The 139,018-nt window shown below is 38.4% G+C and overlaps 2 protein-coding genes and 4 pseudogenes across 2 annotated transcripts; 1 reads left to right on the forward strand and 5 right to left on the reverse strand.

Moving 5' to 3' along the window:
* Positions 1 to 319: 319 nt before the first annotated feature.
* LOC122119853 lies at positions 320 to 28,329 on the reverse strand (annotated as a pseudogene).
* Positions 28,330 to 32,662: 4,333 nt separating this feature from the next.
* Positions 32,663 to 60,107, reverse strand: LOC122119854 (annotated as a pseudogene).
* A 12,807-nt stretch (positions 60,108 to 72,914) lies between these two features.
* LOC122119855 (vomeronasal type-2 receptor 116-like) lies at positions 72,915 to 93,618 on the reverse strand. The gene is made up of 6 exons (XM_042693925.1): positions 93,521 to 93,618; positions 84,741 to 85,029; positions 82,380 to 83,183; positions 80,584 to 80,811; positions 74,704 to 74,827; positions 72,915 to 73,837 (listed from the first exon to the last, which is right to left on the reverse strand). Exons 1-6 carry the CDS (start codon positions 93,616 to 93,618, stop codon positions 72,915 to 72,917), a joined length of 2,466 nt encoding a protein of 821 aa, XP_042549859.1.
* Positions 78,464 to 79,492, reverse strand: LOC122119699 (annotated as a pseudogene).
* LOC122119723 lies at positions 91,454 to 91,943 on the forward strand (annotated as a pseudogene).
* Positions 93,619 to 111,146: 17,528 nt separating the features above from the next.
* On the reverse strand, positions 111,147 to 121,035 carry LOC122119856 (vomeronasal type-2 receptor 116-like). Its single transcript, XM_042693927.1, has 6 exons — positions 120,826 to 121,035; positions 118,651 to 118,926; positions 116,775 to 117,578; positions 114,036 to 114,263; positions 112,969 to 113,092; positions 111,147 to 112,057 (listed from the first exon to the last, which is right to left on the reverse strand). The coding sequence occupies exons 1-6, from the start codon at positions 121,033 to 121,035 to the stop codon at positions 111,147 to 111,149; spliced, it is 2,553 nt and encodes an 850-aa protein (XP_042549861.1).
* Between the last annotated feature and the right edge of the window lie 17,983 nt (positions 121,036 to 139,018).

A 139,018-nucleotide genomic window follows, 5' to 3' on the forward strand; every position in this document is an offset into this window, starting at 1 on the left:
TTAGATGACTCTGCAACATGGTGGTATGCACACAGGAAGTTAATATAATAAAAATTTAGAAAAGTGAATTAGAGAGACAACATTGAATAGACATGAAGAGTGTGTGATAGAATCAAATGTAGATTAAATAGGAGGAACCCAAATATAGAAAAAAATTCCAGTTTAAATGATGATCACCATCACTTGTGACTATCACTACTAGAAAAATGCAAAATAGATCCTTACTAATTGACGTAAAAATTTCATAATAGTATTACAAGAGAAAATTACTGTAGATTTAGTACAGAAATTGTTACTAATTAAACATATAAGTATAATCTTAATGCTTATTTCTCCTGTTATGTCTTTTATACCTGAATACATGCAGAGAATTTTTATTTGGCATTAACAAGATGTTGTAACATTTTGGGACAAAAATGCAGCCTAGGAGCCCTGCACTGGAAGCCAAGATAGAGAAGACCTCCACAGCCACCATGATCTTCCCCTTGGCACTGTGGTAGACAGGCAGGAAGTTGAGCCACACACTGCAGAACACCAACATGCTGAAGGTCAGGAACTTGGCTTCATTGAAGGTGTCAGGCAGGTTCCTGGCCAGAAAAGCCACAGTGAAGCTGGCTATGGCCAGGGAGCCCAGGTATCCCAGGACACAGAAGAAGGCGGTGAGGGAGTCCTTGTTGCACAGGATGATGATGTGGCCATGTTCAGAGTGTGCATCTGTGTCCACAAAGGGAGGAGAGGTTCCCAGCCAGAATCCACAGAAAGTCATCTGGATGAGGGTGCATAAGGGGATGATAAGTTTAGGAGCTCCTGATACCAGCAGCCACCTTATCCTTCTCCCTGGAGAAATAACCTTGAAGGCCAGGATCACAGTTACTGTTTTAGCCAACACTGTGGAAACAGCCACAGTGAAGACAACCCCAAATGTGATCTGCTGCAGGACGCAGGTGACTGTGTTGGGACGGCCAATGAAGAGCAAGGAACAGAGGAAACAAAAGATGAGAGAGATGAGCAAGATGTAGCTGAGAGTCCGGTTATTAGCTTTGACAATGGCAGTGTCTTGGTGTTTGAGAAACATTCCAAGAATAGCAGCAGGTAGCAAAGAGAAACAAATACCCATGCAGGCCAGAGCCATGCCCAAGGGATCTCCAAAAGCCAGGAAAGTTTCATCTCTCCGGAGGCACTTGTTTCTCTGTGTGTTGGCATACTGATGATCTGTACACTTCACACACTGCTCCATATCTGGTGGGAAGTGTAAACTACCATTAATTTCTTTTGTGAACTTCTTTTACTTCAAAGATTTTAGGAAATTGTTCACTTAGATGTTATCCTAACATGTCAGCAGTTACAATAAATGTATTTTCTGTTTCTTTTCTAAATAATAACCTATTCCCATTATCATCTACTTCTTTATTCAGGCTTTTATATTCAACTTTTTTCACTCAGTGATGGTTACAAATATTAATAATTTGAAATTTGGGGTACTGGAATTTCCTATCAACAATTTCTTATACTTTTCCTCACTCTTATTAAGAGAAATGTGCCCTATTCTGCAATCCTATTGAAAATTGTAATTGTACATGTTACAGTCTTGTTCATGTCTCTGTAAAACCATTTTATTGCTGTGGCCCATCCTTGAATTCACCTAATTATGTTTTTCTTGCTTACTTATCTGTGAAAGAGTAGAAACAGAGAGAACACTCTTGGACACTCTATAGTCATGCTCACTTCTTCTACTGAATCCACCTTTCTGAACACTTGTTCTGTGCCAAGAACAGTTGTGGGTACTGAAAAATAATAAAATTCAAGATTCATCTTTTCTGTGTGGACAAAAATGCAACTTTTAAGATGATCACTGTCCTTAATAAGACATGTTCAATTTCATTTCAGAGTTTACCCTTGTGCTAATGATTCTTGTTAAGAGGCATTTCTGGAGATAACTTTGCCTGCAATATACCAGAAAATATTACTAAATATGTAATTCAAAATCATGATCTATCATATTTCATTAGCAATAACACTATAACAGAGAGAGGAGAAATGGGCTCTGTCATCCTAATCCACAATTTTTGCATTGACATGGTTCGATTGAGGAAAACTAAAGTGAATTGAAGAATTCCTTCCTAAGACATGGACTTACCTGTCCCATTAGCAATCTCATTCTGTTGGCAAGGGTTACAATCAAAGCAACAGGCAGGCTATCCCTCCTGAGGAGATTTCCTGAATCCAGAACCACAACTCTCACTGCAGACAGAGTGAGGAGTCTGACGAAAGTCAGAGGTGTGTCAGTAATTGTTTAGACTCATGCCAAGTCTCCCAATAGTCCATTGTTAAAAAAATCAGATTATTAAGGATAATGTTTCTATGTGGGTAAATGTAGTCTCTTAACTGAATCCTGTTATGGATTCTATATGCCATTATTCTTAATATTCTTAATAAACTTGATATTTAGCCAGTTGAACTCGTGAAAAGTATGGAAAATTAATGGTGAGAAAGTAAGTCCAGTGCAGAGACCTAATGAACTGGCTTGAGTTCACATCATTATGGAGAAGAACCTGGAGGAAAACCTCCTTTTTATAGGATTTTGTGAACCCCAGACCCATCATATCTTTCTCTTTGTTTTCCAACAACCATGAGGTGAGACTTTTCTCACAGGTGCCTTCAATGATTCCTCTTACTGAAGATGCCTAAGTAGCGGGCCAACCAATCATTGAATGAAAAAACTCCACAGAATGGAGCAAAATAAACCTTTCAAATAAATGCAGTGATTCATCAGGTAATTTATCATAGTGTTAGAAACTTACTGAGAGATATTACTTATTTTTATGACTATATTCAAAATCAACATTTAGGAACACATTTAATTTTTTTTTTGATGGTAGTCAGACCTGGGGCTTGAACTCAAGGTCTAAGTGGTGGATTTGAGCATTTTTTGCTCAAGTTTACCATGCCACTACTTGAGTCACAGCTCCACTTCCAGATTTTTGGTGGTTGATTGGTGATAAGTGTCTCAAAGACCTTCATGTTTGGATTAATTTTAAACGGTGATTATTCAGATCTTAGCTATCTAAGGTTACAGGTGAAGGTTTCTGGCAGGCAGGCAAGTATAAATTTAAATGATGACTTTTACATACATATATATATGCTTAAAATTATGATTTGAAGGATGTGGGAGAGAGCAGGGAGAGTGGGAGAACAACAAGGGAAGGGGTAACAATGCTCGATAAGAAATGTACTCATTGCCTTCTTCATGTAACTGTAATACCTCTATTTAGCATCTTTGCAATAAAGTAACATTTAAAAAATCAGTATTAGATGCAACCCACCTCTGCAGTTCCTATGGCCCATTCTATCATATCTTCAGATAAAGACAGTTGATTACCATGGAGAGCATATGGAGAAAACTTTCCTACTTTCACATCAAATTGAAGACCTTCTGGAGAATCCCAAATGTTCAGAATGTCATACTCTGGCTCCAATTTCCTTTTCTCACCCAAAATTACTTGGTCTCCAGCAGGATTGTAAAATTGGATGTTTTTCAGAAAAGGGTGCAGCTAAAAGAGATACATCATCTTATGGTGAAGTACATCCCATAGTTAACAACTGGAAGTAAGAAAAGCTCCTGATTGCCTTCAGACCCTGTTTCTGAATCCAAGAGTAGCACAGCCACCTAATGAAGTATTGGAGGAGAAATTCCATGTAGGAATGAAAATAATCTTTCTAAATCCTAATCTGCCAGAAAAGGATCAGAAGGCCTTTTTAAAAATAATTAGAGAAACCAATACCATGCAAACAGGCAGAAGTGAGACAATACTAAGTTGTTTAGCTACAGGTGACAAAACAGTTGATGAATAATCCAGAGGAGAGTTCCCAATAAGCTCTACAAACACTACTGGTAAAAATGGTAAATGAAAAGATTGAAAACCAGCAAAGGATTCAGTGTGAGACTGATAGGGAACAAGATGAGATGAGGCTAACCAAAGATTAATACAGGAACTTTGCAAGCATGATGAGACTAACCTAAAATTAATACAGGAATGTCACAAGCATGAGGAGACTACTCAAAGATTAATACACGAACTGCTGAGAATAGTTATAGAGTATTACAGGTATTGCATTAGCATGGTGAGAATAGACACAGATCAATGGAGGCATTCATGGAATCCATAGAGAGCTGAAGGAATCCAGGGAAGCCCCAAAGGGAATGCACAAAGGGAATAATGAGACATCTGTAGTTCATTGAAAAAGAGCAGCAAGCTAAAACCTCAATCCAGTAGATGGAAACAAATAATTAAAATTAAATCAGAATTAAACGAATTAGAATCTAAAATAACCATAGATAGAATCAATAAAACAAAGAGTTGGTTCTTTGAAAAAATTAACAAAATTGACATACCCTTAGCAAATCTTATCAGGAAAAGAAGAGAACACACCCAACTAAACAAGCTCAGAGATGAGAATGGAAATATCACCACAGAAACAACCAGGATTCAGAACATTATAAGGGAATACTTTTCCAATCTTTATGCCAATAATTTTGAGAATGTGGAAGAAACGGTCGAGTTCCCAGCAAATATCCATATGCCAAAACTAAACCAAGATGAGTTAAACCATCTTAACAGGCCCATATCAAGCACTGAAATAGAAACATCAATAAGAGACTGCCCATCTAAGAAAAGTACAAGACTGGATAGATTTACAGCAGCATTCTACAAGGCCTTCAAAGCAGAGCTCACACCAATACTCTTCCATCTCTTCAATGAAATTCAAATAAAAAATTCACTACCACACTCTTTATGAAGCCATCATAACTCTCATCCCAAAACCAGGCAGGGACTCGTCAAAGAAAGAGAACTATAGACCCATTTCTTTGATGAACATTGATGCAAAACTTCTCAACAAAATTTTGGCCAATCCACTTCAACAACTCATCAAAAAAATCATACACCACGATCAAACAGGATTCATTTCAGGGATGCAAAGCTGGTTCAATATATGCAAATCAATTAATATAATTCATCACATGAACAAGAGCAAGGATAAGAACCAAATGATTATCTCAGTAGATGCAGATAAGGCATTTGACAATTTTCAACACCCCTTTAAGATGAAGGCTGTGGAAAACCTAGGAATCCAGGAAACATTCCTTAATACAATAAAGGCTGTATATGACAAACCTACAGACAGTATTATACAAACACAATGGTGAAAAACGAAAGCCATTTCCCCTAAACTCAGGAACAAGACAAGGATGTCCACTCTCTCCACTTCTCCTCAATTTCATAGTAGAATGCCTAGCTACAGCAATAAGACAAGAAGCAAACATAAAAGGGATCCAAATAAGGAAAGATGAAGTAAAACTCTCTCTCTTTGCAGATGACATGATCTTGTATTTGAAGAATCCAACAAACTCCACCCCCAAATTACTCAAGCTGACTCAAAACTTTAGCAAAGTAGCAGGATATAAAATTAGCCCTAAAATCAATAGCTTTTCTGTATGCCAATAATGAGAAGAGTGCGGCTGAAATCAGGAAAGCAACTCCTTTTGTAATAGCCCCCCAAAAATAAAATATCTATGAGTTAAGTAGAGAAGTGAAGGACCTCTATGATGAAAACTTTAAAAACCTGAAAAAGGAAATCAAAGCAGAACTTAGGAAGTGGAAAAACTTCCCATGCTCCTGGATTAGAAGCATCAACATCATGAAAATGGCAATACATCCCAAGGCTATCTTCAAATTCAATGCGAAACCTATCAATATGCCAACCTCATTCTTCAAGGAAATAGAAGAGGCAATTCAAAAATTCATACGGAACAAGAAAAGACCCCAAATAGAAAACAATCCTTAACAGAAAGTACAGTGATAGAGGAATATCAATACGAAATTTCAAACTCGTCTACAAAGCCATAGTAATCAAAACAGCTTACTACTGGCTCAAGAACAGACCTCAGGACCAATGGAACAGAATTGAAAACCCAGAAATGAACCCACAGACCTATAACCACATAATCTTCAATAAAGAAGCTAAAAAATAGAACGTAAGAAAGACAGCCTCTTCAATAAATGTTGCTGGAAAAATTGGTTAATCACCTGTAGAAGACTAAAGCTAGATCCTTCTATATCACTCTGCACCAGAATCAACTCCAAATGGATCACAGGCCTCGGAGTCAAAGCAGACCCTCTGAAAACATTACAGGAAGGAATCGGAGAAACTCTAGGGCTCCTTGGCACTGGCCCTAATTTTCTTAATAGAGACCCAGAAACACAACAAATCGAAGAATGGTTGGACAAATGGGATTACATAATACTGCATAGCTTTTGCCAGGCAAAGGAAATAGCTAACTAGATGGAATAGAAAGCCCACTGATTGGGATAAGATCTTCACTAGCCATACAATGGACAAGGGTCTCATATCTAAAATATACCTGGAAACAAAACATTAAATCCCCGAACAACAAATCCTCAAAAAACAACTGCCTAATAAAAAAGTGGGCTTAAGACTTACAGAGAAACTTCTCTAAAGAGGAAATAAGAATGGCCAATAGACACATGAAGAAATGCTCAACCTCTCTAGCCATGAAAGAAATGCAAATCAAGACAACATTTAGATACCACCTCACCCCAGTTAGAATGGCTATAGTCAACAGATGCAGGAGAGGCTCTGCCCAAAAGGAAACCCTACTACCTTGTTGGTGGGAGTGTAAACTTGTTCAACCACTTTGGAAAGCAATATGGAGGTTCCTCAGAGGGATCGACATAGAGCTGCCCTATGACCCAGCAATCCCACTTTTGGACATTTACCCAAATGATTACAAAGGCTACCAGCACAACTATGTTTATTGCTGCATTATTTACCATAGCTAAGATATGGAACCAACCCAGATGTTCCTCAGTAGATGAATGGATCAAGAAAATGTGTAGTCTACAGTGGAATCTACACCTCCGTCAGAGAGAATAACGTAACATCAGCCCATTTGTTAGGAGATGGAAAGACTTGTAAAAAATATATTAAGTGAAGTAAGTCAGGCCCAAAGAAACATAGGTCCCATGGTTTCCCTTATTTTCAATAACTAGTATATGTCTAGGACAAGCAGAAAAGATGAAAAACTATGTTCATATGGTCATATATGATGATGTAAACGAAATGAACCCCAAGATAGGGACACAATCTTTTTTTCTTTCTTGCTTTTGTTTCTAATGTATTTATGATGTTCCATTTGGTTTTTATTTTTGTTTCTTTGTATGTTTCTCCCCCACGGTATTACCCCTGTTTTCACTGTATTTGATGTCATTGTGCTGCAGCTTGTATATACACTTCTCTAATTTGAGGAGGGAAAGAAAAAACCATATGCTTAAATAGGGAAACAGGTTGGAACATTGTAACAATATGATGTACAAGACACTATGTTGAAAACGAATTTTACAATGGGGGAGTATTGTTGTCCAGTTTGGAGGGATGGGATGGTAGGGGAAAAACCAGGTGGAGGCAACGATGCTTGATAGTTAATGCATTCATTACCTTGCTCATGTAACTATAACCCTCCGTAAGGTATTTTTAGAATAAAAACAGTACCAAAAAAACAAAAGGAAAAAATTTTCTTGGCCTGGTGCTGGTTGCTCGCGCCTGTATTCCTAGCTACTCAGGAGGCTGAGATCTGAGGATTGCAGTTTAAAGCCAGCCCAGGTGGGAAAGTCTGTGTGACTCTTATTTCCAATAAACCACCAGAAATCTGGAAGTGGTGCTTTAGCTCTAGTGGTAGAGTGCTAGCCTTGAGCTGAAGAGCTGACAGACAGGGCTCAGGCCCAGAGGTCAAGCCTCATGACAGATTAAAAAAAAACAAAAAAGTAATTTCCTGGGATTTGGCCAAACAACCCAATATTTAATTTCATACAGTATATTCTCCAGGAAGTGCCTTTGCTCATGATGTGTGCCATCCAATATACAAGAAATTACCTGTGCAGGGGAAGGTGCTGTCCATTTTCTATTTCCCATTGTTTGAACTTCTGTTTGATGAAGAAACATCTCATGGAGAGCCTGGGCCACAGTATACACAGTATTGTATATATTGTAACTGTCCCCAGACATGGAAATGTCAAAAATATGCCTAGGCAAACAATCCAAGGAGGCGTCATGAGGACATTCGTCCCATGCTATACAATCAGACTCAATGTCTGAGCAATTAAAAGAGAGAAACCATAGCTTTGCAAGAAAAAAGTCTTCTGGGTATTTGGAAGGATTAACTGCCTTGACAAAATCTGTGAATCCAGAAACATCTGCATGATGGTGTGTAAAAATAAGAGGTACATGCAATGAGCCTAGCATGAAATATCTCCTTGTTTTTAAATTCCATTGTGAGTTCATGATACAAACTTTGCCTTTCATTAAAATGTGCTCAATAAATAGTATTAAATCTAGTAGTGATTCATTGTCACCATATATGATGAGGACATTTGCTGAAGATTTATTTATCTCATTATAAACTGCCATGATTCTGATTATATGTGCAATGCCTTTGCTTGATATCAGTAGCTCATAGGCTACACAAACGCTGTTCTTGGCCATTTCTTCTTTCAATTCAGGAAGAATCCACAAGCCATTCTCATCTTGTGAGGTGAACAGTCCCATCCAGTTCCAGCTGAAGTGAAGCAGTAAGGAGACCATTGCAGTGGCTATCGATGTGTCCTTTGGGGCCATCTGACAGAGAGCAGGAAACTTGTGATGGTCACTCAGGGCATGATCAAAAGGCCCAAAAGTAAACTAAAGGGAAAAAAATTTGGATGCTCCATGAGTGAGGAAATTGCCATCCATCATAATCTTAGTCTTGAAGTCTGTTAAGAAGCAGTTGATGTAGGTGAAAGCTAGGGTTTTGGTTTAATATTTGAAAGAAATATTTGAATTTTTATTTATTTATATATTTTTGTCAGTTGTGTGGCTGAACTCTGGGCCTGGGCACTGTCCCTCTGCTATTCTGGGCAAGCTCGCACTCTACCACTAGAGCCAAGCACCACTTCCAGCTTTGTTTTGTTATGTGGTGCTGAGGAATCTAATCCAGGGCCTCATGCATGCCAGGAAAGCACACTATCACTGAGCCACCTTCCCCAGCCCCTGAATTTTTATTTAATAGTTGTGCAACCTATCTGATTACTTATAAGATGCCTCTTAATCTTTGTCACCATTTTTTTTGGTCAGTCATGGGGCCCAAACTCTGGCCCTGGGCTCTGTCCCTCAGCTCTTCAGCTGAAGGCCAGCACTCTACCACTTGAGTGTCAACCCCACTTCGGGCCTTTTCTGCTTATGTGGTGCTGAGCAATTGAACCCTGGGCCTCATGCATGCAAGGCAAGCACTGCACTACTGAGCCACCTTCCCATTTCTATCAACTCATTTGTCCTCATTCCATTTTCAGATATGTACATTGAATATTGTGCTATTTTTCCCTCCCATCCATTTCCTATTCCCTACCTTTCCCCCTTAACATTTACCCTCCTCACATGATATGCTTCATCTTTTTGGATTCCACCATGGTGTTTTACCCCTATGTATATCATACTTTAGTCAGTTTGATCATGTATGCATGCAAATGGCTTTGTATGTGTCCCATTTTGGTTCATACTACATGCTAACATTGTAGATCTGACTTTCACATGTGAGAGAAAACATTTCTACTTCTGGTCCCAAGCCAGACCTGTTATACTCAACATAATATCTTGTGTGTGTGTGTGTGTGTGTGTGTGTGTGTGTGCTTGTGTTTGTGTGCATGTGAATGCTAGGACATGGGTACAAACTCAAGGTGTCAGACACTTGCTTGACTTTTTTTACCTCAAGGCTTGTACTCTTCCATTGAGCCACACATTTACTTCCTATTTTCTTGCTGGTTAATTGGAGGTAAGTTTCCTGAGTGGGTAGGTTTTCAGGTGTGAACCATCAGTACTCTGCTCATCATATCTTCACACCACAAGGAAATTATTGGTAAGACTTGAAATAATAAGTAATACATTTGTTTGTCTAATTTGTGTATCTCTTCCCCCAAACAATAGGAATATACATATCCCACTGTCTTTGAGTTCTTATTTTTTGGTATCATAAAATTGGATAGGCTCATAAATCAAGGCTCTTCCTATTATTCTCTTCTAACACCTAAAATGGCACCCATTAGACATTTTTGTATCCCTCCCACCCTCACCTGTGGAAATCTGTAGAGTTGCAGCAATGTCCCAATGCGGGCAGATGTTATTCCTAATGGTCCTGTTAGTATTGCTATAGACTTGCTGTCTCTCATACAAGAGTAGTTTGGAATCTTGTACTTCCCAAAGAGCCAAATGAAGGGAGTCTTAAATACCCTCCAAGCTCCAATTGAACATCATAGACATCAAATCCCAGAGTCAAGTTATGCAAAAGATCAGGGTTTTTGTTGATTTCCTCAATAGCAAAAGCCAAGGCCAAAAGAAACTGATAGTTCTTGAAGATAAATCTGCATAATGAGGATAGAAATTGAGGAGTATTTCAAAACTTATGACTTTGCTGGATTGAATGCTTGCTTCTTTGCTGATGAACATGTTAAAATATTATCATCAATTGGGATGGAATGTGAATGTAGTGTCTTATGGTTGTATATAGAATAAGATAAGGACACGAAGGGAATATGCCTAAATGAGATTTATGGCTTAAATACCAAAAAAGAGCATGCTTTTCCCTCACTACCACATGCACCACAACAAAAAACTGTTGTCTGTTAAACGTGGATTAGGCTTTCATAAAACATCAAATATTCTGTTTCCTGTATCAAAACATAGCTAGTTCCACCTGTGTGAAAAATAAATCTTGTGGTTTAATCACCCAATTTATGTTATGTGGCAGGCTAGGCTAACTAATGAATGTTCACTTTAAGAGCAACTTTCAGAAGCGAAGTGTTATTTGTGAAAAATTCTATATTTTTCTATATTATAGAAAAATTCTGTTCACAGACCCAAATCACTGAATAGCTCTTCTTCTGGATGATATTGAATATCAGGTAAGGGAATTTTATTCTTCTTTATGAAACTTTAAAAAATGGATGCATCCAACTTCAATGAACTCATGGAGAGAGGAATCTCAATCACAGTGGATGAGGAAAGAACTGTAAGCAAGCTTTACATTGAACTCCCAGTTCCAAGACCACTATGGTAAAATACAATGATCACAACCCTCTTCCCAATATATTTAGGTTGAAATCCCAAAAAGAAAGAATAAAGAGGAGTAAAGAGGATCAAAGTACTTTTCTTTCTCTCTGTCCTGTCTGTATGTGTTCGTGTGTGTGTGAATGTGCATTATAAAGAAATTAATATCATGAAATCTACACACATTTTTAAAAAGGAACAATGAAGGCAAGATTGAAATACAAAGGAAAGAATAGACTTGTTTGACTTATACAGTCATATAAGAAATTATCCCCATGGAAGCCTATCATGTGAGTGCTATCTTCTAAAAAGAAGAAAATAGCTTTAAGGAAAGCTGATTGATCATACACATCAGGAGGAGGAAACTGGAAGCATGAGTGAAGAGTGTGAATAAAAATTTTGTTAAATGCTGACAACAGTGTTTCAGAAAAGCAAAATTAGTGTTTTGGGGATTCAGTAATTGTATGACAATGGAAGTAAGAACCCAAGCAGTTATAAATGAATTTATTGAGGTATAAGAGACTATATGAAGGCCACAATTAGTATAATTCTTTAGAAATATAATGTCAAAGCACAAAAAATGAGTACTAGGAATACCTGTGTGTGTTGTGGAGGGTAGGAAACAGAAGAGAGATAGAAGTATGAATAGGGGAAATGAGTAGAATGTAGGCAAGAATGCATTGTATAGGCCACAGAACTGAGAAAATACTGATGGGTATAGGGGGGCATATTAAAGGGATTACAATGATCAAGCTATTATATACAGAAATTGCTTTGTTAAATGACAAAATTCAACACATAATCAAAAATTAAGAAAGTGAAAGAAGAAGTCGTGTGAGAGGAGTGGGTAAGAAAGTTAAAAGGGGTGACATTGAGCAAGAGGCAGTGTGTTCATAAACTCTCACATTGAATATCAATTCCTTTATACTAGTACCTAAAGAAAATAAGATTTAAAATATGTATAAAACTTATTGGTAAGAGTGACTATACAACAGATCTGAGAATGTTCAAACGTAGTAAATGTGGTAGACAAAATGAAAGGCTAGTTCTTATAAAGAGGGGAAAAATCAAATACATGTAGTAATTACTTCATTTACAGAAATAGAAAAGGGAAGACTAAATTTTATGAAAAAGTAAATCCTCTATTACCCAGCACTGTCTTAAGGCAGAAGAACAATAATGAAGTATCCTTATATCTGTTTTTCTATACTGTGGTGCCATAATAACAGAAAAATTTGATCAAACAGACACATGGATCAAAGAAATGTAAGACCAAGAAGTAATTGCAAACAACTACAGATATCTGATTTTTAGAGAAGTTGCCAAATAATATATGGCCTAAAGATGGCACTATTAGTATGGAGTGGAACTGTGAAACTGGGTTTCCATATGTACACTAAAACTAATCTCTACCCTTCCACCAGTATTTTTTTAAACTCAAAATCAGTCAGTTCTTAATAGAGCCTGGAACTTTGCAAGTAATAGACAAAATGAAAGGAAACGTACATACACAGGTAACTTAAATACAACTCAAATAGTTCATAAAATGAAATCAAGAATTAGGCTCTGGATTTGACTAAGGGGTTGGTAGAATATTTTGTCTCACCCACAAGGTCCTGAATTGTACTCCCAGCACTGGAAATGTAAAGCAGCTGTTGTTGTATCCAATGGAAAAGCTTCAGCACAATGAGAGAAATGGTGAATTAGCCAAATGCATTGTTAAATATCTTGGTTGCTATGCATCTCACAGAGGAATAATAGCATAGTGGAAAACAGTATGGATAATCCAATCAAGGAACAGATAATTTAAAAATGAAAAAATACTAATGGAAAATCAATTAAGAGAAAAAGATTCAATTATTTCAGCAATCAGGAAAATACAAATCAAAGTTATAATGGGTTGGCTACCAACTCAGACACAGATTGCAGTTTTGGTGATGGTATATAAAACTTAAAGATTGGAGATTCCTCAAGAAATTAAAACTACCTCCACTGGTGGTTCATGCCTGCAATCCTAGCTGAACAGGAGGCTGAGAGGCAAGAGTCTTGAGTCAAGGCCTGCTGGGCAGAACAGTCCATGACATTCTTTATCTCCAGTTAACCAACAAGAAGCTAGAAGTGGAGGTATAGCTCAAATGATAGAACATCAGCCTTGAGAGAAAAAGCCAATCAGGAGTGTAAAGCAAGCCAGTCACTATGGCTCCTGCCTCTAATCCTAGCTATTTCAAGACTCTGAAAGTGAGCAGAAGAAATGACAGATGTGGCAGAGTGAACAAAGACATAGGACAAGATATTTGAAATGGTCATAAATATAGTGAGTGACTCTACTGAAAGTATGAGACATGAATGGTGGAACTACAATATGAACCAGATAATTAGCATAAGCAGCATATTGTGTAAAAATTGAGGAACATTGCTGTAACATCAGTGGGTGCAGAGGTGAGTCAAATCTCTCACCCACTGATGTCTAATCACAGTGCTCCATGTAGCTATAAGAAAGTCTTCATGGATAAATACTGCTGTCCATAGGCAATACCATGCATAAAATTTTACTAGCCCAGACCATACTTCATTTCATATTTGTGGGCAGATAAGAAACCTCCATTGGCTGAAATCATAATACACACTAACAAAAGTCCTCAAACATTTTGAAAAATTAAGAGAATGAAAATCAGCTAAATATGGTTAAACAGTGGGGAATAAAAGAATAAGCCAGGCGCTAGTGATTCACACCTGTATTCTTAGATACTTAGAAGGTTGAGATCTGAGGACAGTGTTTTGAGGCCAGCTTTGGCAGGGATGTCTGTAAGACTTTAATCTCCATTAAACCACCAGAAATTGCCAGAAGTGGAGACGAGCCTCAAATGCTAGAGCACTAGCCTTCAGCAAAACAGTTGAGGGACAGTTCCCAGGACCACCACAAAAGAAAGAAAGATAAGCACACCAGTGACATGTAAGACAAGGATACATATCTTTGATAGCAGGAGAGTAATTCCTGTCCAGTGATTACACTCTCATGCTTGGGCAGCTACCTTAGGCTATCATTGTCATAGTGGTCCTTGGAAAGAAGTGAAAATGATTAAAAAAAAACAAACAATGACAGGTTCCCTTGCACTAGGAATCATATAGTTTGCTAACATTTCCTGAAGTTCTTTACACTCATTTTTCTTTTTTCTTTATTTGCTATTGAGACTCTCTGGTAACGACTAAACGCCAAGAATATGCATGTGCACAAGTAAGGCAGAACTCTTCAGGGCTGATAAAATTCTCCAATAAGGGATCTTTGATAATGCTGAGCTGCCTGGTGAAGTGTTGGATTGTGGAGCACTTCTGACATGAAATAATGACACAATGCTTAGTTTGGAACATTATCTACCTGACTATAGTAATAATGTGTGTGTGTGTGTGTGTGTGTGTGTGTGTGTGTGTGTGTGTGTGTGCGTGTGTTTGTGTGTGTGTTTGTGGCAATATTAGAGCTTGAAATCAGCATCAGACACTGTCCTTGAGGTTTTTTTTTTACTCACAATCATCACTCTGTAAGTTGAGAAATATCTCCACTGACAGGTTTTGGCTTGTTAATTGGAGATAAAAGTCTCACAGATTTTTTTTGTGCTTGGGCTGGCTTCAAATCTCCATCCACAGATATCAGTCCTATGAGTAGTTAGGATTACAGGCATGAGCCACCAGCCTCCAATAAGAATTTTTATCAATGTCTTCAAAATATAGGTGTTAAAAAGGAAAAGTTCTCAGATTATTGGCCCAGGGGGACAGAAAATGTAGCTTCAGCCTTTTAGTCCCAAACTCATTCCAGGGACTCAGCTTGATTGTAATAACATTCCTTCATTTTCTGTGATGGCAGCTGGGATGGAGAAGATGCAGAGATTCTGGACTAAAGTGAAGACCTTACTGGCCTGGAAAGTAGAAGATACATGGAACAAGATAGAGTCCTCTCATACTAGCAGTAGAAATAAAGCTAAATCATGAAATTGAGCTGTTCTTGGTGCAATAAGGACAGGAGGTCACTGGAGAGGAGACAGAACATTGATGTGTGTACCCAGAGCTCCCTCAGCCACTGCCCATCCTCAGAACAAAACAGTAAATGGGAATAAAAGGAAGAGTTACTTACAGTGTGTGGTCTTGTCTGGTGGAATCGCTTTTACTATGATCGATTCCCAAAGTTTAGAGAGGGAAAAACCCAGTGATCATCACATCTCCATCCATATGTGCTCGGTGCTTCATAGTAGAGAAGCAGCTAGTGCCAGCCAAGGACCTGACAGGGAGGGGAAGCTGGAGAAGGAGTGTGAAAGACACAAGATACATCCCTGAAGCCTCTGCCTCACTGAAATTCTGTCTAGAAGTGAGGACCTCATATCAGGTATGTATATTCATATACATTTTTATGTGTGCATATGTGTCTTTTTATTGATAGAGATCTGCACCACAGCTCTCCTTTCATCAAAGACTCTTGTGAATACACCGAAGTCATGTGTAAAAGTATTTCCTGGGGCTCTACATCTGTAACTTTCATTCAAGAGAAAAACATGAGTTGGAAAACATGTTTGTATATTTGCCTCGCAGAGAGTGAGGCTCCAGAGATGGAGTTATCTTGAATGTTTTTTTTGTCAACATCTGTGCCAAGAAACTATGCTCACGAAAGCCAGTTGTGATGATGCAACTGGATTGCCTCAGAACATGCCATGCCCAGTACATGGTTAAATGTTCACACAAAGTCTATGCTTGTGAGATATCAACTGAAGTTATGAAGGCATCATAGCCAGAGGGTGTGTTCACACACACAATATCTATAATAGCCACAGAACATGGTGGTTGGTACAGGGAGGTTTCAAGATGAATTCCATATACAGAGGAATCCAGAAATGTGCCCATATATTCTTGCCTGAGAAAGCAATGATGCTACTGAAACTAGCAATTATATGTGAATAACTCAAAGTCAGTGCTGAGATTGAGTTCCATTTTGCATTCAACAGATAATTATTACTAAATATGCTAACATACATCAAGACTTTTCCATGATGGAATGGTCAGAGAACCTGTCATAATAGAGGAAAGTCTTCTCTATCACAAACAGACCAATATCAAAAGCAACTCTATGTTTTCAAGTTGCCAACATATGTTAGATCCAAATTCCATTTGGAGATTTCAGAACAGTGGACAGTCTGTACAAAGCTGTAGTGTTGGGTGCACATTGGGTACACTTATCCATCATCATGCACTGGGTCTCAGAGAATATACAACACATACTTTAGAAGTTCAGGAGAAATAAAAACCTTTCCTAATGATATTTCCAAGGGGCTTTCACACTTGTCTATTTATTACATTATATAGGATTTCATCACTTACCTTTCAATTCTTAGTAGCCTATGTTATCTGGACAGATGGTTTATTTACCCATGTATATGTACGCTTTAGTCTCATAAGGTGGTGGCACTAGTTCATATCATACATCTATAGTTTCTTGAGGAACCTATATACTGATTTTCACAGTGGTTGAATGAAATTACATTCCTATGAATAGTGTGTAAGTGTGCCCTTTCCCTCCATTCTTACGAAAATCCTTAGCAGCATTGTCAGTGGAATGAGACATAATTAACTATTGCTTGGCTTTGAATTTCCTTTACTAGCCATGTATACTTCTGGTTTTGAGAACTGTATTGACGTTGTCTCCCAGTTTGTTCATTGGCTTGTTGATACTTTATGAGTTTAGTTTTCCGAGCTTCTTGTCTATTCTGGTTATGAATCATTTGCTGGATATTTAATTGGCAAATTATGTAAGTCATCTGTTCAGTCCAGTGACTGCTTGGTTTTGCCAAAGGCTTTTGGTTTGATGTAATCCCATCTGTAAATTCTTGTTCTTATTTACTGAGCTATTTAAAGTTTTAATTAGGAAGTGACAGCTTATACAAAACATTTCATAGTTTTTGTGATGTGTACAGTAGAGCTTTATCTTAAATTTTAGCTTCTGAATTTCCAAGGACTAAGAAAACAAGGATCAATCACAAATTAGGGGATCATGAGACACCTGGCCACAGCATTTAGAAGATGGCTCCAATGTGTCATAGAAATAGAAGCTCTGTTAGTGGACATCTTTAATCAGCCCATGTACTGTGCTTGTGTGTACACACGTGAGACAACCATAGGTAACCTTCCTGGATCATAGACTACAAGTCTCCTTGCAGCCAGAAGTTGCTTTGAAGATGTGGAGAAAGGAATCTTCTACAGTGAATCATTTTTCCACTTAGTATTTTTAAGAATTAAACTGTGTCAGATAGAGCTAATGTTTCCGAATTTTGCAGGTACTCTATGAGGAAACCTAGCAGATTTTTTTCTCATAATCATATGCACAGATAACATGAAAGAATTTATCCTTTACTTACATAAGTAAAAAGTGCAGGTTCTCCATATCCTTAGAATCATTGTGTGTTGAATATTTCATTCCCGATGCCATTTGTGTGCAAAACAGTGGCAATGTGACCTGAGTACAGGTGAGCCTTTTACAAGGTGTTTTAAAAATGGACTTGCCAGAGTTTCTGAATTGTTGAAAAGGTTCCACCCACCATTTTTTAAGTGTTCCACAGAATTCAGGTGGAAAATTGCCATATACAGAAGCAGGGGAGTGGTCATTTTCCCAGTGAGAAGTGAGGAACCACCATGTGTGACTGCGGCCCAAAGGAACCACAAAAATGTGTGTGGTCAATTTCCTCTGAGGGAATCAGAAAAGGGCGGAGGAGTCTGCAAATCTAGAAATTTCTAGGATGAGTTAAGAAGAAATAATGCCTTATCAAAAAAAAAAAAAAAGCAATAAACACCTGGGGTGCTGGTGGCTCACGCTGGTAATCCTAGCTACTCAGAAGGCTGAGATTTGAGGATCACAGTTCAAAGCCAGCCTTGGCAGGAAAGTCTGTGAGACTCTTATCTCCAGTTAACCACCAGCAAACCGGAATTGACACTGTGGCTCAAGTGGTAGAGAGCTCACCTTGAGCTGAAGAGCACAGGGACAGCATCCAGGCCCAAAGTTCAAGTTCATGACTGACAAAGAAAGTGCTCCAGAAACATTCAGGTATTGTACATTTATGCCAATTATTCCAAACTCTGTTGAATAATGTGTAAGGATGGAAATTATTTACCTTTCCTTCCTTAGAGCAAGTTTGGTAAAAGAAAGTTAATTAAATATTCAATGTAGTGACTAAGGTAGAAAAAAGGCCATGACAAATGGGGAAAATGGAGACGATTGAGAAAGTTCAAGTTCTGAATAAGGAAGAATGTATTTCAGTCATTGGGTTCTGGTGCTAGATTCAGGGGAGGCATAAGGAGAGATCTTGGTCCTCTAGTAGGTTTAGGCCAGAGCAAAGAAAAGAGAAATTAATTTTTTTACAACTATAAATTAACTGCTGTTGTTTTCCTTTTTATATTTTCTTTTTTGTTTTAATATATTATTTTTTTGTAAAAATATTGTACAGAGGGGTTATAGTTACATGAGTACGGTAATGAGTACATTTCAAAGAGAGCATTGTTATCTCCTCCTTTATTTTTCCCCTACTGTCACTTCCCTCCCCACCTTCCCAACTCCTCCTGCCACCCCCCACCTGGACATTGTAAAGTTCGTTTTCAATATAGTGTCCTGTACATCTCGTGGTCACGATGGTCAACCTGCATCTGCATTTAAGCATCCTGCCATATTCCTTCCCCTCCCCAAATTACAAAAATATATATACAAGGTGCAGAGCACTGGCATCAAATCGAGTGAAAACAGGGCTTATGCCATGGGGGAAGAACATAAAATAGAAGCAAAAGAATCAATTAGTGTATTGTAAGTACATTAAAAACACTAGCAAGAAAGAAAAAAAGCTGTTGTGTCCCTGTCTTGGAGTATATTTTGGTTAACTTCTCATGTGGTCCTATGTACATAGTCTTTGACCTTCTTGGCTTGTTCTAGACATGCACTAGTCACTGCAAACAAAGGAAACCGTGGGACCTATGTTTCTTTGGGCTTGGCTTACTTCACTTAATATGATTTTTTCCAAGTCTTTCCATTTCATAACAAAAGAGGCAATGTCATTTTTTCTGAAGGAGGCATAGAATTCAAAGATATATATATATATATATATATATATATATGTGTATATGTGTGTGTGTATGTATACCATATTTTCTTGATCCATTCATTTACTGAGGGGCATCTACGTTGGTTCCATATCTTAGCTATGATAAATAATGCCACGATAAACATGGTTATGCTGGTACTTTGGTATGAATTTGTTTGTGAGTTTTTGGGTAAATGCCCCAAAATGGGATTGCTGGGTCTGTGGAGTGTTTTGAGGAACCTTCATACTGCTTCCCAGAGTGGTTGAACAAGTTTACACTCCCACCGGCAATGCAGTAGGATTCCCTTGTGACCAAATCCCCTCCAGCATCTCTTGTTACTAGATTTCTTTCTTTTTTTTTTTTTTTTCTGTTGTGAGAATACCATAGAGAGGAGTTACAATTACATGGGCAAGATAAGGAGCACATTTCTTATCAAGCATGGTTGCCTCCTCTTTGTTTCCCCTTCCCGCCCTTCCCATACTTCCCCCACCTCCCCACCATCCTCCCTCACCCACCAAAATTGTAAAGTTAATTTTTTGACATAACGACTTGTACATCTCATTGTTGCAATGGGTCCACCTGTATCCCTAGTTAAACGATTAGTTTTTGCCCTGTCCCTCCACAAATTATACCAACATCAAATACAGTGAAAGCAGGGTTATACCATGGGGGAGGGACATAAAAAGAAACATAGAAATCCATAAATATGTTAGAAACAATTGCATGAAAGAGAAAAAAAACATTTGAATACTTATCTTGGGGTTCATTCCCCTAACATCAATTTATCTGACCTTTTCTGCTTGACTTAGACATATACTAGTTATTGCAAATAAGGGAAACCATGGGACCTATGTTTCTTTGGGCCTGGCTTACTTCACTTAATATAATTTTTTCCAAGTCTTTCCGTTTCCTAACAAATGGGGCAATGTCATTCTTTCTGATGGAGACATAGCATTCCATTGTGAATATATACCACATTTTTTTGATCCATTCATCTACTGAGGGGCATCTGGGTTGGTTCCATATCTTAGCTATGGTAGATAATGCTGTGATAAACATAGTTGTTATTAGATTTCTTGATTGTAGCCATTCTACCTGGATGAGGTGGAATCTCAGTGTTGTCTTGATTTGCATCTTTTATGGCTAGAGAGGTTGAGCATTTCTTCATGTGTCTATTGGCCATTCTTATTTCCTCTTCAGAGAAGTCTCTCTTTAAGTCTTTAGCCCATTTTTTAATCAGGCAGTTGTTTCCTTGAGGATTTGTTGTTGGGAGATTTTATTTTTTGAGTTTCAGCTATATTTTAGAGAAGAGACCGTTGTCTGTTGTATGGCTAGTGAAGATCTTCTCCAAATCCGTGGTTTCTGTTGATCTTGCTAGCTATGTCCTTTGTTTTGAAGAAGCTTTACAGTTTCATGCAATACCAACGTTTCTTTGATTTGTTGTGCTTCTGTGTCTCTATTAAGAAAAATTTTACCTGTGCCAAGGAGCCCTAGAGTTTCTCCTATTCTTTCTTGTAATGTTTTCATGGAGCCTTCTTTTATTTTGAGGTCTTTGATCCATTTGGAGTTGATTCTGGGTGCAGGGTGATATACACGGACCTAGTTTTAGTTTTCTACAAGTGACTAACCAATTTTGCCAGCACCATTTACTGAAAAGACTGTCTTTTCTTCCATTCTATTTCTTTATCTCCCTTGTCAAAGATTAGGTAGCTATAGGTCTGTGGGTTCATTTCTGGGTCTTCAGTCTTATGCCATTGGTCCTCAGGTCTATTCTTGTGCCAGTAGCACGCTGTTTTGATTACTAGGGCTTTGTAGTAGCGTTTGAAATTTGGTATTGATATTTCTCCAGTGCTGTTCGTTCTACTAAGGATTGTTTATACAATTCGGAATCTTTTATTATTCCATATGAATTTTTGGGTTGTTTCTTCTATTTGATTGAAGAATGAAGTTGGAATGTTGATAGGTATCCCATTGAATTTTTAGATAGTTTTTTGTATATTGTCATTTTCACAATGTTAATCCTCCCAATCCAGGAGCATGGGAGGTTATTCCACTTACGTAGTTCTCTTTAATTCCCTTTTTCAGTTTTAAAAATTTTCGTCATACAGGTCCTTCACCTCTTTTGTTAAGTTAACTCCTAGATATTTTATTTTTTGTGTGGCTACTACAAAAGGGATTGCTTTCCTAATTTCAGCTGTGCTCTTCTCATTATTGTCATACAGGAAAGCCATTGATTTCTGAGGGTTAATTTTGTACCCTACTACTTTGCTAAAGGTTCGAATCAGCTCAAGTAACTTGGGAGTGGAGTCCATGGGGTTCTTTAAATACGAGATCATGTCATCTTCAAAGAGGGAAAGTTTTACTTCATCCTTCCCTATTTGGATCCCCTTTATGTCTGCATCTTATCTTATTGCTGTAGCTAGGCATTCTAATACTAGTTTGAAGAGTAGTGGGGAGAGCTGACACCCTTGTCTTGTTCCTGAATTTACAGGAAATGGCTTTAACTTTCACCATTATGTATAATGCTGGCTGTACATTTGTCATATATAGCCTTTATTGTATTGAGGAATGTTCCATGGATTCCTAGGTTTTCTAGAGCCTTCATCTTAAAGGGGTGTTGGATCATGTGAAATGCTTTTTCTGCGTCTATTGAGATAACCACGTGGTTCTTATCCTTGCTCCTGTTGATGTGATGAATTATATTAATAGATTTGCATATATTGAACCAGGTTTGCATCCCTGAAATGAATCCTGTTTGATCGTGGTGTTTGACTTTTTGGATGGATTGTTGAAGTTGATTGGCCAAAATTTTGTTGAGAAGTTTTACATCAATGTTCATCAAAGAAATGGGTCTATAGTTCTCTTTCTTGGATGAGTCCCTGCCTGGTTTTGGGATGAGAGTTATGATGACTTCATAGAATGTGTTTGGTAGTGAACTTTCTCTTTCAATTTCATTGAAGAGTTGGAGAAGTACTGGTGTCAGCTCTGCTTTGAAGGCCTTGTAGAATTCTGCTGTAAAACCATCTGGTCCTGGACTTTTCTTAGATGAGGTCTCTTATTGCTGTTTCTATTTCAATGCTTGATATGGGGCTGTTAAGACAGTTTAACTCATCTTGGTTTAGTTTTGGCATGTCAATATTTGCTACAAATTTGTCCATATCTTTCAGATTCTCAAACTTAATAGCATAAATTTTGTGAAGTACCCCCTTTTTCTATTCTGAATCTTGGCTGTTTCTGTAGTGATGTTTCCATTCTCATCTCTGAGTTTGTTTATTTGGGTGTGTTCTCTTTTTTCTCATAAGGTTTGCTTAGGGTCTGTCAATTTTATTAATTTTTTGAAGAACAAACTCTTCATTTTGTTAATTCTTTCTATGCTTTTTTGGACTCTAATTCATTTAATTCAGATTTAATTTTAATTATTTGTTAGAAACAAATGCATGAAAGAAAAAAAAAACATTAGAATACATATCCTAGGGTTCATTTTCCTAACATCACCTTATCTGACCTTTTCTGCTTTACTCATACATATACTAGATATTGCAAATAAGGGAAATCATGAGACCTATGCTTCTTTGGACTTGGCTTACTTTACTTAATATAATTTTTTTCAAGTCTTTCCATTTCCTAACAAAGGGGGCAGTGTCATTCTTTCTTATGGAGGCATAGAATTCCATTTTGTATATATACCACATTTTCTTGATCCATTAATCTATTGAGGGTCATCTGGGTTGTTTCCAGATCTTAGCTATAGTAAATAATGCTGCAATAAATGTACTTGTGCTGGTAGCTTTAGTGTGGTCTTGTTTGTAAACATTTGGGTAAATGCCCAAAAGTGGGATTGCTGGGTCATAGGGGAGCTCTATGTGGAGTCTTTTGAAGAACCTCCATACTACTTTTCAAAGTGGTTGAACACGTTTACACTCCCACCAACAATGAAGTAAGGTTCCATTCTATCATCCCCTCCAGCATCTGTTGTTATTAGAGTTCTTGATTTTTGCCATTCTAACTGGGGTGAGGTGGTATCACAATGTTGTTGTGATTTGCATTTCTTTTATGGCTAGGGAGGTTGAGCATTTCTTCATGTGTCTATTGGCCATCTTTCTTTCCACTTCAGAGAAGTTTCTCTTTAAGTCTTTAGTCCACTTATTTATTGAGCAGTTGTTTCTTGGAGGTGTTGTTGTTGCTGGATTTAATTTTTTGAGTTCCAAGTATATTTTAGATATGAGACCCTTGTCCGTTGTATGACTAGTGAAGATCTTCTCCCAATCCATGGGTTTTCTATTGATCTTGCTAACTATATCCTTTGCCATGCAGAAGCTCTGCAATTTCATGGAATCCCATTTGTCCAACCTTTCTTTGATTTGTTGTGCTTCTGGTTCTCTTTTAAGAAAATTTTGGCCTGTGCCTAAGGTTTCTCCTATTCTATCCTGTAATGTTTTCAGAGTGTCTGCTTTGACTCCGAGGTCTTTGATCCATTTGGAATTGATTCTGGTGCAGGATGATATATAAGGATCTAGATTTAGTTATCTACAAGTGATTAACCAATTTTATCAATACCATTTACTGAAGAGGCTGTCTTTTTTCTGTTCTTTTTTTTAGTTCCCTTCTGGAAGAATAGATGACTGTAGGTTTGTGGGTTCATTTCTGGGTTTTCAATTCTATTCCATTGTTCCTGATGTCTCTTCTTGTGGCAGTACCAAGCTGTTTTGATTACTATGGCTTTGTAGTAGAGTTTGAAATTTGGTATTGATATTCCTCCAGAACTGTGCTTTCTGTTAAGGTTTTTTTTTTTTTTTTCCTATTTGGGGTCTTTTATTGTGCAGTATGAATTTTTGGATTGCCTCTTCTATTTCCTTGAAGAATGAGGTTGGACTATTGGTATGTTTCACATTGAATTTGTAGATAGCCTGGAGATTTTCTTACATTTTTATTTGTAAAAATGGGATTCATTATGACATACGTTTGTGAATTTTTAAAAAAATAAATTTCCCCTCATCCCTCTTTCTTGTTCCACCCACAACTTTACAAAACAATTTTAATGTGCTCAATTAATGGTTTTCTTCATACATGAGTAGTTCTTAGTATTTTGTTAGAATTCACAGGAATCTTTTTGAAAAAAGCAGTAAAATGTTAATATCTTGCTATGTTTTAGTTTTAGTTTTCTTTGCCTTTCCTATGTCCACCCATTTACCCATGAACTTCTCTCACTGCCATTAACCTATTGCCTGTCTCCCATCCAACCATTTTGCAATACATCTATTCCTCCATGCCTACCTTTTCTTCTTTCCTACATTTCAGAATGTAACTATTGTGTAAGTTCTCTTAAAACTGCAAAGAAAAATGTAGGAAGGGATACTATTGAGTGTGTCATTAGAATATTAGACAAGAGCTTGGGTTCCGTGATTCATGTCTAATTATAGCTACTTAGGTGGCTGGATCTGAGGTCCATGGTTCAAAGTAAAGTTGAGCAGGAAAGTCCATGACACTCTCATCTGCAATTAAAATTTTGGAAGTGGAGCTGTGGCTGAAATCATAGAACACTAGCCTTGAACACAAAAGATCAGCGACAGTGCCCAGGCCCAGTGTTGAAGCCACTAGACTAACAAAAATTATACAAAAGGCTTAAAATATTCTGCCAGTAGCCTCATAAAGCACATCACAAAAATCTAGATTTAGTGTTTTACACAGTAGTAAGTGTTCAATTCCATTCATAAAATTTCTTACATCAGAAGGAAAAAATAAGTCAATTAGAAACAAATATCTTAAACATTATTTGATAAATATATTGAGGATGTTACAAATACAAGAATACACTTTGATGTCCTAAATAATACCACCTCAAAAGGCAACATTGACACTTTTTTTGCTAAAACATTGTTATATTGCAACAGCAGTAAAAATAATAGAGTTCCACAATTGGATATGTAATCAATCATAGTAGTAGCGATATGAAAGATAAGTAAGAGGAAGTGATGAATAGAAGAGAAAGCCACCTGTACTTCACCTTTACAACAATTTAAAAAATAAGATAAGAGAATAGCATGGGGGAGGTAGGAGAGGGGGATAGTGAGAGAAAAACAAAGGAGGGGTAATAATGCCTGACAAGAAATGTAACTACCTTACTGATGTAACAGTAACCTCTCTGTACAGCATCTTTACCAGAAAATTTAAAAAGAGAATAGAAAGAATTGCCATTATGTGACCATGTGTGATAGTCATATGATTATATAAAGCAGAATTCAATAAATTTGTATGAAATAATATTTTCCATAATGAGTTATTTGAATTGTTTGAGATAAAGGTTTTCAAGCTATAAGCCTATCCTAAAAACATTAATTGATGATATAACAAGGAATTGCTACATACATCTATTTCATAAAAGTAATATTTATAATGTAGTAAAGAGTAACTATGGAAGTACTTTCAATCATGTTGAGCAAAGTAGCACTATTTTGCCTCTATACCTTTCATCAAATATTAGTACATACATTGAATTCATTGTAAGACTAAATTTAGGAGAAGTTATGTAGACTATAACCATCCATCTTTGGAATTCTATTTTTTAAAGTTTTATTGTAAAGATGGCATACAAGGGATACAGTTGCATAAGTAAGATAATGAGTACATTTCTTTTTGAACAGTGTTAGCCACTCCATTTTCTCCCACTGTGCCTCTGACTCCATTTCCTCATTTTCAGAAGTGTGTGTTGAGTACCACTGTCGAATTGTTTCATTTTTTGTCCTACTGTCTCTGTGATTCCTTTTCCATTTTCCAAATTGGATGAATTTATATGCAAGAGAAAAGGTACAGAAAAAAGTGACAACAGGAAATAAAAAAGGAAGAAAAAGAAAGAAAAAAGAAGTGTCTACAAATCATACAAGAAAAAACCTTCTTTTGATTTGATTTCAATAAGTATTTTGTTATATAGTCATATAGACACAACTATTGAGCCATTGTGATCCTCTGCTAAGAATATCCTAGACATATTTTAATTATTACAAGTGAGGGAAACCATGCAGAGCCTGTTTCTTTGGATCTGGCTTATTTAGCTTAATATACTTTTCCCAGGCCTTTCCATTTCCTTACAAATGGGACAATGTCATTCTTTCTGGTGGAAGCATAGAATTCTATAGTGGGTATATACCATATTTTCTTGATTGATCCATTCATCTACTGAGGGCCATCTGGGTTGATTCCAAATTTTACTTATGGTAAGCAGTGCTGCAGTGAACATGGTTGTGCTGGTAGCTTTAGTGTGGACCAATTTATGTTCATTTGGATAAATGCCCAGGAGTGGGATTGCTAGGTCCTAGGGAAGTTCTATGTTTACTCTTTTGAGGAACTTCCGTAGTGCTTTCCCGAGTGGTTGAACAAGCTTACACTCCCACTAACAATTTAATTCCCCTTTGGCCACATCTCTGCCAGCATCTGTTATTATTTGTTTTCTTGATAATGGCCATTCTAACTGGGATGAAGTAGACTCCCAAGGTGATTAAATTACCATTTCTTTTATGGGCAAAAGAAGTTGAACATTTCTTCCTGTATCTAATGGCCGTTCTTATTTCTTCTTCAAAGAAGTTTCATATTTTAGATATGAAGCCCTTCTCTGTTGTGTAGCTAATAAAAATCTTCTCCCATTCTTTCTATTTATTCTGCTAGGTATGTCCTTTGCTAGGCAGTAACTCATCAGTTTAAAGTAATCCCATTTATTTGGCCTTTCTTTGATTTGTCATGTTTCTGGATCTTTACTTAAGTTTTGACCTGTGCCAAGGAGCCCTAGTATTTCCCCTAACACTTCTGGTAATATTACAAGTATCTGGTCTGACACTGAGGTCTTTGATCCATTTGAAATTGATTCTAGTGCAAGGTGTTATATAAGGATCTAACTTCAGTTTTCTGCATGTGTATGGCCAATTCTTCTAGCACCATGTGTCAAGGAGGCTGTCCTTCCATCCTGGGTTTTTGCTCTCTTATCAGAGTTTAGGTGGCCATAGTTCTTTTTGATTGAGCTAGTTAATGTATGTTGCTTAATAGGAGATTTAAGTCCATTAATATTGAGAGTTAGGACTGAGAAGTCTCTGGAAGTTCCTGGCTTGTTATCCACTTTTTTAGGTGCTGTGCCTTCTCCTTTCTTACTATATTTATCTGATTCTTTGATATGGTTTTCTCTGTCAATATTGTGTTCTTGTTGGGGTTCTATATGCAGAATGTCTGAGTATTTTTTTTTAATTCTGGTTTGGTGGAGATCAATTGTTTCCATATTTCTTGTTGTGAAAGGTTTCTATTTGTCTCTTGGTTAAGAAGGAGAGCTTATCTGTATATACTATTTTTGGTTGGTAGTTATTTGCCATTAAGGCATAGCATACCTCATTCCAGGCTCTCCTTGCTTTCATGGTCTTGGCTGAGAAATCTGTATTTATTGGGATTGGTTTTGCTTTATAGGCAGGTCATTGATCTTTTGTCCCTTACAGTTTATGGATCCTTTCCTTGGTATCTATTGATTCTGTTCAGATAGCAATGTGGGAGTGAAACGTTCTGTTCTGGTCTGGTCTGTTTGGGGTTCTAAAGGCTTCTTGTATCTGAATGGTTCTATCATTTTGGATGTTCAGGAAGGTGTCTGAAGAATTTTGTTAAATATATTTCCTATTCCTTTCGCTTAATCTTTTGTCTTTCTTCAATACCTATTACTTCTGTTGCAAGCACCATTGTTGTTATTAAATGCAGACTAACGGTAAAATTGCAATATAGATAATGATGACAAGTTCACAAATAGTGACCCCAAGGCTGCCCAGGACCCTGACCAGAGCACACAGTGGCACAGATCAGCAATGTGAGATCACAGTATCAACATGCAGAAAATTTTCCCAATGCCAGGACCCTAATCAACACATACATTGATCCAGATCAACGTGAGTCCACAGCATCCAGATGCAGAAAATGTTCACAATACTCGGATCCTGACTCGTGCACCCTGGGACACAGATCAACAACATGAGACTGCAGCATCATGAGGCAGAAAACCTTCACAGTGCTGTCTGTCAGCCCAGAATGAGCACCAGGAACTGTGAGTACCATGCTAGGGACCAATCTCCTGGGACTGCCAGCATTGCTGGTGACCCAGAGTGCTAGGCCCAACCCCTACCTCTATGGACACCATACTTGAAGAAGACAAAGAGGCCAGAAGACTTCCTCAAACCCTTCACTTGTCTGTTTCCAACGAGAGACCCCTGGTACTAAAACTGATTCAGCAATAGGACCAAGCATTCTACCCAGTCCTCACTGCCTGTAGAAAACTCTGATCTGCTAAAAGACTCTCTGGATAATCTCACTCTCACCTGATGGGAGCAGGTCCTTTCTATATCTCACGCCCACCCCTGACACCTGAACTTAGTCCCCACAGCCCCAACCTCATGCCATACAAAGTACCCACCCATCAGAGAAGAGCTTGCCAGCCTTGGTGCTGAGCCAGACTAGTTCACCCAGTGTGAGTTAGCCTAGGGCCAAGCACAAGCCACTTGTCATTCATGAGCCAGACTGGGGCCAATCATTTGCCACCAACTAGGTGCAAGCAAGTCAGGTCTGGACCAAGAGCCTGCCAGTGCAGGGCCACACTCCGTACGTCCATGTGAAGTAGAAACCAGCTGGGGACAAGTCAGATGCCACTCTAGGATACAAGTGAAGACACTCCCTCTGAGGCCTGCATCTGCCAACCCAGCACTTGTCCAGAGACAACCTCCCATTAAAGCATAATTGAGACCAGTGCTTTCCTTCCCAGATATCATATCTGGATGCTGGAAGACTGCTCCCGGTCCCTCAAAAAATAGATGTAAATTCATGACCAGGGGCATACTGAGCACCCCTCACTAGGCATCAGTCTATCCTAGACACATATCAGACCAAATCACTAGTCTACTGTGCCCCTCATATTGCAAACTCGCCAGCAGATCTGAACAAAGCCCAGAATTTCAATCCTTTTGTCCATTCCCATCATAGCTGTGATTACAGGCATGCACTACTGTGGACACTAACATCTGTATAGGCCTGAGTGGTACTCTGATGCCTTCCATCTCTACTTTTTACAGAGGTGGGATGACAGGTATCTGCCATCCCACTCATATACTCTTTGCCCCTCCTGGGTTCAGACAAGGCTCTTCACATTCTCAACTGTGATTGAAGACGTTCTTGATTGCTTTTGGTTTGGGATTTTTGTTTTTCTGTTCCGCAAAACAATGCCCAACAATTTTCAAGGAAATAGCATTAAATCTATAGGGTACTACTGGGAATATAGACACATTCACAGTTTTAATCCTGCCATTCTGTGCACATAAGAATTCTTTCTATTTCCTGGTTTCCCAATTTCTTACTTTAAAGCTTTGACTTTCCGTGTATAGGTCTTAAACAGATCCTCCATTAGGTTTTAAATCCTAGAATTTTTTTGTAAAGCTGACATTTCAAGGTACATATAAAATCAAGTATGAGGTTCCGTTTAGTTTACCTTAATGGATTAAAAATTAAGTTTATCTCTGCATGGGGGCTCATGCCTGTAATCCTATCTACTCAGGAAGCTGAGATATGAGGATCAGGGTTCAAAGCCAGCCCAGAAAGAAAGTGCATGACACTCTTATCTCCAATAAACCACCAGAAAACCACATGTGGCACTGTGGTTCAAGTGGTAGAGTGCTCGCCTTGAGCTGAAGAGCTGAGCTACAGCACCCAGGTCCACAGTTCAAACCCCATCACCGACAACAAAAAAATTAAGTTTAGGCAAACAGACCAAAGAGAAGTTATTTTTCCAACTGTAAGTGGACTGTCTTTTAAATTTAATTTTTGTATTACTTTAAATTTTCTAGTGTATATGTTACAAATGGATTTCATTGTGATAGTTTTATAGGGCACATGAAGTCTTTTTATCTGATGCATCTTTATCCATTACTTTTTATTTTCTCTAAAACATTAAATTATCTTGATGACCTACAGTTTTTTATTTTCATTCATGCATAGAAAATCCCTAATGTTTTCACAGTATATGTCTAAACCTTTGAAAACAACAACAAATCAGATAAAATTTTCATTTGGCATTGCATTCCTAATACCACTTGACACAGACACAGACACAGACAGAATGGCATACAGACAGAAGCACGCACACACGTGCATGTACACACACACACACACACACACACATACACACACTCACTCACAAACAAAAATGGGGAAACTTTGACTCAGGGGCCAAATCCAGCCTTCCTTTTATGAATAAAGTTTTCTTATAACACAAAAGAAAAATAATTTTATATGGCTACATTTAACTGGTTCCATTTTTTATATTTCTGTACTTCTATTTATCTGTCAGATTCCCTATTATGTGCCATTACTCTCTCCCTGCCTGCCACCCATACATACTTGCTTCAACTCTTCAACCCAACCGGGTATACATTCTTTTCATTCCCTCATTTAAGAGAAAAGATTGTTGGGAAACTTTGCTGAAATCTCAACTAAGAAAAATTAACAAGGAATATATACAATATATAAAAGCCCCCAAACAAAATATTTTCACATTTTCACACTACACAATGAGGACTGATTTTTACACAATAATATAAACACAACTGTAGCAGTGGAAGTGTGAAACAAATAAGAAAGAGAAAAATTCAATAGAAACTGATGAGTATTTTAATTATATCTTGATTACCATACTGATGAAGTTGTGAATATGGTATATTTACATTTACATTGGTTAAACAGCACACACTCAAAAAATAGATCATGCACACAATATTTATTGTCAATACATTGTTTACTTGTCAACTAAAATTTAATTAGTACAAATTAATAGTCAGTTTCATAGTCTTTTTTATTTGAAATGAAAATATCAGACGAGATTCAAAGTCATCTTGAGCAGGAAAATCCATGAGACTCTTCTTTCCAATTAAAGATGAAAAAGCTAGAAATGAAGCTGTGGTTCAAGTGGTAAAGCAGACTTGAGTGAAAAAGGTTAGGGACAGTCTATGCCCTGAGATCAAGAATACATTTAATTAATTTCAGAAGAATCATGTAATGACCACTGGAACAGACAAGAAATGAGTGCTATTGTCTATATGTCTTAAACATGTGATTCTGTAGAAATAGTATAGAGGCCACCAAGTCAACCTATTTACCATTAAAAAACTTTCTTATGTTTATTTAATGCAGAAATTTCCTTGTACTAAATTAATAAGGAGTGATTAAACAAGAATAAATTGAAAGTTATGTGAAGACACGGTAGATGAAACTATGATGCAATACTTTAATCATAAGAGAAATGCCAAAAATATACATTGTAATCTTAAATTGAAGACTATTTTTACATAGCTTAGTTATTACTAACACCATATGAGGAAAAAGTGAGAGGAAGGAGGCAGAGAGAAAAGGAGATGGAGAATGAGAGAGACAGAGACAGAGACAGACACATACAGAAAAGTCACACAAAAGAAACTCAGGATCATTGCAAAAGATGAATGTTTGCATAGACATATGCAAGTATTGAACAAAACAGACTCTAAGGATGATATTAAAAGCTGAGACTCTGTGAAGAGGAAAATACTAATGAAATGAATTAGAGGACTATGCAACATGGGAGTAGACACACAGGAAATTCTTATACTTGACAATTGAGAAAAATGATTGAGAAAGGCAACAGTGAAAAGAACTGGAGAAGAGGAATAATAAGACTAAGTTCAAAATAAATAGGAGGAACAAAAACTATGCAAGAAAATTCAAATTTAAATGGCTATCATAACCACTTGTGACCATTATTCTTAGAAAAATGAGCAATAGACTCTTATTCATTAAAGTAAAAATTCTACAACATTAACTAATATAACAATGAAAAATTCATGTAGATTTGATCAGAACTTTTGTATGCTAATCAAATATATGAGTTTAATCATAAGAAAGCTAATTTCTCCTACTATGACTTTAATCCCTGAAACATGCAGAGTATGTCTATTTGGCATAAACAAGATATTGTAACACTTTGGGGGAATAGATGCAGCTCAGGAGGCCTCCACTGGAGGCCAAGATGGAAAAGAACTCCACGGTAACCAGGACCTTCCCCTTGGCACTGTGGTAGACAGGCAGGAAGGTGAACACACACTGCAGAACACCAGCATGCTGAAGGTCAGGAACTTGGCTTCATTGAAGGTGTCAGGCAGGTTCCTGGCCAGAAAAGCCAGGGTGAAGCTGGCCAGGACCAGGGAGCTCAGGTATCCCAGGACACAGTAGAAAGCAGTGAGGGAGCCCTTGTTGCACAGGATGATGATGTGGCCATGTTCAGAGTGGGCATTTGTGTCCAAGAAGGGAGGAGAGGTTCCCAGCCAGAGTCCACAAAGGGTCACCTAGATGAGGGTGCAGAGGGAGATGGATGAAGTTAGGAGCCCCTGATACCAGCGGCCACCTCATCCTTCTCCCTCGAGAAATGGACTTGAAGGCCAGGACCACAATCAATCACTGTTTTGGCCAACACTGTGGAAACAGCCACAGTGAAGACAAGTCCAAATATGATCTGCTCCAGGGTGCAGGTGACTGTGTTGGGACGGCCAATGAAGAGCAAGGTACAGAGGAAACAGAAGATGAGAGAGATCCGCAAGGTGTAGCTGAGAGTCCGGTTATTGGTCTTGACAGTGGCGGTGTCTTGGTGTTTGACAAATATCCCAAGAACAGCAGCAGTTAGCATAGAGAAGCAGAGAGCCATGCAGGCCAGATCCATGCCTAAGGGATCTCCAAAAGCCAAGAAACTTGCATCGTCTCAGGAGGCACTGGTTTCTCTGTGTGTTGGCATGCTGATGTTCTGCACACTTCACACAGTGCTCCATATCTGGTGGAAGGTGTAAATTCATTAGTTTTTGTTGTGAACTTCTTTTACTTCAAGAAATTAGGAAATTGATAATATTACATGTAATCCTACCATGTCATTATTAAATATCATAAATACACTTTTATTTCTTTTCTAAACCATAACCTCCTTCCATTTCTGTCTTCTTTTTTATTCTGGCTTTTTTCTTCAACTCTTTATTTCCTTCAATGATTATCACATGTTTTGGTAATGTGCCACTTGGGGCATTCTTATCTCCTAACAACAACTTCCTACACTTTGTGGTAACTCTTATTAACAGTTAAAACTGTGCCCAGTGTTCCAATCCAATTCAAAATTGTAAATAATACAGCTTACCTTTTTGACATGTGTTTGTAAAACATTAATTTTATTCCTGTTCCATTTCCTTGAATTTATGTCATTCAATTTTTCTCTCCACCTCATTTGTGTAGCAGAGAAACCACTCTTGGACAGGTTAAAGTCACATGTGCTTCTTAAGGGGAATCCACCTTTCTGAATACTTATTCTGTACAACAAGCAGTTCTTTTTTCGTTTTAACTTTTCTGTCAGTTGTGGGGCTTGAACTGTGGGCTTGGTCACTGTCCCTGCACACTTCATCTCAAGGCAAGCACTCTACCGCTTGAGCCACAGCACCCCTTCCAGTTTTCTAGTGGAAACTTCCTTGCCAAGGCTGGCTTTGAACCATGATCCTCAGATCTCAGCCTCCTGAGTAGTTAGGATTATAGGCATGAGCCACTGGAGCCCAGCTCCCTTGTTGTTTTTTTGGTAATACATTTTTTTAATTGTAAAGATACTGTACAGAGAAGTCACAGTTACATGAGTAAGGTAATGAATATGTTCCTATCTAGCATTGTTTTTCCCCTATCATCCCTTCCCACCCCCCAGTCACAGTCCGAAGCAGAGAGAAATAAAGATGTGGAAGATATATGTTTCCTGTGTGAAAAATTGCAAATTTTAATGTAAGCACGGTCATAATACGAGTTGTGTTTGCTTTCATGTTTGGGTTTCCACTTAACTATTCATGATAAGAGGAATTTCTGGAACTAAGTTAGCCTGTAATAGAGTAGAAAATATTACTAAAATATGTAATTCAAGGCCATGATCTATTACATTTCAACAAGCAATACTATCACTTGTCAAAATTAAGTTACTAACAGAGCAAAGGAAAAACTGCTGTGAAATCATAATGTCCAAGTTTTTCATTGACTTGGTTGGTTGAAGAAAACTGAGGAGAGACGACAAATTTCTTTGTAAGTCACAGACTTACATGTGTCATTAGCAATCTCATTCTCTGGGCAAGGGGTACAATCAAAGCAATAGGCAGCCTGTCCATCATGAGGAGACTTCCTGAATCCAGGCCCACAACTCTCACTGCAGACAGAGCGAGGAGTCTGAGGAAAATCAAGTATGCCAGTAGCTCTTCAAACATACATAGCTAGTGCTCCAAAAAATCCATTGTTTTAAAGAATCAAATTATTATGCACAGTGCTTCTATGTAACTAAGTGCAGTCAAATAATTGAATTGTGTTATCAATTCCCATCATTCCTAAGGAATTATGTGCTACAACCTTGATTTCTAGCCTGTTGAAATATACAACCATGTGGGATCTTTGAAAGGGTGAAACCTATGACGAGGAAGTAAGTCCCAGTTTACAACCCTACAGAACTTTCTTAAATTCATGTCATTCTATGTTGTCTCCAACTCATCTGTGACATGGGCAAAAGCCAGGATGATCACTTCCATTTTATAGGCCCAACATATTTTCCTCTTAGGTTTCCAGTGGCCATGAAGAATGAATCTTGATACAGGTGCCTTCAATGATTCTTTTCAGCAAAGATGCCTAAATAGCAGGTTAACTAACCATTGAATGAAACCTCTACACTTGGAAACACAACAAAGTTTTGCATCACATAAAGTGATACTTCGGGTACTTTACAACAATGTAGGAAAACTTGTAGAAAAATACTGTCTATAATTTATGACAATATTCTGAATCAAGAAATAGTATTCAATTTTTCAAAATTTTAATCCTGGGGCTTGAACTGAAGATTTATTTTGAGCATTCTTTGCCTAAGGTTATCATTCCACTAGTCGAGTCACAGCTCCACTTCCAGATTTTTGGTGGTTAATTGGATATAAGAGTCTTACAGGCTTATCTGCTTGTCCAGATGTAAACTATGATACCTTTATCTCAGCTCTCTGAGTAGCTTGGATTTTAGGAGAAAGTTGTTGGCATTCAGCCAGGCATGAATTCAAAAGTCAACTTTTTCTTCAATATATGTTCTTAAAATCATTATGATTACAGCCAACGCACCTCTGTAGATCCTATGGCCCACTCTAACGTATCTTCAGATAAAGACAGTTGATTACCATGGAGAACATATGGAGAAAACTTTCCTATTTTCACCTCCAGTTGAAGACCTTCTGGAAAATTCCAAATGTTCAGAATGTCATACTCTGGCTCCAATTTCCTTTTCTCATCTAAAATCACTTGCTCTCCAACAGGATTGGAAAAAATGTGTGTTCCTCAGAACATGGAGCAGCTGAAGAGATACATTAGGTTATGAGGAAGTACATCCCAGACATAGGCAGAAAATTTGAATGCAGAAAAGCTCCAAAGCAACAAAGAAATAATCTTATAAATGTGTTAGAAACAATCGCATGAAAGAAAATACAACATTTGAATAATTTATGGAGGGGAAGGGGAAAAACAAATCGTTTAAATAGGGATTCAGTTGGACCCATTGCAACAATGAGAAGTACAAGTCGTTATGTTGAAAACGAACTTTACAACTTTGGTGCGGGGGGGGGGGGGGGTGGGGGGGGGGTGGGCAGAGGGGCGGGTAGGATTGGGTGGGGGGGTGGGAGGAGGATGGGAAGGTGGGAAGGGATGGGAAGAGGAAACAAAGGAGGAGGCTACAATGCTTGATAAGAAATGTACTCATTATCTTACCCATGTAATTGTAACCTCTCTGTTCAGTATTTTCACAATAAAAAAGAAAAGAAAAGCTCCAGGGGAGGGAGGGAAGGGATAGTAGGAGAAAAACAAAAGACAGGATAATAATGCTGGACAAGAAATGTACTAATTAGCTTTTTGAAGTAACTGTAACCTCTCTCTACATCGTGTTTACAAGTAAAGAATTCTTTAAAAAGAAAAGCTCCTTATCGCCATTAATATCTCATTATGAATTCAAGAATAGCCCCAAAAACTACTGCCGGACTCCCCCTCCTCCAAATCTATGGAGGAATAAAAGTAATCTTTCTGATTCTTTGTCACTCCTAAAAGGAGTACAAGCCTTTTTTCAAAAGAAACCAATATGACATAGTCATGAATGTGACAATTTTTCCTAGCTACAGTTTAACACAAGCACATTTTTTATGAATGTGTATAGTTTGAACGTGCCAAAAATTTCAATTAAATTTTTATTTTAAAAATACCGTACAGAGGGGTTACAATTACATAAGCAAAATAATGAGTACATTTCTTATCAAGCATTGTTGCCTCCTCCTTTGTTTCCCCTTAGCATCCCTGCCCTCCCATCTCACCCCAAAAAATCATACACCAAGATGAAACAAGATTCATTTCAGGGATGCAAAGCTGGTTCAACACAAGCAAATCAATTAATATAATTCATCACATCAACAAGAGCAAGAATGAGAACCACGTGGTTATCACAATAGATGCAGAAAAAGCATTTGACAAGATCCATCACCTCTTTATGATGAAGGTTCTGGAAAAACTAGGAATCCAGGGAACATTCCTCAACACAATAAAGTCTGTATATGACAAACTAATAGCCAGCATTATACTTAATGGTGAAAAACTAAAGCCATTTTCTCTTTACTCAGGAATGAGACAAGGATATCCACTCTCTCCACTTCTCTTCAATTTAGTATTAAAATGCCTAGCTACAGCAATAAGACAAGAAACAAACATAAAAGGGATACAAATAGGTAAAGATGAAGTAAAACTCTCCCTCTTTGCAGATGACATGACCTTGTATTTAAAGAATCCCACAGACTCCATATCCAACCTACTCAAGCTGATTCAAAATTTTGGCAAAGTAGCAGGGTATAAAATTAACCCTCAAAAATTAGTGGATTTTCTGTATGCCAACAACGAGAAAAGCGTGGCTGAAATCAGGAAAGTCACTTCATTCGTAACAATCCCACAAAAAATAAAATATCTAGGAATTAAGTAACCAAAGAAGTGAAGGACCTCTATGATGAAAACTTTAAAAACCTGAAAAAGGAAATCAAAACAGGACATAGAAAGTGGCAAAAACTCCCTTGATCCTGGATTGGAAAGATCAACATCGTGAAAATAGCAATATTTCTCAAGGCTATCTACAAAGTCAATGTGATATCTACTAATATTCCAACTTCATTCTTCAAGGAAATAGAAGAGGCAATCCAAAAATTCATATGGAATAATAAAGACCCTGAATACAATAATGATCCTTAACAGAAAGAACAGTGCTGGAGGGATATTAATACCAAATTTTAATATCCAGTACAAAGCCACAGGACCAATGGATTAGAATTGAAAACCCAGAAATGAACCTACAGACCTATATCCATATAATCTTCGATAAGGGAGCTAAAAAAATAAAATGGAAGAAAGATAGTTTCTTCAGTAAATGGTGCTGGCAAAATTGGTTAATCACTTGTAGAAAAGTAAAGCTAGATCCTTATATATCACCCTGCACCAGAATCAACTCCAAATGGATCAAAGACCTCAGAGTCAAAGCTGACACTCTGAAAACATTACAGGATGCAATAGAAGAAACCCTAGGTCTCCTTGGCACAGGCTAAAATTTTTTTCATAGAGACCCAGAAACACAACAAATCAAAGAAAGGTTGGACAAATGGGATTGCATGAAATTGCAAAGCTTATGCATGGCAAAGGATATAGCTAGCAAGATCAATAGAAAGCCCACAGATTGGGAGAAGATCTTCACTAGCCATAAAACAGACAAGGGTCTCGTATCTAAAATATACATAGAACTCAAAAAATTAAATCACCCAACAACAATTCCTCAAAGAAACAACTGCCCAATAAATAAGTGGGTTAAAGACTTAAAGAGAAACTTCTCTGAAGAAGAAAGAAGGATGGCTAATAGACACATGAAGAAATGCTCAAGCTCCCTAGCTATAAAAGAAATGCAAATCAAAACAACTCTGAAATACCACCTCATCCCAGTTAGAATGGCTATAATCAAGAACTCTAATAACAACAGATGCTGGAGGGGATGTGGACAGAAGGGAACCTCACTGCATTGTTGGTGGGAGTGTAAACTTGTTCAACCACTTTGGAAAGCAGTATGGAGGTTCCCTAAAAGACTCCACATAGAGCTCCACTACAACCTAGCAATCCCAGTTTTGGGCATTTACCCAAATGCTCAGAAACAAGACCACACTAAAGCTACCAGCACGACTATGTTTATTGCAGCATTATTTACTATAGCTAAGATATGGAACCAACCGAGATGCCCCTCAGTAGATGAATGGATCAAGAAAATGTGGTATATATACACAATGGAATTCTATGCCTCCATCAGAATGAATGACATTGCCCCATTTGTTAGGAAATGGAAAGGCTTGGAAAAAATTATATTAAGGGAAGTAAGCCAGGCCCAAAGAAACATAGGTCCCATGGTTTCCCTTATTTGCAATAACTAGTATATCTGAGGATGAGCAGAACAGCAATGAAGTCATGCAACAAAAAAAAAAGAGAGAGAAAAAAGTGAAAAGAATAATAAAAAAAGACCAAAAGTTCTAAAGAGATTTAAAAACACACACACACACACACACACACACACCTACATCTAAAATAAAAATTATGAAAGAAAAAAAGATTAATAGAAAACAATTTAAAAAAACCAAAAATTCAAAATTAAAACATTTATAAGATTATTTCTTTGTTGCTTTGTATGTCCCTCCTCCACAGTATAACCCCTGCTTTCGCTGTATTTGATGTCTGTATAATTTGTGTAGGGAAAGGGGAAAAAAACAAAATGTTTAAATAGGGATACAGGTAGACCCATTTCAACAATGAAATGTAGAAGTCGTTATGTTGAAAACGAACTTTACCACTTTGGTGGGGAGGGGAAGCAGGGAGGATTGGGCGGGGGGTGGGGGGGAGGGAAGATGGGAAGGGATGGGAAGGGGAAACAAAGGAGGAGGCTAAATTCTTGATAAGAAATGTACTCATTATCTTGCCCATGTAATTGTAACCGCTCTGTACAGTATTTTCATAAAAAATAAAAAATAAAAAAAAATTTAAGAATGGTTCAAAAAAGGAGTTCTTTAATTTTTTTTGGTGGAGGGTGCGGGGAATTGGAAGATCCTGTATCTCCACTGTGTCTCTAACCAGTCTCTTGATGAAGTCTGTGGTTTTTCTTTTGGTGTTTTGTTTTCCTGTGGCTTGATTCGTTTCTTAAGTCAGTTTGTGTGAGTAGGCCGAAAAATGCTCTGTGTTACCAAGGATTTTGTGATCCTCCTTCCAGGCTAGTTCAGTGGGAGTGAGATCTGCTTTGAGTATCACAAAAGAGGGAGATGGCTCTTTCCTCTAATTTGGAGATGCTGTGACGTAGTTAGGTTCTGGGTAGGATTAGGGCGTTTCAGCAAACAGTAGCTTTTTCTTGAGGGGCTAGCTCCTGAGACACTCACAGAGCCCAGCCTGGAGCCATTCTCAGGGTTTATGTTTATTGAATTTCAATTGATTGTCTAGGCTGGTGTAGGGAGGGATAGCCTCTGGCTCTGTTTACCCAGTGAAGAAAGTCACTCCTCTGGGGTGGAGTGTCCTTTGCCTGGGCTGGGTGACTTTCCCCTGAGTGAGCTGAGCCTGGCAGGTCAGGTCAGGTTCCTGTGATCTGCTAAATGACTCTTGTTTTCTTCCAAGGCCTAAGTTGGACCTAGCTGCTCAGCTGGGCCTTTGTCAGTATCAAAGGTGGAGATCTCTGGTGGTGGGAGAGGGGCAGCCTTCCCTCCTCTGGTCTCTGAGAAGGAGTGAGGATATCAGGGTTCTACTCACAGCGCCTTGGTTCCTGGGCTGTCTCTGGTGTGCGATCTGCAGGAGGAAGATACCTGCTCCTTGTCATTTCTTGCTGGTGTTGAGTAGAATCCTCTTCCCTGCTGATCTGGTGCCTTTGTCCTGGACTCTCTCTGTTGTAGGTATGGTGGCTACAGCTGCCATTGCCCCCACAGCTGCTGCACCCGAGGCTACCAGCAAGTGCTCAGACCTGTCTCCTCCTGGGTTTTCCCTCTCTGTCCAAACTCTCTGTATTGTGATCAAACTTGGTGTGATTCTCTAGGCTAGGACTGCTCACTGGAACCCTCAAACTTCTCCTAGACATATACTCGTTATTGCACATAAGGGAAACCTTAGGACGTATGTTGCTTTGGTTCTGGGTTACTTCACTTAATGTAATTCTTTCCAAGTCTATCCATTTCCTAACAAATGTGGCAATGTCATTCTTTCTGATGGAGGCATAGAATTCCATGTATTTATATACCACATATTTTTTTATCCATTCATCTACTGAGGGGCATCTGGGTTGGTTCCATATCTTAGCTATGGTAAATAATGCTGCAATAAACATAGTTGTGCTGGTAGCTTTAGAGTGGTCTTGTTTGTGATCATTTGGGTAAATGCCCAAAAGTGGGATTTCTGGGTCATAGGGAAGCTCTATGTGGAGTCTTTTGAGGAACTTCCATACTGCTTTCCAGAGTGGTTGAACAAGTTTACACTCCCAGCAACAGTGCAGTAGTGTTACCTTTTGACCATATCCCCTCCTGAGTATGTTATTAGATTTCTTTTTTGAAAATGTATTTTATTGTAAATATGCTGTAAGAGTGCTTACAGTTAACTACATGAGCAAGACAATGAGTACATTTCTTGTCGAGCATTATTATCACTTCCCTGATTATAGCCATTCTAAGTGGGGTGTGATGGAATTTCAATATTGTTGTTGTTTAAATATTTTTATTGTAAAGATACTGTACAGAGGGGTTACACTTATATGAGTAAGGTAATGAGTATATTTCCTATCTAGCATTGTTATTCCCTCCTTTGTTTGTTCCCTACCATCCATTCCTATGCCACTGCCCCACCTCCTCCCTACCTACCCGAAATTGTAAAGTTCTTTTTCAACACAGTGTCTTTGTCCATCTCATTGCTACAAAAGGTCAACCTGTATCCTCATTTCAGCATTTTGTTATTTCCCTTCCCCTCCCCAAATTAGAAAAATGTATATACAAGATGCAGGTCACCAGAATCAAATACAATGGAAACAGGGGTTTTACCATGAGGGAAGAATATACAAAAGAAATAAAAAAAAAATCACATAATACATTTTAAACAACAGTGACAAGGAAAAAGCCTCGTGTCGCTATCTTGAGGTTAATTTTGCTAAGCATCATCTTATATGGCCATATTTACATAGCTTTTCAACTTTTCTGCTTGTCTTGTAAGATTATCCTAGATGTATACTAGTTACTACAAATAAATGAAACCATGGGACCTATGTTTTGTTGGGTCTGGCTTGCTTCACTTAATATAATTTTTCCCGTCTTTCCATTTCTTAACAAATGGGGCAGTGTCATTCATTCCAGTGGAGGCACAGAATTCCATTATATATATACACACACATATATGTACATATTATACATATGTATATGTATAATGTATACTACATTATACATGTATATAATATGTACATATTATACATATGTATGTGTATTATACATTATACATTATATGTATAATATATTATACATATACATATGTACAATATGTACATATATGTGTGTATACATATACCACATTTTCTTGATCCATTCATCTACTGAGTGGCATCTGGGTAGCTCCATATCTTAGCTATGGTGAACAATTCTGCAATAATCATATTTGTGCTTGTAGTTTTAGTTTGGGCCTTGTTTGTGATCATTTGGGTAAATGCCCAGAAGTGGGATTGCTGGGTAATAGAAGTCTAGGTGTAGTCTTTTGAAGAATCTACATACTGCTTTCCATAGTGGTTGAAGAAGTTTACACTCCCACCAACAGTGCAGTAAGGTTCCCTTTTGGAAACATCCCCTCGAGCATCTGTTTTTACTAGATTTCTTGATTATAACCATTCTAACTAGTGTGAGGTGGAATCTTGATGTTTTGATTTTGATATTTTATGGTCAGAGAGGTTGTGCATTTCTTTGTGTGTCTATTGGATATTATTATTTCTTCTTTAGAGAAGTCTCTCTTTAAATGTTTAGCCCACTTATTAATGGGGTGCTTGTCTCTTTGAAGATTTTGGGGTATTTTTGGATTTAATTTTTTGAGTTCCAAATATATTTTAGTTATGAATCCCGGGTCTGTTGTCTGCCTAGTGAAGATCTTCTCCCAGTCTGTGCACTTTCTGTTGATCTTGCTAACTATATCCTTTGCCATGCAGAAGCTCTGTAGTTTCATACAATCCCATTTGTCCAACAGTTCTTTGATGTGTGTGTTTCTCTAAAGTCTGTTCTTGTGCCAGTACCAAGCCATTTCAATTACTATGGCTTTGTAGTAGAGTTTGAAGTTTGGTATTGATATTTCTCCAGCACTCTTCTTTCTGCTAAGCATTAGTTTGACTATTTGGGATCTTTCATTGTTACATATGAATTTTTGGTTTGCTTCTTCTATTTCATTGAAGAATGAGTTTGGGATATTGATGGGTATTGCATTGAAGTTGTAGACAGCCTTTGGCAGTATTGCCATTTTCATGATGTAGATCCTCCCAATCCAGAGCATGGGAAGTTTTTCTACTTCCTGAGTTCTGCTTTACAGTTTTCTGACTTTTATCCAGTTTTATCACCCTTGAGTGTGCATATTTATGAGTGGGCATGGGGGACTCCTTTGTCAAACTGATTTTGAGGTCATCTGATCTGTGTTGTTGGCTTTAATTGTTTTAGTTTGGGCAAGTACAACGCTGAGTATGTGAGTAGGTCTCTCTATTAATTTGTGTTGTAATCACTCCTGCATTACTCTTTTTGCTTCAGATCGCTTTGGTTTTGGTTTTTTTTTTAATGCTTTTGTATGATTTTTTGGACTGAATTTTCAGTTTTATGAAGAGTGACTTTGTGATTTCTTATAAGGATTGCTTTAAATCTATATATCCTTTTGGGTGATACAGATGTTTTCACAATATTCCTTTTCCCAAACCATGACCAATGGAGATAATTTATTTCTTTGTATGTGTTGCTTTCTTGGATTTCTTGGCAGATGTCTTTCAATTCCTTGGTTAGTTTATTCCTAGGTATTTCAGATACTTTGTGTTGGGAAGTGGAAGTTGATGATTTTCCTGACTTCTTCCTCAGTCTGGTGCTTGCTATTTTGTAGACTTGGCTGAATGTGTTTAACTTGATTTTGTGATTATTTTTTAAAATAGCACAATTTTCAGTCCATTTCTTGAAAGTGACAGTTTTACGGCATTGGATGACATTTGATAGATTTTACTGCCAAATTGAATCTATTAGCACCCATTTTCCAGCATAGAAGCTCAATGTGATCTTCAATGAAGGTTTTAGAGGTCTGAGCCCTTAGCCCCCCAGACTCACACAGCTTTTGCCAGGCAGAAATTCATTAGTTTAAGGCAATCACATTTATCTGGCCTTTCTTTGATTTGTTGTGTTTCTGGACCTTTACTTAAATTTTGACCTGTGCCAAAAAAACCTATTGTTTCCCTTAGCACTTCTGGTAATATTGTACAAAAATCTGGTTTGACATTGAGGTCTTTGATCCATTTGGAATTGGCTCTAGTACAAGGTGATACATAAGGATCCAACTTCAGATTTCTGCATGTGTATAGTCAATTCTTCTAGCATCATGTGTTGAAGAGGCTGTCTTATTGTTTACTCTCTTATCAGAGTTTAGGTGGCCATAGGTCTTTTTGATTGAGCTAGTCAATATATGTTGTTTAATTGGAGATTTAAGTTCATTAATATTGATAGTTAGGACTGAGTAGTTCCTGCCATGTTATCCATTTTCTTAAGTGCTATGCCCTCTCCTTTCTTACTATATTTATCGGGTTCTCTGATATGGTTTTCTCTGTCAATATTGTGTTCTTGTTGGTTTTCTATATGCAGAATGTCTGAGTATTTTTTTGTAATTCTGGTTTGGTGGAGATCAATTGTTTCCATTTTTCTTGTTGTGGATGGTTTTTATTTGTCACCAACCAGATGCAAGCACGCTAGGTCTGGACCAAGAGTCTGCCAGTCCAGGGCCACACCCCTACCTCTATGGGAAGTAGAAACTAGCTGGGGACAAGTAAGATGCCAGCCTAGGATACAAGTGAAGACAATCTCCTGCAGCAGCCCGTGGGAGCCCGTCCCTTCTGAGGCCAACATCTGCCAACCAAGGACTGGTGCAGAGACAATCTCCCATTAAAGCATAGTGGGGACCAGTGCCTTCCTTCCCAGATATCAAGTGATATCTGGGTGCTGGAAGGCTGCTCCCGGTCCCTCAAGAAATAGATGCCAATTCATGACCAGGGGCATACTGAGTAACCCCCAGTAGGCATCAGCCTACCCCAGACACATACCAGACCAAACACTAGTCGGCTATGCCCCACATACTGCAAACATAGTCCAGAATTCCAATCCATTTTTACATTCCTATCATAGCTGTTATTTCATGCATGCACCACTGTGGACACTAACACTAAGATGTTAGTGCCTGATTGGAACTCGGATTCCTTCCATCTCTACTTCTTACAGAGCTGAGATGACAGATTTCTGCCATCCTACCTAAAAAATTTTTGCCTCTCCTGGGTTCAGACAAGGCTCTTCACATTCTTACTATGATTATAGATGTTCTTGATTGCTTTTGGATTAGGATTGTTTTTCTGTTCCTGCAAAAAATATGCCCAGCAATTTTCAGGGAAATAGCATTAAATCTGTAGGCACTTCTGGGAACATATCCACATTCATAGTTTTAATCCTGCCAGTTTGTGCACATAAGAATTCTTTCTGTTTTCTGTTTTTCCAATTTCTAACTTCAAAGCTTTAACATTCAGTGTAGAGGTCTTTTACAGAACCTCCATTAGGCTTTGAATCCTATATTCATTTTGTAAATCTGACAGTTCAATTATGAGTTTGTGTTTACTTTACTTAATGGATTAAAAATTAACTTTAGTCTGGCGTGGGGGCTTAGGCTTGTAATCCTAAATACTCAGGAGGCTGAGATATGAGGATCACGTTTCAAAGCCAGCCAGGGCAAGAAAGTCCGTGAGACTCTTTTTTTTTTTTTTGGCTGGTCCTGGGGCTTGAACTCTGGGCTTGGGTGCTATCCCTCAGTTCTTCAGCTCAAGGCGAGTGCTTTACTGCTTGACCCACAGGACCACTTCTGGTTTTCTAGTGATTTATTGGATATAAAAGTCTAACAGACTTTCCTTGCCCAGGCTGGCTTTGAACCATGATCCTCAGATCTCAGCCTCCTGAGTAGTAGGATTACAGACGTGAGCCACCAGGGCCTGGCTTTCCATGAGACTCTTATCTCTAATAAAACACCAGAAAACCACATGTGGCACTGTGGCTCAAATGGTAGAGTGCTCCTCTTGAGCTGAAGAGCTGAGCAACAATGCCCAGGCCCATAGTTCAAGCCCCACAAACAAAAACAAAAAAATTAAATTTAGGTCAAACAGACCAAAGAGAAGTTATTTTTTCCAACTGTAAGGAGACTAACTTTTAAATTTAACTTTTGTATTACTTTAAATTTTCAAGTGTATATGGTAAATATGGATTTCATTATGATAGTTTTATAGGGCATATGAAGTCTAATGCATCTTTATCCATTACTTTTATTTCCTCTAAAACATAAAATTATCCTAATGACCTGCAGTATTTTATTTTCATACATGCATACAAAATCTCTAATATTCCCTGTTTAAATGATTTGTTTTTACCCTTCCCCTCCACAAATTATACCAACATCAAATACAGTGAAAGCAGGGGTTATACCGTGGGGAAGGGACCTACAAAGCAATAAAGAAATCATCTTATAAATATGTTAGAAACAATCCTATGAAAGAAAAAAATTTGAATACTTAACTTGGGGTTCATTTCCCTATTATCAACTTATCTGACCTTTTCTGCTTGACTCAATCATATACTAGTTATTGCAAATAAGGGAAACGATGGGACCTATGTTTCTTTGGACCAGGCTTACTTCACTTAATATAATTTTTTAGACAGGAAATTCTTATACTTGATAATTGAGAAAAATGATTGAGAAAGACAACAGTGACAATAAATGGAGAAGAGGAATAATAAGGTTTATGTCTAAATAAATAGAAAGAACCAAAACTATTCAAGAAAATTTACCACCACTTGTGACTACTACTATTAGGAAAATGAACAATAGATTCTTATTTATTGAAGTAAAAATTTCACAAACTAACATTGCAAAATTATTGTAGATTTGATCAGGCAAATTGTATGCTCATCAAATATATGAGTTTAAGAAAGTTATTTTCTCCTACTACGACTTTTATCCCTGAAACCATGCAGAGTATTTCTATTTGACATTAACATGATGTTGTAACACTTTGGGGCAAAAATGCAGCCTAGGAGCCCTGCCCCAGAGGCCAAGATCGAGAAGACCTCCACAGCCACAATGACCTTCCCTTTGGCACTGTGGTAGACAGGCAGGAAGGTGAGCCACACACTGCAGAACACCAGCATGCTGAAGGTCAGGAACTTGGCTTCATTGAAGGTGTCAGGCAGGTTCCTGGCCAGAAAAGCCAGGGTGAAGCTGGCCAGGGCCAGGGTGCCCAGGTATCCCAGGACACAGTAGAAGGCAGTGAGGGAGCCCTTGTTGCACAGGATGATGATGTGGCCATGTTCAGAGTGTGCATCTGTGTCCACAAAGGGAGGAGAGGTTCCCAGCCAGAGTCCACAGAGGGTCACCTGGATGAGGGTGCAGATGGGGATGATGAAGTTAGGAGCCCGTGAAACCAGCAACAACCTCATCCTTCTCCCTGGGGAAGTGGCCTTGAAGGCCAGGACAACAGTCACCGTTTTGGCCAGCACTGTGGAAACAGCCACAGTGAAGACAACCCCAAATGTGATCTGCTGCAGGATGCAAGTGACGGTGTTGGGATGACCAAGAAAGAGCAAGGAACAGAGGAAACAGAAGATGAGGTTGATGAGCAAGATGTAGCTGAGTGTCCGGTTATTGGCTTTAACAATGGCAGTGTCTTGGTGTTTGACAAACATGCCAAGAACAGCAGCAGTTTGCATAGAGAAGCAGAGAGCCATGCAGGCCAGAGCCATGCCCAAGGGATCTCCAAAACCCAGGAAACTTGCCTCTCTCAGGAGGCACTGACTTCTCTGTGTGTTGGCATACTGATGATCTGCACATTTCACACACTGGCCCATATCTGGTGGGAAGTGTAAACTACCATTAGTTTTTGTTGTGAACTTCTTTTACTTCAGAAAATTAGGAAATTGATGCCTTAGATACAATCCTAGCATGTCATTATCAAGTATCATAAACATATTTTATTTTTTTCTAAACTGTAACCTCCTGCCATTTCCACATTCTTCTTTATTTGGAATTTTTCTTCAACGTTTTATTTCCTTCAGTGATCAAATGTGTTTGTAATGTGCCATTTGGGGCATTCTTATCTCTTAATGATTTTCTACATTTTGTGCTATCACCTACTAATAGTTAGAACTGCCTTGTTTTGAAATCCAGTTGAAAATCATAAATAATACACTTACAATTTTCAACATATCTTTCTAAAACATTAATTTTCTCCCTGTGGCATATCCTTGAATTCATGGCATTCTATTTTTCTTGCCACATCATCTGTGGAGTAGAGAAACCACTCTTGGATGGCTTATAGTCATGCTCACTTCTTAAAGTGAATCCACCTTTCTGAATACTTATTCTGTGTCACAAACTGTTCTAGGGAGAGAAATATAGATGTGAAAGATATATGTTTCCTGTGTGAAAAATTGTAATGTTTTAAATGTAAGCACTGTCTTAACAAAAGTTGTGTTTCCTTTCATGTTAGGGTTTACACTTGTCTTAACCCTTAGTGATACAAGGAATATCTGTAGCTAAGTTTGCCTACAATAGAGTAGAAAATATCACTAAAATATGTAATTCAATGCCATGATCTATCACATTTCAAGTAGCAATACTACCACGTATCAAAATTAAGTTATTAACAGAGAGAAGAAAAAAGGGCTCTGTAATCATAATGCACAAGTTTTGCATTGACTTGGTTGATTGAGGAAAACTGAGGAGAGATGAAAAATGTATTTGTAAGTCATGGACTTACCGGTGTCATTAGCAATCTCATTCTTTGGGCAAGGGGTACAATCAAAGCAACAGGCAGCCTGTCCATCCTGAGGAGACTTCCTGAATCCAGGCCCACAATTCTCACTGCAGACAGAGCGAGGAGTCTGAGGAAAATCAAGTATGCCAGTAACTCTTCAAACTTACATAGCTAACACTCCAAAAATTCCATTGTTTTAAAGAATCAAATTATTACACATAATGTTTTTATGTAACTAAGTGCAGGCAATTAATTGAATTGTGTTATGGATTCCATATCCCATATTTCCTAAGGAATTATGTGCTACAACCATGATTTCTAGCCTGTCGAACTATAGAACCATATGGTATCTTGAAAAGCACGAAACTGATGGTGAGGAAGTAAGTCCTAGTTTACAACTCTACAGAACTTTCTTAAATTCATGTCATTATATATTGTCTTCTACTCATCTGTGATATGAGGGAAAGCCAGGATGATCACTTCCATTTTATAGGCCCAACATATTTTCCTTTTATTTTTCTAGAGGCCATGAAGAATGAATCTTGATACAGGCGCCTTCAATGATTCTTTTCAGCAAAGATTCCTCAATAGCAGGTCAACTAACCATTGAATGAAACCTCTACATATGGAAACACAACAAAGCTATCCACCACATAAAGTGATTCCTCAGGTACTTTACAACAATATAAGAAACCTCGTAGAAAACTCCTGTCTATAACTTATGACAATAACTGAACCAAGAAGTTAGAAGATATTTATTTTTTTTCTTAGTTTTGATCCTGGGGCTTGAGCTCAAGATCTAGGCACTGGCCTTGAACATGTTTTGCTCAAAGTTATCATTCCATTACTTGAGCTACAGCTCCACTTTCAGATTTTTGGTGGTAAATTGGAGATGAGTCTTACAGACTTTCTGGCTTGTCCAGATGTAAACTGTGATACACAGCTCTCTGTGTAGCTAGGATTGTAGGAGAAAGTTGTTGACACTCAGCCAGGTATAAATTGAAAGAATGACTTTTCTTCCATATATGTTCTCAAAAATCATTATGATTAGAGCCAACCTACCTCTGTAGTTCCTATGGCCCACTGTAACATATCTTCAGATAAAGACAGTTGTTTACCATGGAGAGCATATGGAGAAAACTTTCCTATTTTCACCTCCAGTTGAAGACCTTCTGGAAAATTCCAAATGTTCAGAATGTCATACTCTGGCTCCAATTTACTTTTCTGATCTAAAATCACTTGCTCTCCAACAGGATTGGAAAACTGGATGTTCCTCAGAACACGGAGTAGCTGAAGAGATAAATCATGTTATGATGAAGTATATCCCAGAAATAAGGCAGAAAATTTGAATTAAGAAAAGCTCCAGGCGAGGTGGGAGAGGGAAGGGATAGTAGGAGCAAAAAAGGAGAAAGTAAAAATGTTCACAAGAAATGTACTAATTACTTTACTGATGAAAGTATAACCTCTCTGCACAAGAAAAGAATTTTTTAAAAAAGAAAAGTTCCTGTTCTCCTTTAATCTTTTATTCTGAATTTAAGAACAGCACTAACAATTACTGCAGGAACTACAAAAAAACCTATGGATGAATAGAAATAATCTTTCTGAACTCACGTCACTCCAAAAAAAAGTACAATCTTTTTTTTCAAGAGAAACCAATATGACATGGTCATGAATGAGAACATTCTCAGTTGTCTAGTTACAGTTTAACACAAGCACTTTTTTTAATAAATGTGTGTAGTTTGAGCTTGCTAAATTATTTCTAAAATTGAATGAAACTAGATGAAAAAAATATGGAAAATTCCGTTCAGCAGGTCATTCTTTGCTATTTCTAAGGAAATGTATAGGGGAAAACTGAATTTACAATTTTCTAAACATTAGCTATGGAATGTTGAGGATATTTGTACTAATCAAACTCATAAGCTGGCTGCCAGAGGCTCATGGATTTAATTCAAGCTACTCAGGAGACAGATTTGAGCTTCAAATCCAGACTGGGCTTAAAAGTCCATGAAAGTTGTTGCCAATAAACTCTGAAAAAGATAGAAGTATTGGTGTGCCTCAAGTGGTAGAACACTATCCTTGAGCACAAAGAGACCCAGAGACAGCACTCAACCCTAAACTCAAGTCCAGAGGCAGCAATAAAAAAATCAATTTACAAAATCATAGAATACACTTTATTCTTTATACAGTGTTATCTTATCAGCATATGATCCCAGGTTTAGAGTACCTCATAGACATTTAAATGTAAACAAATTCCTGGGTTTGTCAAAAGCATCTGAAATATTTAATTTCATAGAATAAGACATATTTCAGGAAGTGCCTTTGCTAATGGTACATGCCATCCAATATAGATGAAATTACCTGTGCATGGAAAGGCACTATCCCTTTTCTAATTCCCATTGTTTGAACTTCTATATGATGAAGAAGCATTTCATGGAGAGCATGGGCCACAGCATATGCAGAGTTGTATATATTGTAACTGTGTCCAGACATAGTCATGTCAAAAATATGCCCAGGCAACCAATCCAAAGAGGCGTTATGAAGACAATTGTCTCATGCTACACAGTCAGACACAGCAGCTGAGCAATTAAAAGAGAGAAACCACATCCTAGCAAGAAAAATATCTTCTGGGTATTTGGAAGGGTTAACTGCCTTGACAAAATCTGTGAATCCAGAAACATCTGTATGATGGTGTGAAAAAATAAGAGGAACATGCGGTGAACCTAACAAGAAATATCTTCTTTTCCCACTGTGAGTTCATGATACAAACTTTGCCATTTGTTAAAAGTTGCTCAATACCTATTATTAAAATTATTAGTGAATCATTATCACCAAGTATGATGAGGACATTTGCTGATTTATTTATCTCATTATAACCTGCCATGGCTTTGAATATATGTGATATTAATTGGCTTGAGATCACTAGCTCATAGGCTACACAAACTCTGTTCTTGGTCATCTCTTCTTTCAATTCAGCAAGAACCCACAAATCATTCTCATTTTGTAAATTCAACAGTCCCACCCAGTTCCAGCCGAAGTGAAGCAGTAAGGAGACGATGGCTGTGGCTACTGATGTGTCCTTTGGGGCCATCTGATACAGATCTGGAAACTTGTGATGGTCACTCAGGACATGAACAAATGACCCAAAGGTAAGCTGAAGGGAAACAAAATTGGATGCTTTATGTATTAGAGGCTTGCCATTCATCAAAATTTGAGTCTTGATATATGTGAGAAGACAGTTAAAGCATGTAGAATATAGGTTTAATTTTCCTTTAGAAAAATAATTTTCCCTAGATGAGTTGTACAGCATATAAATTTATAAAATGTCTCTTTATCAACTCTTCCCATCTATATCAACCCCACCCACTTCCTGATTTTTCTAATTCCATATATGTACATTGAATATTAAGTTGTTTTCCACACTCATCCATTCCTTATTCCTCTCATGTTTTTCCTCATCCTCATCCACCCATCTCAGAAAAGATATGCTTCAGCTTTCTTGTGTTTCTTTTTTCTACTGTAAGTAGATAGAACACAGGCTGGAGTTCCACCATCATATGTATACTATGCTTTAGTCAGATTGATCAGGTATACATATAAGAGGCTATGTGTGTGTTTCATATTTATTTCATTTTACGTGTTCATATTTTAGCTTTAGCTCTCACATACATGAGAACACATTTCCAATTTCCCAATCTGACCCTGACTTATTTCATTTAATATAATATCTTGTGTGTATGTGTGTGTGTGTGTGTGTGTGTGTGAAAGAGAAAGAGAGAGAGAGAGAGCAACTGCACATACATGCAAGTAGAGGGATACAAACTCATGGCCTCATGCACTTTGGTGGATTTTTCTCTCATGATGAGTCTACCACTTTGAGCCATTAATTCACTTTCTGCTAGTTGCTGGTTAATTGCAGATACAAGTTTCCTGAATAGTCTAAATTACAGGAGTAGCCCATCAGTACCCTGCTCAACATATCTTCACACTGCAAAGTCATTTTCCGTTTCCTAATTCTTTTAAAGAATATTGTTGGTCAGGCTTGCAACAGTAAATCATCTACTTGTCTGCTCTAACTCTTCCGTATCCTTTTTGAAACAATGAAAATATCTATATCTATATATTTATATCTATATCTAAAGATCCTACCATTATTGAGTACTTATTCTTTGATACCACAAAAATTTGATAGGTTCGTAAATCTAGTCTCTTCCTATCATTCTTTTCTAACACATGAAATATTAGACATTTTTATATCCTTTTACCCTCTATTTTCACCTGTGGAAATCTGTAGAGTCCCAGCAATGTTCCAATCTGGTCAGATGTTATTCCTAATGGTCCTGTAAGTACTGCTATAGACCTGCTGTCTCTCATACAGGAGTAGTTTGGAATGTTGTACTTCCCAAAGAGCCAAATGAAGGGATTCTTAAACATAGTCCAAGCTCTAATTTGAACATCATAGACTTCAAATCCCAGAGTCAAGTTAATTAAAAGATGAGGGTTTTTGTTGATCTCCTCAATAGCAAAAGCCAAGGCCAACACAAACTGATAGTTCTTGAAGATAAACCTGCATAATGAGCATAGAAATTGAGGAGTATTTAAAAACTTATGACTTGGGTGCAGTAAATCCTTGTTTCTTTACCAATCAATATGTTAAAACATTACTCTCAGTTAGGTTGTATTTTCTTGTGCTTGTATATATGATTAGGTAATGATATGAAGAGAATATGTCATGAATGAGATTCAGATACTTATTTAATCCAAGAGAGAGTTTGCTTTTTCCCTACTTCTACATGCACCAGAACGGAGAGCTGTTGGCTATTGGATTAGGTTTTAATGAGACAGGAAATATTCTGTTGCCACTGTCTTAGGGCAACTTGCTACACCTGTGCTAAAAATAAATCTTGTGTTTTGAATCATCCAGTTTTTGTTATGTGTTTAGATGGAAGGTCAACCTAACTAATGAATGTTCAATTTAAGAGCAACTTTCAGAAGTAAAATCTTATTTATGGAAGATTCTATTGTAAGCTGTGCTCACAGATCCAGGATATTGAAAAGCTCTTACTGGTATAACAACCAGAACAAGAGCTCAAATGCTAGGTGGGGGAATTGTATTTTTTATGCACCAAAGTAAAAGGGATGCATCCAATTCCAAGGAATTCATTATGGAGAGAGGAACCCATGACATGAGGGTTGAGGAGAGAATTGTAAGCAAGTTTTACATTCAAATCCAGCTCTAGCAACTCCACCTCTATTCCCATTATATTTAGGTTGAGAAACTAAAAAGGATCCAGTAGAGCAAAATAAAGAGGATCAAAGTACTGTTCTTTCTTTCTCTGTGTCCTTTCTGTGAATACCAGGGTGTGTGTGTGTGTGTGTGTGTGTGTGTGTGTGTGTGTGTGTGTAGCACTCGTGCATGTGGGCATATTCTAAAGAAATTAATGTAATGAAATCAACTGGGATTGTTTAAACACAAACAATGAAGTCACATTGGAAATACTAATGAAAGGATTAACCTGCTCAATATATACTGTTGATATATGTGAAATGATCAGAATGAAAACCTATCATGTTTGTGAAGTCTTCTAAATGAAGAAAATAGTGAGCTTGAAGAAAATATAACTGAACAAGTACATTTGGAGGAATACGCATAAGTAAGAATGAAGAAGAATGAAGTTTTGTGAAAAAGGATTTGTTAAAAGTTGACGACAGTAATTTTAAAAAAGCAAAAGTAGATAAAAGTACAAAGCAACAGGCCTAAAGATGAAAGATAATCAAATTTTTGACTATGACATCTACACCAATCTGTCTTATGATCAAGCTCTCACAAGTGAAATACATATAAAGATTCTTTAGACTAGACTAGAAATTGGACCAACACATAGCTGTACCTCTGTTTCCCTAACTGCTACCATCTAATATTTGATAACGTGCCAAAAACAGAGCTTGGAAGATAGATAACCTTTACCCAAATAGTGGTGGCAAAATTGGGTATTTACATGCAGAAATCTGAAGCTAGACACCCATAGAACACCTTGCACCGGACTCATCTCTAAGATCAAAGACCTCAATGTAAGGTAAGATACTGTGCAAATATTACAGGTAGGGGTAAGGGAAATGCTAAGCTATCTATGAATGGGGCTAATCTTTGTATACAATGATCCAGAATGACAACAAATCAAAGAAATCCTGTATAAATGGGATTGTATCAAAGTGAACAGTTTTTGCATAGCAAGGGACATGGCTAACAAGATAAAGAGCCCACAAAATGGGAAAAAATTTCATTCATATTAAAAAAGGCCTCATACTTGAATTATATAGAGAGCTTAAAAAATTACCCCACTCCAAAGAAATGAACTTCAAGTAAAGGAAATAGAAGGCATTTTTATTTGACATGGTTTCTGTCTCTTGTTCGCTTTACCTTTTCTCTTGTTTGATTTTGGGAAAGTATGGGAGGGCTCATAAAGATGGAACAAAGATGAACAAGTACAACAGTGATACTCACTAGACACTATGTGGAAAATGAACTGGCCATTTGTGAGTGAGCACAGGATGGAAAACCTGGGAGAGAGGGATGGAAAGAGAGAAATACCTCAAAAAGAATCATCCTCATTACCCATCACAAACTCATGTAACCATAACCTTCTTGTATATCAAAATTACCTTGCTCATATAACTGTAATGCCTCTGTACAGTATATCTACAATAAAAATATATATTAAAAATAAAAAATAAAACCAGTGTATATAATAAAATAAATGAACAGACCAATCACAAACAATGAGATTGAATTGTTATTAAAAACCCTCCCTTGCTAGGCGCTGGTGGCTCATGCCTGGAATCCTAGCTACACAGGAGGCTGAGATCTGAGAATCATGGTTCAAAGCCAGCCCAGGCAGAAAAGCCCGTGAAACTCTTCTCTCCAATAAATTGCCAGAAAAACAGAAGTGGTGCTGTAGCTCAAGTGCTAGAGCACTATCCTTGAGCTGAATAGCTGAAGGACAGCAATGAGTCCCAAAGTAGACTCATGACTGACAAAAACAAAAAACAAAAACCTCCCTTCCTGAAAAAGCCCAGGAGTTGATGTCTTACAGCCTAATTCCGTAAGCAGAATTATTAATTATTCTCAAACTCTTCAATGAAATAGAAAGTGAGAGAACATTATTCATTCTACAAAGCAAGCACTCTACTTATCCTGAAACCAGATAAGGACACAATGAGAAAAGGGAACTTCAGATCTATCTCCTTGATGAACATTGATGCACAGTTCTCAACAAAATATTTGTAAGTAGAATCCAAACACTAATGAGAAAATTCATATGTTATGAACAAACTGGATTTTTTTTGCAAGGATGCAAATCTGGTTTAACATTTGTAAGTCAGTTAACATATTACAACACATCAACAGAAGCGAGTGCAAGAACCACATGATCATCTTGATCAATGCATTAAAAAGCCTTTGGTAAGATCCAACATTTCTTTGTGATAAAAACTCTGGAGAAGCTAGGAATACTTGGAACATTCCTCAATATAATAAAGGCTCTATATGATAAATCTACACCCAGTATTATGGTCATTGGTGAACAAGTAAAGCAATTTTCCCTAAAAATAGGAACAAGACAAGGAATTTCATTCTCTCCATTCCTCTTCAACATAGTATTGGATTTCCCAGCAATAGCAGTAAGCAAGAGAAAAACATTTAGAGGAACCAAATAGGGAAGCAAGAAGTAAAACCATCCCTTTTTGAAGATGACATTATACTTATAGCCAGGTGTCACTGGCTCATGCCTGTAAGCCTAGCTACTCGGGAGGCTGAGATCTGAGGATAACAGTTCAAACCCAGCCCAGGCCAGAAAGTCTGTGAGACTCTTTTTTTTTCAGGATTGCAAATTAGTTTATTTTATTTTTTATTGTGAAAATACTATGCAGAGAGATTACAATTACATGGGCAAGATAATGAGTGCATTTCTTATCAAGCATTTTAGCCTCCTCCTTTGTTTCCCCTTCCCATCCCTTCTCATCCTCCCCCCGCCCCTCCACCCAATCCTCCCCGCTCCCCCCCCCCACCAAAGTTGTAAAGTTCGTTTTCGACATAACGATTTGTACATTTCATTGTTGCAATGGGTCCACCTGTATCTCTATTTAGACGATTTGTTTTTCTCCTTCCCCTCCACAAATTATACCGACATCAAATACAGTGAAAAGAGGGGTTATCTCCAATAAACCACCAGAAAACTGGAAGTGGTGCTGTGGCTCAAGAGGGCTGAAGGACAGCATCCAGGCCTAGAGTTCAAACCGGTGACAGACCACATAAATAAATAAATAAATAAAAGGTACAGATGCAAATCAGTACCCAAAAAATGTTAAACGATTTTTGCAATCAGGTCACCCATCAACCCAGATAGAAATTGTAGTTTTGGTGATGGTATATAAAAATGAAAGATTGGAGATTCCTCAAGAAATTAAAATGACCTCTACTGGTAGCTTGTGCCTGTAATGCTAACTTAACAGGAGATGAGAGCTAAGGATCCTGAGGCAAAGCCTTCTAGCCAAAAAACTAGAAATGGATATGAAGCTCAAGTGGTAGACTGTCATCTTTCAGAGAAAAAGCCAACCAAGAATGCAAAGCAAGCCAATCACCAGTGGCTCAATTGTAGCTACCTCAGAAAGGTGAAAATGACATAAGAAATGAGAGATATTGGAGAGAAAAAAAGATGTGTGACAAGATATAAAATGTGTTCATAAAAGGGTGTTTGAATATAATCAAAGTATACAACCTGCTGTATGGAACTATAATATGAACCAGGAACTTGGCACAAGATTTTGGGCATTTACCCGAATGATCACAAACAAGACCATACTAAAGCTACCAGCACAAGTATTTTTATTGCAGCATTATTTACCATAGCTAAGATATGGAACCAACCCAGATGTCCCTCAGTAGATGAATGGATCAAGAAAATGTGGTATAATACACAATGGAATTCTATGCCTCCATCAGAAAGAATGACAATGCCCCATTTGTTAGGAAATGGAAAGACTTGGAAAAAATATATTAAGTGAAGTAAGCCAGGCCCAAAGAAACATAGGTCCCATGGTTTCCTTTATTTGCCATAACTAGTATATGTCTGAGAAAGCAGAAATGGTCAGATAAGTTGATGTTAGGTGAAATGAACTCCAAGATAAGAACTCAAATTGTTTTTCTTTCTTGCTATTGTTTCTAACATATTTATAAGATGATTTATAAGATGATTTTTTTGTTGCTTTGTATGTTCCTCCCCCACGGTATAACTCTGTTTTCACTGTATTTGATGTTGCCATAATGTGTGGAGGGGAAGGGAAAAAACAAATTTTAAATAGCGATATAGGCTGACGCAGTGTAAAATGAGATATACAAGATGTTATGTCGAAAAACGAACTTTACGACTTTGGTACTGGGAGTTGCAGGAGGTGGGGATGGGGAGGGGAGATGGGAAGGGATGGGAAGGGGAAACAAAGGAGGAGGCAACAATGCTTGATAAGAAATGTACTCATTACCTTGCTCATGTAATTGTAACCCCTCTGTACAGTATTTTCACCATAAAAAATAAAAAAATAAAAAAGAATATAGTGTATAAAAATTGGTAAACATCACCATTACATCAGTGAGAGTAACTTGAGTCAAATCTCTCCGTTACTCATGTGGAATTGCGGTGCTCTATTTATCTGCAAGAAAAGCTTGGTGGATAAATATTGCTATATGTAGTCAATAGCATACATAAAATGTTACTAACCCAGACCAGACTTTACATCTGTTGATAGTAAAGAAACATTGATTAGCTGAAACATAAGTACTCAATATGCCTATATTAGCACAGTATCTAAATACTCAAATATATTTAGGGAAATTAAGGGAATGAAAATCAGCTGAACTTGGGTAAATAGTGGGGAATACTAATAATAAGATAAAGCAGGCTGTAGTCTCATTGTTTTGTTTTGTTTCGTTTTTTCGATCATGGGACTTAAACTATGGTCCTGGGAGCTGTCCCTGAGCTCTTTAGTTCAAGGCTAGTGCTCTACCACTTGAGCCCCAGAGCCACTTCCGGTTTTCTGGTGGTCATTGTAGATGAAAGTCTTACAGACTTTCCTGCCCAGGCTGGCTTGGAACTGTGATCCTCAGGCCTCAAAGAGCAGCTAGGATTACAGGCATTAGCCACTAGGCCAGCTGCCTGTAGTCTGAAGTACTCAGGAGGCTGAGATCTGAGGATCGTGTTTTGAAGCCAGTTGGGCAGGGATGTCTGTGAGACCCTTATCTCCATTCAACCTTCCAAAAATGCCAGAAGTGGAGCTGTGGCTCAAGTGCTACAGCACTTGCTTTATGCAAAATTGTTCAGGGATAATGCTCAGGCCCTGAGTTCCCAGGGCCAGCACAAAACTAAGAAAGATAAACACACCAGAGACATATAAGATAAGGCCATATATCTTGTAGAGAACAGAAGAGAGTAACTGCTATTCTGGGATCACTGCTCTCAATTGTGGGTAGCTATCTCAGGGTCTTCTTATCACACCAGTCCTTATAAACAAGTGCAAATGATAGACACAATGACATTTTCTCTTGCAATAGGAATTGACAGTTTGCTAGAATTTCTTGAAGTTCTGTAAGTCATTTTCCTTTTCTTTACTTTTTTCCCATACCACCTTTTATTAGTGAGGCTCATTGTGTCAAGAACATGCATGAACACAAGTAAAATAGAACTCACCTTGGGTACACAAAAGTGTGGACACTTAGGCACACTAAGTGATCTTACAATGCTAACCTGCCTGGTAAGTCATAGGTGGTGCAGCATAACTGACATAAAATAATGACACAAGGCTTAGTTTGAAACAGTAACTACTTCTCTACAGTAAAAATGTGTGTGTATGTGTGTGTGACAGTCCATGGGCATAAAATCAGTTCCTGGACAGTGTCCTTAAGCTTTTTTGCTCCAGGCTAACATTCTGTCACTTGAGCCACAGATTCACTTCTGGCTTTTGGCTGGTTAATTGGTGATAAAAGTCTCACAGATGTTCCTGCCTGGCCTGGCTTCAAATACTGATCCTCAGATATCAGCAGCTTGAGTAGTTAACAAGCATGAGCCACCAGGCTACAATAAATTTTATCCATGTTCTCAAAATACAGGTGTTACAAAAGAAAATTTCTCACCCTACTGACGTAGGCAGGAAGAAAATGTGGTTGCAGACTTTTAGGACAGATCTCATACCAGTGATTCTGGGTGATATCACTTCATTTTCTTAAATGACATCTGAAATGGAGCAGATACAGCATGGTGGTGTAAAATGAAGAATTTACTAATATGTAAGGGAGAAGCTACATGGAAGGAAATAGAGTCCTCTCCTACTTGCAGGCATAAAATCACTCAGCAGAAGATGTAAGTCAAAATAATGAAACTGCAGTGCTCCTGGTACAATAGGGTTGGAGGTCAGTGTAGAGGGACAGAGAACATTGATGTGTGCACCCAGAGTTTCCTTAGCCTTTGCCCATCCTCAGAATAAGACAGTAATTGGGAATAAAATGGTAAGTTACCTACCGTGTGTTCTCTTCTGGTCTGGAAGCATAGTTATTGTGATCTATTCCCAAACTGTTCAGAGGGAAAAAACCAGCAATCATCACATCTCCATCCATGTGTGCTTGGTGTTTCATAGTAGAGAAGCAGCTAGTGCCAGCCAAGGACCTGACCAGGAGGGGAAACTGGAGAAGAAGGAATGTGAAAGTCAAAAGATACATCCCTGAAGCATCTCCCAACTACAATTCTGGCAGGAAGTGAAGCCCACATATTACGCTTGTAAATTCATGTATCTTTTTATATATGCATGTGTGCCTTTTATATTGACAGAGATTTACCATATAGCTCACCTTTCATCAAATCCTCTTGTGAGTCTCCAGAAGTAATGTGTATAAGTATTCCCTGGGGTCTACATCTGTGGCCTTCATTCAGAAGAAAAACATGAGCTGGAAAACATGTTTGTCCATTTGCATTCTTCACCCCAGGAGGTATGATTTCATCCAAGACCACAGATACTGAGGCCCCAGAGATGGAGTTAAATAGGATGTATTTTATACATCATCTGTGTCAAGAAACTGTATGAAAGCCATTTGGGATGATGCAACTGGATTGTCTCAGAAGACACCAGGTCCTATGTATGGTGAAATGTCCACAAAGAGTCTATGCCTGTGAGATGTCAACTAAAGTTTTGAGAGCATCACACCCAAAGGGTCGATTCCCACACACAATGTAAACACCAACCATAGAATCTTAGTGCTTGATAACAGCAGCTTTCAACATGAATTCCATGCGAAGAGGCCTCCAGAATTTCAGCTGTTTTCTATTTCCTGAGGAAGCAGTATTTTGGATGAACCTACCAATTACATGTGAATAACTCAGAGTCAATATGCTGAAATTGAGTTCTACTTTTACATTCTCAAATTTTACTTTCAAATAGGTAATTATTTTAATCCATGCAAGAATAGATAAAGACATTTTCATGCTACACTGGGTTGAGAACATGGTGTAGTAGAGGAAATTCTTCTATATCACAAACCTAAATCACTATCAAAAGCAATTCTATGTTTTCAAGTTGTTAACATATGTTAGACTCAAATTTCCATGCAGAGGCTTCAGCAGCCTGGAGAACAGAGCTACTTCAGGGCAGTGGACATACTCTACACAAGGCTGTAGTGCTGGATGTGTATTATGTTACACTTGTTCACAATCATGCACTAGGTATCAGAAAATATACATCACATATGTATTTTAAAAATGCAGGTAGATGGAAGCATAGAATTCTGCTCTCTCTCTCTCTCTCTCTCTCTCTCTATATATATATATATACACACACGTATACGTACACTTTTTCTTGATCCATTCATGTACTGAGGGGGCTTCTGGGTTGGTTCCATATTTTAGCTATGGTAAATAATGCGCAATAAACATAGCGTGCTGGTAGATTTAGTATGGTCTTGTTTGTGATCATTCGGGTAAATGCCCAAAAGTGGGATTGCTGGGCCATAGGGGAGCTCTATGTGGAGTCTTTTGAGGAATCTACATACTGCTTGCAAGTGATTGAACAAGTTTACACTCCCATCAAAAAAACAGTAGGGCTCCCTTTTGGCAACATCTCCAGAATCCGTTGTTATTAGATTTCTTTTTTTTTTTTTTCAAGTAAGGGGTAGGTTTGTTCATCGTTCCGGCTGGCACCAGGCCATCTTGGTCCTCCACGTGGTGGGGAAAGACCTGGGAAAGAGAGCTGGAAGAGCTGGGAAAGAGACAGAGCTGGGAAAGACAGAGAAAAGGGCTAGAAAAGAGAAAAGAGCTAGAAAAGAGGGCATCTGGGCCTGGGCTAGGCCTTATGTAGGATATGGGTGGAGAAAGGTGTGGCCATATCAAATTCAGATGTGACCTCAGAGGATGCAGATGTGACCTCTTCCAGGTGTGCCAGTTGCCTAGGTAATGCAGGTACTGGGTGGAGACTTTGCTGTGTGGAGGGTGGAGTCTGCTGGCCATCCAGGAGCGGACCTTACATTCCAGCCTTTTAATAATCATGAAATAGAGCTCGGATTCTCTCTGGCTACTTCTTGCTGACAAGGGGCATTGACATTAGGGGTAAAAGGCTGGAATTTGGTTCCCTTACAGAGAAGGCAGCCAGCAGCAGCTGTCCCTTGGTGGCGTGAGTCCTTAGATGAAGTCTGGAGAAGTCTCATGAGGCATTGAGGGGCTGGAAAAAGAATACTAGAGAGCAAATAAATGGCAAGAGGAAGGACATGGGGCTGAAAAATGTTGGTAGAAATGTCCCTAGCTACTTCTGACATCTGGTGACTAGGTAGAGGAGAAGCCAAGTGACAAAGGCAAGAATATAAATTCCTGTTGTTAATAGGTAGACAGGTATAGACATTGGATGGGCAGGCTTCTTACTTCTATTGACCTTCCAGCTCTGGTTAATTTTGAAAGGGCAGGCACAAAGTAGCTGATGTGATATCATCTCTTACTCCTCTCCATGGTCCCTTCTTCCAGAGACTGGCTGAGTCTAGGTGCTCATTGCTGGGATGGCTTATCCCAGTTGGTATTCAAGGTTTGAACTCAAGGCCTGGGCACTGTCCCTGAGCACTTCTGCTCAAGGCCAGCACTGAACCATTTTGAATTACAGTACCACTTGCAGTGTTTGCTGGTGCGAGATAAGAGTCTTGAACCATGCTTCCAGCCTGGCTCTTTGCAGGTTAGTTGGGAGATGGAGTCTTAGGGATTTTTCAGCCCAGGCTGGCTTTGAACCACAATCTTTCCACAAAAGCCTTTTATTATTTTCAATTAAAGCAACAAGGAGATCAAATAGAATAGAGCTTACCTGGTCCTTATCAAGAATTGACCAACAAATACTCTGCAATGACAAAACTTGTTAGATATGATGAGAATTTTAGCACAGATAGGCCCAGAATTTTAGAACCTCATAGTCAGTAGTAGAATACACAACACAAAACAAAAATGGTAAAACTCAAAACCTAAAATTTTGACAACAATGTGTAAACATCTTTGCTAACAAAGCACATCAGATGGTTGGGCCTCACATACCGGGGCCTGTAAAAAGAGCAACTTGTTAGAAAGGCACCTTAGAATAGATGGAGTGGTAAGCTTGGTGAAAGGTTAAGGGTTAGATGGGGTCAAACCCTTAACCCACCATGTGGCCAAGATGGCGAATTCAAGATGGCGAATTTCTGAAAGAATACAAAGAAACCCTGAACAAATAGATCAAGCCTACATTGGCTAGCCTTTGAGAGGGAACCTAGAGGGGGTTCCCCGGGACCCAGCCTGCATCGCACTCTTCAGGGCACAAGCCAAAATGTTGTAGAAAAGAGAAAGGGAGAAATAGGGAAAGTTGGACATGACTGGCAGAGAGAGAGAGCAAAGAGAGCCTGAAAGTAAACAGACTTTTGACCATTTACCATTGCAGTGGCAAAAACTGTCTACAACTGAGAATGGCATAAATAATAGGTGCTCTGGCTTTCCAGGGAGCACAGGAGGCATTTCAAAGGGGTTTTACTGCTCTGGCATGATTCGCAGCACCCCATTAAATGTGTAGGAGAGTCAGTCTGGTGAGTGAAGGAGAGCTGACCAGGCAGAAGTGGCATCCCAACTTCCCCCAGAGCCTTCTAGAGAGAAATGGCCAAGCCCCCAAAACCAAGCATCCTCAGCTTCAGAGGTGACCGGCCTTTCAGCTAAAGGCCGTAGGAGCTCTCTGGCGTGGCACTATGTCTGGACAGAGACTGAGCAACAGAGAGCCATAGAGAGTAGTTTCACTCACCAGAGTAGAGAAGTGGTGTGGACATGGATGTGAAGGCCAGCAATGGTATCGATGCGCTGTGTCTTCAGCAGACAGATGGGTTCGCAAAAAGCCATCAGAACTGTGGGTATTCCTCAGAGCAAAAAGGGAAAAACAAAAAAAAAAAAAAAAGAAAAAAAGAGAAAAAAAACTGGAGAGGAATTCCACCTATCCTGACTTTAAGCCCTTTATCCGAGTCATGGCACCATTTATGTTTTTTTTTTTTTTTTAATTTAATTTAATTTTATTTGTGAACATACTGTACAGAGGGGTTACAATTACATGGGCAGGATAATATATACATTTCTTACCAAGCATTGCAGCCTCCTCCTTTGTTTACCCTTTACCTCCCTTCCCAGCCTCCCCGCTCCCCTCCCAATCCCAATCAAAAGAGGTAGGTGAGTAAGAACAGCACCACGCACGTAGTATTCAGGTAAGGGGTAGGTTTATTCATCGATCTGATCGATCTGGCTGGTACCAGGCCATGTTGGCCCTCCACGTGGCTGGGAAAGGCCTGGGGAAGAGAGAGAGCTAGGAAAGAGAGAGGAAGGAGCTAGAAAAGAGCTAGAAAACAGTAGATTTATTTTTTTTATAAATTTTATTTTATTGTAAAGATGCTGTAAGAGGGTTTACAGTTACTTGAGTAAGGCAATGAGTACATTTCTTGTCGAGCACTGTTATCCCTTCCCAGATTACAGCCATTCTTACTGGGGTGAGGTGGAATCTCAATGTTGTTGTTGTTTTTAATTTTTTTATTGTAACGATACTGTACAGAGGGGTTACAGTTACATGAGTAAGGTAATGAGTGCATTTCCTATGGAGTACTGTTACCCCCCTCTTTTGTTTTTCCCTACCATCCCTTCCCTTCCCACTGACCCTTCCCAACCACTTCTCTTCCTCTCCTCTCTTCCCACAGCCCCTTCCTCTCTTCGTGACCTCCGAAGTTGTAAAGTTCATTTTCAACACAGTGTCTTGTTTGTCTCATTGTTACAAAGTGACAACCTGTGTCCTTACTCCAGCATTTTATTATTTCCCTTCCCCTCCCCAAATTATAAGATGCAGGGCTCTAGAATCAAATACAGTGAAAACAGGGGTTATACCATGGCAGAAGTACATACAAAAGAAACAAAAAAAATAACATAGTACATTAAAAACAACACTGACAAAGAAAAACATATCTTGTGTCCCTATCTTGGGGTTCATTTTGCTTAGCATCACCTTATATGGTCATATGTATATAGCTTTTGAAGTTTTCTGCTTGTTATTGCAAATAAGGGAAACCATGGGCCTATATTTCTTTGGTCTGGGCTTACTTCACTTATTATGATTTTTCCAAGTCTTTCCATTTCCTAACAAATGAGCCAAAGTCATTCTTACTGATAGAGGCATAGAATTCATATATACACATTTTCTTGATCCATTCATCTACTGAGGGGCATCTGGGTTGGTTCCATATCTTAGCTATGGTAAATAATTCTGCAATAAACATGGTTGTACTGGTAGCTTTGGTATGACTTTGTTTGTGATCATTGGGTAAATGCCCAAAAAGTGGGATTGCTGGGTCATATGGGAGCTCTATGTGGAATCTTTCAAAGAACCTCCATACTGCTTTCCAGAGTGGTTGAACAAATTTACACTCCCACAAATAATGCAGTAGGGTTCTCTTTGGCCACATACCCTCCAGCATCTGTTGTTATTAGATTTCTTGATTATATAGCCATTCTAATAGGGGTGAGGTGGAATCTCAATATTGTTTTGATTTGCATTTCTTTTATGACTAGAGAAGTTGAGCATTTTCTTCATGTGTCTATTGACAATTCTTATTTCCTCCTCAGAGAAGTTGCTCTTTAAGTCTTTAGCCCATTTATTAATCTGGAAGTTGCTTCTTTGAGGATTTGTTGTTGGGGGATTTAGTTTTTTGAGTTCTAAGTATATTTTAGATATGAGACCCTTGTCCATTGTATGGTTAGTAAAGCTCTTCTCCCAGTCTGTGGGTTTTCTGTTGATCTTGCTAGCTATGTTCTTTGCCTTTCAGAAGCTCTGCAGTTTCATGCAATCCCATTTGTCCAACCTTTCTTTGATTTGTTGTACGTCTGGGTGTCTATTAAGCAAATTTCGGCCTGTGCCAAGAAGTCCTAGAGTTTCTCCTATTTCTTCCTGTAATGTTTTTATGGAGTCTTCTTTTATTTCGAGATCTTTGATCCATTTGGAGTTGATTCTGGTGCAGTGTGATATATACGGATCTAACTTTAGTTTTCTACAAGTGCTTAACCAATTTTGCCAGCAACATTTACTGAAAAGGCTGTTTTTCTTCCATTCTATTTCTTTCTTTCTTTCTTTCTTTTTATTATGAAAATACCATACAGAGGGGTTACAATTACATGGGCAAGATAATGAGTACATTTCTTATCAAGCATTGTTGCCTCTTCCTTTGTTTCCCCTTCCCATCCCTTCCCCTTCCCCCGCCCCCACCAACGTTGTAAAGTTCGTTTTTCAACATAATGACTTGTACATCTCATTGTTGCAATGGGTCCACCTGTATCCCTATTTAAGCGATTTCATTTTTTTTAGCTCCCTTGTCAAAGATTATGTGGCTATAGGTCTGTGGTTCATTTCTGGGTCTTCAGTTCCATTCCATGGAACCTGAGGTCTGTTCTTATGCCAGTACCAAGCTGGTTTGATTATTATGGCTTTGTAGTAGAGTTTGAAATTTGGAATTGATATTCCTCCAGTGCTGTTCTTTCTACAAAGGATTATTTTTGCTCTTCAGGGTCTTTTATTGTTCCATAGGAAATTTTGGGTTGCTTCTTCTATTTTCATTGAAGAACGAGGTTGGGATATAGATAGGTTCCCTTTGAATTTGTAGCTAGCCTTTGGCAGTATTGTCATTTTCACAATGTTAATCCTCCCAATCCAGGAGCATGGGAGGTTTTTCCAGTTGCTTAGTTCTCTTTATTTCCTTTTTCAGGTTTTTAAATTTTTTCATCATACAGGTCCTTTATGGCTTTTGTTAAGTCCTAAGTATTTTATTTTTTTGTGTGACTCTTACAAAAGGAGTTGTTTTCCTAATTTCATCCATGGTCTTCTCATTTTTGGCATACAGGAAAGCCATTGATTTCTTTTTTTCTTTACTTGTGAGAATACCGTACGGAGGGGTTACAATTACATGGGCAAGGTAATGAATACATTTCTTATCAAGCATTGTTGCCACCTCCTTTGTTTCCCCTTCACATCCCTTCCCATCTCCTCCCCACCATCCTCATTCCCCCCTTCCTCCCAACCCCCCACCAAAGTTGTAAAGTTCATTTTTCGACATAATGTCTTGTACATCTCATTGCTGCAATGGGTCCACCTGTATCCCTATTTAAACAATTTGTTTTTTCCCTTCCCCTCCACAAATTATAATTTCTGAGGGTTAATTTTGTACCCTGCTACTTTGCCAAAGGTTTCAAGAAGCTCAAGTAACTTGGGAGTGGAGTCCATGGGGTTCTTTAAATACAAGATCATGTCGTCTCCAAAGAGGGAAAGTTTTACTTCATCCTTCCCTATTTGGATCCTTTTTATGTCTGCATCTTTTCTTATTGCTGTAGCTAGACATTCTAATACTAAATTGAAGAGAAGTAGAGAAAGTGGACATCCTTGTCTCATTCCTGAGTTAAGAGGAAATGACTTCAGTTTTTCACCATTAAGTGTAATGCTGGCTGTAGGCTTGTCATATACAGCCTTTATTATATTGAGGAATGGTCCATGGATTCCTAGTTTTTCCAGAACCTTCATGGTAAAGGGGTGTTGGTTCTTGTCAAATGCTTTTCCAGCATCTATTGAGATACATGTGGTTCTTATCCTTGGTCTTGTTGAGGTGATGAATTATATTATTTGTTTTGCATATATTGAACCAGCTTTGCATCCCTAAATGAATCCTGTTTGATCGTGGTGTATGATTCTTTTGATGATTTGTTGAAGTAGATTGGCCAAGATTTTGTTGAGAATTTTTGCGTCAATATTTATCAAAGAAATGGGTCCCTGCCTAATTTTGGGATGAGAGTTATTCTGGTTGCATAAAAAGAGTGTGGTAAACCAGTCCGTGCAGGAAAGTCCATTAGACTCTTATCTCCAATAAAACCACTACAAAACCAGAAGTGGTGCTGTGGCTCAAGTGGTAGGGCGCTAGCCTTGAGCTGAAGAGCTGAGGGACAGTGTCCAGGCCTAGAGTTCAAGCCCCATGACCCACAAAAAAGTATGTGGTAGTGAATTTTTGCTTTCAATTTCATTAAAGAGATGGAGAGTATTGTTGTGAGTTCTGTTTTGACGGCCTTGTAGAATTCAGGTGTAAATCTATCCGGTCCTAAACTTTTCTTGGGTGGGAGGTCTTTTATTGTGCTGCTTCTTTTTAGATGTTTGATATGGGTCTGTTAAGTTGTTTTAAATCACCTTGGTTTAATTTGGGCATGTCAATATTTGCTAGAAATTTGTCCATATCTTTCAAATTCTCAAACTTATTAGCATAAAGGTTTGAGAAGTATCCCCTTATTATAATGTTGTTTTGTTTAACTTGCTTTGTGATTATTTTTTAAAATATCACAATTTTCAGTCCTTTTCTTGAAAGTGACAGTTTTAAGGCACTGGGTAACATTTGATAGACTGTATTGAGGAATTGAATCTATTAGCACCCATTTTCCAGTATAGGAGCTCAATGTAATCTTCAATGAAGGTTTTAGAGGTCTCAGTCCTGAGGCCCCCCATCCCCCGCCCCCTGCAGCCTCACATAGTTTTTACCAGCCTGTGGCTTTTTTTTACCCCAACTCAACCAACCACTCGCAGTTTATTCTGCTCTTGGCCATTGTTTTCCTCCTTGGAAGCTGCTGAGCTATGGTTCCACACACAGTGATGTAGCTGGCCCCAATGTTCTGCCCACCTGAGGCCTCTCATCTTGTTTTACTGACAGATTTTATGTAGGTGTGTTCATTTTTTCTCTGCTAAAGTCTATGGGGATGCACAGAAGCTTGTTCATCTCTTGGAGTTCAGGAGATGTAACAACTGCCATGGTCATGTACTTACTCTATTTGAAATCCACTCTGGTGCTGTTTATGGATTCCAAGCTACTTTGCTTCCAGTCCTCATTTTATTAGCTTTTCTGCTGTAAGTTATGTGATAGACTGGCTATTTTACTAGAGAGTTCCCACAATGAAGACTAAAAGGTAATGTTACTCTATCACAACCCTGCTATGTCTCTTCTCTTTTACTCTGTTTTGTTTTATTTTACTTTTTTTGGTACCATTCCTGGACACTCAGGATCTGGGAACTGTTCTTGAGTTTTTGTGATCAATTCTAGTATCTACCACTTTGAGCCATATCTCCATTTCCACCTTTTTATTAGTTACTTGAAGATAAGAGGCTCACAGTCTTTCCAGTCCAGGCAGGCTGTGAACCACAATGCTCCAGATAGTACCTTCCTGAGTCACTAGAATTATAGGCCTGAGTCACCAACACCAGTTTTCTCTGTGCATTATTTTTTGTGATTTTATCCTTTCTTCCTATCAGTGCCAGCAAAGGGACTTCAATGCTTTTTTACATTCCCATCATAACGGTCATTATAGTAATGCACCACTATTGAGATTAACATCTGCACATGACTGTACTGGAGCTCTGATTCCCTCAGTCTCCACCTTTTACAGAGCTGGGATAACAGACTTCTGTCACTCCATCCAGGTAAGAGATCCCATAAGCTTTTTTCTCAGCTTGGATTCAGAGACGATATTATTAGTCTCAACAAGAATTATAGGTGTTCATCACTGGATTTTTGCTTAGGATTTTTCTATTCTTGCAAAACATGCCCTGTAATTTTCAGTGAAATACCATTGAAAGTATAGTTTAGTTTTAGGATTATAGTCACTTTCACAATTTTAATTCTTCCCATCTCTGAAAACAGAATGTGTTTCCATTTTCTGGTTGTTATACAATTTCTTATTTCATAGGTTTACTTTTCATTGTAGAGTTCTTCACAGATTTTTTCCATAGGTTTTGAGTATTTATTATTTGTTTTTATAAAGCCAGAACTTGAAGGTATATATGATAGAAAACTTGGGTACCTCTTCAGTTTGTATTTTAAGGGATTAAATTTTTTTAGTCCAAATAGAGAAAAGATATTATTTTTCCAACTCTAAGTAGACTGATTTACTTTTGTTGGTCTTGGGACTTCAACTCAAATGAGTTTTCTGCCTGGGCTGGCTTTGAACTGCGATCCTCAGATTACAGCCTCCTGAGTAGCTAGGATTACAGGCATGAGCCAACAGCATCTACCTAGAAGATTTATTTTTAAATTTTATTTTTTGTATGTTTAAATTTTTACTAGTATATATAGTTAAAATGGGTTTCATTATGATCGTTTTATATGGGCACATGAATTCTTTTCACCAAATGTGCTTATATTCATTACTTTTTATTTCCTCTAAAACTTGAAATTATCTTTATGGCTTCCATTATGTTATTTTCAATGATGAATTGAACTGTAGTGTTTGATAGAATATATCTAAATCTTTTCAAAGCAACAAAAATCATATAAAATATGACACATGATCCCCAATACCACACACACACACACACACACACACATACACACGATAGGCAAATCATGATTCAAGGGCCACATCCAGCCTTCTTCTTGTGAGTAAAGTTTTATTTTAACACAAATGAAAAAAATTTATATGGCTACATTTTCCTTGTTCCTTTCTCCTTACCACTATTCTCTATGAACTTTTCTTTTACATTCCATTAACTTTTTCCTTGTCTTCCATCTATCCTTTCTTACTTAAACACATTCATCCATCCATGTGTTCTTTTTGTTTCTTTAAGAGAAAAAGTGTTGTGTAAGTTTACTGAAATCCTAAGAAAAATTAGCAAAGACTACAGGATATTATGTAAAATCAGTGAAATCACATGTTGTCCCAAGAGTTTCATATGGTATAACCCCTGTCATCACTGTATTTGATTCCGGTGTCCTGCATCATGTATATACAACTTTCTAATTTGGGGAGGGGAAGGGAAAAAACAAAATGCTGAAATAAGGATACAGGATGACCCATTGTAACAAGGAGATGTACAAAACACTATGTTGAAAAGGACCTTTACAATGTCAGGGGGGAGGGAGGAGTTAAGGAGGTGGGGAGATAGGGAATAGTAGGGGAAACAAAGGAGGAGGTCACAATGCCCAATAGGAAATGTACTCATTACCCTACTCGTGTAACTGTAATAACCTCTCTGTTCAGTATTTTCATAATGAAAACTTATAAAAATGTGAAAAAAAAAGTTAGCAAGGACTACAAAATATTGTGCAAAAAAACTGAAATCACATGTTCTCCAAACAATTTCAAATCACACAATGAAGATTCACTGTTTTACTCAATAATATAAACTCAGCCCTATTTATGAAATTCCTAACACAAAAAAGGAATATAAAAAACTCAATAGAAACTGATGAGTATTTTGATTATATCAAATTAACATACTGAAGATGTTGGAAATTAATTACATTTTCATTTGTTAAACAGTATGCCCTCAACAAAAGAAAATGGACACAACTTTTGCTAAAACATTGTTATATTTTCAACAAAAATTTAATTTATAGAAAACTAAAGTCTATTACACAGTCATTTCTTTACATGAAATGTAACTGTGAGAAGAGTTTGGCAGTCAGTTTGGGCAGGAAAGTCTATGTGGGCATGAGCAGGAAAGTCAATGAAAGACCAAAAAAGCTATAAATGGAGTTGTGGTTCAAGTGGTAACACAGATGTGAATTGAAAAGGGAAAGGCACAGTATAGTTCAAGCATGCAAATTTTAATTTATGTAATAAATTTAAGTAATGTAAGAAAAAACATATAATGAGCACTAGAAGAGACGAGAAATGAGTAAAATTGTGTCTATATATCAGTAGAAATAATATAGAATCCACTAAGTCAACCTATTTTAAACAATAAGTCATACTTTCCTTACCAAACTGAGAGTTTTGAAATGTTCATGTTTCAGCCAGGCACTGGCGGTTTATGCCTGCAACCCTAGCAATTCAGAAGGCTGAGATCTGAGGATTGTGGTTCAAAACCAGGGTGGGCAGTAAAGTCTGTGGGACTCTTATCTCCAACTAACCAACAGAAAACTGGAAGTGGTGCTGTGGTTCAATGGTAGAGTGCTTGCCTTGAGCAGAAGAGCTCAGGGACAGCACACAGTCCCAGAGTTCATCTAGGCATGGAGGAGCAAACTATGATGTATAATAGGCTTTAATCTTAGGAGAAAAGTCGAATCTTCTAAATTGTAATCTTAAAGTGAAGAATATTTTTGGAGCTCATCCAAGTCATTCCTAAAGCCATATGAGGAAAGCAGCATGAGAGGGAGGACTGATGAGAGAGAAGGAGATGGAGAATGGCAAAGAGAAAGAGAGACAGTGACAGACACATCGAGAAAGATGCCACAAAAGAGACTCAGGATACTTCAAAAGGTGAATGTGTGAGTAGAAATATGCAAGTAGTACCAAAACAATCTCTAAGGATAATATTAAAAGATGAAAATTTGACAAGAGTAAAATATTAATGAAATGTATTAGAGGACGCTGCAACATGGTGGTGTGCAGAGAGGAAAGTTAATATATTGAAAAATTAAGAAAAGTGATTTAGAAAGACAACAGTGAAAAGATACTAAGAAAATTTATGATAGAATCATATGTAGATTAAATAGGAGAAACAAAAATTTAGAAGCAAAATTCTTTAAATGGTGATCACTTGTGACAACCACTACTAGAAAAATGCACAATAGATCCTTATTTATTGAAGTAAAAGTTTCCTAATACTAAGAAGTACAAGAATATAAAATTACTGTAGGGCTAGGAAGGTGGCTCAGTGGTAGAGCACTTCCCTTGCATGCCTGAGGCCCTGGGTTCGATTTCTCAGCACCACATAAGCAAAAAGAAAAAAGCCAGAAGTGGCTCTGTGGCTCAAGTGGTAGAGTACTAGCCTTGAGCTGAAGAGCTGAGGGACAGCACCCAGGCCCAGAGTTCAGGCCCCACGACCAGACCAAAAAAAATTACTGTAGACAGTACAGAACATGCTAGTAATGAAACATATAAGTATAATCTTAAGAATGTTTATTTCTCCTACTAAGTCTTTTATCCCTGAAACCATGCAGATAATTTTTATTTGACATTAACAAGATGTTGTAACACTTTGGGGCAAAAATGCAGCCTAGGAGTCCTGCTCCAGAGGCCAAGATTGAGAAGACCTCCACAGCCACCATGACCTTCCCCTTGGCACTGTGGTAGACAGGCAGGAAGGTGAGCCACACGCTGCAGAACACCAGCATGCTAAAGGTGAGGAACTTGGCTTCATTGAAGGTGTCAGGCAGGTTCCTGGCCAGAAAAGCCAGGGTGAAGCTGGCCAGGGCCAGGGAGCCCAGGTATCCCAGGACACAGTAGAAAGCAGTGAGGGAGCCCTTGTTGCACAAGATGATGATGTGGCCATATTCAGAGTGTGCATCTGTGTCCACAAAGGGAGGAGAGGTTCCCAGCCAAAGTCCACAGAGGGTCACCTGGATGAGGGTGCAGATGGGAATGATGAAGTTAGGAGCCCCTGATATCAGCAGCCACCTCATCCTTCTCCCTGGAGCAATGGCAGTGAAGGCCAGAACCACAGTCACAGTTTTGGCCAGCACTGCGGAAACAGCCACAGTGAAGACAACCCCAAATGTGATCTGCTGCAGGATGCAGGTGACTGTGTTGGGACGGCCAATGAAGAGCAAGGAACAGAGGAAACAGAAGACGAGGGAGATGAGCAAGATGTAGCTGAGAGTCTGGTTATTGGCCTTGACAATGGCAGTGTCTTGGTGTTTCACAAATATCCCCAGAACAACAGCAGTTAGCAAGGAGAAGCAGAGAGCCATGCAAGCCAGAGCCATGCCCAATGGATCTTCAAAAGCTAGGAAACTTGTATCTCTCAAGAGGCACCGATTTCTCTGTGTGTTGGCATACTGATGATCAGCACACTTCACACATTGCTCCATATCTGATAAGAAGTGTAAACTACCATTAGTTCTCATGAACTTCTTTTTTCTTCAAAGAATTTTGGAAATTGTTCACTTACATGTTAACCGCACATCAGCATTTACTATAAAAGTATTTTTTTCTTTTCTAGATCATAACCCATTCTCATTTCCATATTCTTCTTTACTCAGGCTTTTACATTCACATTTTTTTCCTTCAGGGATTATCATATATATTAACAATGTGACAGTGGGGTATTCTAATGTACTAACAATAATTTTCTACACTTTTCCTCACTCTTATTAACAGGACTGTATCCTATTCTGAAATCCTATTGAAAATTGTAATTGCACATGTTACAGTTTCCTGCATGTTTCTGTAAAACAAGTTTAATCCTATGGCACATGTTTGAATTCATCTAATTATGTTTGTCTTGCCTACTTATCTGGGAAATAGTAGGAATAGAGAAAACACTCTTGAACATTCTATAGTCACGCTCACTTCTTCAACTGAATCCACCCATCTGAACACTTGTCCTGTGCCAAGAACCGTTGTGGGCACTGAAAATAATAAAATGCAAGATTCATCTTTTCTGTGTGGACAAAAATGTAACTTTTAAGATGATCACTGTCCTTAATAAGACTTCCACTTAATTTCATTTCAGAGTTTACCCTTGTCCTAATCATTCATGACAAGAGGCATTCCAAGTAATATCTTTGCCTGCAATATACCAGAAAACGTTACTAAATATGTAATTCAAAATTATGATCTATCATATTTCATTCACCATAACAGTGAGGAGGCAAATGGGATCTGTAATACTAATACGCATTGAGTTGAGGAAAACTAGGGAGAAATGAAGAATTTCTTCCTAAGACATGGACTTACCTGTCCCATTAGCAATCTCATTCTGTTGGCAAGGGTTACAATCAAAGCAGCAGGCAGCCTTTCCCTCCTGAGGAGATTTTCTGAATCCAGGACCACAACTCTCACTGCAGACAGAGCGGGGAGTCTGATGAAAATCAGAGGTATGTCAGTAACTCTTTAGACTCATACCCATGCTCCAAAATGTCAATTGTTTCAAAAAATCAGATTATTAAGGATGATGTTTCTCTACAGATAAATGTAGTTGATTAATTGAATTTTGTTACAGATGTTTAAATATTCATATCAAGAAATGTTTATTATCATGATTTAAAGAGGTTTTTTTGAATAATAGCAGAGTTTCTAAACATGTAAGAGTTATAACCAGCATTTAGAACAGAATTCACAGCTTTGTTACTAGTCTTCCTTTTTAAAAAATAATCCATCTCCATGAAGTAATGAATATTGCTTCTGTTTGGAGTGAGTTCCTACAGCAATTTTATATAAATATAAATGATTCAATCAATCAATCAATCAATCTATTTGGTATCTATCTATCTGTCTTCATCATCATTGGAGTGTGGCCTGCATTGGATTACGGACCTAATTAAATAAAGAGCTGATAAAAATCCACAGAATATTAGGTTGCTTTGTTTATTTATTTAATTGTGAAAATACCATACAGAGGGGTTACAATTACATGGGCAAGATATTCAGTACATTTCTTATCAAGCATTGTTGCCTCCTCCTTTGTTTCCCCTTCCAATCCCTTCCAATCTCTCCCCCCCTTCAACCACTCCTCCACCCCGTTAAAGTTTTAAAATTTGTTTTTCGACATAATGATTTGTACATCTCATTGTTGCAATGGGTCCACTTGTATACCTATTTGAACGATTTGTTTTTGCCCTTCCCCTCCACAAATTATACCAACATCAAATAAAATGAAAGCAGGGTTATACCGCGGGGGAAGGACATACAAAGCAACAAAGAAATCATCTTATAAATATGTTAGGAACAATTGCATGAAAGCAAAAACATTCGAATACTAATCTTGGGATTCATTTCACCTAACATCAACTTATCTGACCTTTTCTGCTTGTCTCAGACATATACTAGTCATTGCAAATAAGGGAAACCATGGGACCTATGTTTCTTGGGCCTGGCTTACTTCACTTAATATAATTTTTTCCAAGTCCTTCCATTTCCTAACAAATGGGGCAATGCCATTCTTTGTGATGGAGTCATAGAATTCCTTTGTGTATATATACCACATTTTCTTGATCCATTCATCTACTGAGGAGCATCTGGGTTGGTTCTATATCTTAGCTATGGTAAATACTGCTGCAATAAACATAGTTCTGCTGGTAGTATTAGTGTGGTCTTGTTTGTGAACATTTGGGTAAATGCCCAAAAGTGAGATTGCTGGGTCATAGGGGAAATCTATGTGGATTCTTTTGAGGAACCTCCATACTACTTTCTAAAGTGGTTGAACAAGTTTACACTCCCACCAACAATGCAGTAAGGTTCCCTTCTGTCCACCTCCCTTCCAGCATCTGTTGTTATTAGAGTTCTTGATTATAGCCATTCTAACTGGGGTGAGGTGGTATCTCAATGTTGTTTTGATTTACATTTCTTTCATGGCTGTCTCTAGCCATTTCTTCAGCATTTCTTCATGTGTCTATTGGCCATCCTTCTTTCCACTTCAGAGAAGTTTCTCTTTAAGTCTTTAGCCCAGTTATTTATTGGGCTGTTGTTCCTTTGAGGATTTATTGCTGGGAGATTTAATTTTTGAATTCCAGGTATATTTTAGATATGAGACCTTTGTCTGTTGTATGGCTAGTGAAGATCTCCCAATCCGTGGGCTTTCTATTGATCTTGCTAGCTATGTCCTTTGCCATGTAGAAACTCTGCAATTTCATGCAATTCCATTTGTCTAACCCTTATTTGATTTGTTGTGTTTCTGGGTCTCTATGAAGAAAATTTTGGCCTGTGCTAAGGAGACTAGGGTTTCTCCTATTCCATCCTGTAATGTTTTCAGAGTGTGTGCTTTGACTCTTAGGTCTTTATTCCATTTGGAGTTGATTCTGGTGCAGGGTGATATATAAGGATCTCTGTTTCGTTTTCTACAATTAGTTAACCAATTTTGGCAGCACCATTTACTGAAGAGGCTCTCTTTCTTCCATTTCATTGTTTTAGCTCCCTTATCAAATATTAGAAGGCTATAGGTCTGTAGGTTCCTTGCTGGGTTTTCTATTCCATTGTTCCTGAGGTCTATTCTTGTGTCAGTATGAAGCTGTTTTGATTACTATGGCTTTGTAGTAGAGTTTGAAATTTGGTATTGATATTCCTCCAGCACTGTTCATTCTGTTGAGGATCATTTTTCCTATTCAGGGTATTTTATTGTTCCCTATGTATTTTTGGATTGCCTCTTCTATTTCCTTAAAGAATGGGGTTGGAATATTGGTAGGTATCACACTGAATTTGTAGATAGCCTTGGGAAGTATTGCCATTTTCACGATGTTGTTCCTTCCAATCCAGGAGCATGGGAGGTTTTGCCATTACATTCTGTTTTTATTTCCTTTTTCAGGTTTTTAAAGTTTTCATCATAGACGTCCTTCACCTCTTGGTTAAGTTAATTCCTAGGTATTTTACTTTTTGTGGAACTATTACGAATGGAGTTGCTTTCCTAAATTCTGCCACACTTTTCTCATGGTTGGCATACAGAAAAGCCATTGATTTTGGGGGGTTAATTTTATACCCTGCTACTTTGCCAAAGTTTTGAATCAGCTTGAATAATTTTGGAGTGGAGTCTAGGGGATTCTTTAAGTACAAGATCATGTCATCTTCAAAGAGGGACAGTTTTACTTAAGCTTTCCCTATTTGGATCCCCTTTATATTTGCATCTTGTCTTATTGCTGTAGCTAGGCATTCTAATACTAGATTGAAGAGAAGTGGAGATAGTGGACATCCTTTTTCCATTCCTGAGTTAAGAGGAAATGGGTTTAGTTTTTCACCATTAAGTATAATGCTGACTGTAGGTTTGTCATATACAGCCTTTATTGTATTGAGGAATGTTCCATGGATTCCCAATTTTTCCAAAACCTTCCTCATAAAGGGGTGTTGGATCTTGTCAAATGCTTTTTCTGCGTCTATTGAGATAAACATGTGGTTCTTATCCTTGCACCTGTTGATGTGATGAATTATGTTAATTGATATGCATGTATTGAACCAGCTTTGCATCCCTGAAATGAATCCTGTTTGATTGTGATATATGATTTTTTGGATGAATTGTTGAGGTCGATTCTCCAAAATTTTGTTGAGAAGTTTTGTATTGATGTTCATCAAAGAAATGGGTCTATAGTTCTTTTGCTTTGATGAGTCCCTGCCTGGTTTCGGGATGAGCAGTATGATGGCTTCATAGAATGAGTTTGGTAGTGAACTTTCTCTTTCAATTTCATTGAAGAGTTGGAGGAGTATTGGTGTGAGCTCTGCTATGAAGGCCTTGTAGAATTCCTGTAAAACCATCTGGTCCTGGTCTTTTCTTAGATGGGAGGTCTCTTATTGTTGTTTCTATTTCAATTCTTGATATGGGCCTTTTAATATGGTTTAACAAGTTTGAGAACTTGGCAGAAATGGATGTTTTCCTAGGAAATATCGGCATGCCAAAACTTAATCAAGATTGGTTTTGTTGTTTTTGTGTTTTGTTTTTTTTTAAAAAAAAACAAAACCAGCATTTCTTTGGGACACTACAACAAAATAATTAGTATTTTTGCTTTTAGACTTCCTACATGTTATGGACAAGGGCCGCACCTGAAGATCCTCCACTGTCTTCCGAAGGGCAGGTTTTGAGGCATCCCAAAGACAGCGTCGTCCAGACGTAGTAGTCATTTTCTACATCGCCCTCACACAGTAGGGCAGTCTGGTGAGAGCCAGCTTTCCTGAACACTTCCTGCAGACTGTTCACTTGTTCCTCCCCATGAAGTCCCAGGATTTCTGAAATTTTTGATCATTTCTCCCACTCGTCACTGTTCTCCACGGAAGGCAGAACCAGAGCTCAGAGGACCCTGCCTCCAGTTGGCTCCAAGACAATTCAGATACCTTTCATTCCATTTTTTTCTTTACTTTTTAAAAATTCAACAAACTCTGGGGCTGATGGCAGAAGTCTGGCAAATTCAAGCAGCTGCTGTAGTCATACTGGAGGCCTGTACCCGCCATTCCTTTCTCCCAAGGGCTCTGTGCTGCTTCTTCTGCAGCTGCCAGGTCACGGTTAATGAAAGCTCGGTGGGATACATTTCTTCAACATGGGGACTCAGGATCATTATCCCTTCTCCATCGCCAGCACCTCAAGTCAAGAAGTCTGTGGGTTTCCCCATGTGGATGAATTTCCAGTAGTCTCTAGAACTGACCTGGTGAAACACAAACGTTGAGCCTCTTCCTAGCAAGCCATAGATAGAAGACGTTCTAGACATCAACATGCTAAAGATGGATGATACGATAGAGTGACAGAACTGGATTGACATCTGGCTTTATCAATGCTCCTGTGTAGGAGGAGCTGGGTCCCTCGATCGAGGTGACTGAACAAAGACGGCCAGAAATGCTTTGGAGAACGTCTATCTGTTGCCCACATAGCATAGGGTGGGTCTGCTTCCAAGTGCACCTTGCCTGTGGATACCTCCTGAGTCCGCTTGGCCCTGCCTCCTTGGCACGCATAGGTCCACCTCCTGGGCCTACCTGGGCCTGTCTGGGCCTGCCAGAAGAGGTTTCTGCTGAGCAAGCTCCTCAGAATCAACATACTTCGCATTAACCACATCTATGCCAGGGGGATGGCGTTGGGACAGGGTCAATCACTGCTCTGAGGAGGAGGAGGAGGGGGTGCCGCCACCTCTGGCCACCTCAGGCCCTGCCATGGCGGCTGGAGCCATGGTGCAGGACAAGCCGCCCATCCAGTATCCAGGCATGTTGAGGCGGGTTGGGCGGGGGGGGGGGGGGGGGGGGGGGGGGGGGGGGGGCATGGAAGTAAAAGGGAGTGGCCAGCACCGAGCCTTCTACGGTCCTCTAGGCTTCCACCGGTGGAACTCTGTTAGAGATTCTATATTCCATGATTCACAAAGACTGATGAGCTACCATCTTGATTTGTAGCCTATTGAACTACTGAAAAGTCTGCAATCAAAGGTGGAAACTCATGGTGAGAAAGCAAGTCCCGGTGGAGAGCCCTAATGAACTGGCTTCAGTTCACGTCAGTATGTGTTGTCTTCTCCTCATGTGTAAAATGGAGAAGAGCCTGGAAGAAAAACATCCTTTTTATAGGGGTTTGTGAACCCCAGACCCATCATATCTTTCTCTTTGTTCTCCAGTTGCCATGAGGTGAGACTCTTTTCCCAAGTGCCTTCAATGACTCCTCTCACCAAAGATGCCTAAGTAGCAGGTCAAGTATCCATTGAATGAAAACGTCACATAAAGGAGCAAAATCAGCCTTTCAACCAAATACAATGATTCATCATGCACTTTATCATCATATTAGAAACTTACTAAGAAAGATATTATTTATTTTTAGGATAATATTTGAAGTCAACATGTAGGAATACATTTAATTTTTTTTAGTAGTAGTCAGTCCTGGGCTTGAACTCATGGTCTAAGCAGTGAACATGAGCATTTTTTACTCAAGTTTAGCACTCTACTACTTGATTCAAAACTTCACTTCCAGATTTTTGGTGGTAATTAGAGAGAAGAGTCTCACAGACCTTTATGTGTGGGCTAATTTTAAATGGTAATATTCAGATCTCAGCTCTATGAATAGCTAGATTATGGGAGAAAGTTGCTGGCAAGTCAGGAAGGTATAAATTTAAAGGGCAAGTTTTACTTATATATATGTATTTAAAATTATTATGATTAGATGCAACCCACCTCTGTAGTGCCTATGGCCCACTCTACCATATCTTCAGATAAAGACAGTTGATTACCATGGAGAGCATATGGAGAAAACTTTCCTACTTTCACTTCCAGTTGAAGACCTTCTGGAAAATTCCAAATGTTCAGAATGTCATACTCTGGCTCCAATTTTCTTTTCTCATCCAAAATTACTTGGTCTCCAGCAGGATTGTAAAATTGGATGTTTTTCAGAAAAGGGTGCAGCTAAAAGAGATACATCATCTTATGTTGAAGTGCATCCCATATTTAAGGTAGAAAATCTGAAGTAAGAAAAGCTCCTGATTGCCTTCAAACTATTTCTGAATCGAAGAATAGCCCAGCCACCTAATGAAGTATTGCAGAAGAAATTCTATGGAGGAATGAAAATAATCTTTCTGGATCCTGGTCTTTCAGAAAAGGATCAGATGTCCTTTTTCTTTTCTTTTTAAATAAGAGAAACCACTACCACACAAAAAGCCAGGAGTGAGAGAATACTCAGTTGCTTAGTCACAGTTTTTCCCAACTATCAATTTTTATCTCACTTTTTTTTGGTCATGGGGCCTGAACTCAGCCTGGGCACTCTCCCTTACCTCTTCAGCTCAAGGCTGGTGCTCTACCACTAGAGCCACAGCACCACTTCTGGCTTTTTCTGTTTATGTGGTGCTGAGTAATCAAAACTAGGACCTCATGCATGCAAAGCAAGCACTCTACCTCTGAGCCACCTTCCCAGCCCCCCAACCATCAATTTTTATGAATGCCTATACTTTGAGCTTGCTCAACTTTTAATGTGGAAGTTGAATGAAACTATATCATTCAAGAAAAATATGAATAATTCTGTTGAACAGATCATCTTTTGCTATTACTCAAGAACTCAAAGGGAAAAGCTGAATTTACAGTTATCAAAACATTAGCTTTGAGCATGTTGAGGTTATGTGTAATGAAATGAATTCATAAGCCAGGATCTGGTGGTTCATGCCTATAATTCTAGCTTCTCAGGAGGCTGAGGTATGAGGATTATGGTTTGAAACCATCCTGGGCAGAAAAGTCTATAATACTCATCTTAAAACAATACTACTCAGGAAAATCTGAAAGTAGTGCTGTGGCTCAAGTGCTTTGAGTACAATGTGATCCAGGGACAGCACCCAGTCCTTCATGTCAAGGTTCAGGATCAGCAATAAACCAATGAACATTAAAAAACCAACAAACCAACAAAAATGCATAATAGAAATATGGATTGTATTTTATTCTTGTTATTGGCCTGTTCATTCATAAGACCATTTGCACACATGTCAAGAGTACCTCACAGACATTGAAACAAAAATAATTTCCTGGCTGGGTGCTGGTGGCTCATGCCTATAACACTAGTTTTTCAGGAGGCTGAGATGTGAGGATCACAGTTCCAAGCCAGCCTGGGCAGGAAAGTCTATGAGACTTTTATCTCCAATAAATCATTAGAAAACAGGAAGTGGTGCTGTGGCTCAAGAGGTAGAGCACTAGCCTTGAGCTGATGAGCTCAGGGGCAGGGCCCAGGCCCGGAGTTCAAGCCCCATGACCAAGAAAAAAATTCTGGACCATAGGGGAAAACCAAAGGAAAGAGTAACAATGATTGATAGGAAATGTACTCAATAGCTTACTCATGTAACTGTCACCACTCTGTACAGTACCATTACAATAAAAATATAAAAAATTTCCTGGGTTTTGGAAAATCACCCAAAATATTTAATTTCATACAGTAAACTCTCCAGGAAGTGCCTTTGCTCATGATGTGTGTCATCAAATATACAAGAAATTACCTGTGCAGGGGAAGGCACTGTCCACTTTCTATTTCCTATTGTTTGAACTTCTGTTTGATGAAGAAGCATCTCATGGAGAACCTGAGCCACAGCATACACAGTGTTGTATATATTGTAACTATCTCCAGACATGGTGATGTCAAAAATGTGCCTAGGCAACCAATCCAAGGAGGCATCATGAGAACAGCTGTCCCATACTATACAGTCAGGATCAGCATCTGAACAATTAAAAGAGAGAAACCACAGCTTTGCAAGAAAAAAGTCTTCTGGGTATTTGGAAGGATGAACTGCCTTGACAAAATCTGTGAATCCAGAAACGTCTGCATGATGGTGTGAGAAAATAAGAGGAACATGGAATGAGCCTAGCATGAAATATCTCCTTGTTTTTAAATCCCACTGTGAGTTCATGATCCAAACTTTGCCTTTTATTAAAAGTTGCTCAATAAACATCATTAAATCTAATAGTGATTCATTGTCACCATATATGATGAGGACATTTGCTAAAGATTTATTTATCTTGTTATAAACTGCCATGATTTTGATGATATGTAACATGCCATTGCTTGATATCAGTAGCTCATAGGCTACACAAACTCTATTCTTGGTCATTTCTTCTTTCAATTCAGGAAGAATCCACAAATCATCTTGATCTTGTGAGGTTAAAATTCCTACCCAGTTCCAGCTGAAGTGAAGCAGTAAGGAGACCATGGCAGTGGCTATTGATGTGTCCTTTGGGGCCATCTGATAGAGAGAAGGAAACTTGTGATGGTCACAGAGGGCAGGATCAAAAGGCCCAAAGGTAAACTAAAGGGAAAGAAAATTGGATGATCCATGAATGAGATTTCCATCCATCATAATTTCAGAGTTGCAATATGTTAAGAAGCAATTGAAGAAGGTGAAAATTAGTTCTTTTTTTTGTCGGTCATGGGACTTGAACTCTGGGCCTGAGCACTGTCCCTCAGCTCTTCAGCTCAAGGCTAGCACTCTACCACTTGAGCTTCAGTGCCACTTCCGGTTTCCTGGTGGTTTATTAGAGATAAGAGTTTCATGGACTTTCCTGCCAGGGCTGGCATTGAACTGAGAGCCTCAGCTCTCAGCCTCCTGAGTAGTTAGGATTACAGGTGTGTTCCACAAGCACCCTGCTTAGGGTTTTGTTATATATATTTTTTAAAGAACTACTTGAATTATTTAATGATTTTACAACCTATCCCATTACTTATAAAATGCCTCTTGATCTTTGTCACTGATTGTATCAACTCTTTCCATCTATATCAACCCCACCCATGCCCTGATTTTCCTCATTCCATTTTCAAATATGTACATTGAATATTGTGTTGTTTTCTCCCTCCCATCCATTCCCTATTCTCTACCTTTTTTTTTTTTTTAATTTTATTTTATTTTATTTGAGAACATACTGTACAGAGGGGTTACAATTACATGGGCAGGATAATGCATACATTTCTTACCAAGCATTGCAGCCTCCTCCTTTGTTTACCCTTCACCTCCCTTCCCAGCCTCCCCCCTCCCTCCCACCCAATCATACCCCCCCCCCCCCACCGACATTGTCTCTACCTTTTTCACTTAATATTGAGCTTCTTACATAAGATATGCTTCATCTTTCTGGAATTCTAGAAATTTCACCATGGTTTTCTACCCTTATGTATACCATACTTTAGTCAGCTTGATTATACACACACACACACACACACACACACACACACATACATATATATATGTAAATGGCCATGTGTGTGTCCTATATTTTTTATACTACATGCTCACATTTTAGATCTAACTTTTTCGCATATGAGAGTAAACATTTCCACTTCTCATTCTAAGCTAGACTTGTTATACTCAACATAATATCTTGTGTGTGTGCGTGTGTGTGCACGCACACATGTGTGTGCTTATGCTTGTGTGCATGTGCATGCTGGTATAGGGGCACAAACTCAAGGTCAAAGACTTGCTTGGCTTTTTACCTCAAGGCTTGTACTCTACCACTTGGGCCACACATTCACATCCTGCTTTTTGTTGGTTAATTGGAGATGTTTCTTGAGTAGCTAGGATTTCAGGTGTGAGTTACCAGTCCTCTGCTCCTCAGATCACACCTCAAAGTCATTTTCCATTTACTCATTTTTAAAAAGAAAATTATTGGTAAGACTTGAAATAATAAATAATACACTTGTTAGTCTAATTCTTCTATCTCTTTTCCCAAACTGTAGGAATATACATAACCCACTATCTTGGAGTAGTTACTTTTTGATACCATAAAATTTGATAGGCTCATAAATCCAGGCTCTTCCTATCATTCTCTTCTAACACCTAAAATGGCACCAAATTATCCATATTTGTATCCCTCACCTGTGGAAATCTGTAGAGTTGCAGCAATGTCCCAATGTGAGCAGATGTTACTCCTAGTGGTCCTGTAAGCACTGCTGTAGACCTGCTGTCTCTCATGCAGGAGTAATTTGGAATCTTATGCTTCCCAAAGAGACAAATGAAGGGATTCTTAAATACTCTCCAAGCTCCAAATTGAACATCATAGACATCAAATCCCAGTGTCAAGTTATGTAAAATATGAGGGTCTTTGTTGATCTCCTCAATAGCAAAAGCCAAAGCCAACACAAACTGATAGTTCTTGAAGACAAACCTGCATAATGAGCATAGAAATTAGGAGTATTTCAAAACTTATGACTTTGCTGCATTGAATGCTTGCTTCTTTGCTAATGAACATGTTAAAATATTAGCCTCAGTTGAGATGGAATATGAATGTAGTGTAAGGACATGAAGGGAGTATGTCATGAATGAGATTCAGAAATGTATTTAAGCCAAGAGAGAGAATGACTTTTTCCCACTGCCACATACACCACAACAAAAAGGTGGTGTCTCTTAAACATGAATTAGGCTTTCATGAAACATCAAATATTCTGTTTCCTTTGTTATAAGATAATAGCTTCATCTGTTTGAAAAATAAATCTTGTGCTTTTAAGCACCCAATTTATGTTATGTGTTTATATAGCAAGATAGGCTAGCTAGTGTTCAATTTAAGAGCACGTTTCAGAAGCAAAGTGTCCTTTAAGGAAGATTCTATACCAAGCTGTGCTTACAGACCCAACATATTGAACAGCCAGGGCAGGAAAGACCATGTGACTCTTATCTCCAATAAACCACCAGAAAACCAGTAGTTGCACTGTAGCTCAAGTGGTAGAGCACTAGCCTTGAACTGAAGAGCTGAGGGACAGTGCGCAGGCCTAGAGTTCAAGCCCCAGGACTGACCAAAACAAAAACAACAACAACAAAAAACAAAAATGTTTTGTTAAATTTTGACAACAGTATTTTAGAAAGCAAATATTCATTTTTTGGGGATTCAGTAACTGGGTGACAGTGGAAGTAAGCATCAATAAGTTATAAATGAATTTATTGAAGTATAACAGACTCAATGGAGGACACAATTAGTGTAATTCTTTAGAAATATAAAGTCAAAGCCCAACAAAATGTGTACTAGGAATGTATTGGGGGGGGTAAGAAAGAAAAAGAGGGATAGAAGTATGAATGGGGAAATGAGAAGAATGTAAAAAGAATGCATTGTATAGGCCACAGTACTGAGAAAACTGAGAAGGGATGGGTAAAGGAGGGCATATTAAATGTATGACAAGGATCAATATATATATATATAAATTTCATTGTTAAATGACAAAAATTCAACACATAATCTAAAAGTAAGAAAAGTGAAGGAAGAGGTGGTGTGGGAGGAGTTGGTAAGAATGTTAAAAGGGATACATTGGTCAAGAGGCAATGCATTAATAAACTCTTATGTTGAATATCAATTCCACTATACTAGTATTTAAAGAAAATAAGATTTAAAATATGTATAAAACCTATTGGTAAGAGTGGCCATACAGCTGATCTGAAAATATTCTAATCTAGTAAATATGCTATACAAATTGTAAGGATAATTCTTCTGAGGGGAAAAATTATTAATAAATGTAGTGATTACTATAGGAAAAATGTAAAGTTGGATATCTAATATTACAAATGAGGGGAGGAATACAAAGCAGTTACAGTTTTCATGTGTATGATTTAATATTGTATCTTAAAATATTAAAGGGAAAACTCTTTAAAATATAATGAAAAAAATGTTAGGTGATATGACAAAATTAACAGGACTTAAGAAACAAAGAACTTCCACTCATCTGGTCGAACCACTACTAAATATCCCCATGCTGCTGATCACATGTATGGTGTATATGTGTACACCATTATATGTTATAGACTGTGATAGATAAATTGCTCCAGGAAAGTTAGAATGAGCTTGTGACTTTAAATGAGCATCATTATTCCACAATACTGTGAAATTTGGGAAATTATGTAATCACTTAATCACAATTAAAAAAAAAAAGCACCAGAAAACTAGAAGTGACGAAATGGCTCAAGTGGTAGAGCATGAGCCTTGAGCTGAATTGTTCAAGGACAGCTCCCAGGTCTAGAGCTCAAGCCCCATGACTGACAGAGAGAGAGAGAGAGAGAGAGAGAGAGGAGAGAGAGAGAGAGAGAGAGAGAGAGAGAGAGAGAGAGAGAGAGAGAGAGATCTTTCATGTGATTGTTTCTAACATATTTATAAGATTATGTCTTTGTTGCCTTGTATGTCCCTCCCCCATGGTACAACCCCTGTTTTCACTATATATGATGTTGGTATATGTGGAGGGGAAGGGAAAAAACAAATTGTAAAAACAGGGATACAGGAGGACCCATTGCAACAATGAGATGTACAAGTCGTTATGTCGAAAAATGAACTTTACAACTTTGGTGGAGGAGGACGGAGGGGGGGGGGGAGGAAGGATACGAAGGGAAGGGGAAACAAAGCAGGAGGCTACAATGCTTGATAAGAAATGTGCTCATTATCTTACCCACGTAATTGTAACCCCTCTGTACAGTATTTCCACAATAAAAATATGTTAAAAATAAAAAATAAAAAAAGAAAAGCACAAAAAATATAATGAAAAGATTTCATTATAGCATTTCTGTACATTCACTTGCAGATTTGATCATAACCCTCTACTATTTGTGCATATTTTCTCTTTTTCTTTCATCCTCCCCAAGATGAATTGTTGTCATCCTTCCAAAAGAGCTTGTTGCAATCTGTTTTAAACCCTCTAAGTACCACAAAATCCATAACAGACTAATAGAAATTCCTAATCCAGAAATCCATGTTCTCCACTATTGAACTCAATAGCCACTGAAGTCTCTAAAAGGAAAGAAAGTGTGGGAGAAGCTCCAAAAAAACCTGGAAAACAAGTTACATAAAGGCAGTTGTGAGATGTGATCTGTCAATAATGACTGTGATGGAAATGCAGGAAAATCTGTCAATAATGAATGAAAACTCGAGGCCAAATGGTTTATTGATTCCAAGAAACTCAATTCTTCATCAATGTTCCTCAATGACTGGAAGAAAGGAATGTAAGCCAGATGCAGAGAAACATGTTTTCCCTCATTGTAGTAGAATGTGAATAAAAACCCCACTGGGACATGGTATATTTTACACGTGTCTAGCCATTCTGCAAAATGAGAACAAGGGAGAATATCCTTAGGAGAGGAATGCAAAGGCACAATACCTATGTGCATCTGATCATATAAAATAATATTCATTGAAATAAACTCCAGGAAATGGAAACTAGGGATTCTTTTTCTTTGTTGCTGTTTTGGTTTATCTTTTTTTTTTGTTGTTGTTGTTCATTCATTTATTTGGGGGAAAGAATGAGGACACAAAATGGGTGAAAGGAGGAACAAGTGCAACAGCAGTTCTCATTAGACACTATATGCAAAATGTACTATACAACTTGTGGGTGAGAATGGGAGGGAAAAATAGAGTGAGGAAAGAGTGACAATGGTCAAAAAGCAAATTACCCTTTATCTAACTTACATAACTGTAATCAGCCTGTACATCGCCTTTCTAATATATACAATGTGTGTAAAAAGGAATGCAATAAATCAGTCCATGCAAATGAAAGACAAAAGAAATCAGAAGTATCCATCACAAATCACATCAAAAATAGGCTTCAATCAAAGCAGCAAAATGTGACAAGTTTGCAATGCAACGATGAAGGGACCAAATCAACAAGATGACATAGCAATTCTTAATGAATATTGACAGACAATCCAAACATTTAACTATACTTAGGCAAACTTTAAAATAGTCCTCGACACAATAAAAGCTGAAGATTTTATGGAGAGATCATCGAGAAGACCAACAGGGAGGTACTGGAATTCAGTTTCACGCTTGACAAGGTGAGCTTCGCATACACCTACATAGCAGTTTCACCCAAAGTCTGAATAAATCATCTTTTGTGAACCTACTGAGAATTTTCCAGGAAAGAGCATGGGATAGGAAACAAAACTAACCATATTTTTAAAATATTGAGTCTCTCATGCACATATGCAGATAACATAAGAAAAAAAACAGAAAATATGCACATAATCTTAGAAATGAATTAGTTTTCAACCATGTGTAAATAAATTATTCAAGTTAATTAAATGATCAGCACATGATTAAATGAATTGTTTTTTGAGGCAAATTTCCTTGCAAAAACACAGAATATCAGAATCTGTCGATATAGAAAAAGGAGGAAAAAATGAAATTGTAAGGCTCTTTGCTTAAATCAAGAGTGCAGATACTGTACTAAAGGCCCTACATTGCATCTCAAGAAACTAGGAAAATAAATCCCAACTCAGTAGAAGGAGTTGAAATAATCAGTAGAAGAAAAAATATCAGAGAAAAAAACACAATAGTATTCAATAAGGCAAAGAGGAGGTTCTACATAAATGACATGGTGATCAGACTGAATCAAAATCATTAACAATCAGAGGGTAAAGCAACAAAAGTACATATATCAACACAAACCTCCCATAATTCTGGATGTAAGAATCAGCATGGTGAAAATAATCATTTTTACTGAAAAATCATCTCCAGATTCAGTGTAGTTTCCATCAAAATTCCCCATCACTTTCTTTACAGAAATAGACCAGGGAAGACTAAATTTATATATAAAAAAGTAAATCCTCCATTAGCCAGAGCTATAATTAGGCACAAGAAGTATCATTGTATCTGTTTTTCTATACTGTGGTGCCATAATAGCAGAAAAAAATGATAAAACAGACACATGGATCAAAGAAATATAAGACCAAGAAGTAATTGCAAACAACTATAGATATCTGATTCTTGGAGAAGTTGCCAAACAATACAGAGCCTAAAGATGGCACCCTTAGTATGGAGTGGCACTGTGAAACTGGGTTTCCATTTGCACACTGAGACTAAGCTCTATCTTTCAACTTGAATTTTTTTTAACTTAAAATTGGTCAGTTCTTAATAGATCCTGGAACTTTACAAGTAATAGAGAAAATGGAAGGAAACCTACATACATAGGTAACAAATAGAACTCAAATCGCTCATAAAATGACAGCAAGAATTAGGCTCTGCATTTAACTAAGTTGTAGAATACTTTGTCACATTCCCACGGCACTAAATTGCACTCCCAGCACTGGAAATGTAAAGTAGTTGTGGTTTTATCCAATTAAAAAGCTTTGGCGCAATGAAAGAAATGGTGGAATAGCCAAATGCATTGTAAAATATCTTGCTAGCTATTCATCACACAGAGGAATAATACCATAGTGGAAAACAACTTAATCACCAGTAGGATAATCCAATCAAGGAATAGACAATTTAAAAATGAAAAAGTATAAATGGAAAATCAATAAAGAATGAAAGGTTCAATCATTTGAGCAATCAGGAAAATACAAATCAGTTATAAATGGGTTGCTTACCAACCCAGACACAGATTGCAGTTTTGGTGATGTTATATGAAACTTAAAGACTGGATATTCAAAAGCTATGCACATATGACCATATAAGATGATGTTAAATGAAATAAAGCCCAAGATAGGGACACATGTGTTTTTTTTCCTTCTTGCTATTGTTGCTAACGTGTTTATAATGTACAATGTTTGTACATTAAAAATGTACAACGTTTATTTCTTTGTATGTTCCTCCTCTGTGGCATAACCCCTGTTTTCACTGTATTTGATGTTGGTGCCCTGCATCTTGTATATACACTTCTCTAATTTGGGGAGGAGAAGGGAAAACACAAAATGCTTAAATAGGGATACAGGTTGACCCATTGTAATAATGAGATGCACAAGATATTATGTTGAAAAACAAACTTTACAATTTAGGTGGGGGAGGGAATGTACTTGTGGAGATGGAAGGGAAGGGATGGTAGGGGAAAAACAAAGGAGGAAGTAAAAATGCTTGATAGGAAATGTACTCATTACCTTGCTCACGTAACTGTAACCCCTTTATTCAGTATTTTTACAATAAAAATGTATAAAAAAGATTGGAGATTCCTCAAGAAATTGAAACTACCTGCACTGGTGACTCATGCTTGCAATCCTAGCTGAACAGGAGGCTGAGAGGCAAGGATCTTGAGTCAAAGCCAGCTGCAGCAGAGCAGTCCATGACACTTTATCTCCAGTTAATCAACAATAAACTAGAAGTGGATGTGTAGATAAGTGATAGAGCATCAGCCTTGAGAAAAAAAGCCAATCCAGAGTGCAAAGCAAGCTAGTCACCATGGCTACTGCCTCTAATTCTAGCTCTTTCAGGACTCTGAAAATGAGCAGAAGAAATGACAGATATGGCAGAGTGAAAATGGATGAGGGATAAGATATAAAAATGGTCATAAATATAGTGAGTGAACACTACTCAAAGTATGAGACATGCATGGTGGAACTTCAATATGAACCAGAGAATTGACACAAGCACCATATTGTGTAACAATTGAGAAACATAGCTGTAACATCAGTGGTTGCAGAGTTCAGTCAGATCTCTCAGCTATCTAATTACCATGCTCCATTTGTCTACAAGAAAGTCTTAGTGGATAAATATTGCTATCCATAGCCAATAAGATGCATAAAATTTTACTATCCTAAACCAGACTTCATTTCATATCTGTGGGTAAATAAGAAACATCCATCAACTCTTTTCCTCCTTGGCTGTCCGAAGATCTGCTGCCATCATAAATGAGACAGTAACTATCCGGACCAGGAAATGCATGACCAACCGACTACTTTAGAGAAAGCAGATTGTCATTGATATCCTTCACCCTGGAAAGGCAACAGTACCTAAGACAGAAATTCGTCGAAAACTTGCCAAAATGTACAAGACCACACCCAATGTCATCTTTGTATTTGGATTCGGAACCCATTTTGGTGGTGGCAAAACAACTGGATTTGATGTGATTTATGATTCTTTGGATTATGCAAAGGAAAATGAGCCCAAACACAGACATGCAAGACATGGCCTGTATGAAAAGAAAAGACCTTGAGGAAACAGCGAAAGGAATGCAAAAACAGAACTTAGAAAGTTAGAGCGACTGCAAAAGCCAATGTTGGAGCTGGCAAGAAGTGAGCTGGAGATTGGATAACAGCCAAAGGAATAAAGATCCTGGAATGACTAGACCTGTGGTGATGACGAATTTTTCAGAAAGGGATTAATAAACTGTAAAAGCCTTCCAAAAAAGAAAAAGAAACATCCATTGGCTGAAAGCATAATACTCAATGTGTTTATACTAGCACAGTAACAAAAGTACTCAAACATTTTGGGAAATTAAAAGAATGAAAATCAGCTAAACATGGTTAAATAGCGGAGAATAAAAAGAATAAACTAAGCCAGGCATTAGTGATTCACATATGTATTCTTAGATACTTAGGAGACTAAGATCTGAGGGCAGTGTTTTGAAGCCAGCTTGGGCAGGGATGTCTGTATGTCTCTTATCTTCATTAATCACCAGAAAGTGCCAGAAGTGGAGATGTGGCTCAAATGCTAGGGCACTAGCCTTCAGCAAAACAGATTAGTGACAGTTCCCAGGACCAACACAAAAGAAAGAAAGAAAGAAAAACACACCAGTGACATATAAGACAAGGGTATATATATATGATATATAAAAGAAGGTAAATATATATGTATATATACATATAAATGTATAATACATGTATACATACATATATACACATATATATTTATCTTCTATAGCAAGAAAGAGATTAATTCCTGTCCTGTGATCTCTGCTCTCATCTTTGGGCAGCTACATTAGCCTATACTTGTCATAGTAGCACTTGAGAAGAAGTGCAAATGATAAAAATAATGACAGTTTCCCTTATAGTAGGAACCAGATAGTTTGCTAGAATTTCTTGAAGTTTTTCACAGTCATTTTTCTGTTATCTTTATTGGCTATTTATTAGTGAAACTCTCTGGTACCAAGTAAAAGCCAAGAATATGCATGTGCACAAGTACAGGAGAATTCAGTAGGGCAGATAAAATTCTCCCTTAAGGGATCTTTGATAATGCTGATCTGTCTGATATGAAATAATGACACAAGGCTTTGTTTGCAACAATATCTACTTGTCTATAGTAATAATGTATGTGTGTGTCTTTGTGTGTGGTAGTCCTAGGGCTTGAAATTAGTGCATCAGACACTGCCCTTGAGTTTTTTTTTCCTCAAAGCTAGCACTCTGTCACTTGAGAAATATCTCCACTGACAACTTTTGGTTTGTTAATTGGAGATTAAAGTCTCACAGATTTTTTTTTTGTGCCTGGGCTGGCTTCAAACCTCCATCCTCAGATATCAGCCCCATGAGTAGTTAGGATTACAGGCATGAGCCACCAACCTTCCATAAGAATTTGTATCCATGTCTTCAAAATATAGGTGTTAATAAGGAAAAGTTCTCAGATTACTGACAGAAAATGTAGCTGCAGCCTGTTAGACCCAACTCATTCCAGGGACTCAGCTTGATTATAATAACATTCCTTCATTTTCTGTGATGGCACCTGAGATGGAGAAGATGCAGAGTTTCTGGACTAAAGTGAAGACCCTACAAACCTGAAAAGTAGAAGATATATGGAACAAGATAGAATCCTCTCCTACTAGCAGTGGATAAAAGACTAAATTATGAAATTGAGCTGTTCCTGGTGCAATAGGGGCAGGAGGTCAGTGGAGAGGAGACGGAACATTGATGTGTGTACCCAGAGCTCCCTCAGCCACTGCCCATCCTCAGAACAGTAAATGGGAATAAAATGATGAGTTACTTACGGTGTGTGGTCTTCTTGCCTGGAAGAATCGCTATTACTACGATCGATTCCCAAAGCATAGAGAGGGAAAAACCCAGCGATCATCACGTCTCCATCCATGTGTGCTCGGTGCTTCATAGTAGAGAAGCAGGTAGTGCCAGCCAAGGACCTGACAGGGAGGGGAAGCTGGAGAAGTAGGAGTGTGAAAGACAAAAGATACATCCCTGAAGCCTCTGCCGCACTGAAATTCTGTCTAGAAGTGAGGACCTCTTGTCAGGTATGTATATTTATATACATTTTATATGTGCATATGTATCTTTTTATTGATAGAGCTCTACACTATAGCTTCCTTTTCATCAAAGCCCCAGAAGTCATGTGTAAAAGTATACCCTGCAGCTCTACATCTGTGGCCTTCATTCAAGAGAAAAACATGAGTTGGAAAACATGTTTGTGCATATGCCTTCTTCACCCCAGGAGTTATGATTTCATCCAAGACCGCAGAGAGTGAGGCCTGAGAGATGGAGTTATCTTGGAGATATTTTCATGAAAGCCATTTGGGATGAGGCAACTGGATCGCCTCAGAGGATGCCATGTGCTGTGCATGGTGAAATGTCCAGACAAAGTCTATGCCTGTGAGATCAACTAAAGTTCTAAGAGCATCACACCCAGAGGGTCAGTTCACACACACAATGCCCATAACAGCCACAGAACATGGTGGTTGATACAGGGAGATTTCCACAACAATTCCATATGCAGAGGCCTCCAAAAATGTGCCTATTTATTGTTGCCTGAGGAAGCAATGATGCTGCTGAAACTAACAATTACATGTGAATAACTCAAAGTCAGTGCTGAGATTGAGTTCCACTTGTGCATTCTAAACTTTCCCCTTCAAAGAGATCATTATTAATACGTTAACATAGATGAAGACATTTTCATGATGCAGTGGTCTGAGAACTTGTAATAATAGAAGAAATTCTTCTGTATCACAAACCTAAGTCAATATCAAAAGCAATTCTATGTTTTCAACTTGTGAGCATATGTTAGGTCCAAATTCCATGCAGAGACTTCAGTGACTCTGGAGAACAGTGCTACTTCAGGAGCGTGAACAGTCTGTACAAGGCTGTAGTATTGGATGCACATTGGGATACACTTACCCATCATCATGCACTGGGTCTCAGAAAATATACATCATATATGTACTTTAAAACTGCAGGAGGAAAATGAAAACTAATGATATTTCCAAGGGCATTTTACACTTGTATATTTATTACTTTATATAGGATTTGAACCCTTACTTTTAAATTCTTAGTAGCATATGCTAGCTGGACATATGGGTTATTTACACATGTACATGTATGCTTTAGTTTCATAAGGTGGGGCACTCATTCATATCATTCATATCATACATCTATAGTTTCTTGAGAAACCTACATACTGATTTTCACAATGGTCACATGAAATTACATTCCCATGAATAGTGTGTAAGTGTCCCCTTTCCCTCCATTCTTACCAACATTTCAAAAAATTACCAACATTTTCTTACCAGCATTGTCAGTGGAATGAAACATAATTAACTGTTGTTTGGCTTTGCATTTCCTTTACTAGCCATTTATACTTCTGGTTTTGAGAAGTGTCCTTAAGTTTGTTTTCCAATTAGTGCATTGGCTTGTTGATGCTTTAGGAGTTTATTTTCTGAGCTTCTTGTATATTCTGGTTATGAATCACTTGCCAGATAGATATTTAATTGGTCAATTGTGTAGGACATCTCTTCGGTCTAGTGACTGCTTTGTTGTGCCAAAGGCTTTTAGTTTGATGTAATCCCATCTGTAAATTCTTGTTTACATTTACTGTGCTATTTAAGGTTTTAATTAAGAAGTGACAGCCTATACAAAATGTCTCATTGTTTTTGTGATAGATACAGGAGAGCTTTATCTTAAGTTTTAGCTTCTGAATTTCCAGAGTCTAAGAAAACAAAGATCAGGCTGGGAAGGTGGCTCAGTGGTAGAGTGCTTGCCTTGCATGCATGAGGCCCTGGGTTCGATTCCTCAGCACCACAAAAGCAGAAAAAAATGCCAGAAGTGGCACTGTGGCTCAAGTAGTAGAGCGCTAGCTGAAGAGCTGAGAGACAGCACCCAGGCCCAGAGTTCAGGCCCACGACTGGATCCCCGTCCTGCACCCCCCCCCCCAAGAAAAAGAAAACAAGGATAGTTCACAAATTAGGGGATCATGAGCTACCTGGCCACAGTGTCTAGAAGATGGTTGTAATGTAGCATAGAGATAGAAGCTCTGTTAGTGGAACTGTTTAATCAGCCCATGTACTTTGTTTGTGTCTACACACATGAGACCTTTGCAACCATGTGTAACCTGCCTGGATCATAGACTAAAACTCTCCTTGCAGCTAGAAGATGCTTCCAAGATGCTGAGAAAGGAATCTTCTACAATGAATCATTTTTCCACTTAGTATTTTTAAGAATTCCACTGTATCAGATAGAACTAATGTTTCCAAATTTTCCAGGTATTCCACAAGGAAACCTACTGCACTTTTGCTCATAATCGTATGTGCAGATAACATGAAAGGTTTTACCCTTTACTTACATACGTAGTAAGTGCAGTTTCTCTATCTCCTTAGAATCATTGTGTGTTGATTTTATCATTCCCAATGCCATTTGGGTGCAAAATATTGGCATTGTGACCTGGGTAGAGGTGAGCCTTTTACAAGACTTGCCAGAGTTTCTGAATTGTTCAAAATGTTCTACCCATCATCTCAAAGTGTTCCACAGAATTCAGGTGGGAAATCCCCATATACAGAAGCAGGGGAGTGGTCATTTCCCTAGTGCAAAGTGAGGAACCTCAATGTGTGACTGCTGCCCAAAGCAACCACAAAAATATCTGAGCCCATTTCCCTCAGAGAGAATCAGAAAAGGGCAGGGGGGTTTGTAAATCTAGAAATGTCTAGGATGAGTTAGGAAGATATAGTGCCTGGTCAAAAAAAAACAAGAATCAGAGCTGGGCTCTGGTAGCTCAAGCCTGTCATCCTAGCTACTCACGAGGCTGAGATCTGAGGATCACAGTTCAAAGCCAGTTTGGGCAGGAAAGGCCATGAGACTCTGATCTCCAATAAACCACTCAAAAAACCAGAAGTGGTGCTGCGGCTCAAGTGGTAGAGCACTGGCCTTGAGCTCAGGGACAAAGCCAGGCCCAGAGTTCAAGAAAAGGAATATTACACAAGAGCTTGAGACCCATGATTCATGCCTAAATCTAGCTACTCAAGTGGTTGGATCTAAGGTTCATGGTTCAAAGTAAAAGTTGAGCAGGAAACTCCATGATACCCTCATGTGCTATTAACCACAAGTTTGGAAGTAGAGCTATGGCTGAAATGATAAGTAATGCTGCAATAAACATAGTTGTGCTGGTAGCTTTAGTATGGCCTTGTTTGTGATCATTTGGGTAAATGCCCAAAAGTGGGATTGCTGGGTCATAGGGGAGCTCTATGTGGATGGATTCTTTTGAGGAACCTCCATACTATTTTCCAAAGTGGTTGAAAAAGTTTACACTCCCACCAACAATGCAGTAAGGTTCCCTTCTGTCCCTCCAGCATCTGTTGTTATTAGAGTTCTTGATGATAGCCATTCTAACTGGGGTGAGGTGCTATCTCAAGGTTGTTTGATTTGAATTTCTTTTATGGCTAGGGAAGTTGAGCATTTCTGCATGTGTCAGCAAAGTTTATCTGTAAGTTTTTGTTTTTTGGATCCCGTTGTGGGGCCTGAACTCTGGGCCTGGCGCTGTCCCTCAGCTCTTCAGTTCAAGGCTAGCATTCTACCACTTGAGCCACAATGCCACTTCTGGCTTTTTTCTATTTGCTTATGTGGTGCTGAATAATCGAACCCAGGGCTTCATGCATGCAAGGCAAGCACTCTACCACTGAGCCACCTTCCCAGCCTTCTCTGTAAGTCTTTAGCCCAGTTGTTCATTGGGCAGTTGTTTCTTTGAGGATTTTTTGTATATTTTAGATATGAGACCTTTGTCCATTGTATTGCTAGTGAAGATCTTCTCCCAATTCGTGGGCTTTCTATTGATCTTGCTAGCTATGATCCTTTGCCATGCAGAAGTTCTGCAATTTCATGCAATACCATTTGTCCTACACTTCTTTTATTATAAGAAAATTTCAGCCTGTGCTAAGGAGACCTAGGGTTTCTCTGATTCCATCCTGTAATGTTTTCAGAGTGTTTGCTTTGATTCTGAGGCATTTGATCCATTTGGAGTTGATTATAGTACAGAGTGATATATAAGGATCTAGTTTTTGTTTCCTACAACTGATTAACCAATTCTGTCAGCACCGTTTACTGAAAAGTTTGTCTTTCTTGCATTTTTTTTTAGCTCCCTTATCGAAGATTACATGGCTATAGATCTGTGGATTCATTTCTGGGTTTTCAGTTCTATCCCTTTGGTCCTGAGGTCTGCTCTTGTACCAGTACCAAGCTGTTTTGATTACTATGGCTTTGTAGTAGAGTTTGAAATTTGGTATTGATATTCCTCCAGCACTGTTCTTTCTGTTAAGGATCATTTTTGCTATTCGGGGTCTTTTATTGTTCCATATGAATTTTTGGATTGCTCTTCTATTTCCTTGAAGAATGAGGTTGGAATATCGATAGGTGTCGAATTGAATTTGTGGATAGCCTTGGGAAGTTTTGTCATTTCCAAGATGTTGATCCTTCCAATCCAGGAGCTGAAAGGTTTTCCACTTTCTAAGTCCTGTTTTGATTTCCTTTTTCATGTTTTTAAAGTTCTCATCATTGAGGTCTTTTTCACTTCTTTGGTTAATTCCTAGGTATTTTATTTTTTGTGGGGCTATTACAAATGGAGTTGCTTTCTTGATTTCAGACACGCTCTTCTCATTGTTGGCATACAAAAAAGCCATTGGTTTTTGAGGGTAAATTTTATACCCTGCTACTTTGCCAAAGTTTTGAATCAGCTTGAGTAATTTGGGAGTGGAGTCCATGGGATTCTATAAATACAAGATGATATCATCTCCAAAGAGGGAGAGTTTTACTTCATCTTTCCCTATTTGGATAACTTTTATGTTTGCTTCTTGTCTTACTGCTGCAACTGGGCATTCTAATAATAAATTAAAGAGAAGTGGAGAGAGTGGACATCCTCATCTCATTCCTGAGTTAAGAGGAAATGGCTTTAATTTTTCACCATTAAGCATAATGCTGGCTGTGGGTTTGTCATAGATAGCTTTTATTGTATTGAGGAATGTTCCCTGGATTCCTACTTTTTCAAGAGCCTTCACCATAAAGGGGTTTTAGACCTTGTCAAATGCTGTTTCTGCATCTATTGAGATAATCATGCGGTTATTATCTTTGCTCTTGTTGATGTGATGAATTATATTAATTGATTTGCATATATTGAACCAGCTTTGCATCCCTGAAATGAATCTTGTTTGATTGTGTTGTATATTTTTTTGGAAGAATTGTTGAATTCGATTGACCAAAATTTTGTTGGGAAGTTTTGCATGGATGTTCATCAAAGATATGGGTCTATAGTTCTCTTTCTTTGATGAGTCCCTGTCTGGTTTGGTATGTGTTATGATGGTTTCATAGAATGAGTTTGGTAGTGAACATTATCTTTCGATTTCATTGAAGAGTTGGAGGACTATTGGTGTGAGCTCTGCTTTGAAGCCCTTGTAGAATTCTGCTGTAAACCCATCTGGTCCTGGGCTTTTCTTAGATGGGAAGTCTTTTATTGTTGTTTCTATTTCAATGCTTGATATGGGCCTGTTATGATGGTTTAACTCATCTTGGTTTAGTTTTGGCATGTTGATATTTGCTAGGAAAAGGTCAATTTCTGCCAAGTTCTCAAACTTATTAGCATAAAGTTTTGAGAAGTCTTCCCTTATAATGTTCTGAATCCTGGTTGTGTCTGTGGTGATATTTCCATTCTCATCTCTGAGTTTGTTTGTCTGCATGTATTCCCTTCTTTTTCTGACAAGATTTGTTAAGAGTCTGTCAATTTTGTTAATTTTTTCAAAGGACCAACTTTTTGTTTTGTTGATTCTTACTTTTTTTTTAATTCTAAACCATTTAATTCTGATTTAATGTTAATTATTTCTTTCCTTCTAATGTATTGGAGTTTTCTTGCTCCTGTTTTTCAAGGAGGTTCAGATATCTCATTAAAAATTTTTGGTTTCACATAAAAGAGGATCCAAGTAGGGAAAGAAGAAATAAAACTCCCCTTCTTTGCAGATGACATGATCTTGTATTTAAAGAATCCCATAGACTCCATTCCCAAATTACTCAAGCTGATTCAAAACTTTAGCAAAGTAGGAGGGTATAAAATTAACCCCCCAAAATCAATGGCTTTTCTGTATGCTAACAATGAGAAAAGTGGGGCTGAAATTAGGAAAGCAACTCCATTTGTAATAGCCCCACAAAAAATAAAATATCTAGGAATTAACTTAACCAAATAAGTGAAGGACATCTATGATGAAAACTTTAAAAACTTGAAAAAGGAAATCAAAACAGAACTTAGAAAGTGGCAAAAACTCCCATGCTCCTGCATTGGAAAGGTTAACATCGTGAAAATCGCAATACTTCCCAAGGCTATCTACAAATTCAATGAGATACCATCAAAATTCCAACCTTATTCTTCAAGGAAATAGAAGAGGCAATCCAAAAATTCATATGGAACAAAAAAGACCCTGAATAGCAAAAACACTCCTCAACAGAAAGAACACTGCTGGAGGAATATCAATACCAAATTTCAAACTCTACTATAAAGCCATAGTAATCAAAACAGCTTGGTACTGGCACAAAAACAGACCTCAGGAACAATGGAAAAGAATTGAAAACCCAGAAATGAACCTACACACCTATAGCCATCTAATCTTCGATAAAGGAGTTAAAAAAATACAATGAAAGAAAGACAGCCTCTTCAGTAAATGGTGCTGGCAAAATTGGTTAACTACTTGTAGAAAAGTAAAGCTCGATCCTTATATATCACCGTGCACCAGAATCAACTCCAAATGGATCAAAGACCTCGGAGTCAAAGCAGACACTCTGAAAACATTACAGGATGGAATAGGAGAAACCCTAGATCTCCTTGGCTCAGGCCGAAATTTTCTTAATAGAGACCCAGAAACACAAAAAATCAAAGAAAGGTTGGACAAATGGGATTGCAGGAAGTTGCAGAGCTTCTGCATGGCAAAGGACATAGCTAGCAAGAGCAATAGAAAGCCTATGGATTGGAAGAAGATCTTCAGTACCATACAACGGACAAGGGTCTCATATCTAAAATATACTTGGAACTCAAAAAATTAAATCCCCCAACAACAAATCCTCAAAGAAACAACTGCCCAATAAATAAGTGGGTGAAAGACTTAAAAAGAAACTTCTCTGAAGAAGAAGGAAGGATGGCCAATAGACACATGAAGAAATGCTCAACTTCCCTAGCCATAAAAGAAATGCAAATCAAAACAACATTGAGATACCACCTCACCCCAGTTAGAATGCCTAAAATCAAGAACTCTAATAACAACAGATGCTGGAGGGTATGTGGGCAGAAGGGAACCTTACTTCATTGTTGGTTGGAATGTAAACTTATTCAACCACTTTGGAAAGTAGTATGGAGGTTCCTGAAAAGACTTCACATAGAGCTCCCCTATGACCCCGCAATCTCACTTTTGGGCATTTACCCAAATGTTTACAAACAAGACCACTCTAAAGCTACCAGCACAACTATGTTTATTGCAGCATTATTTACCATAGCTAAGATCTGGAACCAACCCAGATGCCCCTCATAGATGAATGGATCAAGAAAATGTGGTGTATATACACAATGGAATTCTATGCCTCCAGCAGAAAGAATGACATTGCCCCATTTGTCAGGAAATAGAAAGGCTTGGAAAAAATTATGTTAAGTGAAGTAAGCCAAGCCCAAAGAAATATTAGTCCCATGGTTTCCCTTATTTGCAATATCTAGTATATGTATGAGTCAAGTAGAAAAGGTCAGATAGTATGATGTTAGGAAAATGAACCCTTAGATGTGTATTTAAATGTTTTTTTTTCTTTCATGCATTTGTTTCTAATGCATTTATAAGATTATTTCTTTGTTGCTTTGTATGTTCCTCCCCTACAGTATAACTCCTGCTTTCACTGTATTTGATGTCGGTATAATGTGTGGAGGGGAAGGGGAAAAACAAGCAGTTTAAATAATGATACAGGTGGACCCGTTGCAACAATGAGAAGTTCAAGTTGTCATGTCGAAAATGAGCTTTACAACTTTGGTGGGCGGGGTGTGTGTGTGTGTGTGTGTGTGTGTGTGTGTGTGTTTGTGTGTGTGAGGATTGGGTGGGGGGCGGGGGGGAGGGTGAGATGGGATGTGAAGGGTAAACAAAGGAGGAGGCTGCAATGCTTGATAAGAAATGTACTCATTATCTTGTCCATGTAATTGTAACCCCTCCATACAGTATGTTCACAATAAAAAATGCAAAAAAATTTGGTTTCAAAAATTCATATGGAACAAAAAAAAGACCCCAAATAGCTACTTCTTAAAAACTATAATACTTGACCCCGATTAGCTGGCACTGACAGATTCTCATGTAAATCACTCCTTTAGTTTCTTTAAACATTGCCTGAATGTGGACTTTATATATAGATAATCCCTGATTGCTCTGTAAAATTATAAATAATCAGCCATTGCATAAAATTTTTTTTTTGGTTTCAGATATGTCCAATTTGTTGACGTAGGAACTCAGAGCTATAAACTTGCCTCTGAGTACTGCCTTTGCTGTGTCCCAGGAGAGCTGGTATTTTGTGTGTTAATTTTTGTTGAATGTCATGAACATTTGAATTTCGTTTTTAATCTCTTCCATGACTCACTCGTGTATGTTGTTCAGTCTCCATGTGTTACAAGACTTTCTTTGATTTCTTTTTGTATTGAGTTCTACTTTTATTCCCTTGTGGTCTGAGAGAATGGAAGTATAACTTCAATGTTTCTGAATTTGGACAAGTTTGATTTATGACTTAAAATGTGGTCTCTTTTGGAAGTTCCATGTGCTTTTGAGAAAATCTGTATTCTAATGCTGCTGGGTCAAATATTCGGCAGTTTCTCTGTTGAGTTTTTGCCGATTTGATCTATCTAGTGGTGATAGTGGTGTGTTAGTGTCCCCAACAATTAATGTCTTTGGATCTATGTGAACTTTGAGAGAAAGTTATCTTGGATAACGTTGGGTGCTCTGTTGTTTGATGAATAGATATTTAGATTTGTAATATCCTCCTGGAGGAGAGAACCCTTAATTAGTATGTAGCTACCTTCTTTATCTCTTCTCACTAACTTTAATTTTGTCTATTTTATCTGATATTACCATTGCAACTTCCGCCTGTTTATGGAGACCGTTTGCATGGTAGATTTTGCAGCCTTTCATTTTCAAAATGTGTTTTTTTTTTTTTTTTTTTTGATGGGCAAGGTGTGACTCCTGAAGGCAGAAGATAAAAGGGTCTTGCTTTTTAATCCAACTAGACAATCTATGTCGCTTAATTGGAGAGTTAAATCCATTAATGTTGAGAGTTAGGATTGAGAGGTGTTTGGTAGTTCCTGCCTTGTTACACACCTTCAACTGGGTTCTTCCTATGGTTCTTGTATTCTCAGTTTGGGTGCTGTTTCTTGGCCTTTGTTGTGGTCTTGTTGGTGTTCTATGTGTAGGACATCTTTAAGTAACTTTTGTAGGGCTGGTTTGGTGGAGATATATTGTTTCAGTTTTTCTTTGCCATGGAATGTTTTTATTTGACCTCCGGTTATGAAACAGAATTTAGCTGGGTACAGTATTCTTGGTTGATAGTTGTGTGTGTCTTTAGAGCATGACATAAACCGTTCCAGGCTCTTCTTGCTTTGTCTCTGCTGAGAAATCTGAGGTGATTCTAATTGGTTTCTCCTTGACAGCTTTAAGGATCTTTTCCTTGGTCTGAATTGATCCTGTGAAGATTATAATGTGATGGTTGGATGTCCTATTTTGGTCTGGTCTATTTTGGGTTCTAAAAGCTTCTTGTACCTGAATAGGCCTTTCTTTTTGCATGTTTGGGAAATTCTCTGCTAGGATCCTGTTAAACAAATTTCCTAGACCATTTACTTCCCTTTCTAGGTGTTCCTGTACACCCATTATCATCAGATTAGGCTTCCTGATGGTGTCTTCCAAGTATTGAATAGATCTATCATATTTCTTGGATTTGTCTTGGATAGTTGTATGTTCTTTCTCTATAATAGCTAGGCTGTCTTCAATCTCTGAGAATGTAAAAACCAAAATTTAAATGTAAAAAGTGAAACAGTTAAAAATTATGTAAGTTTAAAGAAATGATTTTGGCAGAAGAAAAGGATAGGATGAGAGGAGGGGAAGGAAAGGAAGGAGACATGAAAAACTAAAAAATATAAATTCTTAAAATTACTTACTTGAAAATTATATAGGTATTAAGAGATAATACTGCTATTAAAGAAATTATTCCTAAGAGGTTATGGATTGAGTAATAAATTTCTGGATTAAGTATGTACACAATGTGGGGTCAGGTCTAATAATTGGTGACGGGTACATATCTGAGGATGACCAGAACAGCAATTAAATCACGCCAAAAAGAAGGAAAAAGAAATGAAATGAGTAAAAAAAAAAAAGGACCAAAAGTTCCGAAGATATAAAAACATAAAGCACATGCACATATACACCTAAAATAAAAATTATGAGAGGAAAAAAAGATTAATATAAAACAAATTTTAAACAAAAATTTTTTTAAAGGTACAAAAAAAATTCTTTGTGCTGAGAAGGTGGCTCAGTGGTCGAGCGCTTGCCTTGCATGCTTGAGGCCCTGGGTTTGATTCCTTAGCACCACATAAGCAGAAAAAAAAAGCCGGAAGTGGAACTGTGGCCCAAGTGGTAGAGTGCTAGCCTTGAGCTGAAGAGCTGAGGGACAGCTCCCAGGCCTAGAGTTCAGGCCCCATGACCAGATCCCCCTACTCCCTAAAAAAGAGTTCTTTGATTTTTTTGAGGGGAGGATGGGAAGATCCTGTATCTCCCCTGTGTTCCTAACCAGGCTCTTGGACTCTCTTGGTAGTGTTTGGTTCTCTAGTGGCTTGATTGGTTTCTTAAGTCAGTTTGTTTGAGCAGGCTGAAAAATGTTCTGCTAGTTCAGTGGGAGGGAAATCTGCTTTGAGTATCACAAAAGAGGCAGATGGCTGTTTCCTCTAGTTTGGAGATGCTGTGATGAAGCTAGGTTCTGGGTAGGTTTGAGACCTTTCAGCAAACAGTAGCTTTTCCCTGAGGGGCTAGCTCCAGAGACACTTAGAGAGGCCAGCCTGGAGCCATTCTCAGGGTTTATGTTTACTGAATTCCAGTTGATTGTCTAGGCTGCTGTAGGGAGTGGCAGCTTCTGGCTCTGTTTACCCAGTGAAGTAAACCACTACTGGGGGTGTATTTTCCTCTGCCTGGGCTGTGAGCCTTTCCCCTGGGTGGAGCTGAGCCTGTCAGGTCAGGGCAGGTTCCTGTGACCTGCTAAATCACTCTTTTGTTTTCTTCCAAGGCCTTAGATGGAGCTAGCTGCTCAGCCTGGCCCTTGTCAGTATCTTTAACGGGAGGAACGGCTTTCCCTCCTCTGTTCCCTGAGAAGGAGTGAGGTTGTCAGAGTTCTACTTATGCCAGAGTCTTGGTTCCTGGACCATCTCTGGTCTGCGATCTGCAGAATGAAGATATCTAGTCCTTGTCAGTTCTTGCTGGTGTTGAGTAGAATCTGCTCACCCACTGTTTCTGGTGCCTTTGTCCCGCACTCTCTCTGTTGTAGGTATGGCGGCTATGGCTGCTGCCACTGCCGTCACTGCCACCGCAACTGTGGCTACTGGCAAGTGTTCAGATCCATCTCCTTGCCTGGATTTTCCCTCTCTGGCCAAACTCTCTGTTCTGTGTTGGCACAATTGGTGTGATTCTCGAGCCTAAGACTGTTCACTGGAACACTAAAACTGCTTTCTATGTGAGAACTTGTTTAGCCTCCAGCTTCTCCTCTGCCATCTTCCTCCGACCATATACCATATTTTCTTGATCAATCCATTCATCTAATGAGAGCCATCTGGGTTGATTCCAAATTTTAGTTATGGTAAGCAGTACTGCAATGAACATGGTTGTGCTGGTAGCTTTAGTATGGACTTATTTATGGTCATTTGGATAAATGCCCAGGAGTGGGATTGCTGGGTCCTATGGAAGCTCTATGTTTACACTTTTGAGGGAACTCCATAGTGCTTTCCAGAGTGGGTGAACAAGTTTACACTCCCACCAACAATTTAAAAGCATTCCCTTTTGGCCACATCTCTGCCAGCATCTGTTATAATTTGTTTTCTTGATAATGGCCATTCTAACTGGGGTGAGGCAGACTCTCAAGGTGGTTTAGATTTCCATTTCTTTTATGGCTAGAAGAAGTTGAACATTTCTTCATGTATCTAATGGCCATTCTTATTTCTTCTTCAAAGAAGTTTTTCTTTCAGTCTTTCACCTGATTACTAAGTATATTTTGGATATGAAGCCCTTCTCTGTTTTGTAGCTAGTAAATATCTTCTCCCATTCTTTCTATTTATTCTGCTAGGTATATCCTTTGCAGAAACTCACCAGTTTGAGGCAACCCCATTTATCTGGTCTTTCTATGATTTGTTGTGTTTCTGGATCTTTACTTAAGTTTTGACCTGTGCCAAGGAGCCCTACTGTTTCCCCTAGCACTCCTGGTAATATTGTATGAGTATCTGATCTGGCATTGAGGTCTTTGATCCATTTGGAATTGATTCTAGTGAAAGGTGATATATAAGGATCTAACTTCAGTTTTCTGATCTTGGCTGAGAAATTTGTATTTACTGGGATTGGTTTTGCTTTATAGGTAGGTCATTGATCTTTGTCCCTTACAGTTTATGAATCCCTTCCTTGGTGTCTATTGATTCTGTTCAAATAACAATGTAGCAGTGAAATGTTCTGTTCTGGTCCAGTCTGTTTGGGGTTCTATCTGAAAAGGTCTATCATTTTTGATGTTCAGGAATGTCTCTGGTAGAATTTTGTTAAGTATATTTCCTATCCCTTTCATTAACATCTCTTGTCTTTCCTTAATACCTATTACCCTTTACTTGCAAGCACCATTCTTGCTATTAAATGCAGTCTAAGGGTAAAATTGTAATATAGATGATGACGACTACAAGTTATGATTTTATCACAAATAGTGTCCCCAAAGCTGTCCAGGACCCTGACCAGTGCACACAGTGGCACAGATCAGAAATGTGAGATCACAGTATCAACAGGCAGAAAATTTACCCAATGCCAGGACCCCAACCAACACACACATTGACCCAGACTAATGTGAGTCCACAGCATCCAGATGCAGAAAATGTTCACAGTACTCAGATCCTAACCAGTGTACCCTGAGACACAGATCAACAACATTGGACTGCAGCATCTTGAGGCAGAAAACCTTCACAGTGCTGCTTGTCAGCCCAGAATGAATGCCAGGAACTGTGAGTATCCTGCAAGGGACCAATCTCCTGGGATTGCCAGCATTGCTGGTGAGCCAGAGTGGTAGGCCCCACCCCTCCCTTTCAGGACACCATAGCTGAAGAGTACAAAGAGGACAGAAGCCTTCCTCAACCCCCTTAATTGTCTGTTTCCAGCAAGAGACCACCGAGACTAAAACTGGTTTAGCACTAGGACCAAGCAAACTTCCAAGCCCTCACTGCCTGTAGAAAACTCTGATCTGCTAAAAGACACTGTGGATAATCTCTCTCTCAAATGATGGGAGCATGTCCTTTCCAAATCTCATGCCCACTCCTGACACCTGAATTTAGTCCCTATAGCCTCAACCTCATGCCATACAAAGTACCCACCCATCAGAAAAGAGCTTGCCAGCCTGGGGGCAGAGCCCGGGCTAGTTCACCCAGTGTGAGTTAGCCTAGGGCCAAGCACATGCCACCTGTCAGGCATGAACCAGGCTGGGCCGAATCATTTGCCACCAACCAGGTGCAAATAATCCAGGTCTAGACTAAGAGCTTTCCAGTGCAGGGCCACACACCCTACCTCCATGTGAAGTAGAAACCAGCTGGGGACAAGTAAGATGCCAGCCCAGAATACAAGTTAAGACAATCTCCTGCATCAGCTTGTGGGAGGTCGTCCTCTCTGAGGCCGACATCGGCCAAGCCAGGACTTGTGCAGACAACCTCCCATTAAAGCATAGTGGAGACTAATGCCTTCCTTCGCACATATCATATGATATCTGGGTGCTGGAAGGCTGTTCCTGGCCCTTCAGGAAATAGATGCCAATTCACATTCAGGGGCATACTGAGGGCCCTCCTCAATAGGCATCAGCCCACCCCAGACCCATACCAGACCAAATCACTAGTCTTCTGTGTGCCACATAACACAAACACACCATCCAGCTTGAACATAGCCCAGAATTTCAATCCTTTTGTACATTCCCATCATAGCTGTGATTACAGGCATGTACCACTGTGAACACTAACATCTGTATAGACCAGACTGGATCTCTAATTCCCTCCATCTCTACTTCTTACAGAGCTGGGATTACAGGTATCTGCCATCCCACCCGTAAACTTTTAGTGCCTCCTGGGTTCAGACAAGGCTCTTCATATTCTCAACTACGATTATAGGTGTTATCATTGCCTTTAGTTTAGGATTTTTTTTTCTGTTCCTGCAAAAAATGCCAGGCAATTCTCAGGGAAATAGCATTAATTTTATAGGGCACTACTGGCAATGTAGCAACATTCACAGTTTTAATCCTGCCTGTCTGTGCACACAGGAATTCTTTCTGTTTTTCCAGTTTCTTACTTTAAAGCTTTAACTTTTCGTGTAGAGGTGTTTTTCAGGTCCTCCATTAGGTTTTGAATCCTAGATTTTTTTCTGTAATGCCGACATTTCAAGGTATATATGAAATCAATCATTAGTTTGTGTTTAGTTTACCTTAATGGGTCAAAAATTACATTTAGCCACTCGCTGTTGGATCACACCTGTAATCCTATCTACTCAGGAGGCTGAGATCAGATGATCACTGTTCAAAGAGTCTGAGAGACTCTTATCTCCAATAAACCACCAGAAAACCAGAAGTGGTGCTATGACTCAAATGGTAGAGTTCTCCCCTTGAGCTGAAGAGCTATGCTACAGTGCCCAGGCCCACAGTTCAAGCCCCTTGACCAACAAAAGAAAAAAATTAAGTTTAGGCCAAACAGACAAAAGAGAAGTTATTTTTCCAACTATAAGTAGACTGACTTTTAAATTTAATTTTTGTATTACTTTAAATTTTCTAGTGTGTATGGTAAAAATGCATTTCATTATGATAGATTTATGTGGTGACATGAATTCTTTTGATTGGATGCATCTTTATCTATTACTTTTTATTTCCTCTAAAAATTAAATTATCCTAATGGACTGAAGTATTTTATTTTCATTCACTCATAAAAAAAACCCCAATGTTTTCATAGTATTTATCTAATCTTTTAAAAGCCACAACAAATCAGATAAAATTTTCATTTGGCATTCAATTCCCAATACCACTTGACACAGGCATAGACACAGACAGACAGATACACACACACACACACACACACACACACACACACACACACACACACACAACAAAAGATAGGCAATCCATGACTCAGGGACCAAATCCAGCCTGTGTTGTATGAATAAAGTTTTATTATAATACAAAATAAAAATAATTTTATATGGCTACATTTTCCATGTTCCATTTTTCATAGTTCTGTGTTTCTATTTGTCTGTGATATTATCTATTATGTGCCATTACTCTCTCCATGCCTTCCATCCATACACACTTGCCTCAACTCATCAATCCATAAATTTATACATTCTTTTCATTCCTTCATTTAAGACAAAAGAGTGCTGAGGGCATTGGGTAACTTTACTGAGATCTTAACTAAGAATAAATTAGCAAGAAATACATACATTATATGAAAGCCCTAAAGTCAAATATTTTCACAATTTAACATCATACAATGAGAACTCAGTATTTTACACAATATAACCACAACTCTAATAATGGAAAGGTAAAACAAGAAAGACAGATAAAAGTTCAATAGAAACGGATGAGTATTTTGATTATATCTTGATTACCATACTGATAAAGCTCTGAATACAGTATACTTACATTAACAATGGTTAAGCAGCATGCACCCCAAAATAGAGCATGCACACAATATTTATTGCCAATACATTGTTTTCTTGTCAACTAAATTTAATTAGTACAAATTAATAGTCAGTTCCATAGCCATTTCTTTATTTGAAATGGAATAATAAGAAGAGGTTCAAAGTCATCCTGAGCAGGAAAATCCATGACACTCTCATTTCCAATTACAGATGAAAAAGCTAGAAATGAAGCTGTGGTTCAAATGATAAAGCAGCCTTGCATGAAGAATGTAAAGGACAGTCTATGCCCTGAGTTCAAGAATGTATAAATAAATTTAATTAATTTCAGAAGAAACATATAATGATCACTGGAACATACAAGAAATGAGTGCTATTTTCTATATGTCTTAAATATGTTATTCTGTAGAAATATTATAGAAGCCACCAAGTTAACCTGTTTGAAACAGTAAGTGATATTTCCTTACCAAATTAAGAGTTTTGAAGTGTGGCAGATAAAAATGTTCATGTGTCAACAGATTGTAAGAAATGATACCATTAAAAAACTTTCTTATGGGGCTGGGAAAGTGGCTCAGTGGTAGAGTGCTTGCCTTGAGCTGAAGAGCTCAGGGGCAGGACCCAGGCCCAGAGTTTAGGACCCACAACTGGCAGAAAAAAACTTTCTTATGTATATTTAATGCAGAAATAGAAATTTCTGTCTACCAAATTAATAAAGAGTCATTAAAAAAGAATAAATTGAAAGTTATATGAAGCCAAGGTGGATGAAACTGTGATGCATTACTTTAAACTTGAGAGAAGTGCCAAAAAATGTTTTTCATTGTAATCTTCAATTGAAGAGTATTTTTATATAGCTTATTCAGGTTATTACTAAAGCCATATGAGGAAAGCAGAGTGAGAGGGAAAAGGCAGAGAGAGAGGAGATGGAGAATGAGAGAGAGACAGAGAGACAGAGAGACAGAGACAGAGACAGAGACAGAGGTAGACACATAGAGAAAAGTCTTGCAAAAGAGACTCGGGATTATTGCAAAAGGTGAATGTGTGAGGAGACATATACAAGTATTGAACAAAATGGTCTCTAAAGATCATATTAAAAGGTGAAACTCTTGTGAAGTGGAAAATACTAATAAATGTGTTAGTGGACTGTGCAATATGAGCGTAGGCAGGCAGGAAGTTCTTATACTTGAAAATTGAGAAAAATGATTGAGAAAGACAACAGCAAAAGGAAATGGAGAAGAGGAATAATAAGATTAAGTTCAAAATAAATAGGAGGAACCAAAACTACGCAAGAAAATTCAAATTTAAATGGCTATCACCCACTTGTTACCACTACTAGTAGAAAAATGAGCAATATCTTCTTATTCATTGAAGTAAAAATTCCATGATACAAACTAGTATAACAATGCAAAATTATTGTAGATTTGATCAGACAAATTGTATGCTAATCAAATATATGACTTTAATCATAAGAAAGCTAATTTATCCTACTATGACTTTTATCCCTGAAACCATGCAGAGTATTTCTATTTTGCATTAACAAGATGTAACACTTTGGAACAAAAATGCAGCCTAGGAGCCCTGCTCCAGAGGCCAAGATGGAGAAGGCCTCCACAGCCATCATGACCTTCCCCTTGGCACTGTGATAGACAGGCAGGAAAGTGACCCAAACACTGCAGAACACCAGCATGCTGAAAGTCAGGAACTTGGCTTCATTGAAAGTGTCAGGCAGGTTCCTCGAGAGAAAAGCCACAATGAAGCTGGCCAGGGCCAGGAAGCCCAGGTATCCCAGGACACAGTAGAAGGCAGTGAGGGAGCCCTTGTTGCACAGGATGATGATGTGGCCATGTTCAGAGTGTGCATCTGTGTCCACAAAGGGAGGAAAGGTTCCCAGCCAGAGTCCACAGAGAGTCACCTGGATGAGGGTGCAGATGGGGATGATGAGGTTAGGAGCTCCTGATACCAGCAGCCACCTCATCATTCTCCCTGGAGAAGTGGCCTTAAAGGCCAGAACCACAGTCACTGTTTTGGCCAGCACTGTGGAAACAGCCACAGTGAAGACAACTCCAAATGTGATCGGCTGCAGGACGCAAGTGACTGTGTTGGGATGGCCAATGAAGAGCAAGGAACAGAGGAAACAGAAGATGAGGGAGATGAGCAAGATGTAACTGAGGGTCCGGTTATTGGCCTTGACAATGCCAGTGTCTTGATGTTTAACAAACATCCCAAGAACAGCAGCAGTGAGCACAGAGAAGCAGAGAGCGATGCAGGCCAGAGCTATGCCCAAGGGATCTCCAAAGGCCAGGAAAATTGCATCTCTCCTGAGGCACTGATTTCTCTGTGTATTGGCATACTGATGATCTGCACATCTCACACACTGGCCCATATCTGGTGGGAAGTGTAAGCTACCATTAGTTTTTGTTGTGAACTTCTTTTACCTAACAATATTAGGCAATTGTTTCCTTAGATGTAATCATAGCATGTCATCATTAAGTATCATAAACACACATTTATTTCTTTTCTAATCCATAACCTCCTCCCACTTCCATATTCTTCTTTATTCTTGCTCTTTTCTTCAACTTTTTTTCCTTCATTGGTTATCACATGTGTTGGTAATGTGCCATTTGTTGCATTCTTATCTCCTAACAAAAATTTCCTAAACTTTGTGCTAACACAGTAACAGTTAGAACTGTGTGCCCTGTGTTGCAATTCTATTTAAAATGGTAAATAATACAGCTTTCTACATGTCTTTGCACAACATTAATTTATCCCTGTGGCATATCCTTGAATTCCTCTCATTCTGTTTTTCTCTCCACCTCATCTGTGTATCAGAGAAACCACTCTTGGGCACTTTAGAGTCATGTTCATTTCTTAAGGTGAATCTACCTTTCTCAATCCTTATTCTATGACACAAACAGTTCTAGGCTAAGAGATATAAAGATGTTGTCTTATATCTTTATTTCCTGTGTGAAAAATTATACATTTTAATGTAAGCACTGTCCTAATAAGAGTTGTGTTTACTTTCATGTTAGAGTTTACACTTGTCTGAATTATTAGTAATAAGAGGGGTTTCTGGAGTTAAATTTTCCTGTCATAGAGTAGAAAATATTACTAAATATGTAATTTAAGACCATGATCTATTACATTTCAACTAGCAATACTACCACTTGTCAAAATTGTTATTAATAGAGAGAAGGAAAAAGGGCTCTGCAATCATAAAGCAGAAGTTTTGCATTGACTTGGTTGGCTGAGGTAAACTGAGGAGAGATGAAAAATTACTTTGTAAGTCACAGACTTACCTGTGTCATTAGCAATCTCATTCTTTGGGCAAGGGATACAATCAAAGCAACAGGCAGCTTGTCCCTCCTGAGGAGATTTCCTGAATCCAGGACCACAACTCTCACTGCAGACAGAGTGAGGAGTCTAAGGAAAATCAAGTATGCCAGTAACTACTCAAACTTACATAGCTAACACTCCAAAAAGTCCGTTGTTTTAAAGAATCAAATTATTACACATAATGATTCTATGTAGCTAAGTGAGTCAATCAATTGAATTGTGTTATTGATTCCATATCCCATATTTCCTAAGGAATTATGTGTTACAACTTTGATTTCTAGCCTGTTATACTACAGAACCTTATGGGATCTTTAAAAGGGTGAAACTTATGGTGAGGAAGTAAGTCCCAGTTTACAACCCTATGGAACTTTCTTAAATTCGTGTCATTCTAGGTTGTTTCCTACTCATCTGTGACATGGGCAAAAGCCCGGATGAAGACTTCCATTTTATAGGCCCAACATATTTTCCTCTTAGGTTTCCAGTGGCCATGAAGATGAATCTTGATAAAGACTCCTTCAATGATTCTTTTCAGCAAAGATGAATAAGTAGCAGGTCAACTAACCACTGAATGAATCCTCTACATAAGTAAACACAACAAAGCTTTCCACCACATAAAATTATTTTTCAGGTACTTTACAACAATGTAGGAAACCTAGTAGAAAACTCCTGTCTATAATTTATGACAATATTCTGAATCTAGAAGTAGGAAGATATTTAATCTTGTTTTTAGTTTGGATCTTGAGGCTTGAGCTCAAGATCTAGCCACTGGCCTTGAGCATTTTTTGCCCAAGGTTATCATTGTACTACTTGATTCACAGCTCCACTTCCAGATTTTTGGTGGTTAATTGGAGATAAGTGTCTTACAGACTTTCCTGCTTGTCCAGATATAAACTGTGATATTTATATCTCTGGTCTCTGAGTAGCTAGGATTTTATGAGAATGTTGTTGGCACCCAGCCAGGTATAAATTGAAAGGATGACTTTTTCTTCAAGATATGTTCTTAAAATTATTATGATTAGAGCCAACCCACCTCTGTAGATCCTATGGCCCACTCTAACATATCTTCAGATAAAGACAGTTGATTACCATGGAAAGCATATGGAGAAAACTTTCCTATTTTCACCTCCATTTGAAGACCTTCTGGAAAATTCCAAATGTTCAGAATGTCATACTGTGGCTCCAATTTCCTTTTCTCATCTAAAATCACTTGCTCTCCAACAGGATTGTAAAACTGGATGTTCCTCAGAACATGGAGCAGCTGAAGAGATACATCAGGTTATGAGGAAGTACATCTCGACATAGGTAGAAAATGTGAATGAAGAAAAGCTCCTGGGGAAATGGGGAAGGAAGGGATAGTAGGCAAAAAACAAAGGAGGGAGTGACAATGCTCGACAAGAAATGTACTCATTTCTTACTGATGTAACTGTAACCTCTCTGTACAGCATGTTTATAAGAAAATAATTTTTTTAAAAAAGAAAAGCTCCTGATTGCCTTTAATCTCTTATTCTGAATTCAAGAATAGCACCAACTACTGCAGGATCCACAAAATAATCTATGGAGGTATAAAAAGAGTCTTTCTGAATCCAGGTCACTCTGAAAAGGAGTACAAGCTGTTTTTTTTTTTTTTTTTTTTTTAAGACAAACCAATATGGCATAGTCATGAATGAGACCATTCTCAGTTGCCTAGCTACAGTTTAACACAGCACTTTTTGTATAAATGTGTATAGTTTGAGCTTGCTAATTTTTAACGGTATAGTGGATTTTTATTTCTTTTTAAAATTATCTTTAGATATTGTACATAGGAGAAGCCATTTTACAAAGTAATTTATGAATACTGTATCTCGATCAATGTCACTCCTGTCAACATTCTCACCGATTCCTCCCCTTACAATTCCTTCCCTCACTCTTAATTTTGCAGGATATACATTGGATTCTTGTCTGCATTTCTCCCATCTTCTCCTCTTCATTAGTCTACCCCTCTCCACATGACCCCAAATCCATATGGTGTATTTTTAAAAATTGAGTTATTTTTATTCCTTTATTTTCAGAGCTGAGGACTAAACTCAGGGCCTTGCACTTGCCAGGCAAGTGCTGTTCCATTGAGCTAAATCCCCAATCCTGTATGGTGTTGTAAAATATCACTGGAAGAGTTTAGGATAATGACTAAGAAAAGAAAGCAAAAGGAGCAAGACAGGCATAGGAAATTACACATAAAGAAATGAAAACGTAGAGAATCAATTCAGAAGACAAAGTGTAATCTAAAGGATTTCTAAGAGATGAATAGAGGGAAAATGTGTCATTAGTGATTATATAACAAATCATATGAAATTCTCAGAAATGAAGGGCACAAGCATCCAGATCATTAAGGTCAAGCAACTACCCATTTCAGTTAGTGAAAAATTGACCTATCCTACTGAGAATCATCTCGAAAACTCAAAACAAAGGGGATGAGTAAAAGATATTACATTTTCAGAAGGGGGAAAACATTACATGAAAAAGATTCAGAAATTAAAATATTTTCAGAATTTCTGACTGCCACATTGGCAGGTGGAAAACAAGGGGGAATGTTTTCAAAAATTTAAGGAGAAATTAATTTATTTACTTTTGAGATAGTCTCAATATATATCTCAAGATGGTTTTGAACTCATGATCCTTTTTCCTCTGTCTACCAAATACTGGGATTTCAGGCATTTACCACTATGTCCCAGCTGAGAACATTATTTTTAAATAAGAATTTTATATTTAGCAAAGGTATTCATCAAAATTAAAGTAGATTGAGTTTACAGAACATCTGCAAATGTATTTATTCACCTCCTAACTACTCTTTTTGGAGAAGTCATTAGAGGAAATACTTGCAGAGAGAAACATTTGGCATGCAGGACATAGGAGATTCATTACAGACAGACAGGTGGAAACACAGTATGATAGTGTTGCCAAAGTCACAGAGGAAAAACGGTACAGAGTAGGGCAAAAGGATGGAAGCCTGCAGAACAGATGTCTCCATTAAAACAGTGTTGATAGAATTCTTGGTGGTTTTGACCAGGTGAAATCAGCACTTGGAAAAAGAGGGGACCTTCTTACGGGGGATGGCAAGACTAGGGTTTGAACTCAGGGTCTCCCACTTGCCATTGCTAGGCAGAGCTTGCTAAATTTTTATTTCCAAACTTGAGTAAAACTAGATCACATATGAAAAATATAGAAAATTCCGTTTAGCAGGTCATCCTTTGCTAGTACTAAGGAAATGTATAGGGAAAACTTGAATTTATAGTTTTTAAACATTAGCGATGCAAATGTTGAAGTTATTTGTAAATAATCAAATTCATAAGTAGGCTGCCAGGAGCTCATGAGGACTTCATCTCAGCTACTCAGGAGACTGAGATTTGAGGATCACAGTTCAAATCCAGACTGGGCTTTAAAGTCCATGAGAGTTGTCTTCAATAAACTACTCTGAAAAAATACAGATGTACTGGTGTACCTCAAGTGGCAGAGTACCATCCTTGAGCACAAAGAGACCCAGAGACAGCACTCAACCCTGAATTCAAGCCCAGGAGCAGTAATAAAAAAATCAATTTACAGAATCATGGAATACATTTTATTCTTTATACAGTTTTTTCTTATGATTCTATGTTTAGAGTACCCCAGACATTTAAATGTAAACAAATTCCTGGGTTTTGCAAAAGCATCTGAAATATTAAATTTCACAGAATATGACATTTTCTAGGAAGTGTCTTTGCTCATGGTGCATGCCATCCAATACAGATGAAATTACCTGTGCATGGAAAGGCACTGTTCCTTTTCTATTTTCCATTGTTTGAAATTCTACTTGATGAAGAAGCTTCTCATGGAGAGCCTGGGCCACAGCATACACAGCGTTGTATATATTGTAACTGTGTCCAGACATAGTCATGTCAAAAACATGCCCAGGCAACCAATCCAAAGAGGCGTCATGAGGACAGTTGTCCCATGTCACACAGTCAGACTCAGCATTTGAGCAATTAAAAATGTGAAACCACATCCTAGCAAGAAAAATGTCTTCTGGGTATTTGGAAGGGTTAACTGCCTTGATAAAATCTGTGAATCCAGAAACATCTGCATGGTGGTGTGAAAAAATAAGAGGAACATGCAGTGAGCCTAACATGAAATATCTCCTTTTCAGGGTAAATTCCCACTGTGCATTCATTATACAAACTTTGCCTTTTATTAAAAGTTGCTCAATGCCCATTATTAAAATTATTAGTGAATCATTATTACCATGTATGATGAGGACATTTGATGATTTATTTACCTCATTATAAGCTGCCATGGCTTTACCTATATGTGATATTGATTTGTTTGAGATCACTAGCTCATAGGCTACACAAACTCTGTTCTTGGCCATCTCTTCTTTCAATTCAGCAAGAACCCACAAATCATTCTCATCTTGTAAATTCAACAGTCCCACCCAGCTCCAGCTGAAGTGAAGCAGTAAGGAGACGATAGCTGTGGCTATTGATGTGTCCTTTGGGGCCATCTGATAGAGAGCAGGAAACTTGTGATGGTCACTCAGGGCATGAACAAATGACCCAAAGGTAAGCTGAAGGGAAACAAAATTGGATGCTTCATGAATTAGAGGATTGCCATTCATCAAAATTTGAATCTTGATGTATGTGGAGAAATAGTTGAAGTTTATGGAATATGTTTTATTTTATTTTTTAAAATAGTTTGTTTTTTTGAGTAGTTGCACAACATATCAATATTTTAAAAATTTCTCTTGATTTTTGTCACAAATTTCATCAGTTATCCCCATCCATATCAACCCCACCACTCCTTGACTTATCTAATTGCATTTTCACATATGTACATTGAATATTATTTTGTTTTTCCCAACCATCCATTCCCTATTCCTCTCACATTTTTCCTCAATATCTATCTGTTTCAGGCAACATATGCAACAGCTTTCTCATGTTTCTTTTTTGTACTGCCAGTAGATAGAAGAGTCACAGCATAGAGTTCCACCCATGTGTATACCATGCTTTAGTCAGGTTGATCAGATATACATATATAAGAGGCTATTTGTGTGTTCCATATTTATTTCATTTTCATGTTCATATTTTAGGTCTACCTCTCACCTAAAAGAGAACACATTTCTCAGAGCCTCACTTACTTCATTTAATATAATATCTTGTGGGTGTGCACATACATGCCAGTAGAGGGGCACAAATGCATGTCCTCATCTACTTCGGTGGATTTTTCTCTCATGACACATCTACCACTTTGAGCATTCATTCACTTTCTGCTTGTTGCTGGTTAATTGCCGATACAAGTTTCTCTGAATACTCTAAATTACAGGAGTAGTTCATCAGTTCCCTGCTCAACATAGCTTCACACTGCAAAGTCATTTTCCATTTCCTGATTGTTTTAAAGAAAATTATTGAAAAGGCTTGTAACAATACATCATCTATTTGTCATCTCTATTTCTTCTGTCTCCTTTGCCAAATGGTGAAATATATCTATATCCACATATCTATATATCCCAACATCATTGAGTACTTACTCTTTGATTCCACAAAATTTGATAGGTTCATAAATCCAGTCTCTTCCTATCATCCTCTTCTAACACATGAAATATTAGACATTTTTATATCCTTTAACACCTCTATTCTCACCTGTGGAAACCTGTAGAGTCCCAGCAATGTTCCAATTTGGTCAGATATCATTCCTAATGGTCCTGTAAGTACTGCTATAGACCTGTTGTCTCTCATACAGGAGTAGTTTGGAATGTTGTACTTCCCAAAGAGCCAAGTGAAGGGATTCTTATACATGGTCCAACCACTGAATTGAACATCATAGACATCAAATCCCAGAGTCAAGTTGTGTAAAAGATCAGAGTTTTTGTTGGCCTCCTCAATAGCAAAAGCCAAGGCCAAAACAAGCTGGTAGTTCTTGAAGATAGACCTGCATAATGATCATAGAAATTTTAGAGTATTTCAAAACTTAAGAGTTTGATGCAATAAATCCTTGCTTCTTTGCCTTTGAATATGTTAAACCATTACTCCCAGTTGGGTTTTATTTTCCTATGCTTGTATATAGGATTAGGTAAGGATATGAAGGGAACATGTCATGAATGAGATTCAGAAACTTATTTATGCCATGAGAGACTTTGCTTTTCCCCTCTTCTACATGCACCAGAACAGAGAACTGTTGTCTGTTGGATTGGGTTTTAATAAGACAGGAAATATTCCATTGCATTTATCTAGGGGCAACTAGCTATACATGTGCAAAAAAAAATCTTGTGTTTTGAATCACCTAGTTTTTGTTATGTCTTTATTTGGAAGGTCAGCCTAACTAATAAATGTTCAAATTAAGAACAACTTTCAGAAGCAAAATCTTATTTATGGAAGATTCTATTGTAAGCTGTGCTCACAAATCCAACATATTAAACAGTTCTTACTTCAATAACAACCAGAATAAAAGCTCAAGTATCAGGTGAGGGAATTGTATTTTTTTCAATTTTTTTTATTGTGAAAATACCATACAGAAGGGTTACAACTACATGAGCAAGGTAATGAGTATATTTCTGATCAAGCATTGTTGCCTCCTCCTTTTTTCCCTTTACCATCCCTTCCCATCTCCCCCCTCCCCAGCGCTTCACCTCACCCCCATACCAAAGTTGTAAAGTTCATTTTTTCCAGCATAACGTCTTGTACATCTCATTGTTGCAATGCATCAACCCGTATCCCTATTTAAACGATTTTTTCCCCTTCCCCTCCACAAATTATACCAACATCAAATACAGTGAAAACAGGGGTTATACCGTGGGGGAGGGACATACAAAGCAACAAAAAAATCATCTTATAAACATGCTAGAAACAATAGAAAGAAAGAAAAACCATTCTGAGTCCTTATCTTGGGGTTCATTTCGCCTAACATCAACTTATCTGACCTTTTCTGCTTGTCTCAGACATATACTAGTTATTGCAAATAAGGAAAATCATGGGACCTATGTTTCTTTGGGCCTGGCTTACTGAGAATTGCATTTTTTTATACACCCAAATGAAAGGGCTAAATCCAATTCCAAAGAATCCTTTATGGAGAGAGGAACCCCTAACATGAGGGTTGAGGGAGAATTGTAAGCAAGCTTTACATTCAAATCCCAGTTCCAATGACTCCATCTCTTCCCATTATATTTAGATAGAGAAACCAAAAAGGAACCAATAGAACAAAATAAAGAAGATCAAAGTACTGTTTTTCTTTCTTTCTCTGTGTCTTGTCTGTGTGTTCCTGTGTGTGTGTGTGTGTGTGTGTGTGTGTGTGTGTGTGTGTGTAGTACATGTGCACGTGTGCATATGCTAAAGAAATTAATGTACTGAAAGCAACTGGCATTTTTTAACAGTAAACAATAAAGTCACCTTGGAAATACTAATGAAAGGATTAACTTGTTCAGTATATACTGTTGGTATATGTGAAATGATCATAATGAAAACCTAGCATATTTGTGAAGTCTTCTAAATGGAAGAAAATAGTGACCTTGAGGAAAATGTAACTGAACAAACACATACAGAGGAATAATGCATGAGTAAGAAGTAAGAATGAAAATGTGTGAAAAAGGTTTGTTAAAAGTTGATGACAGAGGGACCAAGATGGCGATGGGGCAGTAGGGAAACACCACAGCTCTGCCCAACCAAAAAGAGTTTGAGTTCCAACGCTTAATCTCCCCAAGAGACCAACAACAACAAAAAGACGAACACTCAGAGAAAAACAGGAGGTGGAAAATAACAAAAAAAGAAAGCGAGGAAAAGAAGAATTTCAGAACAGAGAAGAGCGAAGACCCTTCTCCCAACCTTCACTGGCTGTGCGGCACCATGCCAAGCCACGGCCAGCCGGCCCAGCGGGGGCGGCCGGAGTCCCAGAGACACAGGGGGCTGCCGGCATATCACCCACGCAGAAGCCGCCTGAGGTACCAATTTCCAGACCCGCTGATCACCACAAACAGAGAAACCTACCAGCCGGGAGTCTCCACAAAGATCCCACGCCCACCCCTCACTCTCCATCCGAGCAGAGAGGCTCCATCCCGTCAAAGCCACTCAGCACTGGCAGCGCATCAAGCCACTGCCAGCCAGCCCGGCTGGGGCTGCCGGGGTCCCAGAGACACAGGGAGCTGTCTGCAGATAACTCGCTCAGAAGCTGCCTGAGGTACTGGTATCAGACCCACCAATTGCGATGAACGGAGAAACCCCCAAGCCCGGAACTTGGCCCCATGATGGGAGCTCCAGAGCTACATGGGACACCCACAGAACAGCAAAGCAAAAGACCTACAAGGAACTGGTGCTGATATGGAGAGTGAAAACCCCAGCACTCAGAACCTGTATGGAGGCCCAGCTCCCACCCCTCGCCCACGGCATGGACACTGTGGACCCGACAGCTTCAACAGAGGCAGAGACAGAAGAGAATCACATAGAGCCACCACTGCCCAGCCCAACCTGCAACCACCCCATCTGAACTTGGATTGCAACAGCAACTGACGACCTACACCACACAGAAACAACTAGCTCCAGGGTGAGTACCCCACAGGGGACAGTGTATCCCTCAAGGGAGACCAGAGCTGGAAGGATCCCCAGACCCTGACCTAGACTCCCTACCCCAACACCCGGACCACAGGACCCACTAAAACTGGGAACTGTTCGAGAGCTCCACCAGCCCATGGAGCACACTCCGCTGACCAGGCTAGAGCAAGAGTGCCCCTGGAAGGGAGCTTAAATGCCCAAGCCAGGAACAGCGCCCCTAGGTCAAGACAACCAACAATAGAAGAAAGTTGAACTGTGTACCCCAGGCTGCATAACCTAGGTGGTATACACAGCAGCACAGGCCCAACCGGCGTGCCCCAGGTGGGGGGCTGGGACCATGCCTGGGGATCCGGCGCCTGAACAACATAACCAACTCCTCCCAACTGAATTCAAATGCTGAGCATATGCCTCAGCAGAGGGGAGAAAAACAGGGAACTGCACCCCCTGGGAAGCACGCCTGTGACAACAAAAGACCTGGAGGCTCAGGACAAGAGAAGCCCAAACCCCACCAAAACCCAACCCATATACTCTAGGCTGGGAATTGGGCAACACAGGCCACCAGCACCTGATAGTAGGTAGGAGCTCAGGCTGGTAAAGTGGCTCAGCAGTAGAGTGATAGTCTTGAGTGCATGAGGCCCTGGATCTGATTCCTCAGCATCACATAAGCAGAAAGGGTCAGAAGTGGTGCTGTGGCTCAAATGGTAGGGTGCCAGCCTTGAGCTGAAGAGCTGAGGGACAGCATCCAAACCTAGAGTTCAAGCCCACAACCGGCCCCAAAAAAAACAAAAACAAAAACATCAGGAGCCCATAGCAGACTCCAGCATCTGGGAGAGTGAATCCAGAGCATCCGATCTTTCCAAGAGCACCCGTAGGAGCAAACTCGAGCAGTCTAGGCTGCTCAACCCTTCCAAAGGTGGGAATTGCCAGCGATCTATAGCAGAGAGCTGAGAATCTTAAGAAGGTCAGACCAGCAGCTGGAGGTAGGCCCCCAACAGAACCCAGATCAGGCACAGACTCTCTCTACCAATACAGAATCAGCAACCAAGCAAAGTCAGACACACCAAAACAAAATAGCAGACTAGTCTCCAATAATTCCCGAACCCCCATGTGAAAATCACAGAGAAAAATTACAAGGTTTATCAACACCAGGAATAGCAAGCTATCCTCAATAGCCAGTAGCCACGTAGGGGAGATTCCCAGTGGGAGCAAAGCAGGAATGGAAGACAAAGGCTACATCCAAGGGATACTGGAGGCAATGACTCAAGAAATAAAGTGAGAAATAGACCAGAAATTGAAAGAGCACAAGGATGAACTATCAAAAGAGATACAGGATATCAAACAGGAGATGCAGGCAAAACTAGAGGTAACACAAACCTCAATAAGAAGTGAGATAAATGCCAAATTAGAGGCAGTACATACCTCATTAAGAGGTGAGCTCAGTATTTTGAGAACCAACATCGAATCCATAAAGGAGTCCATTTCCTCCATGCAAACCACAATAGAAGCCACGGTTAACAGAGTGAACAAAATGGAATGTAGAGTGTCAGATACAGAAGACAGAATACACCAACTGGACCAAAAAGTGACAGATATGGAAAAATCACTCAAATTAAGCCAAAGGGAAATTCAAGATTAAGCAGATAATGCCAAAAAATTTAACCTTCGTATAATTGGAGTGGACGAAGGTGAGGAATTTCAAAGTAAGGGAATGCAACACCTATTCAGCAAAATAATCGGTGAAAATTTTCCCCATCTCAAAAAAAGAACATCTAACCTACATAACAGAAACATATAGAACACCCAACAAGCAAGATCCCAGGAAAAACACTTCTAGACACATTATAGTAAAAATGATAGATCTGAATAATAAAGAAACAATCTTGTATGCAGCAAAAGTGAAGAAGAAGCTATATTACAATGGGAAAAAATTAGAATCACTGCAGATCTTTCCACACAAACACTGAAAGCAAGAAAGGCCTGGGAAAGTACCCTACGAGCCCTGAGAGCCAATAACTGCCAACCCAGACTGATATACCTGGCAAAGCTAGCATTCCCATTCAATGGAGAACTGAAAAATTCTAATAGCAAAGAAAAACTAAATGAATACATTAACATTAAGCCAGCATTACAAAGAATACTAAGAGGGGGGACACAACCTGAAGAAAGCAACCAGGAACTGGGTCCTGCACCCAGACAGGCATTAATCAAAGTCTAACTGAGCAAGCACAGGAGGAAAGGAAAGAAGAAAAACTTAGGAAAACAGGGATTGACAGGGACAACAATGCATCTCTCTATGCTTTCTCTTAATATTAATGGACTTAATTCGCCAATCAAAAGAAAAAGAACTGCAGACTGGATCAGAAAACATGACCCATCCATCTGTTGCCTTCAGGAGACCCACTTCTCAGCCAAACATACAAACAAATTCAGAGTAAAGGGTTGGAAAAGGATCTACCAATCAAATGCCCCCAGTAAGAAAGCAGATGTAGCTATCCTGATATCTGACAAAATAAACTTTTCATTAAAATCAGTACAGAAAGATTAGGATGGACACTACATATTAATACAGGGAACAATCCAAGAGGAGGATATTACCATCATCAACTTATATTCCCCAAATATTGGTGCACCCAGATATGTCAAACAAATACTCTCAAACTTACAGAATAAAATAGATCCCAATACAATAATACTAGGAGACTTTAACACACCACTCTCACCAAAGGACAGTCTACCAACCAGACAACCAGAGGATTGGGAAAGAAGCTACCGAATTAAGTGAGGCCATACTTCAAGTGGAATTAACTGACATCTACCGAGTATTTCACCCTAAAACCACACAGTACACATTCTTCTCAGCAGCTCATGGAACTTTCTCCAAAATAGACCATATCATAGTTCATGCAAGGAACTTAAGCAAATACAAAAGGATCGACATAATCCCCTGTATCCTATCTGACCACAGTGGAATCAAGCTAGTTCTCAATAACAAAGCATACCGCAGAAATTTCTCTAATACATGGAAATTGAACAGCACATTTCTTAGCAATGCTTGGGTAATGGAAGAGATCAGAGGAGAAATAAAACATTTCCTACAACTAAATGAAAATGAAAACATCTCCCAAAGAAACTTGTGGGACACAGCAAAAGCAGTCCCGAGGGGCAAATTTATTGCCCTCAGTGCCCACATCAAGAAAATGGAAACAGACCAAGTAAATAATCTCATGTTGCAATTAAAAAAGCTAGAAAACCTGGTAGAAATGGATGCATTTTTAGAGAAATACAAGTTGCCCAAACTGAGCAAAGAAGTAAACCAATTAAATAAGCCAATATCCTACAAGGAGACACAGGAAGCTATCAAAAGTCTTCCAACCAAAAAAAGCCCAGGACCAGATGGATTCACAGCAGAATTCTATAAGACCGTTAAAGAAGAACTAATACCCATACTCCACAAACTCTTCAGAGAAACAGAGAAAGAGGGAGCTATCCTAAACTCATTCTACGAAGCCAATATCACACTCAACCTAAAACCAGGCAAAGACCCAACCAAAAAAGACAATTACAGGCCAATTTAATTGATGAACACAGATGCAAAGATCCTTAACAAGATTCTAGCTAACAGAATCCAGAAACACATAAGAAAAATCATACACTATGACCAGGTAGGCTTCATCCCAGAGATGCAGGGATGGTTTAACATACGTAAGTCAATAAATGTAATCCAACACATCAACAGAACCAGGTCAAGAATCACATGATTATCGCCACAGATGCAGAAAAGGCCTTTGATAAAATTCAACATTCAGACAGGCTAAAAGCTCTGGAGAAAATAGGAATAGAAGGAACATTTCTTAAAACAATAAAAGCCATTTATGACAGAACAATAGCCAATATTATACTAAATGGGGAAAAGCTACAACCAATTCTCCTAAAATCAGGAACAAGGCAAGGATGCCCACTGTCTCCACTGCTCTTCAATATAGTCCTGGAACCTTAGCCAGGGCAATAAGGCAAGAAAAAGACATTAAAGGGATCCACATAAGGAAAGAAGTTAAACTATCTCTTTTTGCAGATGACATTATACTATACCTTCACGATCCCAAAAACTCCATCCCCAAACTCTTAGAAATCATAAATTACTTCGGTAAAGTAGCAGGATACAAAATAAACCCACAAAAATCAGTTGCCTTCCTGTACACTGACAATGTACAAGAAGAGAAGGAAATAAAGGGAGCAACCTCATTCACAATAACCTCCCCAAAAATAAAATATTTAGGAATTAACCTAACCAAAGATGTAAAAAAACTATTTAATGAAAACTATAAAAAGTTAAAGAAAGAAATTGCAGAAGACACTAGGCAATGGAAAGACCTCCCATGCTCTTGGATAGTCAGACTTAATATAGTGAAAATGGTAATACTGCCAAAATTAATATACAAATTCAATGCAATTCCTATTAAAATCCCAATGACGTACATCACTGAAATACAGAAAACAGTCCAAAAATTCATATGGAACAACAAAAGACCTAGAATAGCCAAAACAATTCTAGGGAACAAAGACAACATGGGAGGGATATCCATGCCGAACTTCAAACTCTACTACAGAGCTATAATAACAAAGACAGCATGGTACTGGCACAAAAACAGACCCGAAGACCAATGGAACAGAATAGAAGATCTAGAAATAAATCCATAGACCTACAGCCAGCTGATATTCCACAAAAGAGCCAAAGACATACAATGGAAGAAACACAGCCTCTTCAACCACTGGTGCTGGGAAAACTGGGCGGCCACATGCAGAAAACTAAAAGTGGACCCCAGCCTATCACCATGCACCAACATCAACTCAAAATGGATTAAAGACCTTAACATTAAACCTGAATCTCTGAAACTACTGCAGGACAGAGTAGGAGAGACACTTGAACTAATAGGCACAGGAAGGAACTTCCTGAACAGAGTCCCAGGGTCACAACAAATTGGAGAGAGACTCAACAAATGGGACTCCCTTAAAATAAAAAGCTTCTGCACAGCTAAATCTATCGCAACCAAGCTAGAAAGACAACCAACTAATTGGGAAAAATATTTACCAGCAATATATCAGAAAAGGGGTTAACATCCTGTATATACAGGGAACTCAAGAAACTAATCCCTCCCAAACCTAACAAACCAATTACTAAATGGGCAAGGGAACTAAAGAGGGACTTCTCAAATGAAGAAATAAAAATGGCATGAGGAAACACATGAGGAAATGTTCATCATCCCTGGTGGTGAAAGAAATGCAAATAAAGACAACCCTGAGATACCACCTTACCCCAGTCAGAATGTCCCACATCCACAAATCAGCCAATGACAAATGCTGGGGATGGGGTGGGGAGGAACCCTATTACACTGCTGGTGGGAATGTACACTTATACAACCACTTTGGAAAGCAGTCTGGAGGGTCCTTAGAAAGCTAAAGATTGACCTCCCTTATGACCCAGTCATACCACTTCTAGGCATCTACCCTGAACAACAGGAACCAATATACAAGGACACATGCACCTCCATGTTTATTGCAGCACTGTTCACAATAGCTAGGATATGGAAACAACCCAGATGCCCTACCACAGATGAATGGATCCAAAAATTGTGGTATCTATACACAATGGAATATTATGCAGCCATTAGAAATGACAAAATAATGGCATTTGCTTGGAAATGGATGGAGTTAGAAGGAATCATGTTGAGAGCCAAGAGCAAAGAGACAAACGGTACTTGGTCTCCCTGATAAGTGGATGCTAAATCTAAAATGTTAGGTGATACGACAAAATTAACAGGACTTAAGAAACAAAGAACTTCCACTTATCTGGTCGAACTACTACTAAATATCCCCATGCTGCTGATCACATGTATGGTGTATATGTGTACACTGTTATATGTTATAGACCGTGATAGACACATTGTTCCAGGAAAGTTAGAATGAACTTCTGACTTTAAATGAGCATCATTATTCCACAATACTGTGAAATTTGGGAAATTATGTAATCACTTAATCACAATTAAAAAAAAAAAAAAACCTCGGGGAAGGTAGGAAGGGAAGGGAAGGTAGGGGGAAAACAATGGAAGGGGTAACAATGCTCAATAAGAAGTGTACTCCTTACCTTGCTCATGTTACTGTAACCCTCTGTATAGTATCTTTACAATAAAAAAATTTAAAAAACTTGATGTCATATTATTTTGTAAATCTCATTGTTACAATGGGTCTTCCTGTATATTTATTTCAGCATTTTGTTATTTCCCTTCCCCTCCCTAAATTAGAAATTTGTATATACAAGATGAGGGCACTGGAACCAAACACAGTGAAAATAGGGGTTTTATCATGGAGGAAGAACATACAAAAGAAACAAACAAATCATATACTACATTATACGTACATTAAAAACAACAGCAACAGAAGATATAACCTGTGTCCCTATCTTGGCATTAATTTTGCTTAGCATCATCTTATAAAGTCCTGTGCACATAGCTTTTGACCTTTTCTGCTTGTCCTGAACATGTACTAGTTATTGCACAGATGGGAAACCATGGGACCCATGTTTCTTTGGGCTTGGCTTACTTCACTTAATATAATTTTTTCCAAGCCTTTCCATTTCCTAACAAATGGGGCGATGTCATTCTTTCGGATGGAGGCATAGAATTCCATGGTGTGTGTATTATATATTTATATATCATATATTTTTGATCCATTCATCTACTGAGGGGCATCTGGATGGGTTCCATATCTTAGCTATGGAGAATAATGCTGCGATAAAGATGGTTCTGTTGGTAGCTTTAGTATGGCCTTGTTTGTGATTGGGTAAATGCCCAAAAGTGGGATTGCTGGGTCATAGGGGAGCTCTATGTGGAGTCTTTTGAGGAACCTCCATACTGCTTTCCAAAGTGGTTGAACAAGTTTACACTCCCACCAACAATGCAGTAAGGTTCCCTTCTGTCCACATCCCCTCCGGCATCTGTTGTTATTCATTCACTATCCATCAGACATAGGCCTCATACCTAAATTATACATAAAGCTTAAAATTTACCCCCACCCCAAAGAAATAGACATTGTTTCTGTATCTTGTTCTCTTTACCTTTTCTCTTGTTTTTTGGGAGAGTAAAGGAGGGCGCATAAAGATGGAACAAGGATGAACAAGTACAACAATGATACAAGACACGATGTGGAAAATGAACTGGTCAGTTATGAGTGAGGATGGAAAAACTGGGAGAGAGCGATGGAAGGGGAGACAAAAAGAATTATCTTGATTTCTGATCACCTATCTCATGTAACTGTAACCCTCTTGTATATCAACTCTACAGTAAGAATAAAAAATAAAACCAAATGTATAAAATAAAATAAATGAACCGACTCATCACTAACAGTGAGATTGAATTATCATTAAAACCTTCCCTTCCTGAAAAAGTCCAGGAATTGATGACTTACAGCCAAATTCTAAAAGACCTATAAAGCAGAATTATCAATTATTTTCAAATTCTTCAATAAAATAGAAAGCAAGGAAACACTATTCATTCTACAAAGCAAGAATTTAACTATCCTCAAACCAGATAAGGACACATTGAGAAAAGGGAACTTCAGCTCTATCTCCTTGATGAACATTAATGTACCAGTTCTCAACAAAATACTGGCAAATCAAATCCAAACAGAGATGAGAAAATCCATAAGCTATGGTCAAACTGGATTTATCCCAGGGATAAAAACTAGTTTAACATATGTAAGTCAGTTAACATATTACAACATATCAACAGCAGCAAGATCAAGAACCACAGGATCATCTTGATCAATGCAGAAAATGCCTTTGATAAGATCCAACACTTCTTCTTGAGAAAAACTCTGGAGAAGCTAGGAATTCTCAATCTATACCCAGCATTATGATCACTGGTGAACTAGTAAAGCCATTTTCCCTAAAATCAGGAACAGAATAAGGATCTCTATTCTCTCCATTCCTCTTCAACACAGTATTGGAATTCCCAGCAAGAGTGGTAAGCAAGAGAAAAAACATTTAGGGAAACCAAATAGGGAAGCAAGAAGTAAAACTATCCCTTTTCACAGATGACATTATACTGTAGAGATGGGTGTTGGTGGCTTAAGCCTGTAATCCTAGCTACTATGGAGGCTGAGATATGAGGATTGCAGTTCAAAGCCAGCCTGGGCAAGAAAGTCTGTGAGACTCTTTATCTTCAATAAACCACCAGAGAACCAAAAGTGGTGTTGTGGCTTAAGTGGTAGAACACTTGGCTTGAGCTGAAGAGCTGAAGGACAACACCCAGACCCACAGTTCAAGCTCCATGACAGACCAAAAAATAAAAAGGTACAAATACAAATCAGTACCCCCCCAAAATGTACAACAATTTGTGCAATCAAGTCACCCAATAGTTTCCTATCAACCCAAATGGGTGATGGTATATAAAAAAGAAAGATTGGAGATTACTCAAGAAATTAAACCTACTTCTACTGGCAGCTTATGGTTGTAATATTAGCTTAACAGGAAGCTGAGAGCTAAGGATCTTGGATCAAAGCCTTCTAGCCAAAAAGCTAGAAATGGACATGAAATTCAAGTGGTAGAGTGTCATCTTTGAGAGAAAAAGTCAAGCAAGAATGCAAAACAAGCCAATCACCAGTAGCTCAGTTGTAGCTACCTCAAAAGGTGAAAATGAGTAGAAGAAATTAGAGATATGGGAGAGAAAAAAGGATGTATGACAAGATGTAAAACATCTCATAAAAGTGTTTTTGCATATAATCAAAGGATATAACCTGCAGTGTGGAACTACAATATGAACTAGGAACTTGGCACAAGAATATAGTGTATAAAAATTGGTAAACATCACTGTAACATCATTGGGAGTAAACTTGAGTCAAGTCTCTTACCTACTCATGTCGAATTGCAGTGCTCTATTTATCTGCAAACACAGGTTGGTGGATAAATATTGCTATCTGTAGTCAACAGAATACATAAAATGTTACTAACCTAGTCCAGACATTATATTGCATCTGTGGGTATTTAAGAAACATCCATCAGCTGAAACCATAGTACTCAATATGTCTATATTAGCACAGTAACCAAAGTACTGAAATGTAATTTGGGAAATTAAGGGAATGGAAATCAGCTGAACATGGGTAAAAATGGGGGATACTAATAATAAGCTAAGCCAGGCATTAGTAATTCATGCCTGTAGTCTACTTTTTTTTGTCAGTTATGGAACTTGAACTCTGGGCCTGGGCACTGTCCCTTAGCTCTTAAGCTCAAGACTAGCACTCTACCACTTGAGCCACAGTGACACTTCTGGTGGAGATAAGAGTCTCACAGACTTTCTGGCCCAGGTTGGCTTTGAACTGATCTCAGCCTCCTGAGAGGCTATGATTATAAGCATGAGCCAAAGTTGCCCTGTGCCTGAATTCTTAAGTACTCAGGAGGCTGAGATCTGAGGATCATTTTTGTTTGCTTTCAAAAGCTTAAGTTTATTGTAAACAGGTTAAAGCTTATAGTAATAGAAAGAATCACTTAAGAATATGGGATATAGTACATTTCAATATATTTTTTATTTTTTCATTGTAAAAATAGTCTACATGAGTAAGGTAATGAGAACATTTCCTATTGAACATTGTTACATCCTCCTTTCAGGATTTTGAATCCAGGTTGGGCAGGGATGTTTGTGAGACTCTTATTTTTGGGGTCTGGTCGTGGGGCCTGAACTCTGGACCTGGGCACTGTCCCTCAGCTCTTCAGCTCAAGGCTAGCACTCTACCACTTGAGCCACAGCGCCACTTCTGGCTTTTTTCTTATGTGGTGCTGAGGAATTGAACCCAGGGCCTCATGCATGCAAGGCAAGAGCTCTACCACTGAGCCACCTTCCCAGCCCATTTGTGAGACTCTTATCTCCATTTAACCACCAAAAATGCCAGAAGTGAAGCTGTGGCTCAAGTGCTAGAGCATTTGCCTTCAGCAAAAGTGTCCAGGGATAGTTTCAGGCCCTGAGTTCCCAGGGCCAGCACAAAACTAAGAAAGATCAACATACCAGGGACATATAAGATAAGGACATGTATCTTATATAGCACAGAGGAGTAATTGCTATCCTGGGACCACTGCTCTCAATTGTGGGCAGCTACCTCAGGGTCTACTTGTCACAGCAACCTTTGGAAACATGTGCAAATGATAGACACAATGACACAATGACATTTTTCTCTTGCAATAAGAGTCAGATAGTTTCCTAGAATTTCTTGAAGCTATGTACAGTCATTTTTAAGTCAAGAACATGCATGTGCACAAGTAAAGTAAAACTCATCTTAGGCAATCAAAAAATTCCTGTAAGTGATCTTCATAATGGTAACCTGCCTGGGTTGTGCAGCATTTCTGACATAAAATATAGATACAAGGCTTACTTTGAAACAGTAACTACTTCTCTACAGTAAGAATATGTGTGTGTGAGAGAGAGAGAGAGGGAAGAGAGAGAGAGTCCATGGGCATGAAATCAGTGCCTGGACACTGTCCTTAGGCTTTTTTGCTCCAGGATAACACTCTGTCACTTGAGCCACAGCTTCACTTCTAGCTTTTGGCTGGTTAATTGGAAATAAAAGCCTCACAGATATTCCTGCCTGACCTGGCTTCAAATACTGATCCTCAGTAGTTAGATTAACAAGCATTTGCCACCAGCCTACAATAAGAAATTTTACCCATGTTCTCAAAATATAGGTTTTACTAAAGAAAAGTTCTCACACTACCGAGTTAGGCAGGAATGAAATGTGGTTGTAGACTTTTAGTACAGATCTTATACCAGTGACTCAGGGTGATTGTAAGAGTCTCACTTCATTTTCTTAAATAACAGGTGAAGTGGAGGAGATACAAGCATGGTGGGGTAAAGTGAAGAATTAACCAGCCTGGAAAGAAGGAGCTGTATGGAAGGAAATAGAGTCCTCTCATACTAGCAGGCAGGAAATCATTCAGTAGTAGTTGTAAGACAAATAATGAACTGAGCTGCTCCTGGTACTATAGGGATGGAGGTCAGTGGGAAGTGACAGGGGACATTGATGTGTGCACCCAGTTTCCTCAGCCTTTGCCCATCATCAGAACAAATGAGTAAATGAGTAAATGAGTTACTTACCATGTGTTCTCTTCTTGGCTGGAAGCATGGTTGTTACTGTGATCTGTTACCAAAGTCTTCAGAGGGAAAAACCCAGCGATCATCACATCTCCATCCATGTGTGCTCGGTGCTTCATAGTAGAGAAGCAGCTAATGCCAGCCAAGGATCTGACCAGGAGGGGATGCTGGAGAAGAAGGAGTGTGAAATTCAAAATGAGCATTCCTGAAGCCTCTGCCAAGCTGAAATTCTGGTTGGATATGAAGTCCAAATGTGAGGCATGTATATTCATGTTTTTATATGTGCATGTGTGTCTTTTTATTGATAAAGATATATTCTATAGCTCCCCTTTCATCAAAGACTCTTGTGAGTCCCCAGAAGCCATGTATAAAAGTATTCCCTGAGGCTCTACATGTGTGGCCTTCATCCAGGAGAAAAACATGAGGTGGAAAGCATGTTTGTGTATTTGCATTCTTCACCCCAGGTACTATGATTTCATCAAAGACCACAGATAGCGAGGCCCCAGAGATGGAGTAATCTTGGATAATTTTTCTGCCCAACATCTGTGTCAAGAAACTATTTTCATGAAAGCCATTTGGGATGATGCAACTGGATTGCTTCAGAGGATTCCATGTTCTGTGCATGGTGAAATGTCCACCAAAACCTGTGCCTGTGAGATGTCAGCTAAAGTTTTGAAAGCAGTACACCCAGAGGGTCGATTCTCACACACAATGTAAATAGCAGCCATAGAATCTTAGTTGATGCTAGCAGCTTTCAATAAGAATTCCATGTGCAATTTGTGGAGGGGAAGGGGAAAAACAAGTCATTTAAATAAGGATACAGGTGGACCTGTTGCAACAATGAGAAGTACAAGTTGTCATGTCAAAAACGAACTTTACAACTTGGAGGGGGGGGAGGATTGGGTGGAGGGAGGGAGGATGGGAAAGGATGGGAAGGGTAAACAAAGGAGGAGGCTACAATGCTTGATAAGAAATGTACTCACTATCTTGCCCATGTAATTGTAACCCCTCTGTACAGTATTTTCACAATAAAAAAAATAAAGAAAAAATAAAAGAATTCCATGTGCAGAGGCCTCCAGAAATTCAGCCATTTACTATTGCCCGAGGAAGCAGTGTTGTCGATGAAACTACCAATTACACGTCAATAACTCTCTGTTCTACTTTTGCATTCTGAAATTTTATCATCAAATGGGTAATTATAATTATACATGAAAATATAGATGAAGACATTTTCATGCTGCATTTGGTTGGTAACATACAGTAGTAGAGGAAATTCTTCTGTATCACAAATCTAAATCACTATAAAAAACAACTCTAAGTTTTCAAGTTGTCATATTTTAGACCCAAATTCCATGCAGAGACTTCAGTGGTCCTGGAGAACAGAGCTACTTCAGGACAGTGGACGTAGTCTACAAAAAGCAGAAGCATTGGAAGGTTTTTTTTGCACTTGTTCACATTCATGCACTGGGTATCAGAAAATATACAACACATATGTACTATAAAAATGGTGGTGGACGCTGGTGGCTCACACCTGTAATCCTAGCTATTCAGGAGGCTGAGATCTGAGGATCGCGGTTCAAAGCCAGCCCGGGCAGGAGAGACCGTGAGACTCCTATCTCCAATAAACCACCAGAAAACCGGAAGTGGCACTGTAGCTCAAGTGGTAGAGCGCTCGCCTTGAGCTGAAGAGCTGAAGGACAGCGCCCAGGCCCAGAGTTCAAGCCCCACCACTGACAACAAAAAAAACAAAAAAACAAAAAATAAAAGTGGTGGTGGAGGGGCTGGGAAGGTGGCTCAGTGGTAGAGTATTTGCCTTGTATACATGAGGCCCTCCCTGGGTTCAATTCCTCAGCACCACATAAGCAGAAAAAGCCAGAAATGGTCACTATAGCTCAAGTGGTGCTAACCTTGAGCTGAAAAGATGAGTGACAGCACCCAGGCATAGAGTTCAGGTTCCATGACTGACAAAAAATAAGCAGGTAGATAGAGGCATAGAATTCCTATATATATGTATATGTATATGCATATGTATATGTATATGTATGTATGTATGTATATATATATATATATATAATATTTTCTTGATCCATTCATTTACTGAGGGACCTCTAGGTTGGTTCCATATCTTGTCTATGGTGAATAATACTGCAATAAATGTAGTTGTGCTGGTAGCTTCAGCATGACCTTGTTTATGATCATTCAGGTAAATGTCCAGATGTAGGATTACTGGGTCATAAGGGTGTATTTGGAGTCTTTTGAGGAACCTCCATACTGCTTTCCAGTGTGGATGAACAAGTTTGCACTCCATCAACAGTGCAGTAACTTTCCCTTTTGGCCACATCCCCTCTGGCATCTGTTGTTATTAGATTTCTTCATTTTAGCCATTCTAACTGGAGTGAGATGAAATCTTGATGTTGTTTTGATTTTGATATCTTTTATGGCCAGAGAGGTTGAGCATTTCTTTATGTGTCTATTTGCTATTCCTATTTCTTCTTTAGAGAAGTCTCATTTTAAATCTTTAGCCCACTTATTACTAGGGTGGTTGTTTCTTTGAGGATTTGTTGTTGGGGGATTTAGTTTCTTGAGTAGAATATATTTTAGTTATGAGTCCCTCATCTTTTTTTGGCTAGAGAAGATCTTCTCCAAATCTGTATTCTATTGATCTTGCTAGCTATGTCCTTTGCCATGCAGAAACTCTGCAGTTTCATGCTATCCCATTTGTACAACCTTTCTTTGAATTATTATATTTCTGGATCTCTATTAAGAAAATTTTGGCCTGTGCCAAGGATCCCTGTAGTTCTCCTATTCCTTCCTGTAATGTTTTCAGGGTGTCTGCTTTGACTTCAAGGTCTTTGATACATTTGGAATTGATTCTAGTGCAGGTGATATATAAGGATCTAACTTTAGTTCTATATAGATATTTAACCAATTTTGCCAGCACCACATACTGACAAAACTGTCTTTCATCTATTCTATTTTTTTTTGGCTTTCTTATCGAAGATCAGGTGGCCATAGGTCTGCAGGGTCATTTCTTGGACTTCAATTCTATTCCACTGGTCCTCAGGTCTGTTCCTGTGCCAATACCAAGCCATTTCGGTTACTACGGCTTTGTAGTGGAGTTTGAAGTTTAGTATTGATATTCGTCCAGCACTGTTCTTTCTGATAAGGATTGTTCTTGCTATTCGGCGTGTTTAATTGTTTCATATGAATTTTTTATTGCTTCTACTATTTCATTGAAGATTGAGGTTGGTATATTGATGTGTATTGCAACGAATTTGTAGATTGCCTTTGGCAGTACAGCCATTTTCACGATGTGAATCTTCCTAATCCAGGAGCAATGGATGTTTTTTCACTTTCTTAGTTCTGCTTTACAGTTTTCTGAAGTTTATCCCTTGAGTGTGCATATATATGAGAGGGCGTGGGGTATTCATTTGTCAAATTCATTTTGAGGTCATCTGATTTGTTTTGTTGGTTTTAATGTGTGAGTTTGGGCAAGTACAATGCTGAGTATGTTTGTAGTGCTCTACTAATTTGTGTTGTAATAACTCCTACATTACTCTTTTTGCTTCAGATCGCTTTAGCTTTGGGGCGGGGGGGTCCTGTGTCCTTCTCTATGAGTTTTTGGATTGAATTTTCCATTTTATGAAGGGTGATTTTGGGATTTATTATAAGGATTGCTTTAACTCTATATATCATTTTGGGTGATACAGATGTTTTCACAATATTCCTTTTCCTAAACCATGACTAATGGAGATATTTTATTTCTTATGTTTCCTACTTTGTTGATTTTCTTGGAAGAACTCTTTCAATTCCTTTGTTACATTTATGCCTAGGTATTTCAGTTACTTTGTGTTGGGAAGTGGCAGTTGATGAATTCCCTGACTTCTTCCTGAGTATATGGATTGCTGTTTTGTAAACGACTTGGCTGAATGTGTTGAACTTGTGTTTGTGATTGCTTTTTTAAATACCACAATTTTCAGTACATTTTTTGAAAGTGACAGGTTTTTATATGTTTTATATTGTAAAAATACTGTATAGAGGGGTTAGTTACATGAATAATGTAATGAGTAGATTTCCTATAAGACATTGTTTCCTCCTCCTTTCATTTCCCCTACAACTCCTTCCCTTCCCACCTCCCCAACTCATGGCCCCCCACTCCTGCCAAACTTGTAAGGTTCATTTTCAACATAGTGTCTTGTACATCTCATTGTTACAATGGGTCAACGGTATCCTTATTTAAGCATTTTGTTATTTTCCTTTCCCTCCCCAAATTAGACAAATGTGATGCAGGGCATATATATATATATATACATATTATATAATATATATATTATATATATATAATATATGTATATTATATATATATATATATATATATATATATATATATATGATGAAGGGCACTGGTACCAAATACAGTGAAAACTGGGGTTATACCATGGGGGAAGAAAATATCAAGGAAACAAAAAAATCACATAGTACATTATAAATATGTTAAAAAAAAACCAGTAGCAAGAAAAAAAGCACTTGTGTCTCTACCTGGGGTTCATTTTGCTTAACATCATCTTATATTGTCATGTATACATAGCTTTCTACCTTTTCTGCTTTTCCTAGACACACACTAGTTGTTGCAAATAACAGAAACCATGGGACCTATGTTTCTTTGGACCTGGCTTACTTCACTTAATATAATTTTTTCCAAGTCTTTCCATTTCCTAACAAAGGGGGCAATGTCATTCTTTCTGATGGAGGCATAGAATTCCACTGTGTGTGTGTGTGTATATACCACATCCTCTTGATCCATTCATCTACTGAGGTGCATCTGGGTTGGTTCTATATCTTAGCCATAGTAAATGCTGTGATAAATATAGTTGTGCTGGTAGCTTTTGTAAAGCCTTGTTTGTAATCATTTGGGTAAATGTCCAGAAGTGGGATTGCTGGGTCATATGGGTCTATGTGTATTCTTTTGAGGAACAAGGTCTAACACAACTTCATGATGAAAGCTTTGGAAAAACTAGGAATCCATGGAACATTCCTCAATATAATGAAATTTGTGTATGACAAACCTACAGCCACCATTATACTTAATGGTGAAAAAGTAATGCCATTTCCTCTAAACTCAAGCATGAGACAAGAATGTCCACTCTTTCCACTTCCATTCAATATAGTATTAGACTGACTAGCTACAGCAATAAGAAAAGACCTATGTATGTATGTATGTATGTATGTATTTATTTTTGGGTCTAGTCGTGGGGCCTGAACACTGGGCCTGGGCGCTGTCCCTCAGCTCTTCAGCTCATTTACCCAAATGATTACAAACAAGGCTTTACAAAAGCTACCAGCACAACTATATTTATCACAGCATTTACTATGGCTAAGATATAGAACCAACCCAGATGCACCTCAGTAGATGAATGGATCAAGAGGATGTGGTATACACACACACACACAGTGGAATTCTATGCCTCCAAGGCTAGTGCTCTACCACTTGAACCACAATGTTACTTCCGGCTTTTTTCTTTTTGCTTATGTGGTACTGAGGAATCAAACCCAGGGCCTCATGCATGCAAGGCAAGCACTGTACCACTGAGCCACCTTCCCAGTCCAATGATATTGTATTTAAAGAACCCAGAAGAATATCAATACCAAACTTCAAACTCTACTACAAAGTCATAGTATTCAAAATGGCTTGGTATTGGCACAAGACCGGATCTGAGGACCAATGGAATAGAACTAAAGATCCAGAAATGAACTCACAGACCTATAGTCATCTAATCTTCCATAAGGGAGATTGAAAAAAATAGAATGGAAAAAAGACAGCCTTTTCAGTAAATGATGCTGGCAAAATTGGTGAGCACCTGTAGAATACTAAAGCTATATCCTTATATATCACCCTGCACCAGTATCAACTCCAAATTGATCAAAGACCTTGAAGTTAAAGCAGACACCCTGAAAACATTAAAGGGAGGAATAAGCGAAACTCTCGGGCTCCTAGACACAGCCAAAACTTTCTTAATAAAGACCCAGAAACACAACAAAACACAAAGAAAGGTTGGACAAATGGGACTGCATGAAACTGCATAGCTTTTACATGGCAAAGAACATAGGAAGCAAGATCAATAGCCTACAGACTGGGAGACGATCTTCACTATCCATACAATGGACCAAGGTCTCATATCTAAAATATATTTAGAACTGAAAAAATTAAGTGACCAAAAAAAATCCTCAAAGAAACTCAACTTTTCCAGCCAGAAAACGAATGCAAATCAAAACAACATTGAGATTCTACCTCACCCCGATTAGAATGGCTATAATCAAGACCTCATGACAACATACTG

Source organism: Dipodomys spectabilis, unplaced genomic scaffold (assembly GCF_019054845.1).
Source record: "Dipodomys spectabilis isolate Male_0828 unplaced genomic scaffold, ASM1905484v1 ptg000173l, whole genome shotgun sequence".
NCBI lineage: Eukaryota > Metazoa > Chordata > Mammalia > Rodentia > Heteromyidae > Dipodomys > Dipodomys spectabilis.

What these genes read in the sequence shown, in the direction of transcription:
- LOC122119856 (XM_042693927.1), bottom strand. Translation starts at nt 121,035, where the DNA reads ATGGAGAGTGAGGGGTGGGCGTGGGATCTTTGTGGAGACTCCCGGCTG. An exon ending in GACTCTACAGGTTTCCACAG is followed by an intron (nt 117,579 to 118,650) that starts GTGAGAATAGAG and finishes GTTTCCCTTCAG; the next exon opens with CTTACCTTTGGGTCATTTGT. An exon ending in CAGTGCCTTTCCATGCACAG is followed by an intron (nt 114,264 to 116,774) that starts GTAATTTCATCT and finishes GTATCTCTTCAG; the next exon opens with CTGCTCCATGTTCTGAGGAA.
- LOC122119855 (XM_042693925.1), bottom strand. Translation starts at nt 93,618, where the DNA reads ATGGATGGAGACGTGATGATCGCTGGGTTTTTCCCTCTCTATGCTTTG. An exon ending in AGGCAAGAAGACCACACACC is followed by an intron (nt 85,030 to 93,520) that starts GTAAGTAACTCA and finishes CTCATTATGCAG; the next exon opens with GTTTGTCTTCAAGAACTATC. An exon ending in CAGTGCCTTCCCCTGCACAG is followed by an intron (nt 80,812 to 82,379) that starts GTAATTTCTTGT and finishes TATCTCTTTTAG; the next exon opens with CTGCACCCTTTTCTGAAAAA.